Here is a 117349-nt window from a genome sequence, read left to right as displayed (position 1 = left end):
AAAATGTTTTCATTGAGAGCAAAGGGGAACCAAAGTTGGTTTCCTTGTTATACAATGAAACATGGTAACAGTTCAGGTCAGCGCAATAAAACAAATGCACAATGATCCATGTTAATAGCTTCTTTTTCTTTGTCCTTCTGAAAAGAGAACTATGGACCTATTCTTAACTATTGCAGCCTTTAACAAGCTTTTCTTCATCCACTTTACCAAGCACAAAGTGGCTTCTCTGAATTTACTGACTGCTTGAATAATTGTCTTAAACTGTGTCCCAGTTTAGGAGGTTGGTTAATTTGCAGTTTTACCGTACTGTTTGTTTTGTTTTTTATGTTACAGTGAACAATGCTCTCTGAGAAAGCTTAAAGCATTGTTTTATAGCATAACATTGCTTTAAAACAAAATTCTCTCAGATCTGTCTGTGATCTTTTCTGTTTGCGCACTAAATATCACATATAGGGATCAAACTTATGGAATTCAAGAAGTGCCAGAATGTTAACAAAAATAACCTTAATGTTAAGATGCAATTAATTTCGAAACGCATGAAAGTTATATTAAACATATCCCTAGATACCTTTTAAAAAATTATTTTGGAAAAGCATTTATGATTTTTATTTCTTTTTTGTATTAAGGATTTTAATAATTAAATATTTCAAAATGCAGAACTTCATAAATTAACTCACATTAGTGTAAAAGTGGCCACTTTGATGGTAGCAAGTTAGAAATTAAGTTTGCTAAGCTTACACTGCTTTAGTCAAGATAACTGATTTGTATTGGATTTATATTTAGATATAAGGATCTATTTGCAGCAAATCATGCCCTGCTGCAGAATAACATTCAAATAACTGAATAGATTATATTATTTGGGATTTATAATGAAGGATGACTTCAAATAAAGTAATAGTATGTTTATATTTTTAATACTCTTTGAGGCCATACACACAATTTTCGACTAATTCAGTTTACGCCAACCCCATAACTATAAAAATCTGAGTTTTGGGATACATTTTCCTGCCTATTTAAAAATGCAGTATCTCTTAAATATATCACATATCTTCTAAAATAAAGCATTAATTTTCACACAGAGAAATCGGCATAGGTTTCCCTTAATTGATCAAAGGATCAGCAACTGTTCTTAAAATAATCCAATATTCATGATTGATTGATTGATTGACTTGATCTTACAGTGGAGAGATTTACTCGTTACATCAGCTCAATAGTAAAAAACAAGAAGAAGGTGCCAAAAGGAGGAAAAGGTGCACGGTATACAGTATATACAGTGCATCCGCATATATATTTATATGACAGCTGAAGTCTCTTATTTAACAGGATTATTATACAGGGTTAGTGTACGGTATTAACATGGGTATTTATATAGATGGGTATTTATATATATATATATATATATATATATATGGGTATAGCACTGGGTATCAAATATAATAACCAGGGTGTTAAATAGTAATTGCATATTAGGCCTTAAGTTATAGTTTATTGTCAAATTTTAGAAAGGGAATATGTTTATTTATACAGTGGAATCCGCTTATAGCGGATTCCACTGTATATATATAGTAATCAACCGCTTATAGTGTTCAAAAAGTTTGGGACAGAATCATTTCCATACAAATGCTGTTTAAATAATTAGTTTATAGTAATCAAGAAATACGCTTATAGTGTTCATTTTTGGCCATTTTATGAATGTAAACATGTGCAAAAATAATTATTAAGTGGATCGAAAGGGATAACAGCATCTCGGTGTCAGAGCCTGTGATGAGGACATCATCATGGAGGTACAAGAGTGCTTTGGTGAGGGTACCAGTGCTGCGCGCAGTGAGGGATTTTAAAGACTGGTCTCCTGCATGTTGGTTTCAAAACCTTTGACCTTTTACATCATTTTGAAAAAGAAGAGAACTCGGTGTTGGACAACACTCTGATCCATGGATCAGAGTGTTGTCCAACCATGGATAAATATGTGAAGTGATTTCTTAATGCGGCGCAGCAGATCCGCAACACAAAACAGAGGGAGGCTAGCTTTAATTTTCTTTAGCCTTTGCAGTTATCTTCTATGTTGTTGTTCTATGAAACCGTTTGTTTCAAACTTCAGACTTGTTAAAAAAAATGAACTGGCAGCACCAGGCTACCAGAGTTATGTCTGCGCACAGCGCAGTATACCGTCATGGAACTCGCATGGTACTGTAATAAAATTCAGTAAATGCGGAAGCTATCAGATTCATTTCATTTTTCTCATTGAAAAACCACACAAATTGCATTTATATGATATTCTGCATAATTAAATAAGTGAAATAATTGTAAATTCAGATATAGTAATCAACCGCTTATAGTGTTCAAATTGGCTTTCTACCAACGTGACCACTATAAGCGGATTCCACTGTAACATCTTGTTACATTTCAAAGTATTTTCATTGTAATGTGTATTATGTTGTGCCTTTTGAATTTAATTTCTATTTTGGTACTTCAAGGATTCCATACATCCCCCCCCCCCCCCCCCCCCCCCTCCAAAAAAAAAAAAAAAACATGTACCTTATATCACAGCAGCTCCACAGCGCCCCCCCTGCTGCTGCGGTTCAACCCGGAACTACACTGACTAGGTTTCAGACTGTCAGTTTTTGCACATCGATTAAACGCCGCACGATGACGCGTCTTTCTCCTGAACTTTCTGCTTGATCCGGACAGAGATGCTTCTTCTCCGTCTCTGATCACCCATCAGCACCTGTTTCATCCCGGCTTCTGCTCCACCACCGACATCTTTTCTGTTTGGCAGCGAAATTACGCGATTTGATATTACTCTAGAGTAAAAACAGCCACATTTCCTTCCAAAACAACGAGCACTTTGAGGATCTTCCAGGTAGTTTTTTGTTGATAATGTGTGTGACTCGTTTTGTGTTTTTGTTTCACCCATTTCCTGTGGGTCAGACGGACAGGCTTTGTGTGTCTGTCCCCATCAGGAGAGCAGCGATGGCAGAACATCTCTCTCAGAGTGAGCTGGACTACCCATTTAAACTTCTGGAGTATTTCAATGGCTTCAGAGTGTCAAAGGTAACACTCTGAATATATATACATATATATATATATATATATATATATATATATATATATATATATATATATATATATATATACACTATATTGCCAAAAGTATTTGCTCACCTGCCTTGACTCACATATGAGCTTAAGTGACATCCCGTTCCTAATCCATAGGGTTCAATATGACGTCGGTCCACCCTTTGCAGCTAGAACAGCTTCAACTCTTCTGGGAAGGCTGTCCACAAGGTTTAGGAGTTTGTTTATGGGAATTTTTGACCATTCTTCCAGAAGCGCATTTGTGAGGTCGCACACTGATGTTGGACGAGAAGGCCTGGCTCTCAGTCTCCGCTCTAATTCATCCCAAAGGTGTTCTATCGGGTTGAGGTCAGGACTCTGTGCAGGCCAGTCAAGTTCATCCACACCAGACTCTGTCATCCATGTCTTTATGGACCTTGCTTTGTGCACTGGTGCACAGTCATGTTGGAAGAGGAAGGGGCCAGCTCCAAACTGTTCCCACAAAGTTGGGAGCATGGAATTGTCCAAAATGTCTTGGTATGCTGAAGCATTCAGAGTTCCTTTCACTGGAACTAAGGGGCCAAGCCCAGCTCCTGAAAAACAACCTCACACCATAATCCCCCCTCCACCAAACTTTACACTTGGCACAATGCAGTCAGACAAGTACCGTTCTCCTGGCAACCGCCAAACCCAGACCCGTCCATCAGATTGCCAGATGGAGAAGCGCGATTCGTCACTCCAGAGAACGCGTCTCCACTGCTCTAGAGTCCAGTGGCGGCGTGCTTTACACCACCGCATCCGACGCTTTGCATTGCACTTGGTGATGTATGGCTTGGATGCAGCTGCTCGACCATGGAAACCCATTCCATGAAGCTCTCTGCGCACTGTTCTTGAGCTAATCTGAAGGCCACATGAAGTTTGGAGGTCTGTAGTGATTGACTCTGCAGAAAGTTGGCGACCTCTTCGCACTATGCGCGTCAGCATCCGCTGACCCCGCTCCGTCAGTTTACGTGGCCTACCACTTCGTGGCTGAGTTGCTGTCGTTCCCAAACACTTCCATTTTCTTATAATACAGCTGACAGTTGACTGTGGAATATTTAGGAGCGAGGAAATTTCACGACTGGATTTGTTGCACAGGTGGCATCCTATCACAGTTCCACGCTGGAATTCACTGAGCTCCTGAGAGCGACCCATTCTTTCACAAATGTTTGTAAAAACAGTCTGCATGCCTAGGTGCTTGAATTTATACACCTGTGGCCATGGAAGTGATTGGAACACCTGATTCCAATAATTTGGATGGGTGAGCAAATACTTTTGGCAATATAGTGTATATATATATATATATATATATATATATATATATATATATATATATATATATATATATATATATATATATATATATATATATATATATATATATATATATATATATATATATATATATATATATATATTTCTTTGTATAATGTTTAACATATGTGCCAAATTTTACAGACTATAAACTACTTTTTTTAACCTCAGGCTTATTGATATTTAATTCTAACTCTCAATTATTTATCCAGAATTCCAATTTCCAGTGAGTGCTGCTGAAGGCAGAAGCTCTACAGATGAGCAGAGAGATGGCAGTATTAAAAAAATAGAGAGAAGCGGAGAAAAGATAGAAAGAAGGCTTGAAAAACAAACAGAAAGACTGAACTGAGAGGGATGAGCATGACCAGGGGTATTTAACAGCCCCTCAGTCAACCCCAGCCCTCCATCCTACACCCAGGTAACTGCTAGGGACTTTAAGGTTAGAGATCAGGTTTTGATAATTTAGTATTTAATGTACAATGTGTATTAATATAATTGGGTAATTACTTACACATAATGTTCTCTCTGTAATAGTAAAACAACCCTGACTGTATCAGGAAGGGAATCTGTTGTAAAACTATACTAAGGCTATCTAAGTTGTTATGATTGCTGTGCTGCAAATTTTTATTTTTTATTACCTTTCAAAATTGGTCATATGTTAAATTTATTTCTACCATGCCCCTCCTGCAATTACACTGAGTCCCCCCTAGGGGGTGCTTCACCCAAAGCATTGGGTTAAGCATGAAAATGAAATTTTAAAATGAAGTTTTATACGTGTCATCCTGTTTATCCTATAAGAGAAAAGATATAAGAAATACCTAATGCTCTACAACATGACAAGAAAATGTGTCCATTTAACGTCGTCACTCCATTTCTACCCTGCTATGATATAGATACTTGAAAATCTTAAATTACATTTTAAGATAACCAAAAACTAACCTGTCCTGATTGACTAAAAAAGTTTAAATATTAAAATTAGGATAATACAGAATTTGAAAACTAAAAACAGAGAGAAAAGGATTTAGAAAGTAATTACAAGTAAACTTTTTTTTTATTATTAAATTAGTATTTGAATGAAATATAACTTCCTTCTTATTTTATAAGTGTATGTTTTCAACACCATTGGAAACATAAAATTATAAAATAATTAGGAAGTTATATTTCATTCAAATACTAATTTAATTGGAAAAAATGTGGCAGGGTAGCACCAAAGACAGTACTGGATAAATTAAATGCCTTCTTTAAAAGGGCTCAAATTTAATTCAAACTCAAGAACGTCCGTTTTGAAGCACACAGGTGGGAGAATCATGTTCTGCTGTAGGAGGGACTGAAGCCCTTCATCATGGGATAAAAGATTAGGGTGAAGTATTGCAGCAGCATCTTAAGGCATCAGCCTGGGAGATGAAGTTTGAGATCAAATTTGTCTTCTGAATGGAAATATCTCTAAATATGTTAACAGATCAGCTACAAGTAGGGTTAAGGACAATAAAACCAATGAGACGTTTTGTCTCTCATCTTACTAAATTAGCGGTCAGAGGTAAAATGGTGGGAGAGAGCAAATGAGGTTCTGTTACACCCGTTCTGTGAGGAGGAATTGGCCAAAATTCCAGCAAACTATTGTGGAAGGATCCCAAAAGATCTTTGATTTTAAAAGCTATTTTACCAGATAACAGGTAAATTTGTGCATCATTTTTCTTTGTAGATTTGTTTAACATGTATATCTTTAGTAACCGTAACTGAAATGAAAGGGTCAGGCAGATTTAGTCTAATACATTTAACAAACATAATGCATCTTTTCAAAACACATGTAAATATTTTGAACATACTGCTGTTCTGTGTCCGGATACTAAAGAAAAAGAACCTGAGTTTGTGTCTGTGATATTTCTAGGTGATATTTTCAGCCTGTGAGCTTGGAGTGTTTGACCTCCTGCTTAAATCTCATGAGGCTCTGAGTGCTCAGCATGTGGCGCAGGAACTGGGCACCAGCGTGGACGGCATGGAGAGGCTGCTGGACGCCCTGGTGGGCATCGAGATCCTCGAGGTGGAGAGAGAAAAAGGGATGGGTGAGGAACGGGACAACCTTTATAGTCTCCAATAACTGACAGATTGTCTTCCAAAGTATTCGTACCACCTCACCTATGAAACACAATGTTCTAATATAGGGCAGAAGACTAATACTGCACATTTCCGTGCAGTATTTTGCACCTTTTATTTAAATTATCACAGTATAATACTTTGGTGTATGTGGTTTCATATAAAACTGTGAGGGGGTGTGAATACATTTTCTTATCTCCCTTTAATTACAGTTTGTTAAAAAAATATATTTTAAAGCTTAAGAGATCTTTATCCTTTGCAGCAAAAATTGAGCACTTTTCAATGGACATGTGAACATAATGAGTTTTGGCTTTAAATTTACTGCTGTGTTTGGTTCTGTTTAGAAGCAGGTCTGGATTCCTCTGTGATTGATTGCTGTTGTCTCTGTTTGTTAGCTTTGTACAGCAGCAAAGATGTAGCTAACCTTTACCTGGCCAAAGGTAGCGCTAAATCTCTTCATGACATGATTGTCTACCAGTCCCAGACCATCTACCCACTGTGGAACAACATGGCCGACGCCGTCAGGTCAGTGGGCCACTCTTGGATCAGATCTGCCTTTTTGAATGCAAGAAAAAATAAAAAATAAAGCTCCTAGCAAATTCACACCCCTCAACTTTTGCATATACTGTATTGTTATGACCACAACATTTATTCTGTTTTATGGGCATTTCATATAATAAACGGTATGTTTTGCATATGTCATTTATGTGAATTAGAACCAAAATTAGATTTTTTTAAAAATATTTTTACAAACAAAAATCTTAAATGAGGATTTTGTGTTACCTTTACTCTGATACCAGTAAAAAAAAAAAAAAAAAATCTGAGCAATCCAGTGCACTGATTTTATTTTCTCTTTATGATGTAAATGGGGAACAAATGTGTCATTTTTACACTGATGAAAATTATTTACTGTTTTGGATCAACCCCTGATAAAGCTGTACAACCTTTCCACAAAGCTTATAATGTGGTCCTGCTCACACTTTCACAGCTATAACTGGTTCTTAATATTGATAAAAACTAAATTGTGTAATTTAAAAACTGTAAGAACTCCAAAGAACTCCCTCCATATGAAAATTCTTCATATGTAGAATGTAGACTGCCCTGTAGAAAGCCTTGTGATGAAACTCAAGAGCAAATCAGGCTTTTTCTTTAAAAAAATTCTTTTTTGTTCTTATAAAATAAAAAAACAGCTTCTCACTGTAAAGTTTTTATCTATAAAGCCAATGCTCAATCTGCTGCCCTCCTACCAATGTACATTTGATAAAATAGAGACGTGTTGACCCTCTGATCAGTTTTCCTAAACAGAACTAGTAAAATTAGGTTTTTGTTCACTCTGCTCCATCTCAATGAAACATTCTGCAAAAAGACCTGAAACTGACGGATTTTATTAAACGGGGCACTTTTAGCTCCAGGCTGAGAGCACCAGAGAAAGTCTCCTAATATTATAATATAAACAGTTAGCTAATAATAATAATTAGTTGTGCATTGTTCATTGTAATGTATATTTTGTTGCCCTTGGTCAGAGCTCCCTTGAAAAAGAGGTACTTAAAGGTGCTTCTTTTCACCACTAGGTGTGCTGTTGAGCATTGCCTGCAGACCAAAACAATTCTGCATTTTAACACAACTTTCTATCAAGCTCAATAACAACAATGATTATCATCATTTCTGATGGATTTCTCTTGGGAAATTCAGACTGATTATGCCACGTAAAAAATAACCTTTATTCTCTTTTCTTAATATAGTTTTTAAATTAAATTTTATATCCAACAGTTCATCAGTCAAAAAGTGCCTTAAATGTACATGGGGGTCACGATGAGCAGCTCACTGGCCACCCGCTTCATATTAAGTAATGTTGGGTCCATTGCTGGTCAAATTGCAAGAATCAAAGTAATATAGGAATGATGGACAGAGCTAAACACAGTGTGATGCTGGAAAAATACTCAAAGCAGAAAAAGATTTTAGGAATGGATCAAGTTTACCTTCAAGCAGGACAAATTCTCTAAACATCCAGAATACAGAGCTATAATGGACTGGTGTTGATCCAGGCTTAATGGTTAAAGGCCCAGTTAAAATTTAGACTTTAATCAGGTTATAATCTAGAGGCAAGACTCAAAATGGGTAACTCTCCACATCCAGTCTGCCTGAGTCTTTTCAGGCTTTTTTTTTTTACAAAGATATACTAATTACTTAGTATATCCCTTACTAATTACAAAGATTACTGTATATGAAAATGGACTCCACTTCTCCTACAGTTCTTCCGTCTTCACTTCAGCTTTGCTTAGAGGAGATAAAGGCATGGATGTCTGCCAACTCTCTTCAACTTAATAGTAATAAAACGGATGTCATCCTTCTTGGCACCCCTCATCAAACTCAGTCCTCTAATCTCAGTAGTATTTCAATATTTGGTCTTAACATTCCCTTTTCCACCACCGTCACAAACCTTGGAGTTAGGGTTGACTCTAACCTCACTTTCAACTCCCACATCCGTCATCTTTCTAAAGTCTCCTTCCTCCATCTCAAAAACATTGCCAGACTCCGCCCCTCCCTCTCCCAACTGGATGCTGAGAGGTTGATCCATGCCTTTATCTCATCAAGGTTGGACTACTGTAATGCCCTCCTCTTTGGGACCTCTGGTAAAAACCTGCAAAAGCTCCAGCACATTCAGAACTGTGCTGCCCGGGTCCTGATGAGGAGGCGCAAATACGACCATATCACTTCTGTTCTTAATTCACTTCATTGGCTACCGATCAAACATAGAATACATTATAAACTCTGTCTGCTTACCTATCAATGCATCCATGGAGTTGCTCCTGCCTATCTCAGTGAACTCCTCTCATCGCACGCTACTTCTCGAAGGCTTCGTTCCTCCACCTCCTTTTACTGCCTGCATCAACCTAAGACCAAACTTGCCACTATGGGGGATAGGGCTTTTCAGGCAGTAGCTCCACGGCTCTGGAATGCCCTTCCAGAGTCCCTGAGAGCCCCACAAGGTGCGGAGGCCTTTAAAGAAGGTCTTAAGACTCACCTTTTTAAACAGGCCTTTTTAGAACTGTAAGTTTTGTTTTAAATTGTAGTTTTAATTGTTAGTTTCAATTGTTAGTTTTGGTACCACTTGGTGCAAGATGTATTACTGTAAGCCCTACAATTTATTCTTTATTTTTATTATTACTATTATTATTATTATTTTTATCTTTATTTTCTTTTTTCTTTTTTTTTCTTTTAATCTCTGTAGCACTTTGAGATTAAATTGTAGTTTTAATTGTTAGTTTCAATTGCTAGTTTTTGATACCACTCGGTGTAAGATGTATTACTGTAAGCCCTACAATTTATTCTTTATTTTTTATTATTACTATTATTATTTTTTATTATTACTATTATTATTTTTTTATCTATATTTTTTTTCTTCTTCTTTTAATCTCTGTAGCACTTTGAGATTTCTTTGAAATATAAGGTGCGTTACAAATAAAATCTATTATTATTATTATTATTATATAAAAGAGCAAAAATCTAAGTCTCATGTCAAGGTTAGACAACTGATTCTTATCAGCTTCTAACTCATAAACTAAAGAGAGGTGTGACCCGACCATGGATGGAGAACACCACTACATTAAGAAAACATAATAATAATGACTCTATTAACAGCTTCAGCTGCTGATATATTGCTTTATCTATTTGTTTTCCTATCTTAAATTAAATTAATGCTTATGCTTAGCATTAATTTACTTTGTAGGAATTTAAAGGGTCAGCCACACTTGGATCGTGGCCCCAGTGGGGTTCTTACACTATCTTTAAAAAAAAAACTCAGTTCAGCTTAAGTTCTTTTTTTTTTTTTTTGTGAGTATAACATAAGACAATTTTAAAAGTTTGTTGGTTGCAAATGCAGAAAGTAAAAAAACATTTCTATTAGTAAAAACGCAAGTTTTATGTCATGCAGGGAGGGGAGGAACCAGTATGAAAAGACCTTCGGCCTTCCATCTGATGACGTCTTCCAAGCCATTTACAGGTTGGTGCTTTATAACACTTCATCATTTTCATCTTGTTTGTTGTTAATGGATGAATATACCTCACAGGTCTGAGGAGGAGATGCTTAAATTCATGGGGCTGATGAACTCCTCCTGGGTTCTCGATGGACACGACGTTGTGACGGCGTTTGACCTCTCTCGCTTCCAGAGGATAGTTGATCTAGGAGGTGAGGACCTGTAGTGGTCCACCGTGCCGATGTGTGGATGGCGATAAAAACACTTTGACTTCTCAACCCCCAGGTTGCACTGGAGCTCTGGCCAATGAAATTGTGAAGGCATATCCCACGTCTAACGTCACCGTGTTTGACCTGCCAGAGGTTATAGCAGCAGCTCAGAGACATTTCTGTCTAGAAGATAACCGCGTCGCGTTTCAGTCCGGTGAGCCTGATGGATGGTTGATCATGTTGCTTTGTTTCTCTTTGCTTTAATCCGTTTCCTCCTCTGCATGCAGGAGATTTCTTCCGAGGTGAAATTCCCAGTGCAGACCTGTACGTCTTGGCCAGAATCGTTCATGACTGGTCCGAAGAGAAGTGCTTGGCGTTGCTGAAGCGGATCTATGAGACTTGTAAGCCTGGTGAGTTTCTTGCAACATGAGTCAAATAGAAGAGGTCTGGGGGGCTCAGTATGTTTGTCGTCCTGTTTCTAGGTGGAGGCGTCCTGCTGGTAGAGGCGCTGCTGTTTGAGAACAGGCGAGGGCCCCTCATGGTTCAGATCTTCTCCCTCAACATGCTGGTCCAGGCCGAGGGCAGGGAGCGCTCCCCATCCGAGTACATAAACATGCTCAACAAGTCAGGCTTCTGCAACGTTCAGGTCTGCCGGACCGGAAAGTCCTACGACGCCATCTTGGCAATCAGATGAGCTCAGAAACACTCCAAGTATCTGATAGGGAAACGAAATGGAGCACTGAATTCAAATAATAGCTTGAACCTTCATCAAAGGAGAGCTTTTTACTCAGATCTTTAGTTTAATCCTCATATCTTGTTTTCCTCTAAAGTCACATATCTAGGTCCATATTCAGTATTGTGTTAGAACCACATATCTCCCCTATTTTATTTGGACCAACACTTAGTAGGGCTCTATATTTAAGTAGAAACCAAAGGATACATGGTTTTCCCAGTTTTTATAACCCCTACATAGTGTGCCAATGCTTACAGTGTATGTATTAAGCTCCACCCACTCCAAGGCCCTGAAGGCCAGCAGGTTTTTAGCTTCGTGTTCCTGCAGGAAGAACCTTTACCCCTGCCTTCAATCCTTTGCTGCCTCTAACAGATTTTATTTCACCCTTCAAAGGCTGAAATGTTTGGAAAAACCCTGATCTATCCCATAAAATTCAAAGTTATTACATTTTTTTGCCACAAAATATGCTTAAGGGATATAAAAAACATTCACAACAGATGAAGATATTTGAAAAATTAATCTATGTGGAATTTGAGAAGTCAAGCACATACGATTAATAACACACAAACAGATGTTTTCAAGCCTTTATTTCTGTTCATTATGGTTTTCTGCTTACAGCCAATGAAAACATGACATTTCATATGAAATTATTACATTAGACCAATAAAAACATTTAATTTCCAAAACTTAAGCTTAATAAAAAGTAAACTTCATACTTAGACATTGTTATTTTTAAAAGGCACTTTTAATCTGATAAATCTTCCTTGTTAGAATGCTTTAATTAATTTATGGCTCCACTTTATAAGGCCAATAATAATAAGCATTAAATCACAAAACAGCCCAACAGTAGCTATATTATTGAGCTTTATTGTATATTACATTAAAAAAATGTAATTCAATAGAAATATAAATAATCTGGAACTGTATGAACATTTTTATAATCTGATAGATTTATTCTGTTGTTGCCACTTTAAATCATTTTCATAAAGTCATAAAAAAACGAAAAAAGCGAACAAATCTTGAAAAACTTCAGTACAATTAATTTTTTTTTTTTAAAAGATAACTTAATTTATTGAGGGAATTCACAGACCTGATCAGAAACGGACAAAAAGATTTGACAGATATAGTTGAACATGTTGGCCTTTTGTAAACTTTATGTAAAGTTGCTGTTTTGGTAAATTTTGCAGTGGTAAACTAACACTTTAAAAGTCTGAGTGGATTTGATCCCACTCTGAATTAGTGTTAAATTAACTCTCAACATACTTACAGTACTTGAAAAATGATATATTCGTTGTTATATTTTTCATCCATGGAGGTCACCATGTTTTCACCTCTTCCATTCATGCTGGGTTGATGAAGTAGTTAGGTCTGACTGGACTGCAACCTACGGAGTAAACACAGGAAGGCTACCAGAGCTGTTTTTTGTCTCTGACTAGTGTAAATTTAGACTTCGCTGCCTCAAAGCATAAATGAGCCGTTATACAAGAGATATCTGTGGAAACAAACAAATATGATCAGCCTGTGATCGACTGTTTACTACATAAACTAGAGTTAATACCGTTATCAGAAGCTGAATAACAATCAAATTGGAAGATAGTGACAGTAAAGCATCTCTTGGTTCATTATAACTCATCGATCCTGATTTCTACATTATCAGAAATTTCAATGCAATCTGGTTCAAACTGAAAAGGTTCAAGTTCTTCATTGCTGTTTTGGCTGAACAGAGCTATCGCTACAGGACCTACAATACGTCATCTACTCATAAGAAACTGCAGAGTAAACAACATGCCACTGTCTGTGTGACTATATTTTATTAAAATGTATTAAACTAAACAGCTTATAGTATTTCTGCCCTATTGTATTTACACGGAAAATACATATTTCTCAAATAAAGCCTATTGTTACAATTAATCTATACCATTTAAGGCCAGAAAACAGACAAACAACCACATGGAGGCGCACATATGCTTAGGCCTGTCATGCATTTAAAAAAACAACTTTTTGACTCTCCCCATGATTTTGGGAAATGCTCTTTGTTTTGTTTTCCTAAGCATGTGTCGATCCATCACAATTGCTGTATCACCGACTCGGTATTTCAGACCAAAACATCTGACCATTATTCAAACATGGTGGTAGAGGGTCATTTTGTGACTTCAGGGTGGCATTAAATGGAACTATGAACACTGCTACTGTTCAGCTGATCCAGATCCCAGCAGCAGGCCGAAAAAAAAAAAAAAATGTTTTCTTGTGGCCTAGTAAAAGCCTGGGCAGAAACCTAAGTGAGATAATGGCGACTAAATGCAGTTAAGCTAACAAGAATGGGGCAATTTTTTTTAATTTTGTATCATGAACAAAAGAAAATTAACTGCCAGTTACTGCAAAAAACAACCAGTTATGAACTTAACAGTTTTTTTTTTTTTTTTTTTTTTTAAGGACCTGGTTTGTTAGAATAGCTTTTTTGAATTTACAAATGAAACCACTTTGAATCTGACTTTTTCATCTCATATTCCGCTTGTTAGATGTATTTTCTGAAGAGGAGAACTCCTTTCTGTCCAGTTCGAGGGTAAAATCTGTTCCAAACGTAGACATCCAGAGAGTTGTGTAGTCGTGTATCATAAAAATGTGTAGCATCATTTTCCTGTTTACTGTCATGCTGCAAGGTTCATTCTTAAACTGCACCTTAATCAAATCAATCAGCTGTTTTCTTTTTTTCTGAAAATGATTTTGGATTCATCTATGTTGCTTAAAGGATTAGAACTGTGATGCTGCTTGTCATCCTCTCTGTGGTGCATTTCTGCTTACATTTATCTGTTTCCATATTTTCCTACTTTTTAACACTGGGTGTAAATATTTATGCAACTTAACAAATTTATTCACATTTAGAATTTGATAACAGTAGCTGTAAGTCGGTGCTCATTTTAAATAGCTATGTCAGTGGTTTGAGTTTATATCTGAAAAACAACATATGGGTCAGTAATACTGCATTTTCTACATCCAAACCTGTTTTGTGTCCTCTAGATGCACCTCTTAAATCATCTGTTGGATCATCTGTTGAGTTTTTTATTGAAATATTGAAAACTTTCCCTTTATATTTTTAGTTTAATAAAAAGTTAACAGTCATCTGTTAGTGGACTCTTTTTATTCTGTTATAGTTTGTATAACATAATATAATAGAAAATCCCTTTAGTGTCCTACAATGGGAAAATAAAGGAAATAATTATTAAATTATAAATATATAATAATAATAATAATAATAATAATAATAATAATAATAATAATAATAATAATAATAATAATAATAATAAAGGCAATAATAATAAAGACAATAATAATTATAGGCCTACTTAAAAAATATGGCAGCTGAGTGTCTATCCATTTTTTCTACTGTTTTTTTTGACCAGAAAACGGTAGTGATGTAATATAGTGGTGCTTATAGTGTAAGGATTTTGGGGTCATGAATTAATCCTCAAATCTGTTGGATAATAAAAAAAAAAAAAATAAAAAAAAAAATAATAATAATAATAATGTTAGAACTGTAAATATACAGTCATGTGTTTATATTACTATTTTTTTAATGTATTTATTACTGTTTTCAAGGCTGCGCTTTAAAAAAATGAAATTGTCTAGTGCAGTTTTATACGAAGTATATTTTTTTGTTTACACTCGTGTATACAAATACTACAAATAAATCTAATTGCTTGAAGGGGTTCTGCTGCCCCCTTGCGGCGGACATGCACTCCTGCAGCCGTGCTGGGTAACCTCCTCCGAGGGCGCCGCTGCTCTCTCTGTGTTTGTGTATGTGGAATGCGGGTCAAGCGGAACTCACGGGAAAAACTGCGCTTCGCATCAAACTCAAACACCGGCTTTCATCACTCGGACGTGCTCTGTATGTACCGTATTATTTTATTAAACGATATAAACCCGCTTGCATTTGTTGCACGTGTTTTTTTTTGCCTCTACCTGGGCGTTTAGGTGAGTTTATATATATCTGCTATGGTCGCATCAGCAGTCCGCTAGGAAAACGCGACGTCGTCATTTAAAATGGCGCCAAAGATTAACCTCCGCCAGTTCATTTTCGATAAACACACCTCACTGTAACCAACTGTTTAACCACAACAGTAACGAAACACTGGTCCCTTTGAAACGGATACTTCTAATTTATCTGCACATGTTAACTTTTGAGAAATACGACTGAGTCCAAGTTTGACCCCTAACCTTTGACGGATAGGGGGCTGTTTGTGTTTTCTAATGAGTTAGCACCGTGGAAGCCATGCTAGCTGATGCTAACGGCGGCGGCTTTGGAACTGACGTTTGTTAGCTCGCAGCTAACTAGCTAGCTGCTAGCTAACACTTAGCATCGGCATAATTTAGTTATTGCTCCTGAAACGTCTCTAGTTTGAATTGGTTTGTGCATATCAGTGCATGATAATATAAATTCACACGATGCGCTTTGATTCGGTCTGAAAATCCCCCTTTATTAATGTTAGCGAGAGTTCCACTTGATGCATCGGGTGTGGGTGGGCCCTTAGGTTGCATAACGGTAAGGAAAATAGCAACAAAGCTGTAATTCGACATTATTCATCTGTTTATATCAATAATCGTGGCTGGGATTAAAGGATTATTCGCTGTATTTTTATCGGTGATTAAAAATATATGTGTAAATGTTACACGTAGTTCATCTAAAAAGAACGGAGATGTTTACTGGTGTTGCTGCCACTTAGTTTGGCACCATCACAGCACTGAAGCTAGCATTCCAATCGGCCCTGTATAACTCTTGCTAATAAATTGTTTCGCAGCATTTAATAGCTCTGTAAAGCTCTACAACTAGATTATCAAAAATATATAAGGATTTATTGAATTGTCGCCATAAAAATATATATTTAGGTTTTTAAAATAGAAAATCTGTTCGTTTTTACAGTGGTTTACGGTAATTTGTAAACTGAATCCATCATAAACATCTTATCTTACATTGATATTTGATTAAGAAAAAATAAATCAACCATCTTTTTATGTAATAACTTAATAGTAATTATTTTAATATTGTTTTCGAGTTGGCCTACTCTAAGCAGGACCTAATCAATAATATCTCAAGAATAAAAATACCTAAAATCATAATTTGAGTACATATCAACTAATTAGGTTGAATAAGGATTTGTGAATTAAAAATTTATTGTTTTATTAGTGTAGAGTATATGAGGCTTTACTTTTCTTAGTTATATGATTTTGTTGAGGTTTGATAAATAATTATTTTTTTTTTTTTTTATTGAAGCTGCAATTTCTGGAAAATAATTTACTGTGTCAAATGTTTACAGTGTAGTTGTTATGAGGAAGACATTCTAGGGTCCCCATGCAAATATTTTATATAGTGTTATGGTTTGATGGATCATCTGTTGTACTTTTTAGACTTAGACAGGTTTTATTTTGTAAACACAAGTGTAAAATTTGCAATATAGCTGTTCATGGTTGACATTTCCATGTTTTAAGGTGGGTCATTTCTGTTTTCATAAATTAAATTAAGATTTCACAACTCAAAAAAATGTTTTTTGTTTAGCATATTAAATCAGTACAATATAATATATTTTATCACCAGCAGTCCTAGTCTACGATTCAGAGGCTGACTTCAGTCTGTGTTTGTGACGCGTGCGTGCAGAACGAGGGGTTTTTGTCACACAAACGAGCTAGCTTCAGTGTTATAGCCTAGCATGCTAAATTAGGGTTAGCGCTTTTCCTCGATGCGTAAACTTTTGGTATTTTCCACTCTTTGGAGGCTATTAGTCAGTGCTGATTTTACTGAGTATGTAACGGTAGGTCCATGAGCCACGCGGCGACGTGATGTTTACGTGCGCGGGGGAACGTGTGGAAAGTTACCTTGAAGTGTAAACACGCGTGACGCGGTGTAATCTCCAAGGAAACACGTGAAGTGGTGCATTTTTTTTTTGTTTTTTTTCTTCAGTTTCGCTCCACTTTGCACTTTCTTGTTAAAATAACAGCCTTCGGATGGTAAAAGTGAAAGCATTGAGCCGCGGTGAGAATCTGAACCGAGGAGAACCTCTTATTTCCGAGGGCTTCTGGAAGCGTCCTGTTGTTGACATTTCAGGTCTTGCAATGTTGCGTAATATCGCTTAGTCTCTATTATAAGCTATTGTAAACGTGGAGCTTTAATATTTAACTGATCGATACGTTTAATTTAGCCTTTTTATTTTTGTCTCTTAAGGGTTTAATTAAGATATTTTAATCAATACTTTGTCTAAGAACTTATCCTTTAAGTTTTTTTTTAATCATATTTTCTTTTCAGTATTATTTCCTAACACTTTCGCTCACGCATTCATGCTCATCTTTATTATTTTATGTTTAGGGTCCTGATGCCGGAGCTCCACAGACAGAAGACGATGAAGAGAAGCAGGCATCCCAGCAGCAGCGATGACTCAGATAATGGAAGTAAGCAAAACATTGCCTCAGCTGACTCAGCCCAACAAAGCTTGTGTAAATGTGGACATCAGTGTGTAGTTTAACAGAAGTACATTTGGGTAAATGTTTTGATTTAGCCATTTGTAGCTAAAGCATCCTCCGTAAATAAAACCGAGTTGCAACATTGAATTACTTTGATAACAACTCTTAAAAATCATAATAAAAATGTAAACTTTTATTCATCTTTGCAGTATAAAATGAAAGGTGTTATATCATATTTGGTTTTGCATAAAATCAGAATAATTGTGCTGTTTGTCAAATTTATTTTGCATTAACTAAAAAGCTACCACATCAAACTTAGATGTTTACATTCTCCAATTTTAGGTGTATATTTGATATTTTTTTTGCTTTTAATTTGAGCTTTAAATACCTGGTCTAGTTATAAATCTTACTGTGCAGTAGGAAACTATGAATCTAGATAACCTGGGCAGTATAGAAAAGATCAGGATTAGAATTATATGCTAACTTCATAATAATCTCGAGTTAAAAGTGCTCTATTTTAAAATATGAAAGCTTGAATCCAATTTCAAAGTTGAATATGATCTAATTTCTTTTTTCAAACCCAAAAAGCATTAATTTTCCCACTGCTGTGAAGCTGTTATAGTTGTATTTAGTATCTGAAATATTTATGATTTAGAAAATGCAATCAAGCTAAAATTTAGATTAAAACTGAATTTAGAGAAAAGTGTAAAGTTAACATGGTTAACTTCTTCTCCTTTGCTTGTAGTATTAACACCTTACAGTAGTTTAAAAATAATGTGACCCCAATAAGAGTTAGGGTTGTGCTGCTGTAGTTTTCACAGACTTAAACATTTCCGAGTCCTTTAAGCCTTGGATGTTGTCCTGGCCGAAACAGCAGTGTGTGGGGAGATCTGGGCTACTCTGTGCTCAGAGCCGAAACTGAGAGCGGTGCTCTCTCTGGCTTCTGATTAAAATGTTCCCTGCTTACCATAGGAAAAGTAATGATGGGTAATTTAGACCATGCCCTAAACAAACCGGAGTCACATGAGCCTTGAAGCTTGACCTTAACTAGACAAAGGTATATTTAACTTGCTTACGTTAAATATGATGTTTAAAGTCCAAGTCCTTTCTTTTCAATAAGCCTCGTCACAGCAGCATTCCCAAATAGCAGCATGGATGCTAACAGTAACAGACTAGATGTGCAGTTTAGAATGGGAGGAGCTTGATACCCCCCTGCAGAAGTGACTATTGGATATCATGAGTAATTAAAGATAATCTTCACTGAAAGTCACTCTTTTATTTATTGTACTTAGAAGAAAGAAAGAAAAAGTTTTAAAAGTCATGAAAACTAAAAAGTCACCCATCGCTGTTATTAAGCCATGACTTGTTTGAAAGGATAGTGAAGCCTCTATAGCAGCAGAGCTCAGGTTCATCAAGCAAGTCGGCAAATGAATTAATCTGCCAGCGTAATGCTCTGAAGAGCAGAACAACTGGGGGCGCAAATGTCCTGCAGGATAACCATATTTCCATGAAAATGTTTACCAATTGAAGAAGAGCTGCAGCTAATGGTTATATGGCTGTAGATTCTATATTTCTTTAATAATATAATAGCAAAAAGTTCCTTAAGTCCGATTTGAAGATTTCCTGGAGGTTTAAAACCAGTAAAAACTAAATAAATACATAAAAAGTTTGAAAAAATGAAATCAGAAAAAGGTAAATTAATCAAATAATCTTTAAAATATTACTTTCATTCTTTTTCTGGATGGACTCTTATTCAATTTGCTTTGGATGCTTAGGTTCATAATAAGAAGTTAAATAAGCCAGTTTTAAAGGTATAGTGGAGGATGTTCTTCATTCTGGTTATATGTTTACATAAGGCCGTCCACGTGCTCATCCCCATTTTCACTTACTGGTGGTGAGTCTGACATGGTGGAAAAATTACAAATCTTATTTTGGAAAGTAAGCTTGCATGAGCGATGCAAACAGCAACTTTTAAACAGAGCGTGCACGAGGAGAAATGGGCTCTTGCATGCGTTTAATGGGCGTTCCCACTCTGTTCTTTAACTTGAGAGGGTAATTCTTTTCAAAAATTCCCGAAAATCCCCCACAATACCATTAGTATTGTATTTAAAATGGATGCAAGATATTTATATTTTATATGTCCTGGAGGAAATCCAGATGCTTTGCAAACAGAACAGCTGGAGCCAATAATTCCTGGTTGTATTTCAGGTAATTCCACCTGCTGGTCCCTGCATTCATCACAGCATCGGAGAGGAACGGGGCAGAAACCCTCTGAGGTAAGTCTGTTCTTCACCGTCACACAGGACGTGTTGTTTCCTGCAGATCCATTATAGGAATCTATAGGTTTTTAATATGTTTTCTTTGCATTTTTTGTGTGATAGATCTAATCCAAGTAATTGATAACAGCTTGAAATGTCAATACATAAAGGAACTGCAGAGATCCACAGTTGATCCTGTGCAGGCAGAAATTAAACACCCCTGCTGAAAAGCAAATAATACTTGCAATTCATGTCCGGCCACACACACACACACACACACACACACACACACACACACACACACACACACACACACACACACACCAAAATGGTACAGAAACATACAGTGGCTTTACATGTGAAGCATTTTAATTCATTGATATCAAACATGTATTTCATAAGTGAACTTCCGGTTGTATTTAAAGCTCCGATACCATGAAGGTTATCCACATTTCTGAACTTATTACACCATAGATCATTAGATCATGTGTGGGAGTGTTGGTCTAGTGGTTAAGACCAGTGCGCTTGTGCTCTGAGAAGGTTACAAGTACCCAGTTCGATCTTTGATTGTGCAGAAACTGAGTTACCAATCAGTTATTGAATCGTGGAAGTAACTATAGTCATTGTTTAAGTATCATTCCTGACATTGCTTACTGTAGCCAACCAAATGTAAATAAGATATTTAAATATCACATTGTGTGATTTTGTTTATATATTTTAGAAGTGTAGCTATAAGGAAAACTAAAGACTTTGGTTCTTTGTAAGCAGGAATATCTGCTTATTTTGAAAGTGAATGCAGATCTATTATGTTTATAGAGAGCAGTTTATTAGAGCAGATCTGAAGCTGTGCCGGCTTCATGATCTGAGGCCCACGGTAGTTGTGGAAACATCTGTCCTGTTATCTCTGTGCAGCCTGCAAACCACCGACACGCCCTCTAACTCAGAGGCCAATTAAATTGAAGAAAAACAATAGACTTTACCAATGCAGCGTTCTAATTGGCTAATCCAGAAAGCAGAGCGTTTACTCTTAGTTTAAAATTATAAGCATATGAAATCAGCTCAGGTATATTATTGGCAAAAATAAATGCTAATGATTCAGTTTTTAGCAGTTTTCTATGGAATTTCTTCCATTGTTACAAAAAAACACCCTTTTCTAAATGAAATTAAAATAAAACACATTTAAAATAACAGAAATGCAATCTAGAAAAGAAACCTAGAAAAAAAGATAAAAAATGTTTTGAGGGTAACTGCTGTTCTAAAAAAAAACATTTTTTAATATATTTGATATTTTACAACATTTTACAGCTTTAATATTTTCTTTATTTTTTCAAATGTCTATTTTTCAGATTGAGTTTTATTTATTGCATTCTTTCAGCCTTTCCTCTGGATTGAGGAGTGAAAGGAAATTTCTATTGGTCTGTATTTGTGTTTTTAATTGATTGATGTGCGCATTATGAGCAAACGCTGTTAATGGGCTTAATATGAAGAGGGTGTGAAAATAAAACCTGAAAAGAATGCAATTCCCCAAATTCCTAAAATACAGAGAATTTCAAATAAAAAAAAATGTCATTGTTTTTCAAAGTTTTAAACCCCCATAAAGCGTACCGTAAATCTAATGAAAGTGTAAAAAATTAACATACACAAAAAAAAAACAAACAATTAATTTATTGATTACTTCATATGCACTGTGTAGTAATGCAAAAAAAAAAAAAATAATAATTTATTGCTCAAAACCCAGAGTTAATTTTTACAACATACAGTAAATATGTGTATAGAGAATAAATGATCAGAGTTATTGATTATAATTTAATTTATTCCAGTCTTTGAACTCAGGAACCTTGTTGTTTAAAGCCATTTGCTTGACTGAATAAAAAATAGTAAACAGATAATTCTGTTACTGTGTTGCAGGTTTTTAGGACAGACTTGATCACAGCCATGAAGTTACACGACTCATATCCACTGAATCCTGAGGATTACTACATCCTGGTAGATCCATGGAGGCAGGAGTGGGAGAAAGGTGTCCAGGTGCCTGTGAGCCCCCAGTCCATTCCTCAGCCTCTGACCAGGTAGAGAACTATGAGCTTCTATGCTTCATCCTTTGTACCATTTTCAAAAATGGAAACCCTTTAACCCCAACGGTTTTAAATATGTTTAGTTTATGAATTTTTGGGGTATATATGTTTATTTTTTCCTTGGATAGTAGGTCAGAGATGGAGCTTTTATTATTGTTTCTTACAGAGTTTTGGCAGAGAAAGGAAAGGAGGTCATGTTCATCAGGCCTAAGAAGTTGATCCGGACGTCGGGCACGGAGGCGCTGGGCTACGTGGACATCCGGACCCTGGCGGAGGGGATGTGCCGCTACGACCTGAACGAAGAAGACGTGGCTTGGCTGCAGATCATCAATGAGGAGTTTGCACAGATGGGTGAGCTACAGATCACACCTTATAACCGTGTAAGATTATTTAGGGACGCCCATCAAGCAAATAGTCTACAGACAGGTTTTGTTTAAAAAGACAGCGTGGCTTTAATGAAATGAGCGGTAGAAATGTAGTTTCAAGATGTTTTTAGATATTCACATCAGAATATTAGCCATGCAAATGGTTCAAATATTCTGCAGTTTGGAGCAGCATACTCCTGCACACTAACAGCCTGTCGCACTGAGAATCCCCAGTGATTTCCCCACTGTTGTTCATAGTGGCTAGAAGTGAATATATAGGGTTTTTAGGTGGTTAAAAACTGAGAAGACGTTAGCTCCACGCAGAGATGCATAAATCAAATGAAATACCACTTTGAGCATGGATTTGATCAACAAATAGCATGATAGTTACTTAAATGATCAAAAAGTAGATTTTGCATGATATAGAACCCATAAAGTCTTATCTTTGGCCAATTAGTAGTGGTTTTCATAACAGGTCATTTCTGTCAGTAAGATCTTAAATCAGCTGAAGAGCTGCTGTGTCCAGGAGATCCTGGTTAACAGCCATGTTTTCTGCAGCGATGCCGCCGCTGGATGAGAACACGATGGAGAGAGTTATGGAGGAGTTCGAACACTGCTGTCACGAAAACATGACGCACGCCATGGAGACGGAGGAGGGGCTGGGCATCGAGTATGACGAAGACGTGGTGTGTGATGTTTGTCAGTCGCCAGACGGAGAGGACAACAATGAGATGGTGTTCTGCGATAAGTGTAACATCTGCGTTCATCAGGTCAGAAGTTTACATGATTAGAGCCGAAATCAGTTAGAAATGTTTAAGTCCAGAATTTGACCTGATGCTTTATTTCCTATCAGGCGTGTTACGGCATCCAGAAAGTCCCCAAAGGCAGCTGGCTGTGTAGGATCTGTGCGCTCGGCATCCTCCCAAAGTGCCAGCTGTGTCCTAAAAAGGGCGGAGCCATGAAGCCGACCAGAAGCGGAACCAAGTGGGTTCATGTCAGCTGTGCCTTGTGGATCCCAGAGGTGAAGATCTGTCAGAAGTTTTTATTTGATTCTATTGTTCTCCTGCTGTTTTTATCATATAATTATTATATGTTTTCCTTAAGACTCACATGTTGCTGTTGTGTGGCTTTGTTTACCAGGTGAGCATTGGGAACCCAGAGAAGATGGAGCCAATCACCAACGTTTCCCACATTCCCAGCAACAGATGGGCTCTGATCTGCTGCCTGTGTAAAGAGAAGACAGGAGCCTGCATACAGGTAAGGAGATCATTTAATCATTTGACGACCGTGTTTGACCCAGCGCCTTGAAGACGGTTTTTTATCATCAAAGATCTCTTCCTTGATTTTGTCTTTTTTTCAATTCCCATTTGAGCCACATTCCTGTGTGGGCTAGAATCCAACTTAAGTCAGATCTCTAATGTGACTCCAGTAGGAATCACCAGGGTGGATTAAATGAGACTTTCCCTCACATTTGTCGCCATGTTGCTCTACCCACCAGGACATTGTAGCAGTTGGCAGAACAGACGGGAACTAGGATAGCAAAACACAGTGGAGAGACTTTATTTAATTCTGATTAAAAGGCTCATAGAAACCGTCTAAATTTGGAACGTTGCTTTTATCCTCAATTTAAAGTACAACACTTCAAACAGAGGAATGCTATTAAGGTTAGAGAGCATCGGTTCCAGCTGCGGTCTGATAAACTGTATTGTGCCAAGTCTGGCATGTATTAATAAAACGTGATAAAGTTCTGAATAAACTTGGTCTCTGTAAAGTTGATAACATCCCTGTTCCACCATTACTGATTGCACATCTGCATCCAAACGGTCTTTTGTGAAGAAATAGCAATCAGTTATCCCTAAAATGAATTTTCCTTCCTTTTGTTCATGTGTTTCACACCCAGCACCTTGTGTTACATTAAACCGCCTCTGTTTTGGCCTGAAGCATAGCACCTATTGCTCTGTTTACTGTTGTGCTTCGTGTGACGACAGTCTGTCAGTTTGAAGCTGCAAGCGGTTCATAATGAAGTCAGATAAAGGACGCATGTAAAGCTAATGAGAACGACCACAAAAATTCAGATTCCTGGAAAAAAATTGGATCAAGAGCTGCAGTGGAAAAGTAGCCAAAGTGATTTGCAGCTGTTCTGCTTTTAATTGTGGGCGGAGCAAATGTGGAAAAAGAGCTGCATCTTAGTCAGACTGATGGCCTCCATGCTACGTCGCACTGATGCATAGTTCTGCTATAAATTGCCTTTTTATTGAACTTATGAGACGTTCTAATTTTCTGAGTCGCTAAACTTCTGATATTTTATTATCAGTCAACTATGATCAAAAAATTTAAATTTTTCACTTTGTGCAATTAGGCTATGTAATATTCCACATAAGTTATCAGTTGTAAATTAATGATTTTATTAGAGAATCAATAACTGCTTTAATTGGTGTAATATCTGTGTTATTACAGTCTGTCTGACACCATTTATTCAATTTCCAGTGCTCAGCAAAAAACTGCAGGACTGCCTTCCATGTGACGTGTGGTCTCCATGCCAGCCTGGAAATGAACACCATCCTAACTGAGGAGGACGAGGTGAAGTTCAAATCCTACTGCCCCAAACACTCCGGGATCCAAGGTACCGAGGCAAACCACCGCGACTCCGGGGACGAAGAGGAGAAGGAGGGGCCCAGAGACCAGAGAGGGAGGACGAAGAGCGACCAGGAGGAGCTCAGCAGCCGCCAGCAGGAGAAGAGGGTCAACCTCCGCAAGCTGAAGCTGCAGGAGATGGAGGAGGAGTTCTACCAGTTTGTGGATGTGGAGGAGGTGGCCAAGAGCCTGAAGCTGCCGGCCGAAGCCGTCGACTTCATCTACCAGTACTGGAAGCTGAAACGCAAAGCCAACTTCAACCAGCAGCTGCTCACACCCAAGAAGGATGAGGAGGAGAGCCTGGCTCGCCGGGAGCAGGAGGTGCTGCTGCGACGCCTGCAGCTCTTCACCCACCTCAGACAGGACCTGGAGAGGGTAGGTCTGCGTTTCCTCCACAAGGCAGAGATCAGCACCAGGGACAGAGCCGTAGGCAGGATTATATGACAGATTAAGGGTTGAAAGCAGCACAAGAAAAGTAGGAGAAGATGGATTAAAAAACATCAGTAGATTCCTCCTAAAAAATAGTTTTCAGAATATCACTTCCTGGGTTTTCTGTCAGAATAACGTCACACTGTGTTTGAGGGAGAATAGCTACTGAAAAGTTGAATCAACACAAATGATACAGAGATAATATTTTAGGTGGAAAGCAGAACTCTGAATAATTATTATTGTTTTTTTTGCTGTTGGTTCTGGGTCTCTGTTTGGTTTGGTGTTGAGGACGGATCCAGATTCCCTAATTTTTCAGCAGAACATCTTAAAACCGACATCTTCATTCTGACAGAATAACCCAGGCTGTTCTTTCTGCTTATTGCAGTGAATTCTATAAATCCTGTTTCCATCTTCAATGTCTACAAAACCGTTTATATTCTGCTCATTTCCAGAATGCAAACTTTTCACAGTGAATTAGTTTGTTCACGCAATAAACCTGGAAAAGCACATGGCAACAGCAGAGTTAAACACATGTGAAACATGTTTCTATTGCGGTTTTGTGAAATATAAGACTTTTATTACAAAAAAATATCTGAAATTTCTTCAAAATTGCAGGGCAAATTTGTTTTCATCGAACAAGAGAAGAATATTGAAGCTGATCGGGGACTGGTGACAGGGTGTGATGTGGTAAAAATGTTGAATCTTGTTCCTTAGGTCCGTAACCTGACCTACATGGTGACCCGGAGAGAGAAGCTGAAGCGCTCGCTGTGCAAAGTCCAGGAGCAGATTTTCCAGAACCAGGTCCGGCTGCTGGACCACGAGCTGCTCAACGGTGAGTCGTCCCAACGGATCCAGAAATGTCTGCACAATTTTTTCTGTTTTTAGATTTATTCTATTCCTGCTGGAAAAGGTCTGGAATCTGATTTTTCAGTTTTTTTCCTCCTTGAAGAAGAAAACATATTTAGTGTTTCAGATTTTTCCTTTTTCTATCATCCATCCATCCATCCATCCATCCATCCATCCATCCATCCATCCATCCATCCATCCATCCATCCATCCATCCATCCATCCATCCATCCATCCCATTTGTAGATGCTCCTGTTAGGGCTGGATAATTTAGCCAGGAATTAATATTGCAACTTCTTTTGCACAAACCAAACAATCATGTAGATTTTTGTTTCCCTCTTTGTTTTCCTGACTCTTTCTGATTTCTGCAGGACTTTACTGTTGATTGGAAAAGTTATTTCTACCTCATGGATCTATTGATCGCTGTGTCTTACTCTTCTTGAATATAATGGGAACTAAACTGAACGTTTCTGTGATTTGAAAATGTTTTTGTTAAATTGGGATTAAGTTGAACATAAAAACAGCATTTATTTGAACAATCCTTTATATCTGTCCGTGGCTTGTTATCAGGAGCCTGCAGTAGGAAGCAGTCAGGAGAAATCTGAACGCTCCAGAGCCGTCCCTCTATTTCGGGTTCTGTTTCATTCTAACCCACCTGTCCATGTCCTTTTCTACCATCATTCTAATTTCTAGAAAAAAAACCTTAAAGAACAGAACTGGCGACAGATCAATACGTTGGCCTGCATCTATTTTTGGCCTTTTTTTCTTGTTTGTCTGAGCTGATTTTAGATCACAACAGCCGCATGCATTATTACTCCCTCCTTTTCTTTTCATTTCTAACATTTGTTTGCTTCATTAACATATTTGTGTTTATAAGACTCGAGTAACATTTATCATGGTGTCATTTATTTCGGCCCCAAAAATTGACAGTCCATATGGAGGATCGGTTAAACTGATGGGGGAAACATAGTCGATCTCTAGTCAGAATAGTAAAACCATGCATCACTTCGGTTTAGACCCTGACAGCATCCTAAAGCTGTGCTTCTCTCTCTGTTTCAGGTGATCCTTCTGCAAAGGACCTGGAGAAGCTGTTCTCTGGGGGTTCCTTATCCTCCCTTGGTTCCTTGTCCGGCTCCTCCTGGAGTGACTCTGGTCAGAAGAGCAAACGAAGCTTGCAGATACGGGAAAGAAGGAAAAGCTCATCAGACTCCATGAATGCTCCCAAAGAGGACAGTCAGTGCAAGCCGTCAGAGATTAAGGAAAACAAAAGCTCCCGAAGCAAAGAGCCGACCGCCACGGAGCCTGCAGGCGAGGTCAAAGTCCAAAAGGCCGAGGTTAGCGAGGGGCCTTTTATGAAGCTCTCAAAGCCTGAGATGATCCAGGAACGCGCCTCCATCAAGTTGCACAAGCTTGAGATTAGGAAAGGCCCCAGAAGAGAGGCGCCAGAAGCAGAAGTGACGTTCAGTCACAAACCAGACCCGGAGCAAGAGGAGCGAGGGAGGAAGAGGAGGAGTGAGGATGCAGAGAGCTTCCCCTGCCAGCTGAAGAACAAGTTCAGCTCCAAACATCTGGATAAAACCGTCTCCATCAGGCTGGTGGACATCAGAAACTCTGACTCCGACGAGTATTTATTCGATGATGGGATGGCCAGACGTAGCAGCGGTCCTTTGGATGTTACTCCCACTGCAAAGTTTAAAACCAGCATGGTTTCGGAGGTCTCCAAAACTAACGGCTGGCTCAGGAAGCCCCTGAACAGCGGCTCCAGCGGCCCAAACGGATCCGTGCCGGGACATCTGAAAGGCTGGGGGAAGTTCCGGATCCCAAAGAGGAACGACAAGCCTCTGAGCGCTGCGTTGAAGCAGGGGGAGGAGCTGCAGCAGAGCAACCCTCTGCTCAGACCGCTCACAAACACCCCAGACCCAGCGTACCCCAGAACGCGGCTCCGCACGGTGCCGGAGCCCGACGGCGAACTGGAGCCCTGCCTCAAACGATGCCACTCCCACGAGTTGAGGGGCGACTCGTCCCTGGGGCGGCGCTACGCCTCTGACATTATCCGCCGAGGCGTGCTGGCCTCCTGATGAAGAGCCCGCCGCACTGTGGTATTCAGAAAAGAACTCTTTGTACCCTTATTTTCTCTAGAAATCATGAAATGGCTTAGATGGAGAATAAAAACAACCAGAGCTGATATTTATTTTTTATTTGTACCATAATGTAAAACTGGGAAATATTTGAATTTATTTTGAGCTAGTTAGTTTTATTTTGTTGAGTTTTTTTTAGGTAGAAAATTGTCAAGTTGCCACTTAAATCGCTTGCTCCAATATTTACAAGCAAAAGCATCAACTAGGACGATGTTGTGATTGTTGCTTGGGACCATAAGCTTGCAATGTAACTTGTGTTTATTATAGTATTAAAGTCGGTTGCACTTCGCCGATCAACTCAAACATATAATCCTGATCTGATCAGCCAGTAGGACTCTAGTAGTTCTGTATTTTCTTATCTTTCGCTAATCAAGCATCAGACAGCTGAAACCAGGAAGTCCAGCGTTTCATTGCTATTGGTCTCACTGAGTATGAACTGGAAAAGCCACCAAGAGGAAATCAAAGAAATGTTTCCACGTCATCAGCACTTAAGTGTAATTGAACTGCGATCGTATCCATCATGTGCCTAACTTTTATTTGAAGCGTTTGCACTACGAGAAGATGGCACAGGTGGGAGGCACGAGAAGAGATATTTTTACACTGAAAAATAATAAGCGTTTTGTACCCTCGGCCGCTGCTGTACTACTGTTATGCAAAAGAAGTGTGTGAGTGCGAGGAGGCATGTCTTGAAGAGAAATAAAAAATACTCTGAAGACAAATCTTTGTACGTGTGTGCAAGAGAATGATAATTACAAGTTCATTTCCAGTAATGTGTTTAATGTAAAATGTTTATCTGCTTTATTTACATACTTTAGGATTAATTAAATGATTTCTACCCTTAAAATGGCATAGAAATAAATTTTTTATTTTTTTTTTTTGCTTTAGCCTTTCAAAACCCACCGGGTCGCCGTTTTACAGCGCTTAATAACTCAGAATGCATGAAAATTACACTGTTAAAATGTTTACCAGTATTGACATGTTAGACATCATGGGAAAGCTTAGATTATCCACAATTCAACCACCTAGTTCATTTTATGGAAATGGCGAACGCCAAAGCGCAATTAACATAGATACAGCAGCATGTCGAAATGTAGCACGACAAAGCAGCCACATTATTATCGCTGTTCAAAAAAAGACTTATTTTGGAGAATAAAAAAAACCTACTTTGAGTCTTGTTTGAACTGATGCAGCTTGGGTGTTTTACTCACCCAATTTTCATGTTTATATTAAGAAACTAGAGGGTGTTAGCTTTCAAATAATGTATCACATGTAATTTGGGCTTACAGTTTCTAAGTTATTTGCTTTTCCATTAAGGTATGGTAAATAGGCAAAGATTACCCAAAATGAGGTGGATGTTAAGAGGTTAGTGCAACCACGCTAACTTTTGACCCAAATATTAGCTTAACTTGAGACGTATTTGGTGATTTTTTTTTAGCTCAAAAACTGCAGTCTAAGCACCCCTTAAACATCAGAGCTTGCTAATTAACAGTTGCTAGGTAACTAAACAGATATGACATTGGATTAAGAGATGTTTTTGTTTCTCTGGTTTAATCTATAGGCCTGAATGTGGCCTCATCTTTACCATTAACTCCATGAATTCTCAGTCGGCTGATTTCAAAACAGGGATACTGACTAATTTGGTACAAGGCTGAAACAATTATTAATTGTGAATCAATTATTGAAATAACAATAACTAATTTAGTAATTAACTGGAGCATGGAGACTAAAACATGCTTTTAGCTGACAGCAACCCAATTAGAGCAGTAATATCAAAATCGCAAATTTTTTTTTTACTTTTTTTGATGAAAAAAAACCTCTGTCAATACGCTCTATCCAGAACTCAAGTGGAAAAGTTTTAGTTTTATCCATTTTAAATTCGTAAAAAAAAAAATTCTGTAACACTTCATAGCACAAGTTACCATTTTTGATCACTTGCATAACCCTAAAAAAGTGAGTTAGGGGTATGCAAGACTTCTAGTGCTCAGTGAGGTCTAGAAGCACAAGATCTATACCCAGCCATTCAGCACAGATACTGCTACATGGCTGTACATCTTATTTTGGCATTTGACCAATTAGATGAGCCCTTGGATGATATATTACCTACTGGAAATTAAGATGAAAAAAGTTTAGTAAATAAAACGCAAAAAGTGAAGTTAATAAGCCTAGTTAACAATCATATTTAGGTTTATAAATAAAAAATGTAAGTGCCAGTATCAGTATTAATGCCCATTCAGTTTTTCTTAAATTTCTTATAGAAGTTCAATTTTGTTATTTTTCTTAATATATTCAGGCAAGTTGGCCTTTCTTTTTATTACATTGACATTCATTTTTTTCCATCAAAGTATCCATATTTTTTGCATGTTACAAAGGTAATAAGGTCTTGTCCTGGATTCCAATAACACTATTGGCTTGAAATTTGGATTTTCAAAGTATTTCACTGGGTGCCCTATAAAGGGTTAAGGAACCTTTGGCTATCCAATTATAAAAAAAAAAAAAAAAAGATTAATCTATTTGCAAAACAATAGTTTGGAGTACGGCAAGCCTTTTTAACATATATTCAGAAAGTTTAACTCTTGCTGTATAACTAGGCTTAGGAGTCATCAATATGGCTCTGAGTCTAACTATCCAGAATTTCCATTATTGCTCTCTATAACACTGTTTTGTTTTGAATGGGACTAGTATAAAATTTTATCTCATATCTCCATCAATGCTGAGTGAGTTTATAGGTAAAGCATGAAAGGCATTCAATAAACTAGGCAGAATTTAAACGGTTTCATCGCTTTATTGCATGTTTCACTAACAATAGATCCTGCACAAGTGTTTCAGCACTGCATAGAAAAAAAAAAAAGGCCAAGAAATAGTATGATATTTACAATAAATGAATCACTATTACCACTTATACATTATGTACACATTAGTCTCTGGTTTTCTATGACAGTAGTTATAAAATGAAAGGTCTACACACACATGACACTTCAGCTCTACAGGGAATTACAGTGCTTACAAAAAAAAAAAAAAAAAAACAACTGGCTGGACTACATTCACTCAACACAGGGTTAGGATGAAGACTAAATGGAACTGCTGCACCAGTGGATGAGTCCGCATTCGCATTAGTTGAAAAAAAAAAGGTGCAGCCATTCAAAAAGATTAGAAATCTGGGAAGCAGAAGGGGGAATGCCCATAAAATTAGCTCATCAAAATTCTTAAGTATTTTTGAGATATTAAACATGACATAATGTGCACTTAACGATGTGAAGCAGTGGTTTGAAGGCGTCCAATCAGCAGAACTCTCAGCAAAGCGCCCGCTTTGTTTCCCTTCAAAGACTCGCAGTGGCGGGGAAACATTCTGCTCCACAAAACTTTGTTCTGTTCTCATTTTGGAAAACATTTAGCCCCTCCCCCTTTTTCCCCAGGCCAGTGATGGGCCGGTGCTGCAGAAGTTCACATTGACAAGGAGGTAGGTAAAGGGGGGATTGCAGCACCATGTGATTAAATCCCAGCTCATCTAATCCCGCATTCGATTAATAAAAACTTTAAGTTCTAAATGATTAACATCCTGAAAAAAACATGTTTTATCTGATTTTCTCTCTGCTTTAGATCTATATGGACCTTAGAAGGTCGTGTTCTGCTTTGGGCTGGTACCTGTCAGCACACCGGGTCACACAGGTTCACAACCTGACGCCCTGAAAACAGGAAGTGGCTCAAAGTGAAGCTGGGACAGAAATGAGTGAAACCCATAGTGTGCGTAAAGGTTCTATTATTTCAAGTTAGAAAATCAGGAGAAACGTCATAATTCGATGATAAACAGCATCAGCCTGAGGGGCCAGTGTTTCACTATCCAACAGTAAACAGAGTGACAATTTGAGACCAAAACCTCCTGAGGAAAAACAAAAATAACAGAAGATCGAGAACTTACGAAATCAGCAGAACTCCCGGTCAAAGTTGGCGGCAAGATAAAAAATAAAGATCCTCTACCTCATTTTAAAGACACAGAACGATGTAAAGCACCTTGGGTTCTGACATCCCATAATCAACCTCCCTGTAGTGTGTTTGTTTCAGACCAGTTTAACAGGACTTTTCTTCATTATAATCCGTAATCCCTGCTATTCTGGAAAGGATTTTTTTTCCAGTGCTGTTATTAAAACAAAATATTAAAATAAAATAAAAAACTGAGCTAAAACAAAACAGCAGGTGGTAAATAAACAAATATTTCTACACGTACATGTGATCTATGGCTACACAAAGAACTCCAGAGGCCCATCCATAGTGTCCTGCTGTTTCATGTTACATCTGGAACATATAGAGTATATCTAAAAATGAAAATAAAAACAAAAACAACTATCCGTTGGCAACCTGTCTGGTGTCTTACTATATTACAGTAACCACCATTTTGGTATGTCTGATATAAACATAGATATATAACTAATAGAACTCTGAAAGGGCATGGACTGAGATCCTATCTGCCATGTGGATCAGCTTTCAGAAATAGTTTGCTTTGCCTTTCTGACAATCGAGTAACAGATAATGTTTGGCTGGTAGAAAGTCAGCAGTTGTCGCTTTGCTGATTTGTGCTTTACCACAGATGGACATCTCAGTGCAGACTAGTACAAGAAAACCTGAAAATATTTAAAGATTTAAAAAAAAATGAACATGGAAGCTAAAGATCACTGCTGAGTGTGAGAGGTCAGCACCTTTCCCTGATTATGATTACATACAGTGCCTCGGTTTCTGTGGAGAAGGCGTCCATCTCTCTGTATGTCATTTCAGGCGTCTGTTGTTTTCCTCTTGGAGCCTTCGGTTTTGCTCTCCGCTCCATCAGGCTTCCTGCAGCCTTTAGAACGGCCGCCCGCTGTGGCGTTTGTCTCAGAGTTAACAATCCGAGCCGGGGTGGAGGTTCCCTCAGTTTCCTCATGCTCGGAACAGCACAGCTCTCCTGTTGGGGGCCAGGGACGCAGCGCCCCCTCCTGGTGAGCCCTGCAGAAGGAGTTGGGGCAGAGCTGACAGAAGGCCTCAGAGTTTTTCCCACATATGTCGCAGTGATGCCAGGGGCAGTCCCAGCGGCCTGTGGGGAGCAAAGAGCAGATGTTTAATGGAAAACAGGACAAATGAAAAGGATTTATGCTAAGGCTTCAAACGCTGCAGGTTTGTGGCCAATCATATGACCGGTCCTTAAAAAGCTGCCAGTTGTCATAAGATCAAATGAAACCTTCAATAGTTTAATCTTATCTAAGTAAAAATCAATTGGTAGATGTTATTGTATACAGATTAGTCTCACAAATCTCTAAATGCATTTTTTTTATTTCAAAGAAAAAAAAAGGAAGAAAAACAAAGGGAGAAAATACTTAAAAACAAAACATGTTTGTAAAGCTTACAACTTTGAAGATTTCTGGGGAAAATGTCAGCCCCTTGGTTACATTATCAGGGATTCTGCTAAACAAAAAGCTGAAGATGTGTGAAGTCTGAGACTCGGCTCACCGAAGGGTCTCTTGGTGAGGTTTAGGCAGGACAGGTGATAAGCTTTGGTGCAGTTCTTCTTGTCGCAGAGCACCAGCTGTCCTCCATCACCGCAGCGAAAACACTCGTCTTCAGACTTTTTCTTTCCCTCACTTTTCCTCCTCCTATACTTCCTCCTTAACCGCTTCCCTTTTGGCTCCGTGTGACCGTTTGAATTCTGTCAAGGAGAAAGAAAACTGTTTTAAAAAAAAGCACCAAAAAGTCAGCTATTTTCACCTTATCCCATGAATAGAGATGTTAAGCTTTATACTGAAAGTTGTCGCACTGAAATACTGTCATGTTTTACATGCCGCCATGTTTTAATAAAGAGGTCGATAAACGTGATACAGTTTTCTGTTTTAGGCTAATCAGCGGTAGGAGAGACGTTTAGTGCCGTCAGCAGGGATTTTAAACAGGTGGTTCTGGTTGTTCTCAGATGGATGTTGAAACGCCTCAATGAAGTGCATTAACTCATAAAAACAAAAGGCTGATTTATACTTCGAAACTAGGTCGTATGCATAGGTGTCGAAGTGAATAAAAAGACGTCCCCGCCCCCTCCGCAGAAACCTCCATTTCTTGTGCGAGGTTTTTTGAAAAATCAAAAAACCTCGCACAAGGTTTTTTCAAACTGTATCCTGTCAAGGATAAAATGTGAAATATGTTTTTTTCCCCCCTCTCATCCCCAATGTGGCTCCTATCTTTCCACAGAGACAATGACAGCGTTAGGTAACCGCCTGGACCTGGGCAGCCAGGTAACCGGTGGGAACCCGGCAGCAAATAACGATTATTTTGCAAATCTATCAATCTGTTGATTATTTTGTCGCTTAATTGATTAATAGTCCGATAACCAAAGGTTTCTTAAAGAAGTTACCACTGCTTCATAATGCAGGATGGCTCAATAGGCTCTACTAAGGAGCTATTATCCAGTGTTTATATTCAGAACCATAAAGTGCATTCTGCATCCTTGTTGCCAATAAACTGTAAAATAATCCTGCACTGTAAACTGTTTAGATTGTTTCACGTTTCTTTTCTGGCACAATTATTTCCTTTACAACCATAACTTGGCTCTGCTTTGGGCTGAGCATCAGCGCCCTCTTCTGAATGATGGCGGCACTACAACATGGAAAGCAGGTCAAACTAAAGAACCGATACTCGATAAAAAATGATAACTTCTTTCCCTCTGCAGTTGGACCAAATAGAGCCGTCACTGTGCAAAAAAGCGACATTTAAGTAAATCTATCGCAGATAAGGCAATTTGCCAATAGATATTTATGTGTAAAGAACAAGATGTCTTTTTCAAATTTATATCTTTTAAGGCCAAAAATACTGCCACAGGCAGATCTTATTTTCCTACTTAAATTAAGGGCAAATATACTTATTTCTTCATTAAATGTTTTTCAATGCAGGCTTACAGCTAAGATTCATTAAAAAAATGCATAATTAACCTGGAATCTGTATTGATGACAATGAAAAATAAGATTTTCAATCAACTTTAAGGCGAAATGTATTGTGAATTCACACAATCTAAAATAACTGAATGCAATTGAACACATGTTTGGTTTTAAAGTTTTGACCCGTGTTTGTATTTCAACCGTAGCAGCTTCATCGCTCACCTTCGGTCGATCACCAAGAAAGCCGCTGCAGTTGGGAGCCCCGCAGCGACAGATGGTCTTCTCATTACCGAGGCAGTCCAGGTTATAGTTGAACGTTAGCTCTGTTCCTGAATGAGAAAAAATTTAATCCAGTTAATGTGAAGGAAAGAAGGGACTTTCCTTACATCCGAGTGACTAACATGACGGGAACTGGTCTCACCTGCCGGTATGTCGCAGACTGCAAACAAGCCAACACGAGTGTCTCCGTTGACCGTCCATTTCTGAGTCTCACAGTTGGGCTGACAGCTGTGGTTCATGAACCGAGAGTAGTTTCCTTTCGGACCTGCGTCGATGATTCGGTCCTTGAAGCCCAAAGAGAAGCCGATAAAGGTTAATCCATCAGATGCTTTTAGAACATTAGAACTAATCCTCTATACCACTTATTCACACTTTGTCTTTTGATTTTCTTATATTTAAATTGAACCATCAGGTCATCATTTGAATATCTGAGGTATTGATACTGTGATGTTACATTCCACTCTCAATGCAACATTCCCAATTCAATACTGCTCCGTTTGTGTAGCTCCCAGCAGAACGGGCACTGCTGCAGAAAAACAACACCCCCATTCACCGCAGAGCAGAAGGACTTCTCTGCTAACTTCATTGGGCCTTCTGAATCAGTTAAAGGTTTAGTGGAGGATGATCTTTTTCTAGGTGGATCATCAAAATAAGTGATCCTCCTAACTGTCAATTATTCTGGTGATATGTTTACGTAAGGCCGTCCTATGTGCTCGTCCCCATTTTCACTTTCCGGTGGCGAGTCTGACATAGTGGGAAAATTACAAATCTTTTGGAAACTGAGTTTGTATGAACGATTCAAACAGCAACTTTTAAACAGAGCGTGCACGAGGAGAAATGGGCTTGTGCACGCTCTCAGACACGTTTAATAAGCGGTTCCCTCTCGGGAGCGGATACAGGGTTGTGCATGTGAATTTTTTTTTTTTTAAGTGGAGAGGGTGGGTCTTACAAAAATAACCATAGCTAGAGAACAGACCAATAGAAACGCCCCAGCTGGACCGGCGCTCACCTTATCGATGGTGAGCATGTAGAAGTCGGTGATGTTGTTTTCATGGGCGTACTTGATTCTCGCCCTGCACTCCTCCTCGTCAATCAGCTCTCCGATGTACTCGTTGACAAACTCACCCTGTTTAGAAGTAAACATATTCATGACTTAAAGTTACACTCAAAGGTTAACCTTGAGCGGCCGTCAGGAATCAGTGCCAAACTTTAACACTATGATAAAATACACAGCAGAGGCTCAGGGAATGAAATCAAAATCTGTGTTATTAAGAGCTTTAATGATTAACAATCAAAGGAATCTAAATAAAAGTAAATCTGTTTGAGAAGTAGGTTTTTAAAAGCCATTAGAATTAAAATCCATTGATTAAAAAGAGCTAATAAAGTTGTGTTTTATGCATCTGAAGCACCTTTGACCTCCATACCTTCTTGATGTCTCTCAGAGCTATCAGGCCCCAGCCTTTTCCAGGGGTCTTGATGATCTTGGTGTCCGGGTAAAGGCGCTTGGTGAAGTCTTGGTTACAGCAGCGCTCCCCGCTGGGACACACCTGGGGGTGACACTCGTACTGCAGCATGCGGTTCAGGCATTCAGACTCGAAGCCGCACGGACGATCGTCTGCAGGCTTGCAGTTGCACTTGGGGATCTCAGAGATGTCTGCAGTGTAGACCTGGACTTTGCCAAAAGGCTTGTTGACCTGCAAACATAAACATGTACAAATGTAACCTCCTGCAGAGGGAGGTCTGTGTAGAAATGTATGAAACAGAGCTCACCTTGATGAACTTATATGGGGGCGGTTTCCGGCTGTTCTCCTGTGCCTCCTTGGCTTCTCGTTTCATCTTCATCTCCTTAAAGCGAGCCTCAGCCTCAGACAGAGCTGGAAACAAATAGAAACAGCTCAGGAATGCCTTATAAATATGCCAGAATGCTAAAAACATCTCTAAATGAGAGACTTTCTGCATTTCTTACGATCTAATGAGAATAAGAAGGAAGTTCTGTTCCAGCTGAATTTATTTCAAGTCAAAAATAAAGAGTAAAGCATTAAAAACAATGAATCTCTACATATTTACCATTCTTAAAGACTTTGCCGATTCCATTCTTCTGGTATTTGCTACCTCTGTCACCTTCCATGTAGGGAAACACTCGACCCTGGTGGGTCCAGAAGTAATCCTTGGAGCCGAAGAAGAACACGGGGAACTCTCCGATCTCATGTTTGAGGTGCTGGATGTTTGTGGGAACGTTCTTAGGGTGGTGGATCTCTGCTGGCCACCATCTAACCAAACAAATGTAAAAAGGAACAGATCGTCATTCACTTGAATCGTGATATTATCAGAACAGGAAACCCTGACCAGTTCTTCCTACCTGTATGTCCCCAGTTTGACCCATATGATGTCTCTGTACTTTGGTTTCTTCCCGGCTCGGCAGTCGTTACAGAACCAGCTGCCATCAGGCATGGCGATGTTCAGGCAGTCGGGGTGAAAAGCTGCAGGACACGACTCACAGCACAGCAGCTGTCCTCCTGCAACACAAGGAGATGCAGCCAGGTTTAAGGTAAAACAGAAGAGTGGAGGAACGACCCAGAGCAGAAATATCAAGTCAATTCTGTTATTTTAGCTTCCTTTAAACATCAAAGGTCTCACAGAAATATTATCTCGGTCCACATATTCGGACCCAATTCTAAAATCTAAAAACAACAAAATCTAGCAAAGTTGGGGCCTGAAAATAATTAGCATGTAGCTGTGCTTCCATGGTTCAACGTCCAGTTATTAAGAATAAACACATAGGCACATCGGAAATTAATCCTGTAATGCCAAATGTATCATATTTGATACATACGGTTTCTGAAATGTTTTGTGTCTGACACCTTTTGCATAATTTAATGGTAAAAACTTTGCTCAAAATCCTATTGCACACAATTAGATATACTTGATAACAGAGGGCAGAAGACTACACAAAAAATAATCTTGACTTATCGCATAGTAATTAATTATTAATATAAAAAATGTATTTCTGTTTTTTCTTATTACATATTTTGTTAAAAGGAATTCAAACCAAAAAAAACTAATTTTCTGTTTTGTTTTATTCTTGGATCGGGCTTTAAAGGGTTATGTAAATATAAAAATAAAAAACAGAAAATCAGTAAAGAAAAAAAGGAAACGTTCTGATCCATTTGATTCCAACTGAAATACAATAAGGTTCTTGTTCATAACGTCTAAAGCCAGATGGGAGGATAAACAGATGTTTCTGATTATGAACGTATTGATCCCAAAGTGAAAGTAAACTGGTGTTAAGAAGAACAAACAAAGTGAGGATACAATGATTATATGCACGTAGAGTTTAAACTATAGAAATGTTTCCTGAAGTGAAATGTGCGACTTCATCTGAAAGAAAGATGGTTTTATAAAAATATTATTAGTGTGGTGTCAAACCTTTGGAGCACACGAAGCACCAGCTGACGTTGACGTGGCTGTGGTGGCTGTAGCCCTTCTTGGCGTTAAAGTGGTTGGTGCAGATGATGGCCGAGTTTGTGATGGTTTCGCTTCCAGCAGCAACACACAGGTCGCCCACATGGTACGCCACGGGGCACCGAAGGCAACGCATCAACCTTCCTGCAGCGCAAAACGCCATCATAACCTCGTTATTTCTACATTCCAATGCTAACGTTTGCTCCTGAGCTAAAGCAGACGAGCCTCACCCTTGGTAGCCTTGTGTTTGGTGCGGCAGCCATAGTGGCAGCTAAGGCAGGTGTGAAGAGGGCAGCGGAAGCCTTTGTTATCAAACACAGTGAGCGGGTTGAGGCGGACGCAGCCCTCATGGTAAAACTTGCCACAGTGAGGGACGTGGCAGCGGCGGACCTCGGCGCCAGGCTGCTTGCAGATGAAACAGGAGTGGAGCCCTGAGAAGGAAAACCAGAACCAAAGTCATCCAACAGGTTCATGGCAGAATGAAATTTTCCACGATCAAATTCACTGATTCAATTCCTTAAAAATACTTTTTTAAATTTAAAGCCAAATTAGAGAAGAACAGATGGTTGTAACTGAGGATGCATAATAAACAGGCTGATGTTGGTCATTTTTAAAACATATTGGTCGGATAAACCTGGGCTGATTGACTGTTTTACTAAAGCAATGACAGCAATGGATGTTTAGGGTTTTTTTTACCATGTCCGAAAGGTAGAAAATTATATAAAGTTGGTTATCGGCCATAAAAAATATTCATGTCAGATATTGATACAGACATCCTAAGTTCAAACCTTAATCAATAAGTGAAACAGAGGGGGGGCGGGTCATCAGACGGATGAGTAAGAGAAAAGAATGATGGAAAATTAATAAAAGCAAGGTAGAAAACAAAGATGGATGGCTGACAGGGGCAGACAGAGGGAAGGATAAAATGACGATTGGTTGTAGAAATGGGTGAAAAGAAACGGATTTATGTTCATTTGGAGGAATAAATCAGGTGATCGAGGGAGAAACGGAAAGACTTTTCCAGAACACAGAGGAACAATGTTTTAAAAGCGTCACTCCAGAGAGATGGTTCAACACCTCCTGCGTCGCTGCTCTCATCTACGCACCTGTGATGCACTCCTGGCAGAGGAGCTTGTTGTCGGGTTTCAGGGTGAGGCCGAGACAGTGGAGGTGAAACATGCCGCAGCACTGGCCTTCACATGGAACCAAGTCCTCACCAGCCACCTCACAGATCTGTAGAGAACCCAGAGCAAACCATGTAAACTGTTCAGTGTTTCAAGGTAGAAAAGAAACAGATCAGATGAAGTGAAAAGGACAAATCTACAAAGTAAAACAAAGTGTTGATCAGTCACTGAAGCTCTACCTGACAGACGGACTCTTTCTTCCGTTCTCCCTTCTTGATCCCGTCTAAGCTGTCACTCGGGGAATCAGGCCGTTCTTCGCTTGCAGAGCCCTGCAGGAACAATCCAGGAATCAAACAGTGAGCAGCAGACACTTCCTCAAAATCAGGTCAACAACAGTGCTGTCGCGGTTAGTCAACATATTGACGAAAAATTCGTCAAAGGAAATTGTTTTCGTCGATGACTATTTTTTAGTCAGCCTTTTTAATCACCCATTTCTTTTGGTCTGAGCAAACGGCTCCTCTCAGTTCAGGTAATTCCACCCCACAGCACTAGTGTTGCTGTGCGCACAGCGCTGGCAAATCGGCTCCCTTTTCCTGTCCTGTCATGAGCTTCTGTTACTGTTGGTTCTGGTTTAGAGCGTGATACAAAAATGGCAGTGGCAGGTGATTCTGAATCAGGGACAGAGGCATCTGCTTGAAGACCAAAATATGGTAATACTTTCTGATAGAGTGGTTTGTACACTCTAAATCTTCGTAGGCTTATCATGGGAGCACAAACATGATGCACAATCACATTAAGAGGAAACACAGAGTTGTTGAGGATGTTTCTGGTAACAAAAAGAAAACGTAAGTGACATTATGAAATGATTAGCGCGCAGACAGGTTTGCTGTTAGAGATCAACACATGCGCCGGTGTATCTGTGTCCCTGGACCCATCACTAATAATTACAAGAAATAAAGACTTGAAACATTTCACTCTATGTACAATAAGTGAAACAATGTTTCATTATATCTTTATTTTTGCAGCTTTTAAAATGTTACAGGTATGCCTTAAAGGTATAGTGGAGGATTTTCGCGAGTTTGCGAAAAGACCCGCCCTCTCCACTTCACAGACTCACAACTAGTGTTGCGCCGATGCCATTTTTTGGCCCCGATACCGATACCCGATACCTGGCTGTGCAGTATCGGCCGATACCGATACCATAATAATGTAAAATAATTCCCATCATGGCTTTGTCAAAAAAAAATCTAATACAAAGTGAATCCAGTAGAACTTTTTATTGCATACCTGGAATGGGTGACAATAGTTGAAGAAACTTTTGGCTCTTGAAATGGTATCAGTACCCTATTTGTTAGTACTCGCCGATACCGATACCACCATTTTAGTGCAGTATCGGGGCCCCGTCCGATACTGGTATCGGTATCGGCGCAACACTACTCACAACCGGTAAGTGAAAATGGGGACAAGCACATAGGACGGCCTGGCGTAAACATATCACCAGAATGATTGACAATTAGGAGAACCACTTTGTACAGAAAGTTAGCATCACTGCATTTGAGGAATTTTGTTCTGTTTCAATATTGATGATCAATATGACTGATCAATATTCTGATTTGCTCTAGGCTGTACGCCACCACCAAGCTCACACCTCCACATTTACAACATTCCTAAAGCCTTTTCATGTCATCCAAGAGTGGAGGGATCGTCTATCTAAGAATTGAACTGCGATTTTACTGCAAATCAGTTTTTCTTGCAATAAGTGTAACTTCACTTGATTTGAAAAGATAAATAAGACAATCTGCTAAAGAAATGGGATGATTCACATTTAAAAGAAGAAAAAACAAATCCAATATCTGTATTTCCTTGTTGTGAAATAAATACTCATTTTATTGGCAGATCATCTTATTTACCTGCTTATATTTAGGGATTTAGGGAAAGTACTCCTCTTTTCAAATCAAATGTATTTCACTTAAATCAAGTGAAATACATTTCCAGACTCTCTCTAAAGTTGGACATAGATGTTTTCTGGGCTGAAGACATTGAAATACAATCTTTTATTGAGGAGGAGTTTATGCATAAAATAAAGAAATCTTCCCAGCCTGCTGTGGGTACCACATGTTATACTGACTGACCTCGGTGTCCGGACAGGGAGACGACCTCCTCTTCTTGGCCTTAGAGGCTGCAGCCTGGCTCTCCCCATCCTGCTTTCTTTTCCTACGCCGCTTTGGTTTCTCCAAGTTTGCCTCATCTGTTTCGATTCAAACATTTGTTATCAATAATGTTTTTGACACAAACAAAATTTTAAAGAGATAAAACTGATCAATAAACAAAAACATATAATTTAAATTGGGTGATCAGATGGTGGTCTCAAATTAGATAAACCTTTTGACTTTTTAGTTCGTTTTCTCGGTTCCTTAAGATTTTTGATGTCGATTTTCTTCTTTCTTCTCCGCTTTTTGTTTGTCTCGTCTGACACCAAGACCTGGAAAAGTTAACTTTGCATGAGTGTGATGGCAGAAAACGTTCTCTGTGAAAAATCCTCCACTGCAAAGCTGCAGCTTCAGAAGTTCCTGCACAGACCTGTTTTTCTGCTTTCTTCACGGTTCTACGTCTCTTTTTAGGCTGTTGATCCTTGTCCACCCCGGCCTCCGTCAGTGGTCTTTTAGGCCTCTTTTTTGGTTCTCTTCTCCCTAAAACCAAAACCAAAACCAATCAAATGCTAAATTTAAAAAAATGTCAATAAATAAAGTGGAAAAAGCTAAAAAGGATGAAAATCATTTAGTTTGAGGTTACTAATTTTCGTTAACTTTTCAACAAGCAAGATTTATTAAGTTAGCTTAGGAAATTAAGGCCATTTTGAAAAGAATATGGTCTCCATTTCTCTGGTCTTCTGTTAGTTCTTTGCAGCATTACTGAGGCCTCCACAGAACAGCTGAAGGTTAAATTACATTAATTATTACATTCTCAAGACACACAGTGAAGCTAAATTTATTTTTGGGATATAACAGTAAAGTTATATCCCCACTTTTCAGATATGTGTTCCTCAATAAATGGATACAGACCACGCAGGACTTTTCTTGGTCATTAAAGGGTTGTAAATTGACCAAAACTAAGCCTTGCTAGCTTGTTAAAACCAGACACCCCAGTCTGATCTCAGCCAAAAAATTTATATTGGATTATATCAGCCTACATTTCAAATCTTCAATATTGGCAAGCTCTTCTGCTTCTGTTACCCATACATTCCTAGAACTATTCCTAGAAACATTCCTAGAAATATTCCTGGAACTATTCCTAGAAATATTCCTGGAAGTATTCCTAGAAATATTCCTAGAAATATTCCTGGAAGTATTCCTAGAACCATTCCTAGAAATATTCCTAGAACCATTCCTAGAACTATTCCTAGAACCATTCCCAGAACTATTCCTAGAACCATTCCTAGAACTATTCCTAGAACCATTCCTAGAAATATTCCTAGAACCATTCCTAGAAATATTCCTAGAACCATTCCTAGAAATATTCCTAGAACCATTCCTAGAACTATTCCTAGAACCATTCCTAGAACTATTCCTAGAACCATTCCTAGAACTATTCCTAGAACCATTCCTAGAAATATTCCTAGAACCATTCCTAGAAATATTCCTAGAACCATTCCTAGAAATATTCCTAGAACCATTCCTAGAACAATATTAATTACTAGCCAGCAGGATTTTGATTAAAATAAAAAAAAGTTTCCTTGTTTTCAGCTTACCTGGAGCAGAAACCTGAATCGAGGCGTCTTCAGAGTCCTCAGTGGAAGCAACCAGCTTTGCTTTCCTTCTCCTTGTAGGGTTAAGAACCCTGTTCACCGGAGATGTCCTCTTCCTTCTTCCCAACTTCGGAGCCCGTCGGGCTGTTTTGGGCTGTCTCTTTTTCTTCCGTGGTTCAAATGCTTCAGTTTGTGCACCCGGAGGGAAAGCTAAGGGATTCTAGGGAGAAAAATAAAACATTTAACTCATGCTTTCTGAAGCAGACTGCAAACTGTCAAGAGTAAAACCAATTCACTTTTTAACTGCTGTTAAAATATTTACAAGTTTGTTTTTTTAGCTTTAAAAATTGTTGCTTGTATGCTCAAAGACTTGTTGAGATGAAGGAGCTGAGGAGAACTCACCGGCACCGAGGGGGCATCTTGGCTAAGCCTGGATTCTGTCTCTTGGCACATCTCGCTGGTCGGATCTTCCTTTAACTTTTCAGCAATGAGAGGGTTTAGATGAGGTCCATCGGCATCGTAAATAAATCCAAAATTCTCTATGCGTTTGTCCGGTGACATGCTGAGGGCTTCTTTGGCCTGTATTACACCAATCTTCCACTGAGCCTGGAGGTTGCGTGGCACGGAAGTAACCCTCTGCAAATGAGACAAAAGATAAATTAGATGTTTATGGACTTTTTAATATTGTAGGCTTGCTCAAGAACTTCTAACCCTTGATCTACCTCAACGTTGTGTTGAGGTAGATCAAGGGTTCAACTTTGTCCAATCAACAAAGTCGATTGGATGGTTTTTAACTTTCTTTTTTGGAATGACTGACCAGGATGAATCTTCACCAAAATATCCTGCTTAAAGTCGGACTTCAGCACCAGTCTTTTGAGACTTCCCTGTTCGTGCTGAAGATGAGCCCCTCAAAGCATCACACCTCCACCTCCATGTTCCACCATGCAGACAGTGACTTTAGGGTGATGTTTATTTTCTGTTTTTATCCCTGTGTGTCTTCCTTGGAGACTGATGCTACCTCAGCAATGGCTACAGGGATGTGCTGACAGGTCTCTGGTACCTGCTGACCGATCAAGTCCGCCTCACAGCTCCTTGTGCAACAGGTAGCTGTTCATTACAGCAAACTTACTTAGTGAATCAGCACTATCGGATACATCGAAGTAAAAAACAGTAGACGCGTCCCCCTTTTTGCGGCTCCACGAGTGTGCGTGGGGTTGTGCTGGTCTCTGTTGATTATCTGAGGTGTTAATGTGTTTGAATAGGAAGTGAAACTACTATAACAAGGATTAGGATAAAAGACGAGAAGAGACGAAAACAGAAGTGCAAGTGAGGAAAAAAAAAAGACAGCTGTTTACTGGAAATAAATTTCAACTCCCGTGAAAAATATGCATCACTTCCAGTTTTTTCCTGGTCAGTGGCAGGTAGCAAAAACACGAAAAAGTTACCAATTACATCACGTATATTGCAATTTAGGAAGTTTGCAGCGGTCTGGAGTATAACATTTGTTTTGGCCGTCTTTATTGGATTTTTGCTAAATCATAACTAAAGTTTCTGGAGGAAAATTGCGCTCTGGGACTCTGTCAGTAGAAGTGTTTTATTTTATCCCTCAGGTTTGACTTGGAGAAAAAAAGAAAAAGTCTTATTTGATTGGAATTATACAAGTATCTAAATACAGATAGGCAAATGTGAATGCTGGTGCCCCCACTGGTTATAAAGGGTTAAGTCTCTTATATAATCAGATACTATGAAACTCAAAACAAGAATATCAAGTTTTCTTTATTGAAATGTAAATGATGTCATTCTAATAGCATATTGTTTTACCTGCTAAAAATCAGCAGAAAATAAATTTATTTCAAGAAAAAGCAGCAAGTGAAGAAGCTGACTTCTGGAATCGGATGGTTTTATTGCTGTGGTAAAGCAAAGGGGCTTAAAATAATAAGTTAATTTAATTTACATTTTTATACCATTGGAATCAGTAGGAAACTTTAAATCAGAGACTAGAAAAATCACATGCGGGGTTCCTCAATCCTCCCTTCTATTTAACATATACATACTCCCCTTGGCTCAGGTTATAACAAACAACAAGATCAGTTACCATACGCAGACGACACACGGCTTTACATCACAATGTCACCAAGTGACTATGAACACATAAGAGAGTTGGTTAGATGCTTAGAACAGATCAGTATGTAAATGTGCCATAATTTTCTACAAATGAATAAAAAAAAAAAAAAGATAATCTTCAGACCAAAGGAGGATAGATCCAGAGTTAGCTCACAAATAGAGCTATTACAGCTAGAAACCACTGAATGTGGCCAAAATCTTGGTGTCATAATGGACTCAGACCTGAACCTTCAGAGGGACTAAAGGCAGTTACTAAGTCAGCCTTTTATCAATTGAAGAACATCCCAAGGATTAAAAGACTGTTGAGGATCTAGAAGAACACATTCATTCATTTATCTTAAATATAATTGATTACTGTAACAGTGTCTTCATAGATTTGCCTAAAAAGCCCATCATACATCTGCAGCTGATCCAAAATGCTGCTGCTCGTGTTCTCACTATCACTAAGAAAGTAGAGCACATCAGCCGGGTTCTGAAGTCCTTCCACTGGCTCCCTGTAGCTCAGAGAATATACTTTAAATCATCTTTCTGTTAGTCTATAAATAACTGAATGGACCAGCACCTCAACACATTAAAGATTTGTTGTCAGTGTTTCGACCTACCAGACCACTCAGGTCTTCTAGTTCTGGCCTACTCTGTTCACCCAGAACTGGAACCAAACATGGAGAAACAGCATTTAGTTCCTATGCTTCACTTATCTGGAACAAACTCCCAGAAGGATGGAAAAGTGCTGAATGCCGGAGTTGTTTTAAGTCAAAGTTAAAAACCCTTTTGTTTAGAGCTGCCTTTAATTGTTGAAGTCAAACTGCTAACTGAGGTATTATTAATTTAATACCTCAGTTAGTCAAATAGTTGGTTTTTTTTAACAAATTCTATTTTTATTGTTATTTAATTGTTAAACAACACACCAGTCATCTCCAGCTATCTGTTCATTACAACAGCATTGTCTAGATAGACATCCACAATTCCACAGGATATACAGACAGGGATGATTGTTTCTCCCTCAATCACACCCACAGGAAAAAAAAATAATAACATACAAAGATTCCAAACTCCTTTGGCTAAGACCAAAAAATGCTAGAGTGCACTTCAGTTATACAATGGAAAAAATAAGTAAATAATTTACTGATGCATAAGGGTTAAAAAGGAAAGGCCTAAAAAAAAAAAGAGAAAGAAGGGGGAAATGGATACAAGAGCTATACAAAGGATGGGCGGATCAGAGTGAAATATCTGATCCATCTATCCTATCTTTTTAGTCTTAAAACAAAAGTAATTCTTTTCATCCCAAAGATGTTATAAATAATGTTAAACCATTCATCCACTGTAGGTCTTTCTAGTTTTAACCATTTCCTGGTTACAGCTTTTCTAAAAGCCGCACTTAGCATCTGAAATAAGTATTTGTCATTTGAGAATACATTTTGTAAAATAGCAAAATATAATGACACAAACTCAAAATTAATATGTCTAAAATACATTTTGCATAATATTGTAGATCTCCTGCCAGAAAGGTAACAATATCGGACAAAACCAGAATATGTGATAATGATTCGCTTACAGGCCCCTGCATCGCCTCAAACATATTGATGAATTGGTATAGGATCTTTTTTGAAATGGAGTGCTAAAGAATCTCCAAAGGTTTTTCCAACAAAACTATCTCTATTGACTTGAGTTAGAAGTTTTCCATTGTAAATTTTCCCCCATTCCTCGTCACTTAAAGTTAGATTGCCTTCCCTCTCCAATTTCTGCATTACATGCAGTGTTATGCCCCTCGTTTGTGGCAAACTATTATAGAGTTTTGAGATGTTTTTTTGTGCCGGTCTTTAGATTTTAAAAACGGGTCACTGACCCCTTACATAGTAAAATAAAATATGCTGTTAATCCTCAGGATTTCCAGGTCTTGAATCTTATGTCTAGATTTTTAGGTATGAAATCTGGATCAAATGCACACAATCTCAGTATTTTAATCTCTTCTTTCAAATTCCTTTGAGTTATTACCTTATTCCAAATTTCAAGCGGTAAACTAATCCAGGTGTTTTCCAGATCAGTTAATCTATTGTGCCTTGAGATTACATGTGTTGTGAATTGGCTCTATATAAATAAACTGAATTGAATTTAAACTAAATTAAAGTGAAGTTACCTTTCTACGGGTTGCAGTGGTGGCTGGAAGCTTCTTTCTCTGGTTGAGCTCAAGATACTGCTCCTCCCCAGCAAAGGACACCATATTCTTCTCAAAGACGAAGCCTCTTTCCGGAGCATCACCAAAATACTGGATGTGGTAAAGGTGCCCTAACCTGCTGCTGGTGGCTGAAATAAACAAAGACGATGTTCATGGAATGGTCACTACTTTATGCTGCAGACAAAACCAAAGCCGTTTCCTTTTTTGTTTCTCACCCTTTTGTTTCGGTTTGAAGTGGCTGTTGAGTTCAGCGTCTGTGGTTACCATGCAGGGCCACCATGGGTACCCTGACACCTTGGTCCAAACCAGATCACCAACAGAGAAACGTACAGACGGATGAGGCTCCTCTTTCACTGGCCTCATTGGTTCCAATACGGGCTGAAGAGGATCCGACATGGGCGGAAGAGGATCTGATACGGGCTGGAGAGATCCCGATACAGGCTGGGAAGGATCCGATACGGGCTGGAGAGGACTGGATACGGGCTGGAGAGGATCGGATACGGGCTGGAGAGGATCGGATACGGGTTGGATAGGATCGAATACGGGCTGGAGAGGATCGGATACGGGCTGGAGAGGATCGGATACGGGTTGGAGAGGATCGAATACGGGCTGGATAGGATTGGATACGGGTTGGATAGGATCGGATACGGGTTGGAGAGGATCGGATACAGGTCGAAGAGGTTCCGACACCGGCTGCAGAAGTTCTGTTACCGGCTGAAGGGGTTCTGATATAGGCTGAAGAGTTCCCAATACGGGCTGAAGAGGTTGTATTATAGGCTGAAGAGCAGGAATAGCCCCCACCTAAATGATCAGAAAAAGGAAAAAAACAAAACAAAAAAAACACACAACTTGAGATGTAAAAACCAACTTCCTGAATTCCCTAAGGTTCTTTTAACTATGCCAGCTTTGGTTCTCTAACCAGTTGTGTCACATCCTACATAGAAAACACTGCAGCTTTCCGATATGATCTCAGATCTGTAAAGATTAATTTTCTACATTTGGAATCAGAGACAAATCTGATATCTTTGTTTTTTTTTGTGACTTTAAAATGTTTTACCCCGCTGTACTATTTGTTCCATTATAATTTTATCCATTTTAGTTGTTTTTAATCATCATCTGCTCTTCAGCACGTAAAAATCTCTTAAAAAGTGCATATGCCCTTAAATTGAGCAGGAAAATAAGAACATCTACCAATAGGGAGTATATCTGCCCTTAAAATATAAAAAAAAAAAACTTAGATATATGAATCACCTAAATGATATAATGAAGTTGTTTTTTTTCTAATTTTAAATGCAGATCACATAATTCCTTTGGCAAATCGTCTTACCAGCTTAAAACAAGGGAACATTTACCGATTTCAAGAAATATTGACTCATTAAGGTTTGTACAGTGCATTCTGACACATCCAGCTCAACACCAGCCAGAATATGGGCATTTATTAAATGTGAAACTGTGTCTAGAAAATGAGTTCATACATAGAAAACTGTCTGTTCAGTATACTTCCAATCCTTAAAAGTGAAATACTTTAGGAAACACATTAATATAATAATCATTGAAGACAGTATGGGCTTTTAGGACACCTGCTCTTAAATGTCTTTATTTTCTTGTCTAGGCATCTATAGTAGCAGAAAAAAATAGAAACATTTTGTTTCTATTTCTTAGATTTTTTTCTCGTGAAACAGAAAAAAAACAAGACAAACCTCTTGTTCTGCTTCCATATCTTCAGTAACCTCTGGACAGTCAAGCGGCTCTACAGCGATGATGGAGGAACTACAGTTTATGGTAGGTTTGGGTTTGTTGGGTCTCCCCCTCCTCTTCTTCACTTCCTGTCGGTCTTCAGCTCCAGGTAAAGCGCTTTCAGTAGCTGTGACCAAGCTGGTTCCATTTGGTTCGAACAGTGGCTGATCCACCACCTGAGGGATGGTCACCTTCGACTCTCGTTCAGCGTGAGGTGTGCAGTTGTGCTGATGGGCATCGTTGGTAGCGGGGGCTTCGTCACCTTTCAGCATCGATGGTTCTGGAGTACAAACATTGGGCAGAGTGTCTTGGTCACCGTTTAGCACCAGGGAGGTGAGGTCTTTCAGCCTCTCGTGGTTATGGTTATGATTGTGGCCTGTCATCTTCTGGAGGACACCATCCTGTAGTGTAGCAGCGAGCTGTGCGGCGGCTTTATCCATCAGCAGTGTTGGGTCGCTGCCCATGTCCCCCCGGCCTTTACGAACACTCAAGGACTCAGGCGGCTGCTTCATGCTGATGGGGTTGGCTGGTTCAGGCATCGCAGGCAGTGAGCTACCGATGCTGTCCATCCCATCTAACCTGTCCAGGCTCACCGATCTGCAGGAGGAAAACAGATTCAATTCCCCTTTGATCAGATTTTATGGATAAGTAGCATGTATCTGTTGACACAAACAAAAAAAGTTTTCTTTATACGTTAAATGTATCGAAACCAAAGGGCTGAGACCGCACTTTGATGCAGTGTTAAGAGTTAAATAAGAATCAGATCATGTTTTAAGGTGTGTGCCTTGATGCATAAATGAAGAAAATCATTTACTTAATGAATCCTTTATTTTAATTATTAGAATCTAAAGATATGAGCTCAGAGAAAACATACGAGTAAAACTATTTCTAAGAGAAAGTGTCACAGTTTGAAGTGCAAGCAGTGGTAATTTATAGACACTTCATGTGCATCAAGTGGTTTTAAGTAGATCAGTGATCAAAGACCTCCTTATCACAACTTAGAACTTAGCAATCAGAAAACTGCTCCAGTAAATGATCGAATGGGAAGGACATTTCTTATGCTTCATTATACTTAAATGGAGGATATAACCAAATCAAAGCAGTGCAGTTCTCATTTCTAAATAGCCTGAAGGTTGATCTTTTTCTATTTTAATCTAGCATCAAATGTTTTACTCTGACATCAGATAGAGGGAAGTAAAATGGGATTCAAACAAACACAAAAAGATGTTAAAGCAGTATGCTTTTTTTTCAAAGCGGCAGCTTTTTACTAAATGATGTGAAGGGACTAAAATAACTGAACGCATCTTTAACTGCAGAAAAATACCCTAAAGCAAATGCTTAAGGAGTATATGGGAAACTGAACTGGTATACTATTGTTTCCATCATAAACTGCCCTCCTTAGTATCATCTGTCAGCTGTGAGCACCTACTGCACTGAGCTCAAATAAAAAAGACATAATATTTACAAGCATGCATAACATGTTTCTTTGTAGTACTAATGTTAATGAGAGGATGCAGCCTTGAGCAGCCCTCACTAAAGAAAATCTATTTGTTGTTATAAACTTCTATGTTCTTCACCAATTGCTTCCTTTAAAATAGAATAGAAAACCCCTTAATTGTCACACTATGGAGAAACTGTGGCATTACAGCAGCATTAGAGTAAAATTTTTCACACAAATGTGGACCTAAAAAGTGTGAAAAAAATTATAACTTTACTAGGCAGACACAATGGCTTACAATATAGGAAAAACACACCACAGTATTCAAAATATGTCTTCTTTGGCATAAAACAAAACCAAAAGATATTTCAAGATGTACTTGTGAAATTTTGGGTTTAAACATGAATAACTTGGGTGTAATTTCCCACATTCAACCCATCAGCAGGAAAAAACATCAGATTAAATACACCGTTGGCTCTTTAATAATTTACTTTATTGATCTCACAGTGGACAAATGTATTTGTAACATTGGTTCAATAGTCAAAAAGAAGAACATGGTGCTAAAGGAAGAAAAGGTGCACACACACACATAGCTATATATATATATATATATAATTAGCTGATTAGAGTGTGGCACCAGGGGCCATCAATTTTGAACCTTTTCACAATATTCTAATTTTCTGATATGATGAATTTGAGATTTTCATTTGTTGTCATTTGTAATCATCAAAATTAAACAAAATAAACATCTGAAATATATGAGTTTGTATGTAATGTATGAATATAATATACAAGTTTCCCTTTTTAAATGGAATTACTGAAATCAATCTACTTTTTCATGATATTCTAATTTTATGACCAGCACCTGTATATATATATATATATATAGCCCTATATAGGGCTGCTCAGTGGCACAGTGGGTGGCACTGCAGTCTTCCAGCAAGAAGGTTGCAGGTCCATCCATCCATCCATCCATTATCCGACACGCTTGCCCCAATTGGGGTCGCAAGGGGTGCATGGTACCTATCTTCAGCTGTCTACGGGCGAGAGGCGGGGTACACCCTGGACAGGTCGCCAGTCCATTGCAGAGACACACACTCTCACCTAAGGAGAATCTAGAGAAGCCAATTAACCTGACAGTGATATATATATATATATATATATATATATATATATATATATATATATATATGACGGATGAATTCTTTTTCTTTTTTAAACCAGCATTATTGAAACATCTTGGAAAACTCAGAACAAAGCCTATACAAGAAAGATCAGTGACATTGTGGTGGAGGCCTTAACTGTATGAGGGCTCCTAGATCCAACCTTGTTCAGGGCCTTTCTCAACATAGCTTGGAGGAGACAGTTTATTATCGTTTGGAGCATTTCACAGAAAAATTTACTTGTTTGACAAAACAACGTTTAACCAATTGCATTCCATAATGGTAAAAACTGAAGTTAATAGATAAGAATTATGCTGACCACAAAAAATACTGAAGTGTGCTCATATTTATGTCCGGTTTTATCCATCATAAAAGGGAGGCAATACAGTCAGTGCATCCGGAAATTCTCTCATCACAGGTTGTCTTAGGAGACTACTGGCTAAGATGCTAGCTGTGGACTGGGGCCAAGCGGAACGATGGCTCCTCTGTAAGCAGCAGAAACCCTCTGAGTGGGTGGTAAATTACCGCTAACATCCACCTAAAAGCCGCGGAAACTGACGCAGCTGACAAGCAGGAGTGAAGCAACTGGAGTCAAAATAACTGATGAAATTCAATGTTTTTACAAGTCGAATTAGAAAAATAAAATAAACCTTTAGTTATAACGTGGATAACATTGTCAGTAGCAACATAAGAGCATGGCTAACATACTATATTTGGCGTCAAAACAGCCGCTTACACTGGCTAGCAAAGGACAGCAGTTTTTAGCCATCATGTCATGCAAGAAAGGCTCCGACTATAACCTGGAGAGAAAGAACTGATGCATGGATTCAAGCATCTGGCCGCATCTCATGCCATCAATAGTCAGCCATTACACAGGACTCCAGCAAACAGACAAAGCCGCCATCAGAGTGCTAAAATGTGTTAACTTGAGGAAAGGGGCTCAAACAACTGCACGGAAATAACGGAAGTTAGTATAGCGAGTAGGTTAGTGTATTTAAGATGTTTATGTATTATTTCAGAGATATGCTTAATTTGTAGGCGCCATGACAGCTTGCTCCAAGAAAGCTAACCATTATGCTAGCCGGAGCTAACTAGCATCCCATAGAAGCCAAGCCAAACTGCATACTTAACATTAGCATCGTTAGCATGCTAAAATGGAAGCCCCGGCCTGAACAACTGTCCCGTGAAAAAAACTCCTCCCCGCTAACATCTTCGAATTGACAATGCCATAGAAGACAGCGTCCATAAGCTTACCTGTCGAATATCCTCTGGTGTGGTTAAAGGGAGAAAATGTTCGTTTTCATCCTGGAAAGCGAATCATTTCATTCAAGACGAGTGAAAAAAGCTTGCGGGAAACTCAAACTCCGGAGCCGACCAGCGCGAAAAATACTCACTTCCGATTGGTCGCGAGGAGAGCTGCGAGTATCCAACCGGTTCTTTCAAAAAAAATCCAACCGTAGGAAAGAGCTGACCTCAGTGTTGACCTCAGAGCTGAACTCATCACATGGATGAGTGTGATCTCTCTGTTCTCCCACTCATCCATAAACTACTGTTTACAGTCACTATGTGTGTATAAATACACCACTTCTTTGCCTCTGTGATCTCAATGACTAATAGGAAAGCAATTGAATAAAATCTCTCAAGCAACCTCATGAACAGTTTACTAAAACAAATATGGAATAACTGTGAAGAATAATTTTACAATCTATATAATATATTTTTTTGTCTCTTTAATTGCCTAAATGCATATTTTTGGATTAAACTAACTAAATCAAAGAATATGCTGATAAAAATATTTTAAATATTATGTCACGCAATTATCCTAAGCTATCTCTATAGTTATGTTGCTATAGGCTTAGACTTCTGGAGGACATAGGGACCCCTATTTTCATCATTTTGCTTCATTCTATCTCTATTCTTCCACTCTGCAGAATCTCTTAGTTCAATCTCTAACATTATGCTCTCTCTGCCTTTTCTCATAGTAGCTTTGCCTCGTCTGTTCCTGTTTGGCTGTAGCACCTTGGAGAGAAATATCAGCTCTGCTGCTGCCATCAACACCTTTGTTTATAGATGTTGGTGGTCGGCCTGTTTTTTCTATAGATAGAAAACTGACAAACAATTTGATTGTATGATCTGGTGAACTGTAAAGTGCATTGATATGACATGTGTTGTGAATTGGCGCTATATAAATAAACTGAATTGAATTGAATTAGACATGAATTGTGGATGGAAATAAAATAAAAAGGCCATTTACATACCTTAAATGCATACACAAAATGCTTCAGCTGAAAATATCAGACAAAATCTAAAACATCAATAGTGTTTTTAATTTTATTTTTAAATTTGGACAAATGTTTTGTTTCATTATTTGACCCATATTTTTAACGCAACCTAATGTGGACTGATCCACCCTAAGGTTTTAGACCTTTCCTACATTAAAGGAAAGGCGAAATGTATGTCATAAAAAGTTCCTCAGAAATCTTGAAATAATCTTTATAACTCCTTCAAACCACCCCAAAATATCTAAAACATTCCATTAACTATACAAGGCCTGTATGTGGAGACTGAACAATAGCATGCTGTGCAGCATCAACCCGAAGGTACCATTCCATTTAATTTATATCCAGAATATTTGGGATCTGCAGACCTAAGCGGCCTCTTTTTTGCAGTGTGGAGCTGTTCTTTTTTGTGGATAAGCCAAACAACACAGGACAGACGGAATGATTGCAGTGAAGATGATTTATTAGGAAAGCATTTAAAGCATGAACATGTGGTTTTAAACAGTAAATACCATTACAATAAGAACAATAACCTTTCTCAACAATGGGCCCCAGGAGGTGAGGATAGGGAAGTGCACATCTGCTGGACTGATCTTAAAAAACAACATCCTGCTGAGTTGTGTTCTTAGCCCTGCCCTCCTCACTCTCAACTGCCTTGCAATGGACCAAACAAAAACATCAACATTTCTGGATTGTAAACGTCTATCACCTGGTGAAAAAAGTTCAACAAAGGGTTTTCATTCTCAGACCATTAAAACATTCACATTGTTTCTCTTCTCAGCTGCTTACAAGCAATTGAAAGCATACTGTGTCTCAGCCTGACAGTGTGGGATGTAAGCTGCACCAGATCCATTCTATTTAAATCTATTTGGTTCATGTTATGTTGCACATATCTAAAAAAAAAAAAAAAAAAAAAAAAAAAAAAGCCATATCCACTGCCAAAAAAACAATGCTTTAAATGGGTTGGGAGCATTAAACCCAGAACAAATAATCTTAAAACCCTCTTTCTTTTTTTTTATTCAGCGCTGAAAGCACTCACTCCCTTGAAGTCACATCCTATCCCCCAGAGGAAGTCCCACAGATGCCCCTGCAGCAACAAAATATCACTATTATATATACAAAAACAAACACTCACCAATTTCAGACTCAAAAACATCTTTACTGATATCAGACGGAGCATCAACCATTTTCATAGCCTGGACTAGCACTGACTGTACTTTGTGTATAAAACAAACTACATATATAAACCCATTTTTAACTAAAATTAAAGAAAAACTTTTTTTTATATTTAAGTTTTTTTTTTCTTCTCAGGGTGCTTTAATCTATTTCTGTGTAGTATTATTTTAACACAGGAGTGTCTGCAAAAAGCCTGTATTATATTTATTTTATTAATAACATTTCACCAAACTGCTGTGAGATGCTGAGGCACATGTCTATATATAACAGAACACATATAATCCCAATATTAATAAAATCACACATTGTTACCATAATATAGCCTCTATCACTTCTGATAGCTCGTATCATATAAAATTTCTCATATGCTCTCACACACTTATATATGGAGCTTTGTGAAGCGTTCAGATCATTCTGCACATTGTGCCAGATAATTAATGTGTCAATTACAATAACTGATAAATTAACAGATAATCTGATTTTGATTCACTTTATAAGTCATTTTAGACCCATTAGATCTTTAGAGAACCATCTGCTGGTTGTAACAAGAGTAAGAACGAAAACTCATGATATATTTTCTTATTACAACCCTCAGTGTTTGAAATCCGCTGCAAATATAAATCTTGGAAAAAAATGTTTTTCAATCTATATTTTCCCACTATATTTCTTTAATAAATCACATTCTTATTTACCTAATGTTCTAATTTTCTGTTAATGATCCTAAACAATAACGGTAATAAATACATTTTACATAACATTTGACCATGTAAATAATATATTTTTTAACCAAATTTCCATTTTAGTATTTAAAATTAAACAATATCTAATATTAAATTCCCTAATATATAAATAAACAAAATCTTATGGTTCAGTTCAGTTCTTCGGATGAATCCAACACTAAACGGAAAAGCTTTAAGTTTGACACCGGAAGTTATAGTTTTTGACGTCGTTCAAGCTTTTATTTTGACACCGGAAGTTATAGTTTTTGACGTCATTCAAAATGATCGGCCCGGCTGCTGTCTGTCATGCGCCAGAAAGAAAAGGAAGGGCATGACATGGGGCTGTGTTTTCCACTGACCATTTAAGCGAGCTCGTTTAGACTGTTAAAATTCTCCTATAGTGTGGATTTCTATGCACCGCTTAACCAGACCGTTAAATTTGACGTCCGGTGGAAGCCGTAGCTAGCGAGGCGAGCAGCTAGCTATCTGAACATACTGTTTAAAAGGAGCTAATTTAGCCCTCGGAGCATGGCCTTAATCCTGTTTACACGGTCCCGGACGCCTTTTATGAAAACGTCTCGGTCGTTGAAGAATGAATTCCGGAAAGGTAAAGGTAAGGTGTCTGTTTCGGTCGCTAAAATAGGCTTTACACAACCAATTAAGCTACTCGTTAGCTTAGACATGTTAGCATCTAGAACAGCCCTGTCTTCTCCGGGGGTAAATCGGTCTAAGTTTATTTTTACTGAAGGTGACAACAGAATTAGCTGGAAACTTTAATCACGAGTTATTTTGTTTTGCTTACTTTCCAATATGTCAGTTATTTATAACTTTACGTTTTTGGACAAATGGCGTGTAAAACAGGAGGACACGATAAGAGAGTCAGGTTATCTGAGGGTATTCTTCTTAAGCTTTGACCCTTCTGCAGCCTGAGGTGATGCTGTTGTTGCCATGGCAAACAGATACCGCTTATATCACCTATTTATACTCGGCAGGTAAACGAAGAATAATGAAAATATGATGAAAAAAAATAAAATAAAATTGAGAGCTCACTCCATTTACAGCCTCACTGAGTTTTATGTTAGGTTCCAAACTTTTACCTCTGTCAATCAGCATATTTTCTCTTTTGTGTTTTAGTCCTGAGAAAAATTAAAATAAGCAGATTAGAAGGTCAAAATGGAAATTTCTTCAGATCATGAAAAGGCTGATCAGTGCATTATCTGCTGACTTTATGTCCAAGATGAAGTACAAGTTATCTATGGTTGCTCCAGGTTTATCTTTGTGTTGCTCAACACGCCATAACGTTGGGATATTGTGTAAGAGGTGTTATATTGTTTCAAAGAAGAAGCCCAGTTTCAGAATCAACATAGTTTTACAGCTGATATAACGATGAAATGTCTGCCTGACTTTGGCTGATTTTGATCCGGACTAGCCAAGCATTAGCTAGTTGATGAATACCCGGGGTAGGTTTCAAGATGATTTGTCTGGCTGCGCTTCTGTTATGTAATTTCTAAGTGGATCACTGTGAGGTCTTAAGAGGACATTGATTGTGTTTGTATGGATGTCTGTAGTAAGAATAAAAATATCTTTAATGCATCTGGTTCGTTCTTAGATTTTAAGTTCGTCATGATCTGTCTTCACTGACTGCTCCCGGGTTTTGGCTTCAGGCCCACATTTTCAGACAAATACCGTAGCCTCCACGTGTGAAGGTCAATGCCTTTTTATATCTCCTGTTGAATCAGAGGATGATCACTTCCTTCAGCTGCTCCCTGATTCAAGAGTCACCAATTCAAGTCAATACAACTTGAGCACAAGGTTGCTGTCATTTTAGGCTAGCCACTCTACCTGAAAGCTGAGATTCAAAACCGGGTCCATGAAGGGAATCAGAGGAAGCTCAGTGTTTCTGTTTTAAAGTTTGTCCAGGATTGTGTTTTGCCCTTTTTTTTTTTAGTTTTCACAGCACTAGTGGTTCGTTTTTATGAACAGTAGGCTGACAGGAAAGGGGGTACAAGAGAGGGATACATGCAGGGAAAGGGCCGCGTGCCGGATTCAAACTCGGTTGCCCGTTACCCACTGCGCCACCAAGTATATATATATATATATATATATATATATATATATATATATATATATATATACACTCACCGGCCACTTCATTAGGTACACCTGTCCAACTGCTTGTTAACACTTAATTTCTAAGCAGCCAATCACATGGCGGCAACTCAGTGCATTTAGGCATGTAGACATGGTCAAGACAATCTCCTGCATTTCAAAACGAGCATCAGTATGGGGAAGAAAGGTGATTTGAGTGACTTTGAACGTGGCATGATTGTTGGTGCCAGAAGGGCTGGTCTGAGTATTTCAGAAACTGCTGATCTACTGGGATTTTCACGCGCAACCATCTCTAGGGTTTACAGAGAATGGTCCGAAAAAGAAAAAACATCCAGTGAGCGGCAGTTCTGTGGGTGGAAATGCCTTGTTGATGCCAGAGGTCAGAGGAGAATGGCCAGACTGGTTCGAGCCGATAGAAGGGCAACAGTGACTCAAATAACCACCCGTTACAACCAAGGTGGGCAGAAGAGCATCTCTGAACGCACAGTACGTCGAACTTTGAGGCAGATGGGCTACAGCAGCAGAAGACCACACCGGGTGCCACTCCTTTCAGCTAAGAACAGGAAACTGAGGCTACAATTTGCACAAGCTGATCGAAATTGGACAATAGAAGATTGGAAAAACGTTGCCTGGTCTGATGAGTCTCGATTTCTGCTGCGACATTCGGATGGTAGGGTCAGAATTTGGCGTCTACAACATGAAAGCATGGATCCATCCTGCCTTGTATCAACGGTTCAGGCTGGTGGTGGTGGTGTCATGGTGTGGGGAATATTTTCTTGGCACTCTTTGGGCCCCTTGGTACCAATTGAGCATCGTTGCAACGCCACAGCCTACCTGAGTATTGTTGCTGACCATGTCCATCCCTTTATGACCACAATGTACCCAACTTCTGATGGCTACTTTCAGCAGGATAATGCGCCATGTCATAAAGCTGGAATCATCTTAGACTGGTTTCTTGAACATGACAATGAGTTCACTGTACTCAAATGGCCTCCACAGTCACCAGATCTCAATCCAATAGAGCATCATTGGGATGTGGTGGAACGGGAGATTCACATCATGGATGTGCAGCCGACAAATCTGCGGCAACTGTGTGATGCCATCATGTCAATATGGACCAAACTCCCTGAGGAATGCTTCCAGCACCTTGTTGAATCTATGCCACCAAGAATTGAGGCAGTTCTGAAGGCAAAAGGGGGTCCAACCCGTTAGTAGCATGGGGTACCTAATAAAGTGGCCGGTGAGTGTATATATATATATATATATATATATATATATATATATATGGCCTAGGGGGTTAGAGTTGTGCGCTTGTGCTCTGAGAAGGTTGCAAGTACCCGGTTCGAATCCCACTGCCTCCAATCTGGGTTCCTGAGCAAGACCCTACGCACCCGATTGTGCTGCACAATAGCAGCCCACTGCTCCCCAAAGGGATGGGTTAAATGCAGAGGTATATTTCACCAATGTGAGACCAATAAAGTTAAATTCTTATTATATATAATATTTTATATAAGCTGGAAAGGAGGGCTGAATAATATGGCTTAAAAATCTATTCCCTGACTCTTTTTTTCTACTTAATCAAATTAATCAGTTTCATATTAACAAATGAAAAATTGAACATTTCTTTCACAAACTATCTTTGACTTCAATCATTTCCTCTGAGAGGTGACCTTAATACGAAGGGCAAAGAATCATGTTTCACAACAAACAAGGAAAATATAACGCACTACGTGTTAGCAGCTATGTGTTTATCTGCTAGTTGATCAGTTATAAGTACACATCTAAGAATAACAGGTGATGACCTGATGTTACACTAAACTATGAAAGCCCAGGTGGATTGCTAAAAAAAATCCATATTCAATCCTTATAATCAAAAATCTGATAAATGGATGTTTATGGATAAATCGCCCACACTAACTGAAAGTATACGTTCATTTTTATTACTTGTATTTTATATAGTATTTTGAAAATTGCCCCAGTAAAATTAGTTTACTTTACAAAGTTTTTGCTCAATCTAAACATTTTGACCCATTGCTCTTCGTAGAACTGATGTTGGTGAGTCAGTTGTGTGTTTCGTCCTTTTCAGTTCTGCCCCAAGCCTCAGAGTTGTGAGGGCCCCTCTTAAACTTAGCCTTTGTTGACCATAAGCCTCTTTAGAGCTAGGTTGTCTCTGTGTTTATGGTCAGCGTCCATTTGGAGGAGTCATTTTTCGCCTAGCGTTACCTTCCATACTTATTTATTGAGACATCCAATATTTACATGTGTTCTTTCCCCGTTATCCTATCTAGTTTGTGAAGTGCACCGATCCCTCCTGCAGTAAATCACCCACACAATTTCCTTCAAATGTAAAAGTATTCATTGTGGCAAAAAAAAACAAAAAACATTAACTTTTTTTTCTATCAGACTGTGAGGCCCATTTCACAAACAAGGTTTACTTAACCTCTGTTCCTGTTTCCGCAGTAATATTCTCTCCAGAGTTACCTGGTGGGGAGCAGGTTTTCTTCAGTAAGCTGTCTCCACCCTCCTTAAAGACAATCAATTTGTGTTATTTACTAATTTAGTCAAGAGATTTTTGGCGTAGCTTTTCGGAAAACATTTACTAGGTCTGTGAGACACATTAGGTGTTAAAACACAATCGTAGCATGTCTTTTAGACAAGGATCCAATTGAAGAATAGGCAGCATTAATTCACAGAGTGTTAAATATTTGTAACAAGAGGTTTTTTCAAACTGGGTATAGATGTCCTTTAACATCCAGTTATCTTTATGAGCATTACTGTTTCACCTCACAATCCATCACATACATCTAAGACCTTATCCATCCTGACATTAGCAGTATTACACTGACTTCTTTAACTTATATTTAACAGAACTGATCTGTATGACAACTAGGGATGGGGATCGTTAATATTTATTGATATCGATACCTTTATCGATACTCCTTATCGATCCGAGTCTTTATCGATACCACTATCGATACTTTTCTGTTATTTGGTGGAAAGACGATGCGACAATATGTTTTTAACAGAACTGGTATTGCTTTTATTGCTTAACAAGTGAGCATAACAAAAAAGTTTCTAGCCTTCAGTAAACATGGCTAATGTAATAGGCCACTTCTAAATGACATAAAACTAACTAGAATATATCAGCAGCACCAAATGAAAAATAAAATGTCATAATGTATATAAATTAAATGAATAATATGCTGTGTCAGAAAAAAAGGAAATAAAATATCAGCCCATAAATTAACAGGTATTTTTTTGCAGAAAAATTAACATGTCTGTCACTTTTCATCAGGTTTTTAGAGATTAGGAAAATATTTATCAAATAAATAATTTTATTTTAAATTAAATGTAATTTTTAATAAATGTTGGCATCAGTAGTTTAATTATATATTGTAAAATAATTACAGCAATATACAACTGTATTACTCATGTTTCTCGCCAAAAACTCAATTTCCCTTTTCTTTACGTTACACTTGAACGCATCATGATAACCTAATTGTCGTTTTACTGAGCCAACCTGAACACATCATCACGCAGCACGTCTGAAACTTTATTTACTTTTTAAGCTAACTAGCTTGTATGCTGCCGATTACAACACGGATTTCACAATTACCATTTTTAAGTGACCAGACAAGCTACAAAGTCTGTGTGCGCGCTAACCAGTGGTTCTCTGAGTGGATGATGAAGACGGGCCCGACTGTGGTGCGGCGGGGCAGCAGCAGGAGGAGGAGGAGTCTTTTCCGTTCAGCCATTCTCGAGTTGCGAGCAAAGTTAACTGCCAGACTTCACTTGTTTTACTTTTAATATCTGTTTGCTTACAATTTCATTCCAAAACATTGGTAGACATGCTGCAGTGATTGGATTGATTAGATTTAAATGCTGTGACGCGACTCGAGGGACACACAATTATGTTACAGGACCTCCGGGAAAAAAAAAAAAAAGACCAGACTCGATAGTGGTATCGATAAGCCCAAACGTTATTGATTTTCGGGTTTTGAAAAAACTGGAACCGGGTCCTTGATAGAACCGGGTTTCGATCCCCATCCCTAATGACAACAGCGTTATTGGGGTACCTTATGAGATGATGGTCCTACCTGTTATAACGTTTTTATACTTCCATCTACACCTGCTGACGGTTGATTGCACCTAATAGATACATTGATCCAGTATCATTCAAGATGTAAACTAGTTTCCCCCCATAATGTTATTGTGATTATTCACTATGTTAGGCTGTTTTCATACTTATTAGTTTGTCTGAATAAGTATTTCTGATATCTGAAGTAAATGTTTTCCTTGTCAAAATGAAAATTTCAAACAAAATTGCATTCTTTATTTCTAAAATAAACACTTTGGATGTTAGAATAGAATTTCAGAACTCCATTTCTCTATATTACTGGCCATAATTTATATTATTTTAACTAGGAAGAAATTTATTTCAGATATCATAAATACATATTCAGTCAAGCAGATGAATGTGTAAACATTTCAAGGTATATAATGTTTTTCAACTTTCTGTAATGCAGTTTGTTGCTGCAAAAATATAATTTAGGAAATCTGTTATGTCATTCTGACTATGAATGTGATTTTTGACCTGGAAAAATTCTATTTTACTGATCTACAATTGGAACAAGAGAGAGGAGAGTGCTTTTAATAAGTGTTAAAGCTGCCTGCTATAGAATTCTTCATATAAACTTATGCTTTAATTCAGCAGCAGTCTTGTTCTACACAATCTTCCTCTCCTTTGCAACTGCAGCGCTGTGGCTGTCTTTTAAATACATTATCCATTTTATTTATTTCATTTCTGCATTAAAATCTCTAGTTCTTATTGGGTGAAATAGGCACTACCTGTTGCCTGTTGTCATGGTAATTCGTCGAAGTGGGGCTCCGCTGATAAGGGCTTTCCATACTTGTTATGTACGTGCTCAACTCTGAGTGGATCTATACAGAGTTGATTAAACTAACTCACTGCAGCCATTCTGAAACCGAAAACACAGTTTCCAACCTTAGGCTAGATCAACTCGGAGTTAAGGATTTGAGTCTGAGTTTGTTAAACCTGCTTTGTGAAACGGGCCGCAGGATACTTGTATTGCAAGTCTTATCTTTTTGTGCGTTTTATGTTGTTTTTGTAGTAAAGGCTTCCATGTTGGTCTTTAAATAGTGATGCTTCATGGTTTGCTGCTTTCATCCCGATGCATTGTTTTTTTTATTGGGCACCAGACAATTTTCCCTGATGAATGCTGCACATTTCCACGACATTTACAGATGATAATTGTTTAAACCTATAAACCGGCACCTTCAACTATTAAAGTGCTACTCATAGATGAACCAGATTTATTCACTTCCTGATAGTTTGCCCATTTTTTTTAAAATTATTCCACACTATCACACGAGGTGTGTTTGAGGTGTGCCTTAAAAATAAAGCTGCACCTTATATTAGATAGTATCGATTATTGCAGTATTAGTATCAGAGATAAACATGTTTGTCTTGCTTTATGCAAACATCAAGGAGTCATTTATCTGTACAGCCACTAGATAAAATCCTATTTTGTCATCTTGTGTCAGACGGCTTTGTGTCGACCCAGAAAAGATTAGGAGAAAAATGACAACGGACTCTTTGTTTAAGCAGCTTGAATCAACAGCAGAGCTACATAAATGCCTATAAATGATTTTCTACATTATAGCAGGGGACACCTAATGGATAGTACTGACGTTTACACAGATGAGTATTGTTGCTGCCTAGAAAAAAAAAAAGAAATTAATTTAAAACCTTTTTCAACCAGACAGTCACCGCTTATAGCCATGCCAGCTTAAAGTTGTCTGAGTCTGATCATCATCTGTGAAAACTCTAACCAAACGGAAAGCAAAGGAGAAAACTAATCATGTATAAAATAAAATCTTAAAGATGTTTTTATAATTCTGAATTATAAAAACATGGAAATGTCTTTTTCTGTGACTGATGCTACTGCTGTTGTGCTGCCAACAGAACAATACCTCTACTTAATGCTTCAATTTGTCTTTGTTTTGCATCTGTATTGAATTTGTTAAGGCGTAAATACAACTTCCACTCTTTTTCCGAGCATGTAAGGTAAATGAATGGATCTGTGTCCTTGTTTGTTGGTAAACTGCTCACAGAGTGCAGACACCCATGGATTCCAGTTTCATCTCCTTGCAGCCAGACAGCTGCAGGGTGAAAGTCGCACTGTAACCAAAGAGTCCGACAGGCCGCAGAGTAACAGGACAATGTAAACATGAGGTGTTATCTACTGTATTTCCAGCCTTTTCTTTTTGTTAAACTAGTCGGCCATAGAGGGGACACTGTTCCAGTAAACTCTGTTCCCCTGGTTATCATGTACAACCAGACGTTGCTGGACTAAATCCAGCCGGCCATGTGAGAGGGTGTGGACAAGCTCCCGGCCCTCGTGTAATTGGCTGGAAGAGATTCAGCTCTCCACCTTTGCTCTCAGTACATGTCACTTGAGTTTGTGAAGCCAACTGTGTGCCTCTGGGAGCGAAGATATATGTTACAGAATATGTTTTACTAATCTGGCAGAGTACATGTGTTATTTCATAATTCTAATCTATATTAAGTAATAATTTATATCTTAAGTGCTTTATCTGACTTTTTAGTTTCCTGTGCGTTTACTACATTAGCTGTTTCATGACTTAGCAAAGCAAGATGTTAGCTTAAGATTTCAGTAAGCTTCTGTTATATGTTCATTAATAGATGATTGCATAAGACACAGCGTGACTTCCTAAAGTATCTCCATGTGTAACTAATGGGAGTCATCTCTCTAAATTTGAAAGACCATTGCAGTAGTTTTAAAATTATTCTCGGTTCTTTAACTTATTTCTTTTGTTGTGTTACAACCACAAATATTAGATTTTATGTGATACAGCTACAGGTAAAAAGTGGAGATATTTTCAAATACCATGAGTTGGAGTTTTTACTTGCACCTTCAGCAGCACCTACAGATCTGCAGGTCTTTCTGGGTAAAGGTTAGATCTGCATATGTAAATTAATATTCTAACCTTGGCCATTATACTTTTAATAGAAATAACTAAAGCTTTCTCTGATTGGACGTGGAGTTCTCTGGGAAACAAAACAAACTAATTTAGAAATAAACTACAATGTATGAGTTAAATTGAAAAAAATGTAGCCTTCTATGCGTCAAACATTGACTGAACCACTCTTATGCAAACAGATGTTAGTGTTTCATCTGATCTGAGGAATGTCTCCTCCGAATTACTTATAAACAATTAAGTTTATTCATTTTACGCCAATTCAAAACAGCATCTCAATTCCCTTTACATAGAATTTCGTCTGTGTACAGTCCAAATGTTTAATGCTGATCTGTTTTTTTATGCTTCAGATAAGCTGCAGGATGGTCCCTGTTTCAACTGCACAACTCTCAGACTCACCAGTCAAAAGTAAGCGATTTGAAATTTTCTTTACAGTTTCTGCATATCTTGAAAATCACTGAATTTCTTTATCTCTAATATGTTGTCATAAAAAAAAAAAAACTGAGGATGATTCTTTTCAGACGTTTTTATCGCTGCTGTATTTGTTGCACTTTTTGGTTTCCCGCAGGCTTGATGGGCTCCGACTTGGCAGCTTTGCCCGTGTTTTCTCAGTCAGTCCTTCCTTCGCCTCGCCTGATGAATATGTGGGACCCTCTCAGAATTCTGACCCACGTCGACCCTATTGTGTGTTTGCCGTCGGTTCCTCTGGTCCTGGTTTGTGCAACCCAGGACCGCCACAGTACTTCCCGGCTGTCAGGTGGATACACACCTCGAGGAGAAGGTGGGATGACTCGAAGGTGGAGAAATCCCTGCGCTCACTAAAGGACAAGAAGAAGAAGTTGGAGGAAGGCGGGCCCGTGTACAGTCCCACGCTGGATGCTGAGCCCGTCAGAAGGACGCTGCGGCAGCGGGTGATTGATGAGATCAAACACTACTACCATGGCTTCAGGTTGCTGTGGATCGATACCACCATCGCTGGACGCATGCTGTGGAGGGTCCTGAATGGAAATCCTTTGTCTCGCCGTGAGAGAAGACAGGTGAGAATGGAAGCTCCTCTACATCTAAAACCTTCCCTTCTTCAGATCTTCTGGGCTCATTTTTGTTATTGTGAGATTAGCTGGAACTGGCCACAACATTGCTTTTCTCCAGAGGTCAATGGTCACAGTAACATCATATTATGATTGAAGGTTTCCTTAAGCATATATATATATATATATATATATATATATATATATATATATATATATATATATATATATATATATATATAATACCACCATTGCTTATATATTTTATTGTAGTTTATAATGAAATTCATGCTAATTTAAATCTTGTGGCCTAATTCAGATTAAAGCTTTTACCTACTGATTAAGAGCTATGATGTAAGAATATATTTAAAATCTAAAAAATGTTTTTGCAGTAGGAAATCATTTATTATCTATTTTAGGAACAGATATATTGTGGTTGTCAGCAAGCTTTATAAATCTTCTCACACACCCTGTGGTTGAAGATGAATTACTGGCGTTGAAAAACACTTAGAGATGTGAAAATGGTCTTACTGAGTCTTACTTCCTATGGTGCGTTAAATACTCACAGTTTTTTAACTGGGTCATCACTAGTTTGCCCTTTAATAAGACTCTAATAGTACAAATAATTCCAACAGATATTAGAGTAAAGTTTCAGAGCCTGGAAAAAATAAAAAAAAACTGCTTCAGGTAATCAGCATCTACCCTGATCTCTTTGGTGAAATAAAGGAAATGAGGCCTCATGTCAGAGTTGAAGCTTTCTGTGACCGCGGGTTCCCCTCTCTCTTAGCAGCACCACCACCTCTAACTCTTTTCAAATGCGAGAACCTCCTTCAGTGCGCATGTTCCAAAACCCATCTACACCCCATTCATCTAACCTGGAATGGCATTGCCTCCTTAATCTCCTCCTTTCCGCCCTCTCTTCGGGGCTCTTTCCATTCTAGAATGTCACCCCTGCCTCTGCTTTGATACCCAAACCTCCAGCGGATGATATACGTGTCAATGGGCCTGCAGACAAAGGGCTTTTCACTTGAGATGGCCTAAATCCTTCATCCCACTGCCCCACTGAAATGCAGGTGGAAGGACGAAGAAAAAAAGACTCTTGTCGTGGTTTTCTCGCCTCTGGACGTTTACTGTGTCTCAGGGCAGTCAGGAAGCCACAGTTGGACAGCTGTACAATGAATCGGAGCAGGTCTGGCTCAGGTCGTCTTTACAAGGAGGATTGTTCCGCTCTGGGCTTAATTTACACACTTCCTGTTGTAGAAAGAACTTTTTAGGCACGGATGTCCACTGTTGCCTTTTTACAGCCCTATGAAAACATAAAAATAAAAAAGCAGCAATTATGCATGGAGAGCGGAGAGTTAAAATAGCTGACTCTTAAAACTATAAAGGAGCTTTTTTCTTCATGCCAAAAATTTCCTCCTGTTTCTGTTTGACTTTAAGGGACAGATCCTGCCCCCTGCTGGATTTCTTTATAAAATGCAGCATTGTTGAGCTAGAAAGCTGCATCCAGTTAAAGCTTGTTAAAATATATCATCATCATACTTTGTGCTCATTACCTTTTTCTGAAAAATGTTTGCAGTTTCTCAGAACGTGTGCAGATGTCTTCAGGCTGCTGCCTTTCCTGGTCTTCATCATCGTCCCATTCATGGAGTTTCTCCTTCCTGTGGCTTTGAAGCTGTTCCCCAACATGCTGCCTTCTACCTTTGAAACGCAGTCAAAGAAGGTAACAAACGCTAATAATTTTATTTCTCAGGTCTTTAATACATTTGATTGGTTAACTTAGAAGATCTTATTAATGGAATCATATCAATGTAGGTTCAGATATTCTGCCAGTTGCTTTTTTTTAAACACTTTATTAATAAATCAAGTTATTTAGTGTCGTCTTCATTGCCGGAAAGGGAAAACATAACATTTTTGATGTGCTTTTAGGAGGAAAGATTGAAGAAGGAGCTCAGAGTGAAGCTGGAGATGGCCAAGTTCTTACAGGACACCATCGAAGAGATCGCACTGAGGAACAAGGCTGCCCAGGGCAACGTGACCGAGGAGTTCTCCACCTTCTTCCAAAAGGTCAGAGTCCAGATCCAGATGGCTTCTGGTTGAGACGAAGCATAGACTGTGAATCAGGCCACATGCAGCTTGTACACAGATGCAAATACAAATTCTCTGTTTGAATACAAACAGAGGATTCTAGAAACATAGACACTGATATGCTTTTATTTACACTTTGGGATTTTAAGTAAAGACTTATATTTTAGTTGTTTTTTTATGTGACAAACCACTGTGGTGTGTAAATGTAAGATATAATGGTCAATATGATGAGTTTATATCAAATACCAGGCTAGCATCTTGCCTTCAGTAGCCACCCAGTATACAGTTTCCTCCAGAAGATTGTGAATGCAGATAGAACGGCTTTTATACAGCGTTATACAGAGTTAATTAAATAGAACTGATACAGACAGATTGGTTAAAAGTGTTCTGTTTAGTGGACCTTTCATACAGAATGAGGTTTTTACTGAAAACATTGGCTCTGCGTGTTTTTATTTGCTGCTTTAACTAGCATGGTTAGTTAAAGCAGCAAGGAAGAAAAGACTGTGGGAGGAAGAAACCCAAGCCAAGATGGTGGAAAGGGCAGATTGAGAATTTCTAGATTGCAAAAGAGCCCCGTTTCCACAGCAACCATAATCGCAACCTTGGGTCATATTCTTAGACAAACACTAACTTTTCCTTCATTTTGCTTCCTCATCTTTATGGCTTTGGACTGGATGACCCGGTTTCTGTCGGCCATATGTGCATCTATCCCTGCTTGTTTCTTGGTGCTACGACAAACTACTCCTGTGTGGCACAAGCTATAGAAAATAATAGGTTTCTGAGCCTGGTGTTGTGTGCACCGCCTCCTGTCTGAAAGGAGGAGCAAGTAGCTTTAATAGGCAATTGTTTGCACAGTGTCATGAAATCTGCAGCAATCCCTCACACAAAGTATGCAAAGTTGAGAAGACGTTGTTGACAGAAAAGCCGTGTTATCCATCATGAAAGAAAAGGAAAGCCAGCAGAATAACTTCACTCCTAAGTATGTTATAATTACAAAATCAACATATGGAAAATTAACAATGCTAAGAGCTGCTTGTACTTCAGTAATGTTGAGTAATTTGGTACTTGCTATGTACTTACATTTTTAATGCCTTTTATCACAGCTTTGGTGTTAAATGAAGGATAAAGAGAATCTACTGCTTTATGCAGAACAAAAGTCAGCCAAAAGCTACTAAAGGCCTTCTGATTGGGGTGTTTGGGGAGGCGTTGATAGGATGATAAATGGAGTTAAAAACAGAGCAATCCTTGGAGAGAACCTGCGAAGGGCAATCGAAAGCTTGAACTAGCAGTGGAGTTTCGCCTTTGAGTACTACAGTGAGACTATAAACATTTCATATCGAAGCTCTGGCTTTATGTTCAAAGTTCAGTCCTGAACTTTAAATTTTGAACTAAATGTTGGTAGATTCATACACCCAGCAGACCTACTGGTACCTGACTGTACTCATTACCTGCACCATTCAAAATGGTTTCCTTCCATTCTTCCTGTAGATCCGAGACTCTGGAGAACGTCCCAGTAATGAACAGATCATTAAATTCTCCAAACTGTTTGAGGATGAGCTGACTCTCGACAACCTCACCCGACCTCAGCTGGTGGCTCTCTGTCGCCTCCTGGAGCTTCAGTCCATCGGAACCAACAACTTCCTCCGCTTCCAGCTCATCATGAAGCTCCGAAACATCCGTGCAGATGACAAGGTATGGGCTTCATTCAGCTATATCAGCTTTATCTGTTGTTAGATAATAATTTGGGGCGATGCTTTTAACACCCATCTCTCCAAACCCTCCAGCTGATAGCAGAAGAGGGAGTAGAGAGTCTGAGCGTGAATGAGGTACAGGCAGCCTGTCGGGTCAGAGGTATGAGATCTCTTGGAGTCACAGAGGAACGACTGAGGGAGCAGCTCAGCCAGGTAACAGAAACAAATAAAAAATAATCGTTCAGATCAGCAGCTTTACTGTTTCTACTCAAAGAAGTTTTAAATACTGAAAGAACAGGTTGATCTAGATCATTTAAAGGGTTTCTTCCAAAGAAATCAGTGTAGGTCATCTTCTGATGCTTGTTTGCAGTGGTTGGAGCTACATCTGAACCAACAGATTCCCACATCTCTGCTGCTTCTGTCTCGAGCCATGTACCTGCCAGACACTCTCTCTCCAGCTGATCAGCTCAAAACTACTCTGCAAACTCTCCCTGAAATGGTGGTATGTTGACTACCCTAGTAAAAAAAAAGGAGATGGATCCAGTTTGTAGAGGACTTTGTTAGCTGTATATCAGGAATTTACATACTTTTGGTAATGGCTACATTTAAATTTTAGACCAAAGAGGCTCAGTTAAAGGTGGCTGAAATGGAGCTCTCCAAAGTGGACAACAAAACCAAACTGGAGACGATGCTTCAGGAGGAGGCAGCGATACTCCAAGACACCAAGGATCGGGAGATGGAGAGGCTGGCTGATGCTGCAGAGAAGGCAGCCAAGGTAAAGCCCATCATAAGACCTTTTTAAAAATGTTTTTTAGGGTCACTTTTTCTTTATTATTCAACGTTAACATAATAACGTCGATTTGAGGAAAGGTTCAATCATTTCAGATGAAAGAATTGGATGGATGAATATTTTGGGTGAGGTGTTTTTGTTATTTATAACACCTTTATAAAAGGTTTGAAAGCTCAAATAAGATTTAATAAATGTTGTTTTCTTTTCAATTTTACAGTGCTGTTTGTTTTCAGCATAACCATAACTTGCTCCTTTCTGGTTTTATATGACTTATTCATGCCTTTCTGTCAAGTTTTAGTGTAAAATGATCATTAAACAAAAACTGGGAAATCTTAAAAATATTTTTTCCCAATTTCCAGCTCAATCTAGATTGTGTATTTGACTTGTCTTTTATCAGAACTGGTGGAGTTATTTAGGAGACTTATTTTACGCCTATAACAAAAACACCAATATCCAATTGATTATGTTAAAATGAGGTTATGCACTCCAAGTGTCCGCCATGTTAGTCTTTAGGTCTTTTTTGAGCCTAAATAGAACCCCAGCACTGGGTGTGATGAGCAGAGATAAACAGATGTGCCGCCATCTCCTGGCAGTAAAGCTGAACTACCAGACAGCCTGAAGGTGGCCACTGATGCAGCTCCTGTACTAAATGGCCGAGGACAGACTTGTGTCCTCGCCAAGTATGTTCTTGAGAAGAACACAGGAAAGTATGGACTTGGTGAGAATGGGAGCATCCAGCATAAATATGGACCAATTGGAACAGAAGCATACTTGTGATGTCACCACACGCTTGGCTCGTCTGGAGCTGCATTTCACCTCCTTTTAATAATAGTCTCTAGATAATAAGAAATTCTCACCTTTTGTTTGGGTGGGGGAATAATAATTAACAGTCGGATAAAAACAAATCAAGTATACATTTTGCAAAATAAAACAAAAAAATTGGCATCAGAGCCAGCTGTCCTTCACACACAGCTATGCCAGGAGAGGGCTGCTGCAGACGGGCTGCGGTTAGCCTCAGAGCCCCGCTGGTTGAGGCGGTCCTCTCAACATCTGAACTTAAAAAAAAAAACTATGCACTATATAAGTAAATGGGCCTTATAGTGACGCTTAAAAGTGTAATGTTCTCGCCTTAAATTATCTTAAAACGCACTAGAACAATGGCAAAACAGAAGAGAACATTTAACTTAATACTCTGAGCTGTGTGAGTACTCCCCTGGAAGCTGCTGCTGCCGCGGTGCATGCTGGGACAGCTTTCAATCTCAAGAATGGACAAGTCTACTGATGCATACTCTGTAAAGAGGGAGGGAAAACAAAAACATCCGGGGACTCTGTCTGTTCTTGGTCTTCTTGTTCTTGTGAATTGGAACAGCACTAGGGCTGAGGCTTATGGCCTTTTTCGAGTACACGAGCACATGAGAACAAAAGTACAGATGTTGAGAAAAGGCCAGTAAGTCCCCTCTGTACTGTAATGCCTCGCTGTACACCGACAACGCTGAGGATTGGTCTTCAAAGCATCACTAGTACTATAAGCAAGGACATGTACTTCAACTTCATAGGGACATCAGAATGCTTTAGCTCTAAGTTTAGGCTGTTTTCCCAGTGAAACTCGAGGTTTTATCCCTCTATCCCAGTATAACTAAAATAAGGGTTTTCCAGAACTGAAGCCTGATTTGTCCTTTATGGACCTATTGTTGCTGCACGTTCTGGGTCTTTGTCTCTATTAAAAAATCCATTTGTGTTTCGACCATCTCTGGGTTTATATGCAGCAGCCCATTAGGTACCATCACAACCCCATAGCATGATGCTGCTACCACTATGCCTGACAGTTGGTACAGGTTCTGAGGCCTCATCTTTACTCATTCAGACTCTCTCACTATCCAAAAAAAAGTGTCCAAAAAGAGTTTCACTTTTCTACACAGTTGCGGTGATATTAGATCCATTTTTTGTTTTGTTTTTTTTTGCTGTTAAATAATCAGCCTATTAGATCCAGGCAATATTATTATGGGTTATTGACATTAATGCAATTAATGCAGCCCAATGATGACCTCAGTGTCCTCTCCAAGATGTTATTCTGCTGGTCTGTTTTTCATGTTTGATGGTTTAATCATATTAAATCCTGCAGGAGGATGAGGTGGAGCTTGAAGCCAATGGGGTGAAGCGCAGCGACGCAGAGCCAGCATCATTTCAGGCTAACAGATCAGCTCATCTGGAGACGCTGAGGGATACAGCTCCTGTTATTGAGGGGAACAAGGTAATATCATTAAATATTTATTCGAATTTGTAGATTAAGTTTTGGGAATGTGTAGTTACTGAGTGTTTGTAGTCTCACATCTTTCCTTTCATGTGAATCTGATAAAGACATTTTTTCGTAGTATCAGAGAAGTAGAACTTTATCAGTCTAGACTTAAAGCTGTTTTTATTCTGGGCCCCCGGATTGGATGGTTAAGGTTGTTTTGTTCTCACACTTATCTGTTGTGATCTTTCTGTTTGGATTTGTTTAACAGTGTGAACAGTGGCAGATGTTTCTGCGTTTCCAGGTTAGGTCTAATATTGCTCCTCTGACAGACATAGTATTTTTATTTTCCTGAGCCCTGTTCCATTTTGGGTTGCTCAGAATATGCAAATAATTTTAGCATTTTGTTCCAGTATTTTAGGATAGAGAACAGCTGACATTAAATGGATAACTCTGAATTTTAGACTTTATGTAATTTCCTGTTTGTAGGATAAAGTCAAAGTTGGCTTTATTGGTAAATTTGTAATTCTATGAAATGCTAAATTTTATTTGCTGTTCTGTTTGACCTATATCTAGTAGCGCCGCCCCTTCCTTTCCTTTCCCTCTTTCAGTCCGTCTGTTCGGTAACTGGATGAATGTTTTCATTTTCCAGCTTTTGTCAGTAGATTTCCTTCCCTCTTGTGAAAACGTATTGACTGGTTGTGAAAGGTAACCCTCAGTCCTAACAGACTTTGTCCTTCGGTGTTATTAGTTATCTTGTTTTTTTGTCCTCATATTTTGTCATGTTAAATAAAACCACTGCATTACAGCTACACGTCACTTTAAATCAGTGGTTCTCAACTGTTCAGGGTTTGGAACCCATCCTCACCCTTTATGATAAGCCAATAGGGTTTCACAATAAAATTTCTAACCTGATATTTTAGTGAAGTTAATTTTAGCCAAACTTATCGTGATGTTAAAAGAGGTCAACATGCTGCTTACAGCCTATTATATTCCACTGACGTGTAAAACATAGTTACAGTTTTATCAACTAATATGTCAAAGGTTTAATGTTGTATTTTAATTGTGGTTTCCCAGCAATGATAACCCTTTGACTAATTTCCATTCAACAACATCTGCAGCCTTTATGTAACATCTGTATTTACACAGAGACTTAGCTGGATTCTATTCATTAATTTCCTTCAGGTGAATCAGAGTAGAGGGGGGAGGGGTAAACAAACATTTTTGGTTTTTATTTCTAAGAAAAAATATAATTTTATCAACAAAAAATTTATAGATGAATAAAATCAACCACAAGTATTACTTTATGTTGATCCGTCACATGAAATACAACATTTAAAGTTTTCTGGTTGTAATGTGACATGCGTGTTTGAATAGGGTAAATACCTTTATATAAATGTGTCTGAACTTGATCAGCGTTTAGCAAACAGAGTCGGAGCAGCTGAACCCCTCCACAACCAATCATATTAAACTACCTTAAATACCTCTGAATAAACACACCAAAATAAACCTTTAAAAGAAGCTATTCTCTTCACTCAGAGATTTTTTATAATAGTGACTTTTGCTGTAAATAATGTCCCTAGCAGGCTGCCATCATTTTATTAAATAGATCTTCCAGGCAGAATATCATCTCTGATCCTTTCTTCATGTTGAAGGATGAGGAGATAACCAAAGAAGAGATTGACCTTCTGAGTGACGCCTGCTCTAAACTGAAGGAGCAGAAGAAACTGCTTACCCTGGAGAAAGAGGAACTGGAGGAGCTGAAGGATGATGTCCAGGAGTACAATGAGGTGCCTTTAAGAAACATTTTAAACTTTGTTTAATTTTTCAATATTAGATAAGTTGCGCATATATTCGTATATAACGTGTCGTTATGCATTTGTGTGCATGTTTCCCCTCCAGGATCTGGAGGAGATAAAAAAGGAGTTTTCTAAGAGCGGACAAGAGAAAGCCTTAGAGGAATCGAAGGCCAGCCAGCGTTTGTCTAAGAGAGTCACCCGCATGATCGGTCGCATTGATAAAATCATTCTGGAGCTGGAGAAGGACAAGGTCATCCTGGATGGGCAGGTGGACAGCGGAGCCACTCCGCCTGTTGGGTAAGAGCTCCAGATCTGAAAGCTGATCCACATCCATGTGGTTGTACCTTCTGAATTATCAAATCAGTGTTAAAAAATGGTGGAGACTTCCGTTGATTTATAAAACATTAGTTTTAAATTGAATTGATCTTTTTTTTTTTTTTTTGATTCGGTCAGTATCATATTTCTGTTGATCATCATCCTCCACATAAGGAGCATTTTGACGTCTGGGGTGAACCATGGTGGCTTTCTGGGTCCATTCTTCTCTCTGTTGTTTCCAGAACATAACCCAGACCTAAATCTGAGTACCATCCTAAAAATCTACCTCAGAAAATACCTCTGGACCAAATAATCCATCTTCCACCCCAACTATTGGGTGGAGGATGCTAAACATTCTTCACTGCTGAACATTCCCAACATTTTGACTCTGATTTTAAACTCTGCTGTTGTACCTCGGTTCAAAAATTAGTTTCGATACTTTTGTTTACAAAGGCAACTTTCAAATTTCAGCCCTTTATATTGATCCAAATTCATCATTAGATTCTCCATGAGAAATCTAGAAAATTAATGACGTTCAGACCCCCACCTTAAGCTGTTTGTTTTTTTTTGTTTTTTTTCTGTTCAGTGATTTTAGCCGGTAATATTTTAGCATTTTACAGGATCTATTTTTTAAGTTTCGACCTAAAGCAGTCGCAATGCCTGAGTTAGGGCAAGGGAATAAATCTTCTTTAAAGAAAAAAAGATTATTAGGTTATTTTTGAGCCCTTTCTCATATTTATCTACAACCGCTTGTTAAAAATGTTTATATTTGACATTTAGGATGAAGCATGGATTCAGAGGTGCCTTTTTTAATAAGTTATGAAAAGAAAAACAGAAGATAAATATGAATATTTTTCAGTTATCTCTTCTGACTCTGAAGGGATTTTAAATCTGTTTGAGTGGAGCGACCCTTTGGGTGTCTGTCGCCAGAATTTACACCAGCGGTTCAGAACCCAGATTTCAAATGCACCTTTATCTTTTTTTTGTTTTGTAAATCCGTAATGGAGATGACAAAAGATAAAAATCAGTTAATTCATGAAAACATTTACAATCAAATGCCAAATCCAGTCCTGATTCATTTCAAATTTTGCAGATTATTCTTTACTAAGTATAGCGATGCTGCAAGGTAAGCTGAGCTGTGTTAAACCATGGCTGCCTGGCTGACTCTGGCACTGCATCTGGGTTTTTCATGGGCTGAAATATTTCTGCAGACGATCGATCTGATACTGTTCCTAATTTCAGAACTACACCAGAGCTCTGCCACAGGTTGCTGTGTTTTGGAAATGGCTTAACGGCATTGATCTGCTGACTAAATCAGTTGAATCAAAACAAAATTCTTTTACTGCTTGATTTCAAGCAGTAAAATTTCATGCTTTGTGTAAAAGCATGAAAACTTTTGCATATCGTTTCTTATGGAACGTTGCAACCTATGTTTGGAACTTGAAACTATTAAAGCAGCAAATCAGACTTAAAGGAAAACATAAAGACCATGTTTTCTATTTTATTTCAGCATGGACTTAATTACTGACCAAATCTGCTTGCTTAATCAGCAAAGCTAATAAATCAGTCGGATCGGTGTGATTTGGGAGACCTTAATGAACTAAGCTAGTTGAGTTTTGGACATCTCCACCACCTTTTACACTCTCTCCAAGCCGGTAACTGTTTCCTGTATGCAGTCTTTTCTACGCCTTCAGGGAGAACCTGATCGGCATCGACGAGCTGATCAACGTCATGCGGCAGATCCAGAATATTCCAGAGGACAAGCTGCAGAGGATTGCAGAATCCCTGGATGACAACAAAGACGGAAAGATCGACATTGACGACGTCATTAAAGTAACATCAACACTACAACATTTATACAGCAAACAGTACCTTACAAAATTATTCATACCCCTAGACAGATTTTTCTAATTGTGAACCATTAAAGCCCTAAACGTTTTGGGCGTCTGAGACAGAACAATAAAAACAGTCAGTAAAACTGAAGGAAAAACATACATTTAAAGAGAAAATTGTAATTATTTTTTTGCGATAAGTTTCGATAAGGCATTTCCCATTTACTTCCTCAACCAAGTTAATTCTGCAGCTTTTTTGCAGTTGAATAAGGTTAATTCTTTTACATTGAACATAAAAAAATCAAGCATTTAGAGTACATATAAAAAAAAAACTTTATTGCATTTTGAATAAATTGCAAATGGCAAAATGTAAATATATAATTACATACACACAACCATGTTTCTGTATCCTTGTGGTGACTTTCCATTGACTTCCGTTCATTTCTAACCTATTTCTACAGCATAACAGTTAGAGATGCACCGATCACTGATCCGACACCTCGATCAGATTTTGGCCCCAACATTGACCAATTAGTGTTATCTGTAATTTGATATCGGAGATTTTACCCAGTGCTTTTTACATGGAACCATTATTCATTTCTTTATGCTCCTTATTTGTCAATGAATGATATAAAATACTTTTATATCTGTCCTACTATATCTTTTTGTTACAGTGTTAATGTCAGGCCTTCTATCACATGGAAAGATATACTGTTCATTCATGAGTTGAAATCAGATCGGATTAAATCAGAACAAACTGAATCGGTCCATCTCTACTAACCATAACCCTTAAACTAAACCTAAACATTACACGTAGGGATGTCCCAATCTAGTATTAATATCAGGTATTGGTACGCTATTACCCCAAAAAAAAAAAACACCTGACATTTAAAATCCCCAATATTTTGATGGAAACACTCTGCTTCTGTTAAAGTTTCTGTTACTCATTGCTTAATTTTATGGGTCAGTTATTTTGATACATTTTTGTTAATTACCTTTGTTCCTTATTTTTGTAATATTACTTCATCAAGTCTTTTCTAACATTCTTCATTATAAAACAAGTAATAAAAGCTGGTATGATTTGTGCTAATATCGTATCGAATCAATATCCTTATTGGTCAAGCTGCAATAGTGGTATCATATTGGAAATTAAAAAGTTGCATCTGGACATCTTTAATTATGGGTTTATACCTAATCATAACACAAATCTAATTTCCATTCAGACTTTAGTCCTAAATCTTATCCTAAGACATCAGAGAGGATTTTTAATTTATTTTTTTTTTTACCTACGGGGACCAGTGATTGGTCTCCATATATCGACAAAATAAACCACCTTTTCAAACTAAAAACCTGTTTTTCTCAATTATTGTAAAGAAAATTCTATTAGCACAACAGCAAAACTATTTACGTTATTCAACCAATGGATTGTTTGAAAGTTATGTAATTTTTTTCTAGTATTTTCTTTCCTATTTTTTTCTAGTATTTTATGCTATTTCCTTGAAAAATCGCAGTACATGAAGATTTTTTAAAGCACAACTCTTTCCACGAAATATGGTACAAAAATATATATAGTAACAAGGCATACAATACTTCCTGTAAGAGTTTTACATTTGCCGTAAAATGAAGATGGAGTTTAATTTCTAATACTGAAAAAAATATGAAAGTTCAGCTCTGGATAAAGCTTTGCTTTTAGGAGCTTATCAGTTGCTTTTCGGTATCGACATTTAGTGCAGTTAAAACATTTACCACTTTTTCTCGTTAAGCTAGTGTCTCACATGAATAACTGTTCCTGGTCCTAGCTCCTTTCTAACTACCAGCACTAATTATGGCAGTTCCACCATAGCTTGGATGTCCATATAGATTTGAGGTGTTTGGATCGAGATGTCGGATGGTCTCTTTCACATTTAGCAGCTTCTTCCAAGTTGCTCAGACTCAGAAGTTATCATTTTACAGAAACGACTTCAGTTTCATTGATTAAATGGATTTATCAAACACTGTATGAGCAACTTCAGTTTTTAGCTTCTCTGGTTTGAAATATCTCTAACAAATTTCAGAGAAAGTGAATATAAAATCATGATTCCACAAGGCTTTATTGCTGTTATCAAACTTTTGTTAGTTACGGCTTATGAAAGCATAATAAGATTATGTTGGATCAGACAAATACAAAGTCAGAACAAAACAACCTATCTACAGGCACAATGTTTCTTTAAACTCTTAAATAATGAAAAGAAATGCTTCATTGTCTAACAGATTTTTTTTTCTTTACCACGTTTTGTTCAGGTGGTGGAACTGATTGACAAGGAGGACATCGATATCTCTACCTCCCAAGTAGCGGACATCATGGTGATGCTGCAGAAAGAGGAGAGGCTGATAGAGAAGGAGAAGGCCAAAGAGAAAGCCGAAAAGGAGCAGGCAGCCAAACTCAACAGCTAACTGCTCTGCACTTAAAGACACAGGGAGCACTTGTAGAAAACCACCACAGGGTAGTTTAATCTGGTATTGGCTCTCAGATTACGTCAAACAAGTCAAGGGAGAACAACAAGGTAACAGCTGCCCTGTGGAAATAACTGGTGAACAAAAAATACCAAAAAGAGGGCCTACTTCCCCCTGATGCACAGAAATAATTTGAAAGCTGTTATGTAACACTTTTTTGAAATAAGCTTATGTATTATGTGGATACTTGAGTTTAATTTTATCTAATTTATTAATATAAATGGAGCCGAGTTGGCTCTAGCAGCTGGAAGCTCTAAGGAGAAATCAGATCAAAAATCATGTATTAGGGGATATAGTAGATAATGTTTGGGGTGAAATGTCTTTGCCTTTCATTTCATTCATGTCATCTGAAAGAAATTATATCATTTCTGGACTTACACAGTTAACATAATCTTCATCATTGTCATTCCATCCAGATTTCTTTTTTTCTTCATGCTCCATCCACCACTATCGGAGGTCTTTCTATTTTTTCCTCATTTGGTTTTGTTCTTGTTTGTTTGCTGGCAGCAAAATTTGTAACTATCTGCTACCGAAGACATGATTGGATTCAAAAAAGAGATTTTGAATCAGGATAGTCTTCAGATCAGTTTATTCTGAAAATAAAGCAGATATAGATTGTTTCATACTTAATGGAGCTACATGGATAGTAGTGTTTGGTTTTTTCAAGAACAGATTTAACTTATTTTATTTTTAACACTTGAATTGATAAACCTAAATCCGCTTCAACATTTATACCTCTAAAGCAGCCTAAACTTGCTTGAGTATAAACGTGGGTTCTTTGAGTTTGCAGTTTGGAGGCTGTGTTGGCGCTTCACACTCTAGACCTGGACCGGTTACCATGCATCACGGTTTTCCAATGTTCCAAATGGGGACGGCTACAGAAGAACAGCGGCATCAAACTGTTCCTGTGCTTTAGAGTTCTGTTAATGTTTATGTGACTGGAGTTTTCTCCAGCTCTATTGAGCGTATAGGGATTTAGAAAGGTCTCTGACACAGCTGTTGCTTAGCACTGCTCGTCAGATGGCTGAAAAGAGGGTAATTACATTATCCTTCACTTGCAAGAAAGATAATTTGGACATTTAAAAAAATATTACCTATTGCAACGAAAAAAATTGCCTTTTTAAAAAAATAAAAACATATATATCTATATATCCATCTGTTGTTTCAGGAGCAGTCATGGAAATGTTCTTTGATAAAATTAGATGGAATTTTAGTGTGAAATTCTCTTGGAATGTCCTACTGACCGATGCCCAGCTGTGTCCCTGTAATTTTTTCAGGGCATCGTTTGTTGCCCTGCTTGTAGTCCTCTTTTCTATTTTTTTTTTTTTTGCCAAAGCAACACCCATACCTGTTCCCCCCTCGTATTCTTTGCAAGTTAAGGCACTCCTCTGCAATAGCACCATCAGTTTAAGCTTGATTGATTGGAGTTTTTGTTTGCACTCTTACCTCTTTGTAAGAACCCAACATTTTTGTATTGTGAAGTACGAGGAACTGTGGTTACTGCAAAACTAAACAACCAAAAAACCCAGATAGGTTAATGTGTATGAAGTAAGGCTATAGTTCTAAAACAGAAATGTGCCATTAACCGAATATTTGCCCTAGTTTTCTAAAACAGAAAAGTGGAAGTTTGTTCTGGAAGAGGGAGGAGATGAAGCTTTGATGCTTTGAATTTTTTATCCTTAGGAGTTCTGGTAGAATTGTGGTAGAAATGGCTCCTAAGTGATCTTCTTGCGACACAAATACTACACTGGTTTATGTACTATTTGTATATATATATATATTTTTTAGAATTTAAGAAGAAAATATTTTTTTTTTGGTGATGATAAAGCTGAATATAAAAGTAGATCAGATTGTTTAGCGTTTTACCTCAAACAGGTAAAAACATTTTGCACTTCAGCGCTGAATGTGTTTGATTGTAAACAGTCATTTTTATTTTTTCTAAGGAAATAATGATACTTTCATGTATAGCGCCTTGAAAAATAGTCATACCCAAGTAAATATTCCACATTTTCAATATCTTTTTCATTTCGGAGGACAGACTCAATGCTGTGCAGACTAACACCATGGAAATGTATTCTTGAGAGCAAAAGTGATGCAAATATGTCAGCTTTTAGTCATGATTATGTCTCTACCAACTTTGCGCTTTACAAGTACTATTGTATCTGTGCAAAGCAGCACAAGCTCAGACTGAATGGAGAGTCTGAAGAGAGTTTTTTTTCTTTTAGTCTTAGACAACAACCTTTATTGTCATTTTGTATACATAGTGTATACACAAGTCTTGCTACAGACTCTCTTGGATTTTTGCTTCAGGTTGCATAGAAAAACTCTCTTTATATTTAGGATACCTTTCCTGCACAAAGGGGAATTTTCATCCATGTCTTATAAAAGGTCCTTTACTAGGACTGCCCTTTGTTTATATCCTTTTAGTGTTCCTCTCCATGCCTAAGATAGGTTTCCCCCACAGCATCATGCCACCCATCCTGTGCTTCACCCTGTGACTTTGAATCCAGGTTGATGCACAGCGGTAGTTAATGGCCAGAACAGGCAATTTTTATCCTAGCTTAGATGATGGATTGAACATTACTCTGTAAGATGTTCAAACTGCGTTATATTAAATCCTCGATCAATCTGCTGAGTTCCTAACTCTCTATCTAAATGTCTATTGCATACAAGCTTGAGGTTTTTAACATGCCAAAGTGTAGAAAAGTCACTTTTTTTTCCTTCAGAATGTTGTTAGGGAAAAGTATATACGCGTCTGCAAGTTCTACAAACAGCTTGGAAGTTTAATTTGTCGTCTTGTGATGTGAGCTACAAGTAAATGTTACACTGAATCAATCACTTTCTCTTTATCAGGGAAAATACGACAAATAAGACTTGTTTTTAAATTTATATAAAATGTACTACTAATAAAACAGCAGGTTTAAAAAGTCTGTAAATTTTACAAGATGGAACAAAGGTTAGAGGAAATTCAGCTTTTATGTAATATATTGATTATTATCGTTTAGGATGTATGAGAACTAATTTGAATTGAAGTAGACCTTTATTCTGCTTCTTTTTAAAGTTTTACTTCAACAGAAGGAACCCATAAGGTAATGGATTTCTGAATTCCGTCTCACAGGAAAGATTTTTGAGCTGATATTGGGATTAATCTGCTGTATCCAGCAGAGATGCTCAGGGTAACTAAAAACGACAGAGCGGCATAAGACAAGAGTCATCGCCGCCGCCTTTAATCCGCTCCTGGACTCTTTAATCGTCCAGGTGGATGATTAAGAGCTTGTTCCTCCTCTGTCGGGCGTCGCAGAGACAGAGTGAGGCTAAGCTTCGTCTGGGACCAGTTACACTGATGGCTGAGGGGTAAAAACCTTTCTGACCTTTTCTCATGTACATTAAGACCATTTTGTGTAAAAATGATCAATGGCATTGTATTAACTATAACATTGGTTATGAGGATTGGATTTCAGCCGTACAGTTATAAGAACCTGACCAACCAAACAAGCATATGAATACTCTCGCCACACAGCCTGGAAGCCTCTCTGGTTGAATAAAAAAACAAACAAAAAAAACAAAGATGCTTTGAAGTTGTTCAGCAGGAAAAGAACAGAATTCCCTGTTCACCATTGGTACCTTTTTGAAATGCAGTTTTTTTGTTTTGTTTTGCTGCGGTTCACTTTAGGAGTTCTGTAAGTTGGGTGCAGTTGATGGATAGAAGGCGCTCTAGCAGCAGGTTCAAATCCAATCTATCTGAGAATCCAATCCAGAATCATTGGTTACATCACCACCTTTTACTTCCTGTTTAAGATGGAAGCTAAAGTTACCGACTGACTTAAAACGTGCACTGGTTAGCTTTGTATGAAAAAATTTGTATGTCTCAGCGTGTTGATTTGGGGAGATTGAACCCAAGATACAAACCGTCCTTTAAGATTCCTGTAAGTTTGACACACTTGAGTTTTAGATAAATCAGCAGGTTGTTTTTGTGGTATTTATTTTTCTGTGGGCAGAACAAAGGGCATTAATCTAATAAAACGTCCGAACAAAATCTTGATACGAAGATATTTGATGTTTATTAGGTACAGAAAGAAACTATAAAAGCAAACATATTCCTTCTGGAGCTCTTGTCACCTCTAAGGCTCTGACCTTAACAGCCATTTTTGTCCCTCAACCGTATGAGGGAACAGCTTAAACATAATCCATTTTGATAAATCTTTCAATGAAATGTTCCCTTTTGTTTAATTTAGGGACTTGATATATCCTCCAATCAAGTTGAATCTCAAATATCTAAGAATAACTGCTTTTTATTTTTTGTTTTGTGCAGCTGGAAAGTATTCACAGCATTTATTGTATAGTTATATTATGGCCTACCCGAAAACAGATTGCCTTTATTTTCCCCCACAAAAGAAAACAATGTAAAAATTTCATTTTTAAATATTTGCAAATATATACGAAAAGTGAGAAACGTCATTAAAAATGTGAAAACACTAAAGAGCTTTGAATACTTTCCAGATGCACTTTACATTGTTTTGAGTTTCTGTAAAGGATCATTTTCCAGATGTGTCATAAGCGTTAAATAAATTGTAAAGAATATTTTGTTTTGTTTTTTTCTTTAGTTTAATCTGTTTTTTTCTTTTGTCATTGTCTCTGTTTTTCATCAACATCCACTGCATAACTGTATGCTGTGTATCACTCCTTACACTATCATCAAAGCTATTTTCCACCCTTAATCCTTAACAGTCTCCCGCACATCATGCCACTTCCTGCGAATCCGTCACTAGAATTGAACCAGAAGTATTTTTTCGGTTACACTTTTAGTGCCTTTGTTTTGAACAGTTATTTTAAGAAACGAAAGTTTGTTGCTCAAGTTATGAACAGATCAGATTTTGAATGTTTGGAAACTTAATGGGGAAATGATTTGTGCTGAGAAAGTTGAGTTCAGAAAAAAAAAAAGTATTTTATTATTGAGCACCTTAAACACAGTTATAGTGGTCTTTCATCCCAGCAAAGCTGAAAGGAAAAAAAGTGTCTCCAGTAAAGATGTTTAGAAATTCTTTAATTCAACCTTAAACTAACTTAATCTGATTCTGAATTGAAAAAAAATCTGAGAAGTCTATTTAGTTTGGGGGAAAAAACTGATGTAGAAATAAATGTTAGACGGCGCTCATATGGCTCATCTTCAGAAGGCCGAGTTCAGTACTTGATAAAGTCCTCCTCTGTTCCTAATCAAAACTTTAATAGGATGTTCCTGGCAAAGGGGAGTAGACCATACCATTTTATTTCTAGAGCACCTTAAAAATATCAGAAGACCAGACTCAAGTGCTGAACAAAACACATGTATGTGTATATACATATAAAAATGCACTTTAAACAAAATAGGAAAAAAGTACAATTGAAACAGATAAAAACTCACTTCGGGTACAAAGTCAAGAAGAAAATATATTATAAACAAGTTTTGAAAAAAATCAAGAGGTGGAACCTTCCTGACCACTAGGGGCATTTTGTTCCACAATTTAGGAGGCAGAAATGCAAAAGCTCTGGATTAATAAAGAGACTTTAAGGCAAATAGAGGCATGTTCTCTACTGATCCTCGTATGAAAAGGTATGCAGGGGTGGGGCAGCTCAGATAAATAGGAAGGGGCCGGCCCATTTTGAAATGAAGAACATTTTAGGGCCAGTATTTCTTTGTAAACACTTTTAAAAAATCCTGCTGCTGCATTCTGTACCAGCTGTAGTCGTGAACTTGTGTGGAAAAATTTCCTTTAAATTGGGGAGGCTGTTTTTTTTTTTTTTTTTTTTTTATGTGGGGCCAAATAGAAAAGATTGAAATAAGGAACAAAGTTTGAACTTCTGGATTTAAAAAGAATAATTCTTTGTTTACTAAAACGGAGGGAATATAGAGTCTCCTTATGTCATCTAGACCATACAGTAGAGGTTGAACAGAACACTCATATTTTAGAGGTAAAAAGACTTGGAAGTAAAGATACAAATGAGTGACACACAATGCATCCTAAAAATAGCGCCAATAAATAAGTAAAGTATCCCAGAATGTCCAACTTCACCTCGCCTTCCATTGAAATTCAGGAATGAATTTAAAGCTATCAGTCTAGAAAAGGTTGGCAAGTCACTTCTAAAGGTTTGGGACGGCAGAGCAACACAAGCAGAGCCTTTATCTACAAATACAAGAACACGGAACAAGTAACACGGTGGTGTGATTTTCTGAAGCTGCCTCCGAACCGGAAAGATGGTAAATGGAACCTTGGATTATGTTGTCCATCTGAGGGGGATTATGGAGCCATCTGTTCAAGATCTTAAAGACCTTTATCGTGCATATCAACTCGTTTAATATTTAACTTCCATTATTCATCTAAACAATGCCTAAAGTTTTGGGTAATCCTCATAGATTCTGCTCAGTTTTGTGAGACAAAACAAAAAGTCTGCTTTTACCAAACCTAAAGTGTGACCCATCTGTGAAAACCCTTCAAAAATGAGTAAATTCCTGTGCAGAGTTGTAAAAGATTAATTGCCAGGAGTTGCATTGCAGATGTTGTTGCTAAGGGGGACCAAGAAATTGGTTTAGGGAGAATCATTTTTCACACAGGGGATATGTAGATTTGGATTTTATTTCACAACCTCCACTAATATAATTTCTAACTGACTTTTGAGTCTTTTTCACTCCATAATTGTTCACATGAAAACCATCCTTCTCTGAGTCATCTTTTGAATTGATTTTTGCACACTTTTCCACAAACTACCAACTAAGTGGGCCAATGTTGATGAACAATCACCACAAACTGATATGATTTAATGGGGCCAAATGCTCCCTAAATATGGCAATTTGCTAAATACTTAATACCAACATATCTATTGTATGAGTTAAAACAATATTCACTTAATTTAGGGTGTTTTACATAAAACAAACACGGACACAGAAATAGTGCCTCATTACAGCCTAAAAAAGATCTTATCCAGTCAAAAGAACAGAAATCAGATTTTCTGCAGTTGGTAAAAACCTTTTGAGCTGCTATAGACATTGTAACAAGCTCTTCTTTGTTTCTATGCTCCTGCCTCTATTTGCCCCCCTTCCCAAAGATAAATCAGATATTTTCCATCTGCATCAGAACCTGCAGGTAGGTGTTAAGTGTTTGGTCAGGGCTGGCTTCAGATTGCTCAGGAAGGAGTTTACACTGCCTGTTGATTGGACTACAGCAATATATTACTCTAAGGTAGGAAACCTGTTATTTAAAGCTACAAATCTGATGATCAAAATTGGAATCATTTTATTAATCCATTATGGTAAATTCTTTTCTTGCAGTGCAACTGTTTACAGAAGACAAAAATAAGATTGTTAAAACAAATAAGATATAGGAATAAAATAAGGATCTCAGTATATACAATCAATATTATTTAGAATGCTGCTCAGCACCAAATTACAATTATTGCCCATGACGGTGTTCTTGCACACAGTGAAGTAATGAAGTAAATAAGAAATGAAATGACTGCCAGACGTGAATGATACAGTTTGAGTTGTTAATTGCAGTTTTGTTGACCTCAGCTTTGTTGCAAACAGTTTCATGTCAAGTGAATTTAGAGACAGGCCCGTGTCTCATATTACTTATTACAAAAATTTAGGAATGATCAGTTGTCTTCAGTTTCCCCGAGCGAGAGCAGAGAATATTTCTATCAGTTCTGTTTCTTTACAATAGTATGTTTCAAATTAAAAACCCTTAGAAAATAGTTTTAAATCTTCTACTTTGTTGCAGAGATTAGTAAAACACTGTTATAAGTTCAATGTTTTAAAGCATTTATATTAAAGACAACAATTATTATAGAAATTATGGTTTCAGCAGACTTCAGCATTTACCACTGCTAGTGGTACTAATATTACAAAAAACAAAACTCTGTTCATATAATCTAGATAATAAAATGTAAAATGTTATTATCCAGATTATATGTAAATTCTACATCTAGATTACCTATAGCATTTGTTATATTTTATATAGAGTCAAACCTGAAGGCATGCAGACTCCTTCAAATGTGTGAAAAATTAGTCACTCTCAGAAGCTCAGTAAAGTGTTAACCTGAGCGCCAATGCCTACAGACCTCTAAATTTCTAACTTTGCCGGAAAGCTGGATTCTTGCGATATTAGTAATTTCACAAACACACGAGAATTCATCTTGCAGCACTCCAGTCATGGCTGCAGCCTAACCAAAACAAACATGGCAGCAAAGGAGGACGCATAAGTAGCTGCTGCTATCACATCTGTTTAATCAGAAACCACAGTTTCATTTTTGAAACAGGATCAACAAGAGCGTAAAAGTGTAGGCTGCTGTTGTGGTTTCTCATGGAGTCTGGTGCTATTTTATTTGTAACCATGATTGGCTAAAACCAAACTCTGGGAGGCGGACATTAGGTGTCGCTTCAGCCAATCAGCATTAATCTCTCCTTCTTACAAACAGCTTTCATGGTACTAGTCCCAGATTGATGAATATAGAACTAAACCTTAGTGCTACACACTATATGAAGACAACATTAAGTAACCAGCTGGCTAGACTGGTAAAGAACATCACTAATGGGTACATAGAAAGTTTCTAGTTCCAAGTGAGTCCCAGTGAAAGGAACTCTTAATGCTTCATATAGCTAAAGACAGTTTAATTCTTCTGAAATTGTAGGAATGGTTTAGGATTGACTCCACTTCCATCATAGTACACCATGATGGAAACTGCCCAATGCAATGTCCATAATAAGCAGATCTAATAGAACTCCTTTAGGATTAATCAGTGGAGGTGTCTAATCAGACCCTTTCTTCCTGCATCAGTCTCTGACCTCATAAATGGTGTTCTAGGTAGGGCGGAAACATTTCCATGATCCCACTGTGGTTTGCCTAAAACAGATGAAGCTGTTAAACCTCCTCAGAATGGGCCGGCATCATTTGAAACTATATGTTTAAGATATATATGTCACTAAAAAATCTAATTTTGTAAATGTAGACAAGTAAATATTTCCAAAATGTCATATATTGTTTAAACTGCATTCAAGCAAATGTTCTATAACATCAATTGAACATAATGCAGACTGATCAAGTTCTTAATGCTTAAACTAAACCATAGGATTGACAACACTAAATGCTGAAAAATCCCCCAAAATGTAATTGCTCTATCATATTCTTGGTTGAAAATATTTTTGTTTCATAGTTGTTGTTTTTTTGTATGTGTGTCTAGATCATGTATCGCTATCTCCATGTCAAGAGGCATAGAGGTTATTGTACTAAAAACAGACAAGATGCATTTCTTCAACTGGTTGGATTTTACACCTCATGAACTTATCCTGCACCTATATGCATGGGAAATCATAAAACGCCAGTGTATTTTCTGATTATGTAATGTCTTTTATCTTCAAAGTGTTTATGAAGAAGGGGGTTCTAACATGTTGGACCTCTGCTGTCCTGCATTATAAATGATTATTCTGTGGTATTATTGGTTTTATTTTGTGGGTCCTGCAGTAGACATCTACAAAAACCTCCCGAATATTTAATATTCTGTTCCTAAAGGACAAACCTACAGGTTTTAATGTACTTTTATAAGAGAAGAGGAAATGACTGCTCGAACAATGCATACAGCGCTCAGTTTTTCTGCAGGCTGGATTCTACAGTGTTGTGGAACTGAGAAAACATTAACAGATTTTATTTCCCCTATTTATTACTATTATTTTTCCCCAGGTTTGCTTAAAGTGCCTGAAGCATGTCACAGTTTTTATTTCAGACTCCCAGCAAGTTCCTGCTTCAAGTCATCTTTCATGTTTTTTTTTCCTTTCTCCTTATGGTTATAATTTTTATTATTTAATTGAAGGGATATAATTAATTACTGACAGTGGTGTTAGAACATCAATCTATGGTTTTAGTTACACATAAATGTACCTGACTAAACAAAACTCATTTATCAACTGTGACAAATGTAAAATAATGTGACTGCTGATTTTTAGATCATCTCATCACCGTTCAGATCCCATCAAACTGAAAATGGTAGATTCTGGTCTAGGGATAATAATGCTTCCAATTTCCTAATTATTACAACTTTTCAGTAGTACTTTTTCCCCTTAATGTTTAGGATCTAAACTTACTTTAAAGTTGTTTTATCTCCATCAAATCATTTCATTACTAATGGTAATTTTGGGCTTTTGGTGGCTAACATCTCTGAAAGTCAGCCTTAATCTCTGGATGTAAAGCCAGCGGTGTATCGACACCTGAATGTTCATTCACCTCACTGGTTTATTTGTTTCCACCAGGGAAACATGAGAAGAGGTACTATGACGGTTCATGCATGTTCACTGACTGTGCAGATAAAAGTTCTTAATAGTCTAATAAATGTAAGGTAAGAAGAAAATCTTCACAGCTGTCTAAAACACATGGTGCTGTTTGCTCTCTGTCTTTGTCGGTATAAGTGTGAACTGTCTTTCACCAAAATGATCCAATCTGGATGATCACATCGCTTTGAAATGAAACGCAATAAATCTTCTGGCTTAACTTTCTGTGTGTTTCTTATTTGTTTACCATCATAAACCAGTTGAAGAAGCACTTCTCCATTTAGCATTTCTACATAAAGGTTTTTAGTATTGTTAAAAGAAAAGCTTATTCTTGGTACCTTCATTTTGAACCTTAAACTTTTAACAATCCTTTGATGGACTGGATTTGATGGAGAAAATTGAAAAAAATAAAATATGAAAAAAAGATAATATATATGATTTTTTTCTTTTCTTAGACTTAGACTTCTTTATTTGTCATTTTGTATGCACAGGGTGCATACAGAACGAAATTGCGTTACATACAGCTTATGAACGTTGCATTGATATTTCAAATGGCTCAAGTTATAGAAAAATACAAAAAGTGCAGCAGTGGTCAAAGTGTGAACAGTGCAGAGGATAAGAGACAGTGTGCAAGTTGCAGTGGATTCAGTGCAAATAGGCATTTGTGCAAAAAATGCGTTATTGAAAATAGAATGAGATGAACAATTAAAGGGCTAAAAGTTAAAAGTTCAGCAGCATTTGATGCCCGATAATGTGCAATAGGTGCAGAGTTCGGTTTGTGGATCAAAGGTTCAACAGTCTGATGGCAGTGGGGAAGAAGCTGTTGCACAACCTGGTGGATCTGCAGCGGATGCTGCGGAACCTCTTTCCAGAGGGCAGCAGGGAGAACAGTCCATGGTGGGGGTGTGAGGGGTCTTTGATGATATTACGGGCTCGGGACACACAGCGCTGTGATGAAATGTCCTTAATGGAGGGAAGAGGAGCCCCAATGATTCCTTCTGCTGTCCTCACCACCCTCCTCACATTCTTCCAGTCAGAGGCTCTGCAGCCTCCACACCACAGAGAGAGACAGCTGGTCAGAATGCTCTCTATGGTGCTTCTGTAGAAGGTTGTGAGGATGGGCGGGGGCAGGCGGGCTCTCCTCATCCTCCGCAGAAAGTACAAGCGCTTCTGTGCCCTCTTCACTAGAGATGAAGTGTTTACAGTCCAGGTGAGGTTGTCCGTGATGTGCACCCCCAGGAACTTTGTGCTGCTGACCACCTCCACAGCTGAGCTGTTGATGAGCAGTGCAGCATGGTGGGGGCGGTTTTTCCTGAAGTCGACGATGATCTCCTTCGTCTTCTCCACGTTCAGGATCAGACTGTTTTCACTGCACCAGCCCACCAGCTGCTCCACCTCCTCTCTGTAGTCCCGGTCGTTGTCGTCCCTGATGAGGCCCACCACCGTTGTGTCGTCCGCAAACTTCACGATGTGATTGGTGGTGAACCTGGGGACGCAGTCATATGTCATCAGGGTGAACAGCAGGGGGCTCAGGACGCAGCCCTGAGGGGAGCCCGTGCTGAGGGTGATGACGTCAGAGGTGTTCTGACCGACCCGGACCGACTGAGGTCTGTTGGTGAGGAAGTCCAGCAGCCAGTTTCGAAGGGGTGTGTTGAAGCCCAGATGTTCCAGCTTTTCCACCAGGTGCTGTGGGATGATGGTGTTAAACGCTGAACTGAAGTCCAGGAACAGCATCCACACGTGGGTGTTCTTCTCCTCCAGGTGGGCCAGGCTCAGGTGAAGAGCAGAGGAGATGGCGTCCTCAGTGGAGCGGTTTCGCCGGTAGGCAAACTGGAACGGGTCGAGTGTTGGGGGGAGACTGGAGACGATGTGTTCCTTTACCAGCCTTTCAAAGCACTTCATCATGATGGGAGTCAGTGCGACGGGCCGGTAGTCGTTGTAGCAGGTGACTTGAGGTTTCTTTGGCACTGGGATGATGGAGGCAGACTTGAAGCATGCTGGCACTGTGGCTTGCTCCAGCGAGGTGTTAAAAATGTCCGTGAGGACACCAGCTAGCTGACCTGCACACTCCTTGAGCACCCGCCCAGGTATGTTGTCGGGACCTGGGGCCTTCCGCGGGTTGACCCTCCTCAGAGTCTTCCACACGTCGGCTGTGTCAAGGCAGAGCACCTCCTCTTCCTGATGTGGGACAGCCTTCACTGCTGGAGTGCGATTTAGTGCCTCGAACCTCCCAAAGAAGTTATTTAGTCCGTTTAGGAAGTCAGCATCAACTTCATCCACCGGGGCAGGGGGCGTGTTGTAGTCCATGATCGCCCGTATGCCTTGCCACATGCTCCTGGTGTTGTTGGTGTCGTGGAACAGATGCTGGATTTTCTGGTTATGGTTCCGCTTTGCTAACCTGATGGCACGGTTCAGGGTGGCTCTAGCTGTCCTCAGTGCCTCCTTGTCACCAGACTTGAAGGCTGAGTTCCGTGCTTTTAGTGCGTGGCGGACCTCCTCAGTCATCCAGGGCCGTTGGTTGGCTCGGGTGGTGATGGTCTTTGTTGTGCTGACGTCCTCGATGCAGTGGTTGATGTAGGCTGAAACAGTCATGGCGTACTCATCAACATTGATCTTGTTGTCATCATATGTTGCTGCTGATTTGAACATGTCCCATTCAGAGCATTCAAAGCAGTCCTGGAGTGCCTCCATGGCCCCCTCCGTCCAGACCCTCACCTGCTTCACTGTAGGTTTTGCTCTGATCAGCAGGGGTCTGTATGCAGGAATTAGCATCACAGAAAGGTGGTCTGAGGAGCCGATGGGGGGGCGGGGGGCTGCTCTGAATGCGTCTTTTATGTTTGTATAAACTAAGTCCAGAGTGTTCTCTCCACGAGTAGCAAAATCCACGTGTTGATAAAAATGAGGGAGAACAGTTTTCATATTCGCCTGATTAAAATCTCCAGCAATGATGAAAACGCCCTCTGTGTGTGTAGATTGCAGCTCAGAGACAGACCGATAGAGAACACTCGTGGCCTTCTTTGTATCAGCGCTGGGGGGGGACATACACCGCTGTGATGGTAACAACAGTGAACTCTCTGGGCAGGTAAAAGGGTCTGCAGCTAACAGTTAGAAGCTCTATGTCCGGAGAGCAAAAACTTGTGACTATTCTAGCATTTTTACACCAGTTGTTATTGATGTAAACACAGAGTCCGCCTCCTCGGCTCTTACCGCTGAGTTCTTTGTTTCTGTCGGCGCGGAAAGTAGCTAGCCCCTCCAGGCTAATGGCGTTGTCCGGGATTGATGAAGTGAGCCACGTCTCTGTCAGAATGAGAGCGCAACAGTCCCTAAACTCCCTCTTTGCTGAGAGCTCGAGTTGAAGATGGTCAGTTTTTGTTGTTTTCTAAATAAAAAATAAAAATAAGATAAATATTACGGAGCCCCTCTGATGACATGGTCAAAAAAATTTTTTAATTATGGCCACGCAATAAGTATAACGTGCGCACGAAATACTACTTCGTGGCCACAATTAATTTTTATTTTTTTACCATGTCGAGGGGCTCCGTATATATCTTTAAAATTTTCCATAAACAAAACATTTTTGTGCTTGCAACAATACTGCAATAAAATACACTTTGAAATTTTATGGACTAAGCTCCATAGGAGATTTTTTTCTTTTTAATGAAAGAAAAAAATGTTTGCTTGTTGAATGTACAGGTGCTGGTCATAAAATTAGAATATCATGAAAAAGTAGATTGATTTCAGTAATTCCATTTAAAAAGTGAAACTTGTATATTATATTCATACATTACATACAAACTCATATATTTCAGATGTTTATTTTGTCTATTTTTGATGATTACAAATGACAACAAATGAAAATCTCAAATTCATCATATCAGAAAATTAGAATATTACTGAAGACCAATAAAAACAAAGGATTTATAGAAATGTTGGCCAACTGAAAAGTATGAACATGAAAAGTATGAGCATGTACAGCACTCAGTATTTAGTTGGGCCTCCTTTGGCCTGTATTACTGCAGCAATGCGGCGTGGCATGGAGTCGATCAGTCTGTGGCACTGCTCAGGTGTTATGATAGCCCAGGTTGCTCTAATAGTGGCTTTTAGCTCTTCTGAATTGTTGGGTCTGGTGTATTGCATCTTCTTCTTCACAATACCCCATAGATTTTCTATGGGGTTAAGGTCAGGAGAGTTTGCTGGCCAATTAAGAACAGGGATACCATGGTCCTTCAACCAGGTACTGGTAGCTTTGGCACTGTGTGCAGGTGCCAAGTCCTGTTGGAAAATGAAATCTGCATCTCCAAAAAGTTGGTCAGCTGCAGGAAGCATGAAGTGCTCTAAAACTTCCTGGTATGTGGCTGCGTTGACCCTGGACCTCAGAAAACACAATGGACCAACACCAGCAGATGACATGGCACCCCAAACCATCACTGACTGTGGAAACTTTACACTGGACTTCAAGCAACGTGGATGAAGTGCCTCTCTTCTTTTCCTCCAGACTCTGGGACCTTGATTTCCAAAGGAAATGCAAAATTTACTTTCATCAGAGAACATGACTTTGGACCAGCAGTCCAGTCCTGTTTCTCTTTAGCCCAGGCAAGACGCTTCTGACGCTGTCTGTGGTTCAAGAGTGGCTTGACACAAGGAATGCGACAGCAGAAACCCATGTCTTTCATACGTCTGTGTGTGGTGGTTCTTGAAGCACTCACTCCAGCTGCAGTCCACTCTTTGTGAATCTCCCCCACATTTTTGAATGGGTTTTGTTTCACAATCCTCTCCAGGGTGCGGTTATCTCTCTTGCTTGTACACTTTTTTCGACCACATCTTTTCCTTCCCTTCGCCTCTCTATTAATGTGCTTGGACACTGAGCTCTGTGAACAGCCAGCCTCTTTAGCGATGACCTTTTGTGTCTTGCCCTCCTTGTGCAAGGTGTCGATGGTCGTCTTTTGGACAACTGTCAAGTCAGCAGTCTTCCCCATGATTGTGTAGCCTATAGAACTAGACTGAAAGACCATTTAAAGGCTTTTGCAGGTGGTTTGAGTTAATTAGCTGATTAGAGTGTGGCACCAGGGGCCATCAATTTTGAACCTTTTCACAATATTCTAATTTTCTGATATGATGAATTTGAGATTTTCATTTGTTGTCATTTGTAATCATCAAAATTAAACAAAATAAACATCTGAAATATATGAGTTTGTATGTAATGTATGAATATAATATACAAGTTTCACTTTTTAAATGGAATTACTGAAATCAATCTACTTTTTCATGATATTCTAATTTTATGACCAGCACCTGTATAACTCTTGTTACTCTCACCATGGCCACTAGGTGGCAGGATTTGACAGGGTTTAGATATTTTAGAGAAACAGTTCAGAACACTAGATAAACATAGCATCCAGCTCTTTTACTTGCCTCCAGTTACCTCCTATGCATTATATGAACTCATTTCTTACTGAAGGCCCATATTGTATTAATAGGAGTGTCCTAGACAGAAAAGGGGTTCTGTCACATTTGAAATCACTTCTTCCACTATTCAGCCTACATCAAGTGGAAGTTTAAACAACAAACCAGTGATTATTCTCCTTGTAATTAAGTGTGAATTCATGTAAAGGACTTTGTTCTGCTTAATTAAAACTCCAATGTCATACATGTTAGTTTATGCAAAGGATGACTTTGGGGAAAAAACAATTTAAAGACACACAGTCTTTTTCTGTTCTCATCTTTGTGTTGGCGACTTCAAACTTTATTTGTGCATTAGTGGCTGAGCTTTGCTGACTTCCAGGCCTGTCTCCCTTCCAGACCAAACACACATCCATCTCTGCCTTTCTGGTTGCTGGTGACCCCTGCGTTCTGGCGTGGAGTTAACCTTCACTGTGGCGTTCATAAACAGCTTGGCTCCTTGGCGAAGGCCACCCAGCCTCTGTGGTCACTTTCAGAGATCAGTATTAGTGGGAGCTGTTGAACAGCCTTGAACCAACAAGCCCCACAGTCATCAGGAGAACGCACAGATATTTTTTAAAAGTAATAAAACTCCACACTGCAGTTTCTCTGCTCTGCTGGAGCATGATTATATTACACTCTTTAAGAAGCGCTCTGGGTTTCTGTAGTTGAAGCTTAAAAACAGTAGGATAGCTGTTCCAGAGCTTGGTTTTTATTGTAGCTCAATTCTACTACTGTTTTTCGTCACATGCAATAATTTCATACTTGAATGTATGATAGAGTTTGAGCTGTGGATAATGAGACTGGACATTTTCTCATTTTACTCTCATTCGTGCTTTTATTTTTTTGTGCTGCAATTTAAATTCTTTCAAAATGCATACTTCTTAAACTAATTTGGTTGCATTAAAACCCAAAAAACATCTGATTAACTCGCTCCTTTTCCTGCTAAAGAATAGCCTCACAACATGATACAGCCACCATCAAACTCTCCAGACTAGTCCTGGTCTGGAGAGTTTGATGGTCTAGGTCTTTATCTCAGACTCAACCCAATCTGTACTTTGTCTTGTTCCACAGACTAAGGACTAGGGATTGTATTTTAGGACCAATCGCTACCAGTGTGGAAATATCATAAAAATCCCTGTTAATAATTTTATTTCTGATGTGAAATTTTGAGATTCAAATCCAAGCAATAATACAACTGATTGCATTACCATGGTAACTCATATTCCCAGCATCACTATTCTCCATCTATGAATCCCACAAGGCAACTTTTTAAAGTTTATTATGCCGCTCTAGTAAAGCAGATACACAATGCAAAAACAAGATGGGTTAGTCATGCAGCTTCTCCATCACTTTGATTAAAGAAAACAACAAAAAACACTCTCACCTGAGGGACACACCACAAGTTGCAGGAACAGCTTCAGTTCGCTTACAATTTTGTTGTTTCGTAGATCTGTTTTGTACCTTTGCTAGATGAAGTTATAATCACAATAGGGACTCTACACTAAGTATAGTTAAGAAGCTGTGCTGTTTCTTTTTTACTCTTAACTGACTTGAGTTGACCTATGAGGCATGTTCATTGCGGCACCTGCAGTATCAGACTTGAAGTGCAGTCAGTAAATAGAAGATTCTGCTGTAGAACCTCAACTGGTAAGCAATTTCAGATCATAAGGTTTTGAAATTAATATCTAAACATGTCACACAAGCGAAGCATATGAATAGGAACAATTAGAACTAAGTGTATATGCATAGTCACAAGTGCCACAAATTTAATCTATTAGAAATTGGGAATATTTCAATTGTGAAAACAATTATATTTCAATGTGACTTGAGATGCATGCATCAAATTAATTAAACTTTATTTATCCAAAAAAAAAGAATTATTAAACTTACTATACAATACTTTTTGGCCTTGTGCCGAACACATTGGGCCGGATTTATCAAGATCCAATTTTGCGTGCAGTAATTTGCGCTCGCAAACTGGAATTTTGCGCGAGGGGCTGAACCATGGTTTGCGGGTGATTTAACAAGAGCGATTGCGTAACTGGTGACAGGTGCAAAACTGTTGGAGACACCCTATTTAAATGATGGTTTTGCGCGTTTTGTGGTTTGCGGCAAAGTAGTTTGTAGTCTGTACAAACTAGTGCATTAAGAAATTTAAATCTTACAGTGACCCCCAACAAAAAAAAATAATAAATAAATAAGTAAATATATATATATATATATATATATATATATATATATATATATATATGTATATATATATATATATATATATATATATGTATATATATATATACACATATATATATATACACACATATATATATATACACATATATATATACACATATATATATACACATATATATATACACATATATATATACACATATATATATACACATATATATATACATATATATATATACATATATACATATACATATCTATATATATATATATATATAAATTGGCAACGTTTATTTCCTAAGGTGGTATGTGCTGCAGTAAAAAAAAAACAAACAAAAAAAACAGGTGTTTTGTATTGGCCTGTGACTGTGGATGAGATCCCCGCAGCATTTGGCACGTTGCTCCACAGGCGCAGGGGGACCGACCCCGTCGGACAGCACTTCTGAAAAAAACGAGATTGGGAGATCCCAGCTCACGCTGCAACCGTACGCTGGAATGACCCAGATGCAAAAAAGTGCAATGTTGCAAAGAGTTTTGTGATATCTGGTATTGCGTGGGTCCTCCTTGTGGCTGGCTCCAAATCCATTCGGAGTTCCCCCAACAGCTCCAAAATGGCAATGCTGGATAAACTATATGTTTTGATGATCGTTTCCTCGTTCATTGCAAAAATATTCACACGGAGTGAAAAAATGCGTTCTCTGCGTCTCCTTGCTTCATTTCGATGTCTCCTTCTTGCGACAATAACCGCTGCCATGTGTGCGCAATTACGCATACAGACCATTTGCACCTTCTTTTGAAACGTGTTAAATATAGAGTCAGATACCGTTAGCAAAATTGCGTTCAGGTTTGATAAATCACTTTGCGAGTGCTAAATTAATATATTTACATGTTCTCCTCCCACAAGACGCACTTTAGCGTGTAAACGCCCCATATTGCATATTCATTGCAGAAAAAGTACTAAATGGATAAGAGGCGCTATTTAGCACGTTTTAAAGACCAAATCCTTTTAGCACGCTGTTGATAGATCAGTTTGTACATTTTTTAGCGTGCGCAGTGAAATAGCTCACGTTTTAATACACGCAAACCTTTGATAGATCCGGCCCATTGTGATTTATTTTTATTTCTCATTCCTTCTTCATGAAAGTCGGTAATAGGGATTTAGGTTTGTAAGGTGATCTTATAATTTTCATTATGTGTGAAAGGGGGAAAAAAAAATTACATTTAGAGTATTAAATAGACAAAGTTCCAGCAATTTAACTGTGATTAATATCTTGTTTCTAAGGGAATATGGATCTGTCAGATTATTTGAGAAGGACTTTTGATCGTGTTTCACATTTAATTGTGACATGAAGTTTGGGCCTCTGGTCTTGTATCAGTATTGATACACTGTGGTCTTGGTTGTGACTTGGACTTGGGTTATGTGGTCTTGACTACAACACTGGTGAACACCAACAGTCAGTGTCTGATTTTTTATGGTGCATTCAGACGGAATGTGGTGTCCCGGTGATTTCTGCGAGAGGTTTCCTTCTCTGCATTTCAGATGCACAGTGTTTACATCCCAAACCACACCATCAAATTGGACGAGCTTCAGCTGCATGATGCTGACACCTCACCGACTTGAAAAAATTTACCTTTAGACACACATGTTTTTTTTTTTTTTATATAGACCAAAAACAATCACACCTTCCTCCATTTGTTTAGGAATAGTATTGTTCTTGGTATTTCAGGTTTAGTGTTAATCTATGGTCTCACCTCTGCAGATCTTCTAAATAAACTATGGCCCTCTTAGCAATTTATTTGATTAGTGCTCTCCCTGTCCAGCCTTTTAGTCTAGATGCATATCCATGTCTTAGTGGCTCTGCAGTTTTTCTATACTCTCCCCATTTTAGGCTGCAAGACTTAACAGTGCCCTAGAATAGCTTTAAAGCCGCAGTTTATAAAGTTTTACTCCCATGTAGTAATTAACTAAATTAATTCCAATACAAACAACTTTAGAAATGTTAAAACGCTTGTGGCACTAGTAATTATATGACATGAGAAACTGGTATATGACTACAGGGTAGAAATCAACCACCATCACTCAGGTTTATATTTTTAAAGCATCTCAAGAGTCTCAATACAATATATGTATGCTTCTGGTTAAAAAGGGATATATGTGAAATAATCTTTAAAAAATTTAAGCAAGATATTGCAATGAACAGCAAGTAGAGCTGCTTGAGGATGTGACAGATGGAAAGAAACATTCATGTCTTCCAAAGCGTAGGAAATTAACACATCAAATGTAAAATAGACTTCCCTCAACTCCACTACAAATTATTATCAACTCTATTTCCTCCAGCTTTGCTGAGCTTTTAGGTCAACTTTACATATTTTACTTATATGGACTGCAGCAGCCTTCCTAGAGCTGTTCTTGTTATCAGCAGCAGCTGCAGGGAAAGTGATTTATAACCTTTAATAGACCATCTCTGACTACCTCCATGCTTGAAGTACTCCTCAAGACATAACTCAGCATGAGAATGATCATTATCCACAATAAACACATCTTATGGCTGACAGCATGTATTTGAAAAGTCATCGGTACTTATTTGAACAGGGGAAATATGAAGGGTTGACGGCTGAGGCTTTCTCTAAACATTTCTCTTCAATATATTCAGAGTAAGAAACACAGTTGTCTTCAATTATTCTTATGCTTTCAGACTTCCTGCTGTGTTTACTCACAGTAGTTTTTGAGGGGGATGTTGCTATGATTAGAACGTAAACCATCTATGCCACGTCTTCTGAGTTCTTTTTAAAGCAAAGCAGGACATCCCGTTTAAAGTGACCAACATGACCAACAGGGAGCAAAAAGTAGTGATAATCTGTCCGAATGGTAAGTTAACTGAATTTGCTATACGTCTATTGTATAGTCCCCGCTTTACATAGTGATTGAGGGATTTAGGGGTTAGGGTGGACTTTTGATCACAGTAAGCTTGTATGACTTATGAGAACAGCAACTTTTAAACAGAGCCTACACGAGGAGAAAGGGGCTTGTGCTTGCTCTCATATGTGTTTAATAGGCGTTCCTTCTCGGGGAGCAGGAACAGGGTTGTGCATGTGCATTATTTTTTTTATAGTGGAAAGGGTGAATTTAAAAAAATTCTTGAAAATCCTCCACAATACCCTTAAAGGGGTCATAGAATGCAAAACCGAATTTACATTGTCATAGATGAATAACAATAGGTGAGTCGGTAAAATGGACGCACAGAGAAGTTCAAACCCTATTGACACCTCCTTTCTCTGCAAATCTCACAATTCTATACTTTCACCATAAAACAGGCAAATTCAAACGAAGCACCGAGTTAACGTCCATTCGGGGATGTTGCCTTATTTGGTTCTGGCCTGTACTTTTGTCACGCCCTGAAATTGACATACAGTAAATGCAATGTTCCAAGCTGCACGGAGAAAGGGGAACATTTTCACAGTCTTCCCAAGGATCCGAAGGCTCGACAGGCATGGATTATTTTTATCTATCAGAAGATCCCTGCAAAGCTTGATGCTCAGCTGTTCATTTGCTCTAAGAGTTTTACTGAAGACAGCTTTCAAAATGTTGGACAGTTCAAAGGCAGGATTTGCTAAACTTCTTTTACTGAAACGAGGGGCTGTTCCAACCACAAGGCCGTCACAACCGCATGCTGAAGGTTGATAGCAATGCTAGCATCTATAGTGACCAGATTTGGGTTTCTGAAAAGGAGGACACTTTTTGGGGCGGGGTGGGCCGCTGGCTGGACCAGACTGGGCATTCCAACCGAGCTGTAAGCTCTGGGGGGAACCCCGGTGGCCTGGGATGGAGCAACCGAACCCGACCCGTGACGCTATGCTTCCCACGCGCCTACCTTACCATGCTTTGGGCCGCCATTATCCAGGCTACTGTCACTGGGTCAGGTTTGATCACTCCGTTCCCAGCCCCGACCAGCTCCAGAGCTCACGGCTCGGTTCTGCTGTACTGTAGTCGATCAAAATCCCAGACGATTTTGAAATTCCCGCCGGACATTTTTTGAAGTATAAAAAGTAGGACATGTCCGGGAAAAAGAGGACGTCTGGTCACCCTACCATATCAACAATTTGATGTTTCAGTGAGTGAGTGAGTGCTTTTTGCTATGATGCGTCTTTGCTCAGCAGCTTTGCTCATTGTAAACCAACCAATCAGTGCACAGCTCATCTAAATATTCATGAGCATTCTATAAAAGGAAGAAAACCTGTCGTTTTATTCTAGGGCTCTTAACCAGGCTTGCATTAGGGCTCATAGAACAGCAAATATGCCATTTTCAGCCCAACCAATGTTACACACCCTATTCGGAGACCTTAAGGACAAGCACTAAATACCCTATAGAATCATTCTATGACCCCTTTAATATTATTGGAAATGCACCTATTGCCTGGATGCAATCAGCTAGTTATCGTTAAACTGTTTAAATCTGACTGAATGATCTTATTGAATTACCTCTGTAAAGTGCCTTGAGATGAACTATGTCTTCTAAAACCTGTTTCTTATCCTGGGAAAGTAAACAATGGAGAGCAATGAAAGTAAACATATAAGGAAACAGGGCGTAGTAAGTATTCTTTATTGCATTGCTCTGATATATGTCCGAATTTCTCTCACCAATGCTGCACCATCTTTATCGAATGTAAACACAGTTGTTTCAGTTTGTTAGATCAGACACAACTGCTGTGGTTTGTTGAGTTTCCGTACGTTGTGCTCAATGGTATCATGTAAAGTAACGAGTCAACCCGAGTCTGATGTTCTGACAGCATGCCGATCAGAGCCGAGGGAATTTTAACCTGAGTCTCTTGTCTACCCGAGTCTTTTGACTCGGGTAGACACGCATCAGTGAGATGTTCCCACTGCTACTAAAAGCCGACTGTTACCATGGTTTAAATGGGCTTTTCGGCCAGTAGGAAAGGGTTATGATTGGAGCAAGGCTACATAAATAAAATGAATCAACTTAAATTAATCCAGTGACTTAAATTAATCTGGCCAGACTGAAAATTGCTATTTGCAGTTGCTCTGCAGCTGTAACTGAAGATGGATCGGCTCCCTCAGTTACTGTCCTCTGGACAGCCAAGTCTTGGTAGGTGTGTTTGCTCTTTCTTATTTGATTGGTGATTGAATCAGTGCTATGAGAGTCTTATGGATTAACCCCTTTTTTAACTTCTCTATATGACTGTGAAGAAAAATAACATTTTAAATGAACAAGACCAAGTGTGCATACAGTATTAAGTCAGTTACAAAAGATTTTTCATTTATTTTCCCAACATCCCTCTAAATTGTCATGGTTTGAAAGAGCAGGAATTAATTGCCCAAATTTAGCCGTGCAGACACCGGCCAGCTTTTCCATCTAGTCCGGATAGCCTTGGCATGCTGGTCGCAAACCTTTGCGAGGTAATACCCAGTGGGAGGCAGTGGCTGATGCAAATAAATCACTGTGTCACTGCAACATGTTTACCCCGAGTCCCTACCAACTATCCAAGATGCAAATCCACTGAATTAAACATCCTGAGCCTCAACAGCTAAATTCAGTTAAAGAAAAAAAAAAAGGGAGGTTTCCATTTAAATGCAGATGGTGTTCAGGGGTGACTGGAGGCCAAGTGTTTGGATTGCTGCTCAGGCTCCCTGTTTAGTGCAGTCAGATGCAGGGAAACTGCAGGTGGTAAGAGCTGATGCAGATTTTAGTGTTGTCCTCTGGGAAGGAAGTAATCAAGGATCAGCAATAAAATGATTTTTTCTGGCTGTCGGACAGGAACTCATTAAAAGTTTCACTGGTTCCTTATTTTTGAAGTCCAACAGTCAAATATCAGAGAAACAAAGCCAGTCTTTGATTGCTGCAACTCTTTACTGAGCAGTAACATAGTTTTAACATTGTTGCTTTATAGACATCAATTCATTAAGAATTTATTTTACCTTGAACATATGTACTTGAAGACTCGATTTATTTGTTGCCATGAATTTGATCAGAAATAGAAAAATTCATTTTTCTCAAACTCTTAGAACAGAGTTTGAATATACAAAGCTCAATGACTTATTCAGACGTTAGATATGCAACTCGGGGAATGTGCTGTTCTCTCTAGATGTGACGATCTCGGCACTGGTGCTGGCTTAATCTCCAACTCCTCACACCTGCTCACTCCACCCTGCCTGTAATTGTCTCTAATTGGTCCCACCTCTATATATAGCTCATTTGGATCTGTTCCCAGTGCCAGATCTTCTCAAACCAACTTTTGAGTACCTTCCAGCTTATCTACCTTTTGCCTGCCTACCTGTTACCTGACCTGTTTTTGCCTTTTTCTCCGAGCCTGCCAGACCCCTTATCTGATCCTGACAGCCTGCCCTGAATCCAAACCAGTTCTGCCTCTGAATCCTTGCACCAGTTCTGCCTTGGATTGCCTGCCTCTGAGCCTGAACCCCACTCAGTCAGTGAGTAACCTAGTCTGCCTAACTCTTGGCTTCTCTCAACCTGCCAGTAAACGGACCCTCGAACGGACCTGGACTTCTCTTCCGGATTGCCCCTCTGTACCTTCGCTCGGACCCCACCTCTGAATCCACAAACGAACTGTCTCTGGAGCTCATCGGTCTCAGTCCTCAGCTAATCATCCGCCGCTCAACGGCCGCCGTTTCCACAAGCCCCTTCATCACACGGACTCCTGCCCCGGACCCTAAGCGGTGCCAATCGCCCACTCTGCGACCCAGTAACAGGTTAGTGATCCAGCCTCAGTTCCCCTCTAGTTCTCTAATTGCTGATCACTAACCTGTTGTCTCCGCCACAGGGGATTTCCTGACTGAGAGCCGCCTGAACGCCCCCTGCGCCTTCCATTATAAATAAAAACTATTGCATTCCACTTACCGTTCTGAGCTGTTTCCTGGGTCCATAATCCTGTACGTTACAGTACGATCTGGCCAAAGATGGACCCATCACCAGACGGTCAGTGGCAGGGCCGGCGTGGAAAAATCCATTTCAGACTTAGAAGCCGGCGTGACCGAAATTTTACACCATCTTCGTAACCAGGCTTCCCCAGCCCCGCCTCCTCCGCAAACAGTTCCTGATTCCGCGTCACGTGCTGTGACGTCATTTCCGGAACCGCGTCTGACTCCGCCAGAGCTCTTTAGGGGCGATCCCGAGCATTGTCGGGCTTTTCTCACCCAATGTGAGATTCATTTTGAACTGCAACCCTCCTCCTACCCCACTGAGCGTTCAAGAGTTGCTTATGTTATCTCCCTTCTCACTGGTAAAGCGAGACTATGGGGAACCTCTGAGTGGCAGAACGACTCCCCATTATGCCACTCGTATTATGAGTTCTCCAGGGAGTTAATTAGAGTGTTCAGCCCAATATTGCCCAGCAGGGAGTCCACTAGGGGGCTTTTGTCTCTGAGACAAGGAGACAGGCCAGTTTCTGAATATATCATTAACTTTCACCTTTTAGCGGCCGAAAGCCCGTGGAACGAGCCCGCCCTCATGGATGTCTTTATCACTGGGTTGAGCGATAGAATTAAAGACGAGCTCGCTACCAGAGATTACCCTAGAACCCTGAAGCAACTAGAGGACTTAGCAACCCGCATTGATCTCCGTCTTATGGAACGATGGAGGGAACGCCGCTCTACTTTTTCCCGTCCATCTTCGTCCTCCCCTAATCTGGCAGCGCTGCCGCCCCCTCGGGTTCTGGCAGACCCTGAGCCTATGCAGCTAGGGAGAACTAGACTCACTATGGAAGAGCGCCGCCGCAGGTTCCAACATAACATCTGTCTCTACTGTGGAGGAGAGGGACACCGAGCCAACACCTGTCCGTTAAAAGGGCAGACTCAGTAGGGGGGGGGGGATCCCTACTGAGTCATACCAGGGTCTACGTCTCCTCTGATTTTCTACTACCTGCTACTATTTCTGTCTCTGCCAGAACTCATGACCTGTCAGTCTTTATTGATTCTGGGGCCGATACCGAGTTTATGGATGAAGGACTGGCCAAGAGACTTAACATCCAGCTTCATCCAGATCCATCTCCTCACAGCATCCTAGCACTGGACGGCCATAAGTTGCATCACTCTCATCTGGTCTCCGAACCTGTCGGACTTCTGATTGGAGGTAATCACAGCGAAGTCATCACATTTATGATCATTAACTCTCCTCAGGTCCCCATTGTCTTGGGCAGCACCTGGCTCAAGAAACACAACCCTCTTATAGACTGGCGGAGGGGGGAGGTTACTGGCTGGGCTCCTTCCTGTTCTGCCTCCTGTTTGAGGTCGGCCCAACCTCTCCAGTCACCCGTGAGCAAGCCTGAGGAGATCTACCCTGACCTTTCCCGGGTTCCCTCTGAGTATCACGACCTCAAGGAGGTGTTTAATAAGGCCAAAGCCACTAGTCTGCCTCCTCACCGCCCTTATGACTGTTGCAACGACCTGCTCCCTGGAACCACTCCCCCTAGGGGCCGCCTTTTTTCTATGTCTCCCCCTGAGTCTGAGGCCATGCAGAAGTATATTGAGGATTCTCTGAGGGCAGGTATTATCCGTCCCTCCTCCTCGCCTGCTGGCGCGGGGGTTTTTTTTGTGGGGAAGAAGGATGGTTCACTCCGTCCCTGCATTGACTACAGGGGGCTGAATGACATCTCGGTTAAGAACCGATACCCTATTCCTCTGATGAACACGGCATTCGATCAGGTGAGGGGGGCTAAATTGTTCACCAAGTTGGATCTTAGAAACGCCTATCACCTGGTCCGGATTAGGGAGGGGGATGAGTGGAAGACTGCTTTTAACACTCCCACGGGTCATTATGAGTCCCAAGTTATGCCCTTTGGTCTCACAAATGCACCCGCTGTCTTCCAGAACCTTGTGAATGAAGTCCTCAGAGATATGATTGGGAGGTTCGTCTTTGTTTACCTTGACGACATCCTGATCTACTCAACAGACCCTATTTCCCATAGACAACACGTTCGCTCTGTTCTGCTTTGACTTTTACAGAATCAGTTATATGTCAAAGCGGAGAAGTGTGAGTTTCATGTGACCACCACTGCTTTTTTGGGTTTTGTCCTGTAACCTGGCCGGATGGCCATGGATCCCGCCAAGGTCCGGTCAGTCACTGAATGGCCCACACCAACCGACCGCAAGCAGCTTCAGCGGTTTCTTGGCTTCGCCAACTTTTACAGAAGGTTTATTCGGAATTATAGCCGGGTCGCTGCCCCTCTCCATGCCCTGACCTCAGTTAAAGCGAGGTTCAACTGGAATGAAAAGGCAGACCAGGCTTTTCGTAAACTAAAGCTCCTGTTTACCTCTGCCCCGGTTTTAGTATCCCCTGACCCGGAAAGGCAGTTCATTGTTGAGGTTGATGCCTCCAGTGTGGGTGCTGGGGCAGTCCTCAGCCAGAGGACAGAGGAAGGCAGAGTTCACCCATGTGCCTTCTTTTCCAGGAAGCTGTCCACAGCTGAGAAGAACTATGATGTGGGCGACCGGGAGCTCTTGGCAGTCAAGCTGGCATTGGAGGAGTGGAGGCACTGGCTGGAGGGATCTAAACTGCCTTTTCTTGTGTGGACAGACCATCGGAATCTGGAGTATCTCAGGACGGCCAAGAGGCTCAACCCCCGACAAGCCAGGTGGACCCTTTTTTTTTTGTCGGTTTCACTTCACTCTCTCTTACAGGCCTGGTTCCAGAAATGTCAAGCCTGATGCCCTCTCTCGAATTTTCGAGTTGGAAGAGGAAGATGACCGGGCACAGGAATATATCCTCCCTGACTCGGTTCGGTGTGCTGTTACTCGGCTCGGTCTGGAACAAGAGGTTAGAGACTCCCTGGTTGGGGTGAATATTCCTGAGGCCTGCCCCGGAAACAGACTTTTTGTTCCTGATCTCTTACGGGGTAAGGTCCTCGAGTTCTGTCACTGCTCCCGACTGTTTTGCCACCCTGGCATTATTAAGTCCTTAAATATTGTTCGCTCCCGTTTTTGGTGGCCCACCCTGACCCGGGATGTCAAGGACTTTGTTTCAGCCTGCACCCGTTGTTGCCAAGCCAAGGTCTCACGTCGTCCCCCGTCAGGCCTTCTCCGGCCTCTGCCTGTTCCCTCCCGGCCCTGGTCTAGTTTGTCAATGGACTTTGTCACTGGCCTCCCTGTTTCTAAGGGCAATTCCGTTATCCTTACCATTGTGGACCGCTTTTCTAAGATGGTCCACTTGGTCCCCTTACCTAAACTCCCCTCTGCTGAGGAGATGGGCTTCATCCTGGCGAGGGAGGTTTTCCGGCTGCATGGCCTCCCCTCCGACATTGTCTCAGACAGGGGTCCTCAGTTTGTGGCCCGTTACTGGCAGGAATTCTGCTCTTTACTGGGGATCTCAGTCAACCTCTCCTCTGGTTTTCACCCCCAGACCGACGGTCAAACGGAGAGACTCAATCAGGAGGTCGAAGCTAAACTTCGGCTTCTATGTGATTCTGACCCCACTACTTGGTCCCAAAATCTGCCTTGGGTGGAGCATGCCATCAATTCCACACCCTCCAGTTCCACCGGGCTCTCTCCCTTCTTTGTTGTTTACGGCTTCCAGCCGCCAGTGTTTTCCGTCATGGAGAGGGAAGCCAGGGTCCCGTCTGCCCGCCTTTCTGCACTAAGGTGCCAGCGTGCCTGGAGAAGGGCTAGGAGGGCTATACTTACCTCCTCACAGTCTCAGGTACGGGCAGCCAATCGCCGACGCATTCCTGCTCCTCTGTATCAGCCTGGGGATAGAGTTTGGCTTTCCACCAGAGATCTTCCCCTCAAGGTAGAGAGCAGGAAGCTGGCTCCTCGGTTCATTGGCCCCTTCCCCGTCTCCAAGGTCATCAACCCGGTGGCGGTCTGTCTGCGCCTTCCCCCTACGTTCCATGTGTCCCGGGTTAAGCCTGTCAAAACCTCCTGCCTTATGCCCACCTCCAGGCCCCCGCCTCCCGCCCGTCTGGTTGATGGTTCCCCAGCCTACACGGTGAGGCGCATTCTTGGGTCCAGGAAGTGGGGGAAGGGTCTTCAGTATCTCATTGACTGGGAGGGCTATGGTCCGGAGGAGCGACAGTGGGTACCTTCCCGGCACATCCTGGACAAATCTCTCATCAGGGATTTCCACAGTACCCACCCTGACCAGCCTGGGGCGTCTGGTATCCGCCCTTGAGGGGGGGGCTCTGTGACGATCTCGGCACTGGTGCTGGCTTAATCTCCAACTCCTCACACCTGCTGTTACACTAGAAGGAGTGCAACTATTTTTGCTAATTGATTAAACTGTCATTTATCTTTTGATTAATTTATTAATAATCAAATAGCAAAAGGCCCCTTGCAGAAGATTTTATACAGAATTTAAACCAAGTGACGCTAAAGCAAAACCACTTAAGGGTTTCTAGATGGAGCATAACTGCTGCTGTAACTGGTTTGCTTTTCCAGCCTGGTTAGGGCCTGTATACTGCTGTTTATTGTTGATTATTAAATTAGTAAATAACTTATTAATAAATTAATTAATCATGATTCATCAGATCAACTGTTTCAGCCCAAATATAGAGCAAACAGTGCGGAGAGCTAAACCCATCAGGGAGCAAAATAAGTACACAACACTAACTATTAGAACGGATTTATTTTCCTGGACAAAGCAGGAAGGAATTCCATGAAACGTTTTTCAATCACAGAAAATGTAGAAGCTGCTTTCTAGGAAGACCAGTCTAATAACTTAAAGTGAGATTCTCTTTTTATCTATCAAAACTTACCAATAAACCCCCATTCCTAGGAACTAGTGTTTTTTTCTTTGGAAGATATGGAATAATTAGATCCGTTCCCTCAATCCTTTCTAGCCTCATCCATCTTCTTCTTCTTCATCCCATCACCCTCATTCCTACTCTGTCAAATAACCTTATCTCACTTTAAACCAATAGCCTTTGCTTGTGAATAAACACAGAAAAAACATCAAAAACAGACATTTCTCATTCAACTGGCTATAACCAAACCCAGCCTTCTCCATTAAAAGACAGAGCTGCATGCTTCATCACCCCCAGAAAACACATCTCACCTGCTCTGGAGTTATGTAGTGGAATGCTTTACACCACTGCCTCCAACCTGAATTGCATGTAGTGATGTTAGGCCTAGATACAGCTTTGGAAACCCATTAGATGAAGCTCTTTACTCACTGTGATTGTGTTCATCTAAAGGCCACATGGAGTTCTGAGCTGTATAACTACTAACCCTGCAGAGAGCTGAGAGCAATGAGCCTTGAGATCTGACTAAAACTCTTCAAACTGGTTATCACAGAGTGAAATACTCACTGAAACCGATTCAGTTTTCTGACACGGATGAGATTTTTTTCTGCTGGTGAAAAAACTAATTTCTCCACCCATCTAAGTGTCAACATAAGAAGTCAGAATCCCCATCAGCTTCATAAAATTGAGCACAACAACAAGGGATTTGACTTCTTTGGTTCCACTTTACTCACAAAGAAGGTGTTTTAACATGAATACATAAGGGAAAAGCTGTAATCCAGAAGGCTCCAGAACATTTATTCATCTTTATGCAGAATGTCTCAAAATGTTGCCCAAAAGGCCAAAACCAGGCAATTTGCAGCAGTTTCCTAGTGTGATGAGATGCTTCACATTTTTTCTCTCTCATGCAAATGAAGTTTTATCACCGTTGCAGAGAGGGCCCACTGGAACTTTACAGTGTAAGCATCTTAGTTTCACTGAGCTATCAGCATGGATGTGATGGGGTTTCACACACAGGAGGTCTCTGTTACCCACATGCAAAGTTTAGATTGCTCCAACACACCTTCAGCCTCACTTCCATCTCCATCTTTTTAAACCACACCACAGACATATTGAGCATGGAGGAGTGGAATTTTACAAGCTGAATAAGATTTGCTTGAAAAGGGCAGAGCATAGAAACACTCTGCCAAAACTATATTTTCATCTTTCATAAAAAAAAGTCTATGCAAGATGGAAAACAAATGTGCGATTGATGTGTTTGACTTTGGCAATGACGAGAGACACAAGAGGGAGGCAGGCGTTCCCCATCGTTAAATGATCCCTTTTGAAATTAGAGGCCGGCAAAAGAAAAGCGAGAGGGAAAGAGGAAAACAGAGTATCGGACTGATGTTTAAGAATGTGGTATTTTCTTTGATGTAAAAATAGCTAGATTTGCTCTAAAGCCTATAATCCTAAATGCATGACACACAAATAAAAGGTGTGAAAGTGAGACAAGGAAGATTTAATTAGCGTACTCAGTCTCCAAAGAGGAGCACTTAAAGTACTTTGAGAGTAAACATACACAATAATTCCCTGTGAGAGAATTTTAACCAAGGGATTTGCAGAGTAAACAGGACCGCAGTCTCACTACCAATTACTTACATTAAAAAAGACAAGCCACCAACAGTACGCAAAGGCATTAGGACGTTGCTTTTAATTAATTTTCTACTTAAGATTATATTTTGAGTCAAGCCTCTTTGCTTATGTGCATGTTGCTGGAAAAGTATGGAAGACAAATAGTCTCACTGGAATTAGACTGTTAATTTATAACAAATTATTAAGAATTTTTATTCTTTGCAATTATGATGATTTTGATTTTTTACTATAAAATGCCTTGCTAAAATATAACACCAGAAATTTGTCTATAACAAAGTTTAGCAGAAGCACTTCTCCCGCAAAAGAGTTAACATTACATGATCACTCAAGCCACCAGCACTACAGAAAGTCTAATTGCTTTTAACCATACAATTACAGTCATTTGATCCTGTTACAGAAAGGCCCTGCAGGCAGAGAGGAAATCCTAAACAATTAGCTCGGTCCCCAAAATTGTTGGAAACAATTGGAAACCATAATAAAACACTAAATATCAACAGCACCCCAAGCATACCAGTTTTTAAAGCAACAAGGCCTTTGTTGATACCATGACGTTTAAAATGTAGGTGTTGCATAAATTAAATGTCTAAAAAAGCTCTGATTCTAATTAATAGAGAAGCAGGTCTTCCGGAATGTGTTATAATTCTGGCAGAGTGCATTCGATTTCAGAGGATGCGGTCCAGGTAGACCAGGTCCTTTGAGGTCCGTGAAAATAAGGAGGCCGGAAGAGTTTTGGGTATGGATTTAAACAGGTCCAGGTTTCTCTGGCTTCTAATGGCCAGTAGCTCTGTCGCCTCGGAACCATGACAGTTGAGACACAAAGCAGGCAAAGAATAATTGCTGAAATTCATACGACTGTTCTGGGTGCTAATAACATTGTAGAGGAACTTCAGCATCAGTACCGTCATCACGAATATCAGATGTATAGTCCCACACTGCATAGATATTGGAATCTGTGCTTAAATGTCAGCCAAAACCATTTGCACATGGAAAGATAAAACCTTTCAATGAACCAAAATGATCTGCCAGATATCTGATGTAATAACCATTTAAAAGAACCATTTTCATTAATTCAGAAGGAACATCTCACATACTTCATCATATTAAACTGCACTTAATAATATTCGGTGCCATTTCCCTGAGCACGGAGCAGTTGGCTTGCTGGAGTGGCAATGAATCATGGGATATCCAATGCTATGTAGGATACACTGTAGTAGAAGCTGTCATGCTGTGGTTGTGTGTTTGTGGACCAGATAGCAGAAAACCAAAATGGAGCGGCATGATGGTCCTTATGAATTACCTACAAAATAAAAAAAAGAACTTAGAGATCAGTAGACTGTATGGAAGCTGGCAAGCTCCAAAAAATCCAGCAAAGACAAGGAGAAGAAGGGCAACTAAATTGTTAATGATTGGCATGTACCGGTATAATAAAATCTTTTTACTTTTTTCTGTGTAAAATGTCTTAGAAGAGAACAATCATTTAAGGTACACTGTTTCTGCCACTTTAAAGAAATAAACTCAAGCAAACAGTGAAAGTGCAAAGTGGGCAATGATGAGCTAAATGAAAGGTGTTAGTAATTTTTATTCAAACATTATAGTTTTGCAAAATCTTTTAGTTTTAATTGGGTTGCAAGTTATGGGTTCAACTGATCTTTTGGCTAAACCAACCAGTCTAATTTGGCAGTGTTTTACCCAATCTATGTTTGTACTAGAGCAAACCATTACAAATTAGGCCAAAATACTTGTTAAGTATTATCGCAACTTTCAAGAGGTAAAGGTGGGTCTTGAACCAACCACCTCAAGATTGAAAGTCCATGTCTTACAGCTGACACAGCTAGCAATGGTAATGGCTCATTAGAAGGCTACTACTTACTAATGTTACAACTGTAACCATTGGCTTGCTCAGATTTTGATCATTGCATTGTTTAATATAACCAAAATCGTTTTAACCAACTAGATTCGTTGTTTTTCCAACCAATCTACTCTTTGAATGTATCCAAACTCTATCCAACTAAAAGCAACTCTCCTACAAACTTCCACATCTTGGGTGTGTTTGATTTATGGGATGCTTCCTCTGAAGGCTAGATTCGTAGGCTGATTACATCATAGTGCAGTGCTATGATGTAATCGATGTGATTGCGGTGCTCAAAGCCTCGGCTCATCTCATAACATCACTACTTTTCAGAAAAGAACATACTTAAATTGCTTACTAACACTAAGTCACGCCCCTTTTACTTCAACCTCCTGATTACAAACAAGTTTGTTCTGGTCTATCACCAAATCCCAGTGAAATATTATAACCACCGTGCCTGAGACCGGTTACACCTGCTGAGGAAACTAACTCCCACAGCAAGATACTGGCACCTTCATGTATTATTACAGGGAAAATTTTGTGTGCATGTTCTTAAGCTGTAAATAATGCTAATATTAGTAAGTGAATTTCGCTTAAAATAAGAGCATTTTTCTTGAATTAAGCAGGTAAGTGAGACAGAGACACTTTGCCAATGGAATAAGACAATTTACATTTGAAATAAGAAAAAAATAAAACTGGTGTCCCAGTTTTTAAGTGCATAATATCTAATGATCTTACTTTAATGGTAAATACTCAATTCAATTGGCAGATCGTGTTATTTACATTCTCAAATTAAGGGTAAACACATTTTTACTTATTTTTAGATCATTTTTGTAGTGTACTTTCAGAATGGGTTTAGCTGAAAAAAAAAACCTCCTGTTAGGGGTTTAGTTTAACACCATAACAATGAGCGTAAAAGATGGTAAGGATGATATCTTTTATCACCTTGGTTGCCAAAGGTCCTGCTAATCCTCTAATAATTCAGGAGGAGATACCCCCACTGTCCTTCTCGGCAGGTTAGAGGACAGTTGAAGCTACTTCCTCATCTGTTGAGGGAATTTGAAGGGCACACAGGCATGCACCGACCCAAGTGGTGGAAAGCTGCCAAGCTGCTGTTGCTGTTCTTGATGGAGACTAGAAAGAAGACTTCATAGTGAGTGATGCAGTCTGGAGCCAGCTCTCATCCCCACCCACCAGCAGTCACAGCAGTGCTTCTCTTTGTTTACTTCCTTTAGAAGAAGAACAAAAGAATCCAGCTTTAGTTTAATGCTATGAAGGCTGAAAAAGAGAGAAATGAAAAGCACACAACACACCAAAGACAGCAGAACAATCACAAGTCTCTATTGGATGCATCTTTTTTTTGAAAGTGTCTACAGAGTTTTGCATCCTTCATTTTTTCATCTATTCAGAATACGTTGTTTGCTTGCTGTTTTTCTTTATGTCTAATCCCTCGACATGTTTTCTATCATAAGCGAACCAAGAACAGTATTAGAATAAAAGTAGTCAAATAACTTACCCAGTGGTGAATATAAAAATGGGCTTAAACATGATATTTATTTCTTGAATATTCAATGTCATGCTTTGAAATTTGCAACAGAAGTCTGATGCAGATTTACAAGTTAACTTGTAAATCTGCAGTACAGGGTGTCATTGTGCTGGTGAAAAAGACACCTGGTTACGCTGATTGAAAGCCACTAAAATCAATGTTGCTTCAGTGTGCAAGTTTGCGTAAACAATATTGGACTTAGTAATTTTCCTCTAGTCCCCTCCTTGATCTAACCAGTGATGACCTGTTTAACATTCAACCGCTGTTTGTCAAAGGGGTGTTCTCAAAAATATGTGGGCTACATTCATAATTGCCAATCTTTTGGGGGAAAACCTGATCTGATTTGGAGAGACAGCATCCATCCCATCAGTTATTGACCTATATCTAATCTTCCTTTTTTTGAGAAAATAGTTCCCAAACAAATGTGTGACTACTTACACAATTATGAAAGTTTTGAAGAGTTTCAGTCTGGCTTTAGAGCTCATCATGGCACTGAAACAGCTCTGGCGAAAGTCACTAATGACTTCCTAATGGCCTCAGATAATGGAGTTGTATCTGCACTTGTCCTGTTAGATCTCAGTGCTACATTTACAGTAGTTGATCAAAATAATAATTTAGAAGGACTTGTGCATTCTGTAGGGATTAAGGGTGCTGCACTAGACTGGTTTAAATCATAGTGGTCTGCTTTCAGTTTGTTCATGTTGATAATAAAATATGCTTAAGCTCAAGGGTTACTTTTGGAGTACTACAGGGATTGGTGCTGGGGTCAGTTCTCTTTACCATATTTATGCTCCCAATTAGTAGAATCTATGGATAGCACGAGATTATTTTGTTATGCTGGTGATATTCAGATATTTTTATTTATGAATCCGGATGAAACTACAGTAACCCACTTGAACCCACTTGAAAAAATTAAGAACCTGGTGACATATAAACCTTAGTTTATAAAAGCCTTCCTGCTTTTGAATGCAGACAAAACATAAGTTATTCTCTTTGTGAAAAAGAAGCTGATTAGCCAGTCACTTGTTGTCAGACATATTGCTGCCTGGACCATCAACAACCTCACGGAACACCCTCAGTACATGCTACTGCATGGCTGTCAGTCAGAGGTGGCAGTGTTTAGTACCGGGGCCCCCTGTTCTGTCTCCGTTCCTCTTCACCCGTTACACCTTGGACTTCACTTACAACACCGACAGCTGCCACTCCAGAAGTTCTTAGATGACTCAGCCATTGTAGGATGATTTTCTGAGTGGAATGAGCTGGAATGTCGACTGTTCATCAAGAATTTTGTTGACTGGTGTGAGAAGAACCACCACTGTCTTAACACCAGTGAGAACAAAGAGATGGTGATCGACTTCAGGAGAAAATCCCCACCTCACTCCCCCGTGAACATCCAGGGGCAGGGCAGAGAAACTGTAGAGAGTTTCAAATACATGTTCATGTTAATAACAATCTGAACTGGACTCATACCAACGACACTCTGTATAAGAAGGGCCAGAGCCACCTCCACCTCTTGAGGAGACTAAGGTCCTTTGAAGTAAGCAGGCCCCTGCTTAAAACCTTCTATGACTATGTGGTGGGATTAGCCCGCCTCTACACTGTTGTATGCTGGGCCCCTGGAAGTGCAGAGCAGTTCAGAAGGAGACTGAACAAACTAGTCAGAAAGGCTGTTTCTGTCCTAGGCTGCACACTGGACTCAGTGGAGGAAGAGGCTTAGAGGAGGATGCTGACCAAGCTTACATCCATAATTGACAATCCCTTCCAACCTTTGCACCAGGCTGTAGAGGGGCTGAGCAGCTCCTTTAGTGAAATAATTTAACGCCTGTTTATAAAAAGGTATTTGTCAATACCTAGGAGCACAATATGTGGTAATGAATAAATTTTGTGTATTTGTAATATTAATGCCTGGAATCATACAAAATTGTTGTGTTCTTGACTTCCAAAATCAGCATCTCTACTTCCATGTCTGTGCTTAGAAGTTGCTCCTGAAGTCGTTAAATATGCTCACTGAAGTTTTTGTGACTGAATTTGATAAAATTGTTACAGGCCTTTCAGAGTAAAACTTTTTTGCTTATCAAGACAGAAAATCGGCTTCCTTGTATGTTCAAGTAGTTTTTTGGGATTGTTTGAAAATATTGTTTTGATTTTTTGCTACATCATTACCCTATTTTACCTTTACAACCCAAATGTTGTTATTGGTCTTTTTCCTGTTTCATATGATTGCAATTGTGAAGCTTTTTATTCCAACGATAAAAGAATCAGAACACATAATGGGACGGTGATGTTCGGAGGAATCACAGAGACTATGGAACGGTTCTCATTGATTAACATGACTACGCAAATGCTTCGTTGTGTGTATGTGAGCTGA

General features: G+C 39.1%; 4 protein-coding genes across 15 annotated transcripts; 3 read left to right on the top strand and 1 right to left on the bottom strand.

The window, feature by feature from the left end:
• Positions 1-2580: 2580 nt before the first annotated feature.
• Positions 2581-11483, top strand: asmt2 (acetylserotonin O-methyltransferase 2). Its single transcript, XM_038304638.1, has 8 exons — positions 2581-3051; positions 6296-6470; positions 6897-7026; positions 10436-10504; positions 10572-10690; positions 10764-10901; positions 10975-11097; positions 11170-11483. The coding sequence occupies exons 1-8, from the start codon at positions 2878-2880 to the stop codon at positions 11379-11381; spliced, it is 1140 nt and encodes a 379-aa protein (XP_038160566.1). The 5' UTR covers positions 2581-2877; the 3' UTR covers positions 11382-11483.
• A 3665-nt stretch (positions 11484-15148) lies between these two features.
• On the top strand, positions 15149-28595 carry jade1 (jade family PHD finger 1). 4 transcript variants are annotated; one of them, XM_038304692.1, is made up of 11 exons: positions 15149-15306; positions 17776-17858; positions 20079-20146; positions 22037-22194; positions 22367-22551; positions 23124-23335; positions 23419-23586; positions 23706-23822; positions 25053-25574; positions 26343-26460; positions 27534-28595. In XM_038304692.1, the coding sequence occupies exons 1-11, from the start codon at positions 15218-15220 to the stop codon at positions 28550-28552; spliced, it is 2739 nt and encodes a 912-aa protein (XP_038160620.1). In that variant the 5' UTR covers positions 15149-15217; the 3' UTR covers positions 28553-28595. The 4 variants fall into 4 exon arrangements, with proteins under 4 accessions (XP_038160620.1, XP_038160622.1, XP_038160621.1 ...); XM_038304694.1 differs by lacking the exon at positions 15149-15306 and adding an exon at positions 15832-15960; XM_038304693.1 differs by lacking the exon at positions 15149-15306 and adding an exon at positions 17088-17224.
• A 3140-nt stretch (positions 28596-31735) lies between these two features.
• On the bottom strand, positions 31736-54147 carry nsd2 (nuclear receptor binding SET domain protein 2). Its single transcript, XM_038304696.1, has 22 exons — positions 53999-54147; positions 50107-50740; positions 48622-49207; positions 48368-48534; positions 44509-44742; positions 44110-44326; positions 42942-43051; positions 42744-42843; positions 42494-42609; positions 40601-40690; positions 40344-40470; positions 39468-39668; positions 39202-39381; positions 38135-38291; positions 37843-38045; positions 37546-37649; positions 37200-37469; positions 36785-36901; positions 35918-36059; positions 35719-35825; positions 34088-34283; positions 31736-33674 (listed from the first exon to the last, which is right to left on the bottom strand). Exons 2-22 carry the CDS (start codon positions 50710-50712, stop codon positions 33376-33378), a joined length of 4329 nt encoding a protein of 1442 aa, XP_038160624.1. The 5' UTR covers positions 50713-50740; positions 53999-54147; the 3' UTR covers positions 31736-33375.
• A 3035-nt stretch (positions 54148-57182) lies between these two features.
• Positions 57183-84900, top strand: letm1 (leucine zipper-EF-hand containing transmembrane protein 1). Of its 9 annotated transcripts, none has more exons than XM_038304668.1 (16): positions 57183-57525; positions 66401-66458; positions 66619-67087; positions 68658-68801; positions 69008-69145; positions 70655-70858; positions 70951-71070; positions 71228-71359; positions 71474-71632; positions 73770-73898; positions 74152-74184; positions 75536-75670; positions 75783-75976; positions 77088-77120; positions 77671-77827; positions 80107-84900. In XM_038304668.1, the coding sequence occupies exons 1-16, from the start codon at positions 57447-57449 to the stop codon at positions 80257-80259; spliced, it is 2337 nt and encodes a 778-aa protein (XP_038160596.1). In that variant the 5' UTR covers positions 57183-57446; the 3' UTR covers positions 80260-84900. The 9 variants fall into 9 exon arrangements, with proteins under 9 accessions (XP_038160596.1, XP_038160595.1, XP_038160603.1 ...); XM_038304667.1 differs by having other exon boundaries at positions 57183-57531; XM_038304675.1 differs by lacking the exon at positions 74152-74184.
• The last annotated feature ends 32449 nt before the right edge of the window (positions 84901-117349 follow it).

Source organism: Cyprinodon tularosa, unplaced genomic scaffold, assembly GCF_016077235.1.
Source record: "Cyprinodon tularosa strain WSP-4 unplaced genomic scaffold, ASM1607723v1 ctg54, whole genome shotgun sequence".
NCBI classification, from domain to species: Eukaryota; Metazoa; Chordata; class Actinopteri; order Cyprinodontiformes; family Cyprinodontidae; genus Cyprinodon; species Cyprinodon tularosa.
Note: the sequence above shows the minus strand (reverse complement) of the source record. Positions and strands in the feature narration are given on the sequence as shown.

Coding starts and splice junctions, on each gene's coding strand:
- jade1 (XM_038304692.1), top strand. CDS start 15,218: ATGTGGAATGCGGGTCAAGCGGAACTCACGGGAAAAACTGCGCTTCGC. Junction 20,147..22,036: donor CGGGGCAGAAACCCTCTGAG/GTAAGTCTGTTC, acceptor ACTGTGTTGCAG/GTTTTTAGGACAGACTTGAT. Junction 23,823..25,052: donor AGACAGGAGCCTGCATACAG/GTAAGGAGATCA, acceptor TTCAATTTCCAG/TGCTCAGCAAAAAACTGCAG.
- asmt2 (XM_038304638.1), top strand. CDS start 2,878: ATGTGTGTGACTCGTTTTGTGTTTTTGTTTCACCCATTTCCTGTGGGT. Junction 6,471..6,896: donor GGAGAGAGAAAAAGGGATGG/GTGAGGAACGGG, acceptor TCTGTTTGTTAG/CTTTGTACAGCAGCAAAGAT. Junction 10,505..10,571: donor GTCTTCCAAGCCATTTACAG/GTTGGTGCTTTA, acceptor TATACCTCACAG/GTCTGAGGAGGAGATGCTTA.
- nsd2 (XM_038304696.1), bottom strand. CDS start 50,712: ATGGACAGCATCGGTAGCTCACTGCCTGCGATGCCTGAACCAGCCAAC. Junction 42,610..42,743: donor ACGAACTAAAAAGTCAAAAG/GTTTATCTAATT, acceptor GAATCGAAACAG/ATGAGGCAAACTTGGAGAAA. Junction 36,902..37,199: donor CTCTGAGAGACATCAAGAAG/GTATGGAGGTCA, acceptor ACTTCTAAACAG/GGTGAGTTTGTCAACGAGTA.
- letm1 (XM_038304667.1), top strand. CDS start 57,447: ATGGCCTTAATCCTGTTTACACGGTCCCGGACGCCTTTTATGAAAACG. Junction 75,671..75,782: donor ATGTCCAGGAGTACAATGAG/GTGCCTTTAAGA, acceptor TTTCCCCTCCAG/GATCTGGAGGAGATAAAAAA. Junction 77,121..77,670: donor AAGTATAGCGATGCTGCAAG/GTAAGCTGAGCT, acceptor TCCTGTATGCAG/TCTTTTCTACGCCTTCAGGG.